This window comes from Gossypium arboreum, chromosome 11 (genome assembly GCF_025698485.1).
Source record: "Gossypium arboreum isolate Shixiya-1 chromosome 11, ASM2569848v2, whole genome shotgun sequence".
Classification (NCBI taxonomy): domain Eukaryota; kingdom Viridiplantae; phylum Streptophyta; class Magnoliopsida; order Malvales; family Malvaceae; genus Gossypium; species Gossypium arboreum.
Window position 1 is genome coordinate 22,747,322 of NC_069080.1, and position 144,179 is coordinate 22,891,500.

Here is a 144,179-nt window from a genome sequence, read left to right on the forward strand (position 1 = left end):
CCTAAAATAGATAAATTACTGAAATACCTTTAAAAGTGGAAAATTTACGCTTTTACCCTAGTAGATAAATTACCAAATACCCCTAGGGTTAAATTGACCTAAATGCACGTTTGATTGTTGTTATTTATCGCATGCCATGTTGTTATTATCTAATGCATGGGATTGGGATATTGACGGAGGAAGTCTTGAAAGTGGCTTGTCCACGTACTAGAGGCTTTGCCTCAATTTATGTTAACTGAGCGGCAAAGGCGCAGAATGTGGAGTGTTAAATTTGGGTGGGTTGAGCTATCCCACATGGAGTGTATGGTGGTATGGGTGGAGTGTAGTGGTTGGTGGGTTGAGTAGTCTCCCAAATGGGCTTGCATATGTTATTGATGTTGCATGTATTTTGAAATGGGCCTATGGGCCATACATTATCTGAATAAGGGCTAAGGCCCGTTTATTATAATCTGAAAAGGGCTCGCCCAGTACCACTATTACCCAAATGGGCTTGCATATGTTTCTTGATGTTGCATGTATTTTGAAATGGGCCTATGGGCCATCATCATTATCTGAATAAGGGCTAAGGCCCGGTTTATTGTAATCTGAAAGGGCTCGCCCAGACCATCATTACTGAATGGGCTTAGGCCCAATAGGCTTGAGCTGACTTGGGCTTTGAATGGGTTTTCCTTACACACTGAGTTTCCCCAAACTCACCCCTTTTATTTTCATCCACGCAGGAAATCCCCAACCATAGTGGGCTTGGAGCTGTGAGGGAATTCGGAGTGGCCACCCGTTCTGAAAGTTTGATTTTCTTCTGGTGAACTGGACATCCTTTTAATTACGTTTGAGGTTTTGGGCTTTTAAATGTAATAAGGCCGCTTATTTATTTTTGATGGTTTTTATATGTTTTATTAAGATAGATAATATTTATTTTAACTGTTGAAATTGGATAGCTTTAGGGCGCGTTTTCAAAAACAACAGTTGATTTCAAAATAACACGACAACAAGCAAAGCTTCCGCAATGAAAGTATTTTCCAAAATTAATCACTTTTCCTAAAAATGACTTAATCAAATCGGTTTCCTAGAAATATCCATGACGTTAAGGTGTGGCAATGGCGGTATGCATGTCTAGGATTGGATCCGAAGGAGCTTGGTACTTAGCGATCCGATGGACTCACCACCTCTTTTCCGGTTTCCTACCGGTGCATGACTTCCTTTCACTTTAACCCTTAATGAATTAATCTTTTGAACATCAAGTACGATTTTCGGACTTAGAATGGAAATTTTTTACGTTTTGATGTGGCGTGCGGATCCGCCATAACTTCGGGCCGGGTTTGGGGTGCTACAATAATATTTTAGCTACTAAACTCGATTTATAAACCCTACAACCATAGCTTACTGCATGCAAACTTGAGAATTTAAACATGAGAATTTGCAAAGTTTCCTTTGAAAACTCACTCACAAGCACATTCAATTTGTCCTATTTTGGACAAAGACAAGACGATAGCATGCGGTGGCATTTGTATCCTGCAAGAACACACTCAATAGTATTAAAATTTATTAGTTCATCACAAGAACAATCCATGATTTTAATCCAAGAATATGAATTATTTGGTCCCAAAACTGAATAGCATAATGCAACAAATGGGACTGTCTTTTGACCCTCAATCAACATGAAAATAGAACCATTAATTTGTTCAAATTTTGGACAGCAAAATAAGGGCACAAAATTGGATAGCAGTAATTTTTACACTATTTTCGAGCAGCATAAATACTTACATTTTAATCAAGACCAAGCAGTAGGAAATCTTAATTATAACTATGACATCTTCTAATTTCAGCTTAGGACATTAATATTTAATCAATTCCAAAGAAGAGTTACCTTAATTTCATTACAAAAGTCATATTCGACAAGCATGCATGGAGTTTGCATTCCTCGACAGTTCACTCAACAACTAACAATCATCAAGACTTTTCCTTCAATTTTCATCACACATACCAGCATTAGAGTACAATAAATCATTCAAGAAATAACTTAAACTCACACCATAACCAACAACAGTCATTTTTTTATTTACAACCATTTCTTCAAATTTCCAACATGATTTATTTGCTCTAACCAAAAATTAACAGCAGACTAATTGATGGTTTAATAATAAAATTCAGACAACTTAATTGAAGTCACCAACTAGTTTAATTCGACTTGACAATTAACTAAATGAGTAAGTGTGTGTAAATTTCAAGGAATACTTACCGAATTCTTCCTTATGAGCACAAAATTTCTCCTTGCCTTTACCACTTTAACCATCTCCTACCTCTCTAACTTCTTAATATGAAGAAACAACTATTTAATATGCCAAATCCATGGCCTCTCCCTCCATGCTAAAAGACAATGAGCAACCCTTTTTGAACCCCTGTGATGCCTATGATTCCTCAACAACAATGCCATGATCAAATTACAACATAAACCAAAATATCAGACTTTTTAGGGAAAAATAGATAAATACTATGATCTAAGCACAAAGATGAAAGGATCATCTTCCAAAAGAAAAAAAACTAGGTCATGCCATTAAGTAGAACTTGTGAGATCTCGCTTTAATTTCCAAAAGGCGCTTTCAATCTAAGTGCAAACCACAACAAATTAAACCCAATAAACCTAATTGAAAATTTTTGCGAAATCAAAATTTCTCCCAAAAGAGGAAAAATTCTTCCACAGGAATTCAGAATCAAAACTGAAATTCGAAAGATCAAAAGGTATTTCTCTAAATCCAATGAAAAAGAACAATCAAAAATCAACATTGAGAAACCAGAAAGAAAATAGAGGAAGAAAAGTAATGGGAAATTGGAACAATTAAAAAGAAGTACCCTTGGACATTCTTGAGGGTTTCATTAAACCTGGAATCAAGGCTTTATTTGTGACGCTAATCTTCTTCACCATGGTTGCTGCTGCTGGTCTTTCAAACCCCTCTTCTTGCTCACTCCAAACGTTCTATACAGGTATATTGGGAGAATGGTGAGGGTAAATAGAAAGTAAGAAGAAAAAGTTTAAATAAAACAGAGAAATTTCATACCGCACGATAGATTTGTTGAAAAACTCTCAGATAGGAGTAGGGAATTTGAAAAGATGTGAGATGGGTAGAAAAGGAAAGAAAAATAATTTTTTGTATTACTGGAAGCGTTGAATAGCCATTCATTAGTGATGGCGTTGAATTGCTATTCATTGATTTTGAGGAATAAGGCTGTAATAGCTATTCCATTGAATAGGCTTTACAGCCAACCAAACCCTTGAATAAGATCATTGTGTTGAATAAGGAAGGAATGGCAAAGCCATTCATGTGAACCAAACAAGGCCTTAGGGTTTCTGCTCAAAAATGTCTTGGGCCATTTGGGCCTGTCTTAGGATAATTGGGTAGGGTTTCAATTGGGTTAAGCTTATTTGGGTTAATTTGCTTGTAAGTGGGCTAGGTAATTGGGTTTGTAACATGGACATTGAATTTCTGATTATTGAGTTTTATTTTGTTTTTATTATTTTATTATTTTGATTTTGGTATGGGTCCCAATGAAATGGGCCTATTACAATTTTATTATTAATTAATTTAATATTATTACTATTATTATATTTCTTTTTTGTATTTATTTAATTATTATTATTCTTTAAATACACTATATTTTATCATTACTTTTTATCATTTTATTGTTTATTTATTTATATCCTTTTATACAATTACAAACTTCAAATTATTTATTATTTGTAGTATTATTATTAATATTCTTATCGTTATTATCAATATTATTGTTTTTTAAATTGTTTTACATAATATTTATTTATTTATTTGTTTACTATTAGGTTTTTTAACTTAAAATTTTTAGCTTACTCATTTATATTATCGCGTTTATTATCATTCATTATGCATATTAGTATTGTAATTTATCATTACTATTTTTACATTTTTTACTACAAATTCGTGTTACATTTTACCCGATACATTAAAAATATTGTTTTAAATAAGCAATATTTCGTATTTTGAAATTCGAAAAGTCGTTTCCTAACTTACGAGGTTTCAATTTTCTCGATAAATTCGAACCAAATAAACGTTTTAAAAAATTTTAATATTCTCGGGAATTAAGAAAAGATTGTGTTCTAACTTACGGAATATGATTTCTTTCTAAAACCGAGATAGTCAAATTTTTTTCAAAATAAATAAAATTTTGGGGGTTTATTCTCGTTTCAAAAATTTAAGACATTGCGTTCTAACTTACGAGACGTAATTCTTTTTCTCGATTAACGTGAAATATGCTCTTTTCTCGAAAAAGTTTCAGTTAAATAACTTTTTAACAAATGATCGTATTTTAAATTTCTTCAAAGTTCTCAATTTTCGACACTAAGGCATTAATTAATCAACTAGGTACCAATTTTGGACGTATCGAGGGTGCTAATCCTTCCTCGTGCGTAACCGACTCTCGAATGCATCTTTTTGAATTTCGTAGGCCAAAATCGTTGTTTTAATAAATCAAACCGTTTATTGAAAACAACCACTTTTCGAGGTGACCCGATCACACCTCATCAAAAAGGATTGGTGGTGACTCCTGTTTTTTTCGTTTTCATTCTTAAAATAAAAGTCGACTCTTTGTCTTTTACAAAAAAAATGGTTTCGACAGTTTGGCGACTCCACTGGGGACGCAAAATAAATGAGTCAAGCCACGAGTTGATTACTTTTTGTCTTTTTATCGAAAGTTGAAAATTTGGTTTAAATTTACGATCCTCTCGTTGTATTTCATCCGTTTTTGTTACGATCTTCATCATTTTGGTATGCTTTATTGGTTTGAGCTCTTGATATATTTCTGCACATTTGTATCACATGATTGGTCAATTTTACCCTTTTAAGTGGGAATGAAAAACTATTCCTTCGTGAGGTTTTCACCTACGCATAAGATAGTGGATCGCTTTCGAGATACATCCGTACCTATGTCTTCGTGAGATTTTCATCTCCGTGCAGCCATAGGGAAATGTATTCCCCTAAACTAAACTCGATCCATATGAGCCTATAATGGGTGAGGATAAAAGAATCTGTCAGTTCGAGTACCTTTACTTTAGAACCAAACCGCATATAGCGAGCCTTAAGAGCCCACCCTAGGTAGAACCACTCCAAACCCTAGTGGTCACCCGAATAGGTGCTCTATTTTTTTTCTTGCTTGTTTTTGCTTTGTAATAACCTGTTTCATTTTTGGTTATGATTGTATAGCTCTTATATAATAGAAAAGAGGTGTTGATTCACGTTCAGTTACTAAATAGAAAGCTTGTAATGGAAAATGGATTTCTTGATAAAGAGGAAGACAATACGATCGTCCGAATATGGTACAAGAAAACGCAACGAGAGAAGGTTGGTAATCTGATGGGAAATACACGTCTTTGCTTCATTGCTTAAGGATTCAAGCCGAAAAAGATTATTCAAGAGCCATCAACGTCTTGACTTTCTTAAAGAAGCTAACGAGCATCACGAAGATGAGTGAGCAATGGGTCGCGGCCTGGATCAAGAAAAAAGGGGGATAATAGAGGTGTCTCTTGGAAAATTTGCAGGATTTGATCTTAACACCCAGACATGAAGAAAAGGATCGATGTCTTCGCCTGGAGTATGGTGGAAAGGCAGTATGTGTGTCCATTTTATATAAAGAGATTTGTTTTTTTAGTAAAGTTGTTCCAACAAAATTGAATCAGAATCAACGCCTCTTTTTTGCATTCATTTCATGCATTAGAATTGTATTGCATCATATACATTAAATCTCACAAAAGGACCTTAAAATCTTGGCAGTTACCCTGGAATATCAATACACGAGGAATAACTAAAGAAATGGACCAAAGGTTGGAGAGATTAGAGCAAATGTAAATACAGATGCAAGAGCAATTGGCCAAAATTCATCAAGATATGAGGGATCAGATGCTAGAATTCTAAAGAAATATGATGAGCCAGTTAACCCTGTTGCTGGTAGAGGGTTAGAAAAAGGAAAGAGCCTTATGGTCAATTCTGGGGACGATAACGAGGACCCTGCTTATCCTCCAGGCTTTACTCCAACAAACACTCAAGCACAACCAAACACGTATCCACAAAGGGTGTCTGTTAACATTAGACCCCAATACCAAATCGGTACCTCGACACCGATGAACTTCCCGACAGGTTCAAGTTCTAACTCAGGGGATAATCTAACCAATCATGTTGTCCTTGATCTGGATGATCTAGCGGAAACAAAAACGGTAAGAGTGGAACTCCCAAATCAATACTTTAAAGGCCCCAAAGAAGAGGGAAAATAAGGTAAAAATACGAGTATGTATAACAAGGGCTATTCAAAGTCGATTATCGTAAGTCAGCTAAGGACGGTAACTACTAGCCATCAGATCCCCCAAGGCAAGAACCCAATCCAAGATCAAACTCAGAAAAACTCTGGTTCACGTCCATACCAATCACATATAGGGAGTTGTACCAAAGTTTATTTGATACACATGTAGTATCCTCGTACGTAAAACCTATGTAGCCCTCATACCCTAAATGGTACGACGCGAACACCCAATTCGAGTACCACGTGAAAATCACAGGACACTCGATCGAGAACTACACCGCTTTCAAAAAGATAATCAAAAGACTCATCAAAATAGGTATTGTGAAATTCGATGATCCATTTGGTGCAGAAAATTTGTTACCCAAATATTTTGATAAAGGGATATACGTGATAATCAAGAGTACAGGGAAGAGAATCAAAATATATGTAGCAGAAGTAAAAACCCCGCTGAGGGAGGTTTGAAAGAAAATGGTAGAAGGAGGATTAATCACACAGGATTTAGGGGAAAAACCCGGAGAAGTAATAAACTCCTGTGAGTTCCATATGAAGAGGGTTACGAGATTCAAAAATGCAATCAATTCAAAGCCTTGGTGCAAGGCCTGATGGATAATAAGGAACTAAAATTCTTTGGATATACTGAAAGCCCGGAAGGAATGTTCAGAAATTAGAGCATCAATGCTATATCCGAAGAAGGTATTGAAAGAGAAAATTTATCAGGCATTTGCCCTTATGAGCCTGGAAGTGTTCTGAACAATTGGACCGCGGAAGAGATTCTTGTAGTTTTTACAGCTGATTCAGAGTAATGTTCAAAACACGCTTGTTGCTTTAAGCCTGGAAGCAATAAGAATCTTTTTGTGAAATAGGCTCACGTCCAACATCTTTATTTCAATAAAAATGCATTTTTGTGTCTCACTTTGAGCAAATATTCTTTTATTCCTTCATTTCATTCATATTCATACCACATAAATAACTGTTCTTAGATTTATTTATTCTTTGGATATTCCTTCATGCCTAAAATAGGTCTCCAGATATCAACGACATGAGCGACGTTGCTACTGACCCAAAATCTCCTATTGAGCGAGACATGTGTCTGGAGGGATCTTAGGACTTTGAAGATGACAGAGATTGTAACTTATCTCCGAATTTGTTAAGGATGGTAGAACGAGAAGAAAAACAGATTCTACCACACAAAGAGACAATAGAGATTGTGATCTTGGAAGAATGAAAAGAAGTGAAAGTTGGAGCTTGTATTGACGCAAGACAAAACGAGACCTCATTGAGTTACTTCAAGAATTCAAAGATGTCTTCACATGGTCGTATCAAGATATGCCTGGGCTACTAAGATGTGTGGACACTGTTGAGGCTAAGAAAATCTTAGAAAAATCTATAAGGGCGTTTGAGGAACACATGCTAATGATTTTACAATGGCTAGGCAAATCGTGAGATTTGGGTACTGCTGGTCCACCATGGAAGGGGATTGCATCAGTTATGCCAAGAAATACCATAAGTGTCAAACTTATGGAGACAAGATTCATGTGCCTCCTTCATGTCATGACTTTTCTATGGACTTTTTCTATGTAGGGCATGGATGGTAGTGGGCCGATCTCGCCAAAAGCTTCTAGCAAGCATCAATTCATCTTTATGGTCATCAATTACTTCACTAAGTGGGTGGAAGTTGCTTCAGGTGCTAATGTCATAAAGTCGGAAATCATCAAATTCTAAAAAAAAAAAAAGGAGCAAAGAAACAAAAAAAAAAGATCATGGGGAAAATGACTAAGACTTGTAAAGATTGGCATGATAAGTTATCATTTACCATTTATGCCTATTGAACGTCAGTCTAGACCTCCACTGGGGCAACGCCTTTCCCATTAATGGAATAGAGGCAGTTTTGTCCATTGAAGTCGAGATGTCTTCTCTCCAAGTTTTGTTAGAGTTGAAGTTAGGTAAAGCCGAATAGATCCAATACCAATATGATCAACCGAATTTGAGCTAAGAGAAAAGGTTGAAAACTATCCGTCATGGTTAAATGTACCAAAAACAAATGATGCAAGCTTACAACAAGAAGGCTAGCCCTAGAGAATTCCATGAGAGGGACTTGGTATTGAAAAAAATCCTTCCCATACAAAAGGGCTTCAGAGGAAAATGGATGCCAAACTGGAAAGGACCTTATGTGGTAAAGAAGGTTTTTTCTGAATGAGCATTGATATTAACCGAGATGGATGCCAAGAACTTGCCTAATCCTGTAAATTTAGATTCTATTAAGAAATATTTCACTTAAAAAAAAAGAAAAGAAAAGAAAAAAGAAGAGGCCAAGACGAAAACCCGCAAAGGGCGCCTTGAGACCAAAGGGGATTTGAATTGAAAACCCAAGAAAAGGGCAATTCAAATTTTGATCGAATGTGGGGCATGTGGTTGTCTTGCTATCCCTGAATTAACAAAGAGGAGGTATGCTACATCTTGGAACATCAACAAATTACTCTAGATCTCAAGAAGTTCGTACAGAGAAGCTCAGGCTGCGATATCTAGGGCACCTATTTTTCCTCTCTCCTATTTTGTATTCTAGCAATGTTTGCTTTCTTTCATTAATCCATTCTTTTCAGATTTTGTTCCTAATAAATTTCAATTATGTTCGTCATTACGATCTTTTTCAAGCATTTTGCATCGAAATAATGATTGATGGACTAATAATACTCTCATAAAAGGAGTTTTGCATATTACTTTGAAAGCTTCTAAATAGTACAAGAACCTGAAACAGGATTATTACTTAGAACTCACCAAACGTAAGGGTTGGAAATATTTGAGAAAGAAGAGTCTAAATTGTAACTATTTCTTCGAGTTTTTTGTCAAATATATCAGTTGAACAAGAAGATAGAATATTGCGTCAGTGATTAAACCTTGATGAACAATGAGCAATTACAACCCAAACATTAAGAAGGGATCATTCTCATGACATTCTGCATTCATGCAAATATCATTCATACACATCTAGTTAGGAGAATTTGATTCATTCTGATCATGACATCCTAATCATTTGACATAAACATAGGCCCATGAAATCGATTCTACAGGTCATGATCCTCAGAGGACAATGTAGCAAGATCAGCAAATCCACAAATCTCATCTCCCTGAAGTAGCAGTGGAGCAGATTGAAGTTATAGACTTTATCTCTTTAAAGTTGCAGTGGAGCAGACTGAAGACAACGAATCTTATTTCTTTGACGTTACAGTGGAACAGATTAAAGCTGCAAATTATGGCGGATCTTATCTTCCTAAAGTTACAGTGGAGCAGATTGAAACCACCAGTCTTATCTCCCTGAAGTTGCAGCGGAGCAGACTGAAAAAAGCGAATCTTATTTCCCTGACGTTGTAATGGAACAGATTAAAGCTACAAATTGTGGCGGATCTTATCTTCTTGAAGTTACAATGGAGTAGATTGAAGCCATCAGCCTTATCTTCCTGAAGTTACAGCAGAACAGACTAAAGATAGCGAATCTTATTTCCCCGACGTTGTAGTAGAACAGATTAAAGTTACAATTTATGGCGGATCTTATCTTCCTTAAGTTACAATGGAGCAGATTGAAGCCACCAGCCTTATCTCCCTGAAGTTGTAACGGAGCAGACTGAAGATAGCGAATCTAATTTCCCTGACGTTGCAGTGGAACAGATTAAAGCTACAAATTATGACGGATCTTATCTTCCTGAAGTTGCAATGGAGCAGATTGAAGCCACCAGGCTTATCTCCCAGAAGTTGCAGCGGAGCAGACTGAAGATAGTAGATTTTATTTCCCTGAAGTTACAGTGAAGCAGATTGAAACTAAAAGTTGCAAGTCTTATCTCCCTGAAGTTGCAGTAGGAACAGACTGAAGATAGTGAATCTTATTTCCCTGAAGTTGCAGTGGAGCATATTGAAGCTACAAGTTACAGATCTTATCTTTCTGAGGTTGCAATAGAGCAGGTTAAAGTTATAAACCTTATCTCCCTGAAGTTGCAGTGGAGCAGATTGAAGCCACTAGTCTTATCTCCCTGAAGTTTCAGTGGAGTAGATTGAAGCTACAAGTTACAAATCTCATATCCCTGAAGTTATAGCGGAGTAGATTGAAACTACAAGTCTTATCTCTCTAAAGCGGCTATGGAGCGGATCAAAACAATAAGATGCAGTGGACTGGAATGAAACTACTTGAAGAAGAGGAGCACTAAAGAAGTCAAGACTCGGCGAGATCGGGCAAAATTGGTCTTTCTTAAAAGTCTTTACTTTATTCTCGTTACACGACAACGAGCAAAGAGGGGCAGCTGTACAAGCCCAATTTAGCCCGGGGCCCATAAATTAAAATAAAATCAAAACAAAAGTCCACAGTCCCATTACAACCCAAACCTCATACCCAAATTACTAAAACCCATACCCAAACCTCAAATCCACACCTAAGCTAAAACCCAAACAGCCCAAAACATTAAAACCCAATTACAGACCCACTAAAATGGGCCCAAACCCTAATGACCCAATAGAGACCCAGAACCTAAACTGATTCTAGGGTCTCTGAAACCCTAGATGAGTCGTCCTAGCCTCTGCACTGCCTGCTACCACTGCCTTGTCACGTCCACCGCCCTCAAGTTACACCTACAAACAACAGGAACATTAAAATAAGTTTAAAAGAGTTTGTAAATGGCTATAAAAGCTAATCAAAATCCATTGTAAAAATTTTAGGGATTTTTATCGAATACAAAAACAAATTCAAACACACCAAACAAATCGAAAAAAAAAATAGCAAGTAGTGGAAAAAAATAAAAACGTGCTAAGGTCTTTATTTTCATTTTTATTTATTTATTTTATTTCTTCTTCTTTATTTTCCTCCTTCGAATATATATACATACGCTTATATTTTCTTTATTTTCCTTTAAAAAAATAGTTTATATATATAAATATATCAAAAATAATAAAAAAGAAAAAATTACCTTTTTTTGAGTTCTGACTGCGGTGCACAGCGGTCGACAGCGGCAAACAGCGGCGGTCCTGCGATTGGAATTCCCACCGAACCCTCAGGCCCTGCAGAGAGAAAAAGAGAGAGAGGAAGGTTTGTTTTTAAAAACAGATGTTGAAATGATTTTTTTTTGGAAAATTTGCTTAAATAGAGGGCTAAAACGACGTCGTTTTGGCATGGGTCCTTAAACCCCAAAATGGTGTCGTTTCATTCTCAAGCCGCGCGACCCGACCCGTTCTGGCCTAGGATTTGCACGTTTTTCATAAAGGGATTATTTACCCTTCCTTCCACTTTTTTATGGTTTTACAATAAATTTTTTCTTATTTTTAATTTTTACCCCATTATTTATTTCGATTTCAATTTGGTCCTCCCTTATGTTGTGCGTTTTGGAGGAGAAAGGAAAATTTCTCTTTTGGTCCCTCTTTTTTATTCGAACATGCAACTTGGTCCTTTTCCTTTTTATTTATTTCTGATTTGCCCCAAATTTCTGTTTAAAAGTTCAATTTAGTCCTTTTTTATTTATTGTTATTTTATTATTAAATTAGTTAATTTAGCATTATTATTATCATTACTATTATTATTACTATCATTATTATTATTATTATTATTATTATTATTATTATTATTATTATTATTATTATTATTATATTTTATTTTGTTTTTATTTACTTATTATTTTATTATTAATTAATTTAATATTATTACTATTATTATATTTCTTTTTATATTTATTTACTTATTATTATTCTTTAAATACACTATATTTTATCATTACTTTTTATCATTTTATTGTTTATTTATTTATATCCTTTTATTCAATTTCAAACTTCAATTTATTTATTATTTGTAGTATTATTATTAATATTATTATCGTTATTATCAATATTATTGTTTTTTTAAATTGTTTTACATAATATTTATTTATTTCTTTGTTTACTATTAGGTTTTTAAATTTTAAATTTTTAGCTTACTCATTTATATTATCGTGTTTATTATCATTTTGTTATGCATATTAGTACTGTGATTTATCATTACTATTTTTACATCTTTTTCCTACAAATTGTGTTACATTTTACCCGATACATTAAAAATGTTGTTTTAAATAAACAATATTTCATATTTTGAAATTCGAAAAGTCATTCCCTAACTTACGGGGCTTTGATTTTCTCAATAAATTCAAACCAAATAAACGTTTTAAAAATTTTTAATATTCTCGGGAATTAAAAAAAGATCGCGTTCTAACTTACGGAATATGATTTCTTTCTAAAACCGAGATAGTCAAATTTCTTTCAAAATAAATAAAATTTTTAGGGTTTATTCTTATTTCGAGAATTTAAGACATTGCGTCCTAACTTACAAGATGTAAATTTTTTTCTTGATTAACGTGAAATGTCCTTTTCTTGAAAAATTTTCAGTTAAATAACTTTTTATCAAATGATCGTATTTTGAATTTCTTCAAAGTTCTCAATTTTCGACACTAAGGCATTAATTAATCAACTAGGTACCAATTTTGGGCGTATCAAGGGTGCTAATCCTCCCTCGTGCGTAATTGACTCCCGAACCCATCTTTTTGAATTTCGTAGGCCAAAATCGTTGTTTTAATAAATCAAACCGTTTATTGAAAACAACCACTTTTCGAGGTGACCCGATCACACCTCATCAAAAAGGATTGGTGGCAACTCCCTTTTTTTCGTTTTCATTCTTAAAATAAAAGTCGACTCCCTGTCTTTTACAAAAAAAATGGTTTCGACAGTAGTAATTTAAAAGGTATTGAATTTTTAATCAATGTTTAATACATTTTTTTAATAATATATTATTTAAGAAATAGGTATAATTTTTTTAGATTATCTATGTATGAGAGCAGCAGTGGTAATTCAAGATCTTCTAAAATGGAAAATTTTCAATTTAAGTCTCTTTATAGTTTATAAAATTTTAAACTAGTAATGGTAAAATTGCACTTTGGCACTCCTAAAATGATAAAATTTGATTTAATTCTTTACAATTTATAAAAATATAGGTTATTAAATGGTAAAATTATATTTTTACTATCGTAAAAATATACAATTTAATTTCGTCTCCCAAAAAAATTTGTTTGGCTCCGCCCCTGTATGATAGAATACTCTTCATAAATTTGAAATTTAGTTTTTATATTTTTATTTATAAGAATTGTTAACACTCTTAAATTTATTTGTGGTTATTTTTAAAAATATTTGTTTTTGAATTAGAAGTTATTTTACTATTTTATTGAATATTATTTAAGACGAAAATAAAAGTGTTAAAATAGAAAGTACTTTTAAAAGAAATAATACCAAAAAATCGAGTAAAGCACGCGTTGAGTTGAACCCGAATTATGCAACGAACACGAACGAAAATTGAGAAAATTGGATACAAATATCTACGTGGATAAAACAAATCACAGGTAAAGAAAACTTGACAGCAAAAACTAAAATATAAAAAATTCTCAAAATTCTCACAAACTCTCTCTTAATTTTGTTGTTGTTATTCCTATTAGGCCTATTTATAGGTTGAATTTCATGTACAAATATGACTAAAACATCTCTACGATAATCAGAGTTAAATTGGAAAAATATAACAAAGTTTAACTAAGAGAAGAAAGCAGATTAAGTAGGGAATACGTGGCTACGTCGTGACGTGGCATGCTGCCTCATCAAGACGCCCTTCATTGTGTCATTGAGACATGGAAAATCTTCTCGTTATGATGTCGCTGTCATGTCATCAAGAAATCGGTTCTTCTTTGTTCCGACATCAACCTTGTTTTATCTAAAATATGAAGTACACTCCATGGTTGTATTGAATAATGTCCTCTATTGCATGGTTTTAGTGTGTAGGAATTTAAAATCAATTAATATGGTGATGTATGTCTCCTTTCGAACATTATTGAAGATATGGTAAATAAAATAATTATGTTATTGCAGTATGCATTATTGAAAATGGTTGAATTTAAAATGAGAAACATAAATTTAGATTTGGAACACATTACCTCAAGTTTCTGATAGACTGAAGAATGGTACTTATAGTTGATTTTGTCAGCTTGCAATATTAATATCGGATTAAATAAATAGATGAAAAAGGAAAAATCTAAAAGATATGAATACCATTAGCAATTTAATTCTATGCTATAAAAATCGTTAATTATGTTGCAAACTGGTAAAACATGGTAATTAATAATTGTCATATATGCATTATGAATGTCGAAACCACCCTTTTTATTTAAAATTTTAATTTAATAAAAAAATGAGGAATCAACTGTTTGAAAAACAAATACATGGAGTCGCCACCGATCCTTTAGTTTTGGTATGATCGGATCACCTGAGAATTTGGTTATTTTAATAAAACATTTTTGGTTTACTAAAACAACGATTCTAGTCTACAAAAATATGAGAAAATAAGCTCGGGAGTCAGTTATGCATGAGGAAGGATTAGCACCCTCACTACGCCCGAAATTGGTACCAAATCGACTAAATAATGTCCTTATGTCTAAAATTAAAAATATTTTTGAAATGTGGTTCTTTTTTAATAACATTTGAATAATCCAAGTTGGTTGTCAAAAATCTTCTTGTTTCGACGTCTGAAAGCTTATAATTCGAAAATTACAAAAGGATGCCCAACTATTTGGTCCAACGAAAAACTGAAACCTAGCACAGTAGGGCACGATTCCTCGAATTTCCAAACATTGCTTGTTACAGGCCAATTTTTGGGTCACTTACAATAATTTAAACCCTCAAACCCATTAAACCCCAACCCAACAAATCACTACCCATTACAAACAACTAACCCAAACCCGGTTGGCCCACTAGCACCTAACCCACTAAACTAACAACCCAATTGATCCTAGCCCAAACACATGAGGCCCAAACCTTTGACCCAAATTCTGACTTAGGGTTTCAGTTTCTGAAACCCTAAACCGCTTAGCGCCAAGAACCACCCCAACAACCCCATCTGCGCCCATGCGATGCGCCACCGTCACCTCCACCGTGCCCATTCCCTGCAATCAGATAAGACAGATGCAATAAAAAAATAGGTGTAAAAGGGTTATAAAAACCCAAATCAAAAACTGTAAGGGGGTTCCCCTTTCTTTTCTTTTTTTAGACAGTTTAAAATACAAAAGAACAAGAGAAGTATCTCAAGTTTATAATCAAAGTAGTAGTTTTAATTAGTACTCAAATACAAGCAAAATATCCAAATAACCAAGCATCGATATCAACACTAAGGTGATTTTTTTTTTTTCTTCATTTCAGTTTCGGCCTTCTATTTTATACGTATACATACTAAATAAAATAATAAAATAATAAAGTAAACAATAACAAAAAAAGAAAGAAAAATTTTACCTTTTCGAAAATCCGGCCACCGTCCGGCGCCGGTGAACCTCGGGTGACCAAACGGTGGCCGGCTTTCCTCACCGGAAATCGCTCCCTCTCCCCTTCTCCCCTTTGTTTTTCTAATCTGTTTCCAAATGATTTTTTTTTTGGATTTTTTAGGCTATTTATACTAGTTAAAAATGGTGCCGTTTTGACTTTGAAGTTCAGACCAAAAAACGACGTCGTTTTGGGATCCGACAGGATCCGCGTGTTTTTTAAAACGAAAGGGCTATTTGCGCAATCGGCCCTTCCGCTTTTTAAACGTTTTACAATCAAGTTTTTATATTTTAATTTGGCCCCAGAATTTTTCTTGTTTTTCAATTTAGTCCCCCCGTGCTACGCTGCGTTTTGTATAAATGGGAATATTGCGCTCTTGGTCCCTCTAAGTCACGTATGCGTTGCAGTTCGGCCCCATGGCTTATTTTATTTCAATTTTTGCCCCAAAATTTTGTTTTGTGCTCGATTTAGTCCTTTTGTTAGTGTATTGTTTATTTTCAAACTATTTTGTTATTATTTTTTATTATGATATTATTATAAATTATAATATATATAATTATTTTATTTATTTATGACATGTATAGTATAGTATCTTTTATATATGTATATGTACTTAGTATACTTAGGTATTATATTTTATATATATTTTTATATGTTATATATACTTTTAATGTTGTATTTTATATGTATCATATATGTTTTTAATGTTGTATTATTATATTTTAATATTATATTATATATATTTTTTCATTTTATATTATATACATGTATTTTTTTATATATACTATCATGTATATATTTTGATATTACTAGTTATATATTACTTATATATTTCCATGTATATATTTTATATATTTCCATGTACATATTTATGTAGTGTTATTAATATTTTTATGTTATTAGCATTTCTAATATGTATGATATATGTTCATTGTCATATATTATGTATATATATACTTTCAATATTATTAGTTATATATATATATATATTTTTATATACTATTCCATGTACATATTTCCATATTACCTTATGTATATATTCTTAAATACTCTTACATGTATATGGATATTTTAATACCATATTGTGTATATATTATTATGACATTTATTTTATTCCTATTATATTTATTACTAATATTAGTACATATATGCCGTTGTTTTTGTATACATACTTTTATATATCATCATTCCATATATCATTATATTATTTATTATACTTATTATTTTCGTTATTATAACTTATTATCTTTTGCATATTTTATTATGTATACATATATTTTATATATGCTATGTACATACATCTTTTCAATATTTATTATTACGTATATACTTCAATATTACTAATTATATATTTTATCACTTCATGTATAGCTCAAATAATATATGTAGTATATTTCTAACATTATTATTACTTATATATGTATACGTAAAATATATTATGTACATACTCTTAACATCAATTTTTATATGTATATTCATTGTGTTCTCATATTTGATACTATAATTATATTTAATCTTGCATGCATAGTTAGCGTTTTCTAATATTATTGTCATATACGTTATTTGCTTTAATATATTTCTAGTTCTTCCATTTATTTCACATTCCTTCGAAAATCTCGTTCGTGTTTTCTAATTAATTTCAATAATCAAGGCAATGTACCGATTTAACATTAAGTCATCGAATTTCATCGCTATGTTGGATGGAATTTATCGGCTCGTGTTAAAGACGGAACACCCTTCCCAAAAAACCGAAAACTAAAATTTCTCGTCTTTTTAATTGGATTACGACTAAATGTTACGTTGAACTAGCATTTTTGGAAATCAAGACAACACGTGTTTATAATATACCAATTTTGGGCGTCGCGAGGGTGTTAATACCTTCCTCGCGCGTAACTGACTCCCGAACCCTAATTTTTCTCTGGATTTTCACGTATACCTAAATTTGGCCTTCAGTTTTCAAAAATAAATGTCTTTTCAAAAAAGATGATTTATTAGGTGTCCGATCACACCTAGGAGAAAGGATCGGTGGCGACTCCCCCTTTTTTTTGTAAAACCGAGATTCAATTTTCAAATTTTCACTAAATCGCCACAATTAGCGACCCAAGTAAAGCTAAATTTTTACGTCACTACATTGCCCATTGCCTTACCTTAGAAAATAAGTGTGAAATTCCGAAGAGATATTCGATTATTTAGGACAAATGAAAAAGCGCAACCCAGCACGATAGGGCTCGATTCTCAAATCGCCAAACATCAAACGTCGCCTACGTTTTGAAAGATTTTTAATAAACATGAGTGAAAACCTAAAGGAATATTCGATTGTTTTGAGCAAACGAGAAATCACAACCCAGCACGATAGGGCATGATTCCCGAATTGTCAAACATCAAATATTGCCTTCGTTTTAAAGGATTTTTAGAAGACACGGGTGAAATTCTAAAGGGACCTTCGATTACTTTGAGCAAACGAGAAATTACAACCTAACACGTTAGGGCACGATTTCACGAATTGCCAAGAATCGAATATCGCCTTCGTTTTAAAGAATTTTTAATAGTTGTAAAACTAGCTTAAAACGTTTTAATAAGACGGAATTAATCATGAAATTTGGATTTTATAAAACCACATTTCAAAAATTGAGTGGAAAACGATGATATGGGGTAATATGGACATAAGATGCGACACTTGGTAAATGAAGACAACATAATCTTATTTAACCAATCAAATCAAGCAAACAACTAATTTAAAACAACAAAGTTTACAAGCGTGGGTAAACAGCGATTGATATACTAATACATAAGGAGGCGAATTAATGATGTGCAACGAATATACACGAAATAATATGAAACAATTTCCACATAATGTACCAAACAAAATAAAACCAATATGATACAAAACAATTAAAGAGATGATGAATCAATGAACGAATACTACATGCTCGAATTTGAAATAATTTACATGGATAAAATACTATATAAATAATTATTAAAAATGATTTTGAATTGAATAGCATGCAAAATAATACATCTATTTTAAATCGACAATATGCATACAAAATGAAAGAAAACTTAAATAATATACAAAACATGAAAGGTTCTTTAAATAACAAAAGAATATATAATAAAAGGAAATATACAATGAAATAGATTTAAAGGAAATACATAAAACAATAGAAGATCAACAATGCGTGTAAAAACATAATGTTCAACCATTCAAAGCTGATAATATAGTAAACATTTATGTATATATAAGTATGAAAACAAATTTATAACAAAGTAATACAAATAATATACAAAACAATAAGAAAACAATTTGAAAACTATTTAATATGAAAAATTATAAATGAGCAACATATGAAAGGGTTTGAAATGATTTGCATATATAAAAATAAAACTAATAAATAATATTAAAATAAACATTGTGAAAGAAGAGATTTGGAACAAATGACATGCAAAAATATTTAAAAAAACATATCTATATAAAGGTGATGATATACATTCAATAATGAAAAGACAATGTAAACAATATAACGAAGATATAATAAAAATAAAGAAATGACAACATACATGACAGAATGACAAATTAATATAGAGTATAACAATACATATATATGAAATAATCTTAAATAACAAGAAAATAATAAAACATATTTTTCAAAGACTAAACTATATCTGAAATAAATTTGAAGGAAATACAAATAAATAGATTTAAAAGAAGTTATATGTGCAAAATAACATGAGACTAATAATGTGTATAAAAGAAAACTAATTTTGTCATAAATCATATATGTATTAATATAAATTAAATATAAATTAAATATTATACAAAATTTTGACAACAACATGATATACAAAGTAATTTTAAGATAATAGTTTTATAAAAAAAGAGTGAATTGTCAAAGTAATTTAAAATGTATATAAAAATAAAATAAATGCTAAACGAATTAAAAAGATAATGAACTATACAAATTAAAAGGACTCAATTAAAATACAATTAAAATGAATGGGCTAGTTTATAAATAAAATAATCAAAAGAGGGCCAATGTGTGATGCGCGTCAACATATAAGGACTAGAACTGGAAATAACCCAAGTTCTAAAACGCAGAGCAGAGACACTGACCAAAGCGCAAACACGCGCAAATTATCGGGCAAATTTTAAAAAGAAATAAATAAGCAAACAAGATGCGATTGAGCGTCTGCGCAAAGGAGAGGGACCTGGGGCGAATTAGCCCTTTCCATTTCAAGGCTACAAATACAAGCCATAAACGGCGTCACTTTGTGTTGCCAATTAAAAGAGGACAAAACCTCTTAAAAGCCTAAACGCTTCAACATAAAAAAGGGCAAAAGGGAAGCCTAGAATGTTTCTGCAGATTGAAAAGGGGAAAAAATAAAGGGAGAAGAGGGAGAGAGGGAGACGATGCCCATGGCACCGATTTCGGCGTTCATCGGCGTTCGACGCCTCCGCCTCTGCCTCCGCCATGGCACCAGTCCAAAACCCCCAAAACACAGGTAAATTTTCTCCACTTTTTTTACTAAAAATTTTATCTATCTAAGAAAAAAAAAGAAAAGAAAAAACAAATGAAACTAAAACCCCCGATCTCAAAAAGAGTCCCTTTATGCTTTCTTTGAATATCTTGTGTTGAGCAGGGATTTTCGAATTTTTAATTTCATGGATAAGCCGCTGCTTCCTAAACCGATTATGGAGAAAAGTTGGAAGAAGCCGGATCAGGGACTGTTAAAATTAATTTTGATGCGTCTTCGAACGGTAGGCAGTTGAGTTTTGGGCTGGTGGCGAGGGATCACGACGGTTTTGTCCTTGGCGGGCGGGCTGGTATGGTTGCGCAGAATGTTCAAACCGAATGGGCTGAGTTTCATGCGCTGGTTGAGAGCTTCAAATTTGCGCGCTCCAGGAACTGGCTTAAGCTGGAATTTGAAACCGATTGTGCCAGCTTGGTGAATAGGCTTAATAGGCGGTGGGCTGACTTATCCACTATGGGCTACAGCATTCGGGAGAACATTAAAATTTTGGATTTTTGTGATAGTTATCATTTTGCTTGGGCCCCGCGTAGTTGTAATAAAGTTGCTGATTCTCTTTGTAAGTGGGCTCAGGCTTTGAATTGTATTAAGGATTTCGATATGGATTATCCTGTTGAAATTCATGATGTTATTTTAAGTGATGCAATAAATTGAGGTCGACCTTCGGGGTTTTTTTTTAAAAAAAAAAAGAATATTTATATATATGTTATATTCGAAACCGGATTTGCAAAAGAAATGGAGAAAACAAAACAAAAAGAAACACCTTGATTTTTTGTATTCGATTGCTCTCCTTTTTTTTCTATCTTATGCGTGTATTGTAACCAAAATACAATGAAATTTTTAGGCCTTTATAGCCGAAAAGAAGGAAAATAAGAAAAGAAAAAAAATACAATTTTTCATTATTTCCTGTTTGCTACGGCTCTACTGTTGCTTTTTGTTTGCATTTGCTATTGTGGTTTTGGCTTACTCGCAGGTACGGGGTGTATGAGGGCATGGAGGGAGCAGTCGACGAAAGTTTTAGGTTGTTTGGGCTTGTTTTGGGCATTGGGCCATTGTGTTGGGCCCGGACGGATTTGGCCCATTACAATGAAAAACCTGGCACTTTTGTATTGCATGAAGAACTCACGATTCCACCAACGTTAACGCATACGTTAATTAAGTCTAAATAAATTTAATTGTCAAATGTAATATAACTCTTTTTAGTGCTATAATTTTGATTTTTTGCCATTTAATTTTTGGAATTCCATAAAAGCCATACTTTAACAAAGTCAAAACGTTATAAATTTTACTTGCTTAATATAAAAATGTGCTAAATATTATACAACGCCATCTGTCAACTAATTATTGGTCAAACTTGAGAAGCTGAGAATTGGGCTAAAACTCAAAAAGTTTCCATGTTTGATTAAAACCCACCTATATTTATACAATTTCAATAAAATCATTATTCTCACTATCCATCCCAATGAACACCGACATTTGATATTTTTCAATTTGGCAGGAAATGTTAACAAATTATTATCAACTATTATTAGGTTTGGTTGGACTAATTGAACTTGAATACGATAAAAAGTTCATATTTTAGATACGATAAAGCATCTTATTTAAATTCAACCCGATCTATGAACATCTTTAATATAAATCATTACACAAAATGTATTTCCTCTACTTGAAAAGTGGACAAAGAAATCAATTCTTGTTGGTTACAAAGAGAAGTCAAATATAATCCATTATAATGGTGTCGTATAATGTTTTTTTGTACTTTATTAGACATGATAACTCTCTTATTTAAAGCAAAATGCCCTCATCCTATTTAATGTTATATAATACACCAATAAATAATTTAAAAATATTAAATATTATTTATTTCTGACATTTTATTTTCTAAAAATATTGAAACTTTATTGCTTTTGAAAATTTCTGATGATTTTTTTATGATGACCTTCACCATTTTTAATATTTTATAAAAATATCATTAAATTTAATAAAAAGATATAAGTTGAAGGTTAAACTTGTCATAAGATAACAATTTTGATGAATGAACTATTGTGCTCTCTTTTGTAAGGTACAAAGACCAATTTAATCACCTCTCAAATCTAGACTAAAAAACAATCTAAAATATATTACAATTATAATCTAATCACATGATATTTTTATTTTAATATCTTTAATAATTTATACTATATTAACATTTTCATGACTGACAAAAAAAGAAAGGGAAGAAAGAAAAAGGAACCTTGACACAATACCCAAGTCGCCAAAACTATCTGAAAACTCCAATTTAGAACCTAATATAACGGTCAAACTACCCTAGTGTATCCTCAAGAAGGTTCTGTATAATACTACTACAGAGTAAAAACTATCACTAATGACTGCATTTTTAACTCCCTCTTTACTAACGCCATTTGCTTCTTTTGTTCTAAGAGTAGAGTTCTGAATATAAGAATTCACCGAAATCCATGATAAAAGACAACTCAACATCCATCGTAATCATAATTATCCTCATAATCATATTCTTGGTTGTCATATTCACAGTCACCGTAAAAAATTCCTCCATATCCATCATCATCATTGTCGTTATATTCATCTTCTAAATCACATTCTTTGCCAATTTTAGAAGCCTTCTCCTCCTTTTCATCAGAATTTGATTCTATTTTTTGTTTCTTGGGTTTCTCTGTAACCTGTTATACCAAAGAAATCTTAGGATAACTTCATGAAGTTTGTTTGTTTTTTAAAAAACAAATCCCTCTTAAGCAAACCTATGTCAGTCCGACTCTGAAGTATCCATGTTGACGCATTGAGAATAATCATATCCAACACTCCCAAGTCGGAGTAACATAGGTATCATACCACCCAAAAGAAAAAGTCTTTGTCAAAGACAATGAGGGACACAAAATAAATTACCAAGTATTTGTTTGTAAGTTCGTGTCTATGGTCTAACAATCAATTTGAAACATTAAAACAAATTAGGCATAAACATACCGGGTCATCAAAGAGCTTCTCCAATGCATCATAGTTTATTTTTGAACTTAATCTCTGCACATAACCAATACAAGTATAAAGCATTCAAGGCAAAAGTTAAGCAATTCAGTTAGTAGAATCCATATAAAGTACTAAAATTATGGTTTTACTAGGTAAACATCCATACTGCATGAAACAATTGAAAAATTATAGAACCTAAACAAATGCATGATTATGACAACCACTGTAGATTGCAGAAATGCGTGAATGCTTGGCCTGTCAAATGGATCCAAGCAAAATCAGCATTTTATTTTCAGGATCACTTTGTTCGACTCCGGGATGGTTATCAAGGCATAGCTAATCTGTCTACTAACTTTTAAATCTCATTGAGATTGTCAGCAAAAGGAATATCAGATTAATCTCCTGTTCAAGGTTTCCATCTCAGTTAGGTAATTGCCTGATGGGATTAAATAAGAAGGCAACTTTTGACATTATTTTAACAAACAAATTCCAGGCATCCTAAAAATTTTGAATTGCATAATGTTTATACGTGCCAAGAAAGTGATCTATTAACAAATTTTGATGTCTTCTGGTGAAAAAACAAGAGACAATATTGTAGTATTTAGTTTCTTAACCTGTTCAACCATACTCTTCCAACAAAGATAAAGCTCTTCTCAGTAAAATCTTGTGTAAAAGGGATTTCCTTTTTTCTTTTTTAAAAAAAGACCTCAATATTTTGATTGCTTATTATTTTAAAATTACAGAATAATGAGGCAATTTTACAGCCATCTGGAGAGTTTATTATCAGTTTTAGTTTCATTAACCCAAAATTACTTTAGATCTTAATTACTATAACACTACAATGTTCCCATTTCAAAGTGCAGTTTCATCATAATCACAAATCCATTCAGCCACGCTGTACCCCTTAGGCCAAAACAAGAAAGAAAGGCTATCTAATACCTTCTTAACCAGCATTCGCCGGGTTGCCTCGGCAGCAGTCTGAGCAGGACCTGCATCTTTTTCTTCAGCAGCTCGCTTTTGTTGCCTCTCCTGTTAATACAACAAAAGCAAACAAAAAAAGAAGAAGAGAAAAACAAGCTGAAATAGAGGAAAGAATTCTGGAAACAGTATATCTTAAAAAGAGAAATACCATAATCTAAAGACGATCATGGTTGGACATAAGAATAACATCTTGCAGCATGCTAATTGCTAAGCTTAGAACTATGCTCATAATTAAAAAAGAAAGACAAACTTTGCATCAAGCCAAAGTGGCAAAAGTCAGCTGAAATAGAGATCAAGAATTAAATGCATGCAATCCAGCTATTACGTGTGGTAACATTTATAGTTTGTTTTGCATTTTCATTTTAGCATTTTAGATATTGCCTTCCATGTCTATCGTAACAATAGGTAATAAAGTACAAGAGGTGGCTTGCATTTCTCTTGATATAGTTTTCAGAAATCAGGAAGCTTCCAATTTTTCTTGATATTCAAGAATCACCTTTCTAGATTTTGCCACTAGTTCTGCAACATCTGCAGCAAGCTTCTGTGCAGCTTGGAGGTCCTCTGGGCATTTATCATAGTTGGCCATGCAAGCCTCCTTAGCTGCTGCTGCAGCTGCTTCCTTGGCTGCTTGTTCCTGCAAAGATTGCAGTATGATTAAGTTCCTGAAACTAGCTAGGTTTTTTTTTTTTTTTAAATAAATTCATGAAAGGAAAGTTGAGTTGCATTTTCCACTTAACTGAGACTCAAATAAATTATATCAAACAATTTCACAGATTCAGGGCTCAATTTGACCAAAAGTATGAGAAAAACCATCTAAAAGTCTGTCTTTTCAATAGTAAAATATATCTGAATTGTTCTTCGAGGAGAAATCATCCTCTTATGTATGTTTTTAACTAGAAAGATGCAAAATGTTCTTCCAATGCCCTTACTTGAGCACATGCCAATGCATGAATATTGCATTTAATCTGTGAGATTAGAGTAAAGGAGGCCAAAATAATGTTGTACTTAACAAAGTCATGGTTCAAATCACCTCAACATATTCCCGGTTCATTTCTTCCCAAATGATCTTTTTGAAATGCTTCTCCTCCTCATTGTGAAGGTAACCATCAACCTGAAAATGAAATAATGGAGTAGTTGCCAAGAGTTATAAGAAAATGACGTCAAAGTAAGAAGATAAAATTTAGTGCAGTTCCATACATGTGAAACCAACTAATACTTTCTAAATTAAGTTTAGAACACAATGCATGCCATTCAAACAATAAACATGCACATATACATAAATGCATGCATGCATTAATAAAGACATAACAGTTTAAAAGGCATGAAAAATATTGTTGAGAAAAGGTGTACAATGAAGGCTATTTATATGACTAGATCTCAGGATGGTTGATTCTGTACCAGACCAACCAAACTCACTTCCTAAGAAAGTTATGAAGAACCAAACTCTAAATACTGAAGAGTAGACCTGAACAATAAACTTAGTTTATGTAAATTGTAGTCAGTTCTTGAACATTTTTCCCTTTCAAATTGACAATTTTGTATTCTGAAGACTCGACTTTACAGATCAACCATTATTTAGACCCAGAGTAGCTCAGAAGAAACTATACAATAGCGGTGCTGATTGCATAAGACAGACAACCACCCAAACGTTCAGGATTAGTTTGGTAGCAGTGATCAAAGCTGAATTTAAGCCCAGTCGACTTCAAATCAAGTGTAGAACATCTTAGATGGTTTATGAATGCAAGGAAAAAAGATGATATGCAAGTAAAAGAAGCAAAACAATTAAGCTAGTCAAAGCTCAAGAAACTTGATGTAATTTATATAATTCTATATACATCTTAAAACAATATTCCATTAGAGGAAATATAACCAATGTAGTTAGTACAGCACTTGGGTAGAGTATGAAGTACTTTTGTTTCTTGAAGTTCCTATGGACAATGCAATGTCAAAATACAAGAAAGCAGACTTATTCTGCACCTCAATATCATCAATATCAGAAAAGTTATCCGATCCATCATCACTTTCATCAACTCCAGGTAACTTATCATTGTCACCCTCATCAATGGCCGCCTTGTTAGTTGCATCCTCTAAAACCCCTGAAAAATACCTCTTTTAATAAAAGATCTAGGGCATTTAGATTAAAAAGTCCAATTATTAAACCATGTCATGCGTGATTACTCCTGATAATAAAACTTACCACTAATTTCAGGTATTTCAGATCCACTTGCAAACGTGCTGCTGGCTATGCTCTGGGTTATCAAAAACAACCACAACAATGAAATATCGTGCTAAAGAATGAAAGTTAAAACTATGCAGAAGATAACCTTATAATAAATAATAAAAAGATTCAAGTGTCCTGTCACAAAAATTTGAGAGAGGTTAATCTCTCATAATTAAGCAACATAACAATTAATAAAGTCTTCATTACTAAGTTTTTACACTAAAAAGAAGACAGCAGCAAATTATGAGATCAGTTGGCACATGAGGACGGAGGAGAGAATAATTCTGCATGCTCACATGAATCTCACAATCCAGAAGATAACCTTATGATAAATAAAGGTAAAAAAAATCCAAGAGGAGAAAGGACTCAAGCATCCTGTGACAAGATTTTGAGAGTTCAATCTATCATAGTTAATCAACATAACAATAAATAAATTCTTTACTATTAAGTGTTTAAACTGAAAAGAATGACAGCACATTAAGAGATCAGTTAGCACATGAGGGGGGAGGGGGCATTGTGAGAGAATAACCTTTTTGCATGTCCATGATGTGAATCTTGCAATCCAAAATATATGAAGTGTTTACAATTCGGATTCTCAACATTCACTGTCCTTAAGCCTTTAAAAAGGCATAATTACAGAACTTACTTTATTATTTTCCTCAATAGATAATTTTGCCATTCTCTCTTTCTCAGCACGTTGGAATGCAGGTGGATCTGACCCTCCATCAATCCCTCCTGAAACCTTCATGAACTGCACCAACCAGTAACAGCATGAACTTCAGCTTCAATGATAAAACAGTTTCCAGTAGTACAATTGTAGTGGTAAAAGAATATAAAAAAGGTACAAAAAAAAACATGGGTGCCACCTCTTCATAACATTCATTACAAAGTCCATAGGCAAAAGGTTTTCTCCCCACATGCCTACATAGCACTGCATCTAAGCTGGTTTCTTTTGACCCAATATTTGGCTGTTTTTCAGTTAATGAACTAGTTCGAAGCTCCCTCTCCTTTTCCGTAAATTCCTCCATCTGGTCATAAGTTCAAAACAAAGGAGGTATTTTCAAGGAAAACAAAGGAGGAAAAATAACAAGATGTGGAATACAACAAATTCAACATGACACCTGAGGTAATGATGAAAAATTGGCATCAATTTTTTCATAAAATTAGTTACATACTCTGTAGTGTGAACAAAAGTAACACCAACAGTAATAATAGTAAAGATTTACCAATCAAATTCTAGCATAAGAAAAAAATAATTGTACTGACACAAGTTACAATTACAACAACAACAAAGCTTTTTTCGCCCAAGATACTGCAAGCCTTATAGATCAGATTATGCCATCATGCTCTACTTAGGACCATATGCAGCTAGGAAGTCATATCAACATCAAAAGGGGAAAAAAAATTCAAACTACTGTAAGCATGTTGAATATGGTTTTTCATTCCACAGTTTCTAATTTACAATCTGATTCCATTACCAATTTCCTAGCACATAGTTCTATTTTACCATGCACGAGTAAAAAAATGCATACCGTTAAGGCTCCAGAGTCGGTATTCTCAAATTCAATCAGCCGCTTTGACAATGTTGCTTCACAAATGTGAACAACCTCTATCTGATAAACAGACCTTAATTAACCCAACAATTTAAGAGAGAGAGAGAGGATAATAAGCAAAAAGGGAAAAAAAACAAGAATCAACATGAACCTAAGTAAAGAAGAAATTGGAAAAACAAAAAATTAAACTGCCCACAAGCATAAATAAATATATATAATGAAATAAGTTAAACTGAAAAAACAAAAATTCATTATCTAGCAGATGCTAAATGGTAATATCAAGCTATCCAGTATTGTTATGGCTTAAGGCTGTCGTGGATTTATTTTACTTTTGCTTTTTCATTTTTATTGTATTAAACTTCAGTAATTTTATGTCTCCACCTTTTAGTACCATGATGCTAAAGTTTACTTTATGGAAAAAGAATAAAAAATAAAAAATAATAATAACAACATGGACATGTGCATATTACTACAATGCAAATCGTAGAGGGGGTCTTAGACAGGGCAGTGAGGCATCTAAAACTATCCCTACTCTAGCTTAGGCCAAGACATGAACCTAATCCAAAACCACCTAATATGAGTTAGGACCTTATTTAGAATGTGTATGAGAACAATCATGACATGGTTGGAAGTTAAAACATCTACTGAATTTCAAGCCCCTATCATAAAATTAAAATCGCAAAGTCTGTCAACCAAATAGTATAAATAAAAACTAAAAACTTATAGATTTTCAAGCAAAAGGAACAACAACATATGATTATTAAAGAAGGCAACAAACAAAAAGGTATGAACTATAACTTACAATCTTTGACTTAGAAAACTTCAGACCATGTGAAAGTGCAGAAATGTACAGTGCTGCACCACATAATCCACTGGGTTTCCGCCCTGTCTGTAAATTGGTGTTACAGTAAGGTTTTAACTCCAAAAATTACCTAGATAATACACAGAACCAAAATAAAGTACTTTTGAATAAAATCACACCTGCATCCAGTCCCGTTTCATGCTAGCTAAAATGTCCCGTGCAGTTTTAACAACTTCATCATTTCCTTCTGGAATCAAAGCTGCAAAGTATATTGGTTATTATGCATGTCTGAGTTCAATGCACAAACACTGGGAGCATGCAATCAACTAAAAAATCTACGGAAATTGATTAAGCAACTTACCATTTGTAAATTTATGAATAAAAATTGAAGGATCAATTAGTTTCGGAAGATCCTTTGAGTCAGCAAGGTACAGCACATAGCAAAGTTGCAGATATACAGAGCCAAGCTCATAACTGAAGAAGAAACAACAGAACATCGGTCAAAAAAAAAATTCATCACGCAGAAACAGAGAGATAAAGAATTATCAAGCAAGTTAAATTTGTTTAAAAGGGGTAGAAAGGGGGAAAATTGCTTACACATTTACATGTAAATAATGTGAAAAATCAATAAGAAGGAATGGCTTTCCCTTTTGCCTGCCAAGAATTATATGGTTGAGGAGGGAAATAGTTCAACAGTTCAAAGAACAAAAAGAAACAAAAAAGTGATAAAAAGGAGGGTAAACAATTCAACCCTAAATTGAAGAAGATACAAAAAGAATCATGTCGCTCATGATAGCTCTCCCTCTTTCTCTATTCCTCTCCCTCTATAGTTCCCTATCCTGACTCTTTCATTCACTGACTGATTTGTGTATCTCTGCAATGATCTAATTTTCAAGAAAGTGTAGAGCTAATTTGAATATTTTATGTGGCTCTTACGAGCACAGCATGAATCTTTTGTGTTTTTTTTTTCAAATAGTGGACCACTAGCTGAAAGAGATCCCATCCAATATTTTCTATCCCAATTCCAGACCAGCAATATTCTTTCTGCATTCCAACCCCAGCCACAAACACATCTGTTTGACCAATATCAAACCCTAAAATACAAGACTCTTACCCTCGTTCTTGAAAATCCTAATCAACAAAAAATCTTTATCAATTACAGTATTACCCTCCTTTTCCCTAAGCCAAACTCATGCAAAATTCATGACCAAAAAACATATATGAGAAGATGAAGTAAAGAGTCACAACTTATTGTGTTTTGCAGAAGAAAAAGTAGCCAATACTGGACAAATTTCAAAAAAGATTTGAAAGGAAAAAAGATCAGATACTTCCCATAAATAAAAGGATAGAAGGTAAAGAATCACGCTTGTTATTTTACAAATGAGAACAAGAGGTTTGAAGTAGTAAAAATTACTACCATCTGCATGACCCTATATTTTAGTGAAAATATGCATTTGTAAGTTATATGTGTAAAATTTTATTTTAGCAAGTGCTTATCCACATAATCAGTAGTCGTCTGCATGTTTGTGTTATTAAACTGAGATATAAACAGCTGAATCATCACATTTAAGTTTAAGACAATAGACCATGTTCGAATTCAGGCAATAGTATTTCCATGTAACCACATTACAAATTTAAGAAAGAAGAAATTCCTCACCGACAGGCAAGATAAAGACATGCAGCCTGTACTAGCTCTGATCTGCGTCCCTTAGTGAAATTCCGTTCAAGGCCAACCTTCACAGTAAATATAAAAATAGCTTAAAATATTAAAGGGGGGGGAGGGAGGACAAAAATAACAAGCATTGAAATGAAAGTTCAGACAAAGAAAACATACTTCATAAAACCGTAAAGCAACATTAGCAACATCATCACTATACTCGTCAATAAGTAATCCAGTCTTCAAAGATCTGATACCATCAAGAGCTGTATCACAATGAAATTAAAACCAGAAACAAGATATTTATAAGTCACATTGCTATAAGTGTGTAATGCTAACAAATAATTAGCCATGACAACAAACTGAAATTACACATAAAAGTAAAGTTGAGCCTGCAATAAAGATGTCAAAAGGTTTTGAAATCAGAGCACCCTGAAAAAGCGAATTTGATGAAATGTATTAATAATCCTTTATCAAAAGTTGGCAACATATAGCTTCTTGCAGAACATAGATGCACCTTAATAAAGCATACCTTTAGCTATGGTATGCTGGCGTGAATCTGAAATACTTTGCGTAGATTTCACAAAATTTCCAGATAGTTTGCACTGGGAACAAAGTGAAATTAGCAATAGAAATCAAACTAAATGCAAGTCAAAAACAAGGAAGCAAAGATCAAGTTATCAACAAACTAAACAAAGGGAAACAAAACTTGAACTCCACAATTCAATGCACTTCACTCAATTAAAACATGTCTGACAATGAGATTAGCTTGCCAATTTCTTCTTCTGTTTGATGGCATATTCAGCCAGCCATTCTCATAGTTAGGAAACTACAAATAGCTAGTAAGAAGTAATTGTCTATGACAAAAACAATGAACCTTGCACAAAATTTAAGATTACATATCACCTAGCTTAAACCTAACTCGCATCTATTCAACTAAATTTTAGCATAACATAGTTCCAAAATTAAAAATTACGTATAAAGAAAGAAACATTACTTGGCCAGATGAATCTTTAACGAATTGAGGTTCGGTCGCAAAAATGCAATCTTCCAACACCTTCCCGCAAAAAGTGCAAGACCTACAGAATAGATAAATAAGTAAAATAAATAATGAACAAGAAACTGAAATTTTCTCCAAAAAAGACCCACACTGTTTATGAGCAAGAAATTCACTTACAAAAGACCGTCGTCGACGCGTTCTCCAGTAACGTTTCTGGAGCAATTATTACAGTAAACCATCCTGCACAATTACGAATTTAATTCTAAATAAAAGAATAGCGCCTTCTTCTTTCCCTTTCCTTCTTTTTCTCAGCAATCAATTTGAAAACTATGAATTTTTCAAATTTAGAGTATGAAATCAAATTTAGTAATAAACAGAATAATTTAGATCAAAATAGATTTATAAAAGTAATCGGAAGAAGAAATTTAAGAATGAAAAACCAAAAAAAAAAAAAGTAAGAAAGAAATTGGAGGTTGAGAATGAGAGGGAAGAGTGAGTCACTGACTTGGGAATTAGTGGAACGGCTAAGAGATGACGTTACGTTTGGATTTAGGGACGAGATGAAAAAAACCGGGCCGATAGGTTTCAAACCTATTATTTAATTTTTTAATTAAAGTAGAGATTTTTTTTAATTTAAACTTCTTGATTTAATGTCTCAAATAAGAAAATAAAATCATATTAGATAACTTCAGATTATCATTCCTTAGCTAAATTTCTCCTAATTAATCTAAAAATTGTTGCCTGAAATCTCTTAAAAGATATTAAAAAATAAATATTTAATTAAATCAAAATACGATAATATAATAACCAAGTCAACCGATTTAATTGTAAAATAAATTGCAATTAACTATTGCAATTTATAGTAGCATAATTATTAGATACATAGAATAATTGTAACATAGCATATCACCGTTTGATTATTCCGTCAATCATATTATCTTTTAATTATACAAATATATTGATATTTTTAATGAAAGGACAAATTTGTTTTTAATCTAATGTGCAATGACTACTTTACCCATTTTTTGAGTAGCAATGACAAAATACAATCCAACTCGAGTACAGGGACTTCCATGATACTTTTACCTCTATTAAATATACAAATATAACACATTTAATGAACTCAAAGTTAATATTGATAAACACAAAAAAAATTATATTTAATTTTTTATGCATTTAATAATTTATGTTTACACAATTAACATTTAAAATATATTTAAAAAATATCAATTAAAAATTTATGAAATCAAAATATATAATTTATTAAATTTACTTATGGTTGCTTCATTGTGAACAAATTACTCAAGTTAACAAATATTTGCAACATCTTAGGTGGGTCGTGGCGGCAATTCTAATGATTGAAAGCTCCCTTGCAACATTTCTATTACTTTAGCCATTGACGGTCGATCTAATGAATTGATTTGAATGCACCAAAGGCTCAGTGCAATCAATTTCTTTGTTAGTTCTTCTTCCTCTTTTGTTCTTTCTTCATTAATATTCAAGTTCATAGATTGATCAAGATGCTTATAAATCCATGAGGGGAAATATGTTTCACTAGTTTGGGACACTTCGACATTGATATTTTTTATTCTTCCGACCATTTCAAGAATCATCATTCCGTAACTATAGACATCGGATTTATGAGAAACTCCTCCCAAATTCCGAAAAATACTTCTGGAGCAATATAACCTGCAGTTCCTCTAGCACCTGTCATTGATACAACACTCTCCTTTCTTTCGCATAATTTAGACAAGCCAAAATCAGAGATTTTGGGACAAAAATTCTCATCTAAAAGGATATTGTGAGGCTTTATGTCAAAGTGCAAGATCCTTGTGTTACAACCTTGATGCAAGTACTCGAGTCCTTTAGCGATGCCAAGTGCAATGTCATACAAAGTTATCCATTCCAACTGCCGACTTCGATTATCTGATCCTTGACTATAAATGAACTTGTCCAATGATCCTTTCGGCATGAATTCATAGATCAAAGCTCTCTTTGATCTTTCAAAGCAAAAACCAAGTAAAGTTACTATATTAACATGAGAAGTTCTGCTAATGCTAGCTACTTTATTCATAAAATCCTCTCCATTTCTCTTCATTTCACTTAGGAATTTAACTGCCACAAGATGACCATTGGATAATTTTCCTTTATAAACACTTCCGAAACCTCATTGACCTAATTTATCATTGAATTTATTTGTCATTTTCTTGATTTCTTCATAAGAGTATCGCTTTGGAGCAAAAGGACCAAACTTTGTGATGAATTCCTCAATCCTAGCATCGTCGTTCATCTTTCCTTGGCAGAGATAATTTGATAATAATTTTTCTTTGAACCTTAAGACAATGAAGCATATAGTGGAAATCGATACAACTCCAACAACAGATCCTGTTTATGAATTATTAATCAAATTTTGCTAGCTCAATAGATAAGATTCAAAGTAAAAACATTGGTTAAAATAAAAAGAAAGCAGTGAATAAAATGGAACAAGAAACTTAAAAAGAAAGGTTAAATTATCAAAATAGTCACTTTTGTTTATCTCAGGTTACATTTTAATCACTTATGTTTGAAATATTACATTTTCATTACTTACCTTAACGTGTTGTAACATTTTAGTCACTAAGCTGTTAATTGTCGTTAAAAGTGTAACGATAAGTTGACGTGGCACGTTAAATCATCATTTCAAACAAAAATTGTAGATTAAATCATACAATTAGTCCCTATATTTTTTCATTTAGAGCTAAATTTTAACCTAAAATTTTCATTTGAAATGATGATTTAACGTGTCAAATCAGCTTACTGTTACACTATTAACTACAATTAACACTCAGTGGCTAAAATGTTACAACACGATAACGTAAGTGACTAAAACGTAATATTTCAAATATAAGTGATTAAAATGTAACCTGAGACAAACAAACGTGACTATTTTAATAGTTTACCAAAAAAAAATATAAAAGTTACAAAAAAAGTATGATTATTGATTTAGAAGAAAAGCATTAAAAGATATACAAAGAGTATATATATTTATTTAAAATCAATTTAATTAAAAGCTATTTCAACACTACAATTATAGTAGTTGTGATGTATTTAGTGTGCTTAGAAGATATATAGTTAATTTAAACCACATTATTACATAACAAATAGTTTCATACCTATGATTATTGGAGTCAACTTCAACTTGGATTTGGACCCACCTATTAAATTACAATATACCACACAAAGCAATAATTTAGTTACTTTACGATTTCAATTATTTCAATAATTTCAACTCTTTTTTTTTTCGTTAAACATTCACATCAAATTAATATTACTATCTTAAAACAGAAAATAAATAACATGTTGAATTGTATAAATGGAAAGTACATACATACCTCTAGTATTATTGTTTCCAGTATTTGTTGGGGATGGTGGGAGAAGGGATTGATAGCATTCGTTGGAATCTGGTGAACTCTCAAATCCTGATGGGCAGTAGTAGAATGTTTAATTGTTGGACTTGTCAAAACCGCAGGCTCCACCAGAAGCATTGCACTTCTGGCAGGCTTCCGTATCTTCCTTCCATTGTACCTCGAATCCTGTTTCCAATGCTTCTTCCAAATCCAAGGAATCATTTCGATATCTTTCCCAGGAAGATTGAAGAATCAGGACTCTAACATTAGCTGAACATCCATCTGGACGAATGTTCTCTGTAGTTATGGAAACATTATTGTAATTTGAAGAATTACAAGGGAAGATTTTAAGACTCGATGAAGATTGGCAGTCATAAGACAGAGTAAGATTGATATTTCCAGAACCGAGAACTAATGGCTCAGAATTTAGGATCGAATCTTGAATTGGAATTTGAGGATGACAAGAGCCATTGTTGATGAAGTCCTACCTTGCAATCTTTAGAATTCGATTTTCATGATGGATGTCCAGCACCTCATACTTTACACCAACAATTTCAATCTTAGTAGTATTAGTAAAAACATCACTGTGAAGCTCCAAACTAAGATGTTCACATTTTGGATCTCGATCACCTTCAGAGAAAGGATATTTGATAGTCACTGAACTAATTAAAAAAATTCGACTAAGGTAAGCGCACCTATCGAATAGTAGTATAGTTATGGCGAGATCGGAAATATCGTATCCACAAAGACTAAAAGTACTAGTAATTACTATCTTTTTATTATCTAGACTAAGAATTAAGGGATGTTTTATACTAAGACTAATTATCTAATTGACTAAGATTACGACAGAGATAAAAGTTGGACAATACTATTGAAAAATCGATGGAGAAGACAATATCCAAGGAAGAATTCACCTAGACTTCAATAATTACTTTTGAATTAGATGATTTATTCACTTGACTTAATCCATAGAAATCCCTAATTTATGTTAATATCTCTCTCGAGACTAAAAACAACTGACTCTAAGTTGATTAATTGAAATCTCTTTCTAATTAAAACCCCTATTGTCGCATTACTCGATCTATGGACTCCCTTATTAGATTTGACTCTAATCCGGCAGATTTATGTCATCCTATCTCTAGGATTGCATGCAACTCCGCTTAATTATGGAAGATCTACTCTTAAACAGGGGCTTTTTCTCCACTGAATAAGCACATCAAAACCCGAATTAATATCCTGGAATATTAAAATAAGAATTAAGAATACATAATTAAGAATAAGAACAAGTATTTATCATATAAATCAAATAGTAATAAGATCTATCTCAGGTTTCATCTCCCTTAGGTATTTAGGGAGTTTAGTTCATAATAATGAAAAACATCTCAAAATTGGGAAAACAACAAAACATAAAGAAACCCAAAGAACTTCTAGGAAATTGAATGGAGATCTTCAGTCTTGAAGTAAATCCTACTTCCGAGTTGATTTCGATGGCTATCCTCGAGTATTTTCTGCCTTCTATTCTGCGTGTCCCATTTGATCTTCTTCTAGGGTTTTTAAATAGACTTTGGAATGCCTAAAATAGCTCAAAATTAGCCTTTTCCGAACAGAATTATACTTGGGTTCGACAGGGACACGGTCATGTGCCACGCCGTGTGAGGGTGCTTAGGCTATGTGCAACCCTGACTTGGTTTAATGTTGACACGTCGTGACACAATGGCGTGTGGTTTACCTGTATGTCATACACAGGCGTGTGGATTACCCGTGTTGAAGTGCCTAGGCCGCGTGAAACACTGAATTAGGCCCATTTTGTCCGTTTTGGCCCGTTTCTTGCTCTTTTCGCCTTCCTATGCTCACCTAAGTATAAAACATGAATTTAAAGGTTTAGGAGCATCAAATTCACTAAAGCTTGTGATAAATCATCCAAAAAAATGCCAAGCATGGTATAAAAATATATTTCTTTTGAGGTTTATCAAATATCCCCACACTTACATATTTGCTTGTCCTCAAGAAAAATCCTCAACTTACAATTAAAATAAATTCTTCTCAACTTATAATTCTCATCAATAATGTTCGAAATAATCCACAAGTAGTCGTACATTGAAAATTCAACTAAAAGAACATTAAAGTTTCGAGTAATCCAAGCTGAGCAATCATAAAATTATAGGTATCTCCCATCATCTAAATAAATACCTTTAATTCTAAATCAACAAAAGTTGACATCCTCACTAAAGATTCACTCAAATCACTCAAATCACTCAAAGTGTTTAAGGTTCAATAATCAGGCACTCAATAGTCAAACATGAAAAGTTATTACCATAAGCTTGCATGAAAATCAAATCTCCACCACTATAAATGAGATGATACACAAATCAAAAGGTCTTTAGCAGGGTTGTAATGAGGCTTGGGTTAAAAGTGTGGATAAAGGCTGAAAATAGGGTTAAAATCGAGATTAATTTAATAAATTACCCAACTTAGAGAATGAAGCCAATTACTAAATTACAAACAAGTGCCAAAATAAATCTATCCATAACTAGTGACGTGAGCTTTTTTCCTTGATAATAAAACTTTAACTTATCCAAGCTCTTTGTAATCAAAATGAAATTTTATGAATACAATATGCCCTTTTTTTTTAAGAATAAGAACAAGTATCGAGTATATACTGAGAAATAATTCAGCAACTGAAATGGACGAAAGTCATTAGGTAACTAATCAAATCAATCTCGATAAAAAGGGGGTCAATAAAAAAGGAGAAATTCTTGATGAATCAAAAAAGGTTAAATTGTGAGGTAACTTTTAGTGGGAAAATATCAAGAAATGGTGTTTAAGGCTCAAAGGGGTTCACTAAGGGTTAATTATGAAGGTAGGCTTTTTAGGAAGTGAGTGGGTTAAAACCTAAGTGCCTTTATCATCTCGGTATATCAAATCGATAATGTGGTCTCGACATGTATAATCGAAGTAAGTTCTAGAATAACAAATCAGTATTGACACACTCATAAGCAACAATAAAAGTGAGCAAGAAAGGATATATGCTCTAAAGGCTCAAAATCTCACAAAAATTATGGGTATTTGATGTCAATCCTGTAAACTTAGAAGTTCAAGATAATACCTCAATTCAGGGAAACAACCTATAAATTTTAATTCTCAAAAGTTAACTTATCATGCTTGATTCTCTACTGCCTTAAAGTTTGACAATCAATGCACAATTACCTATGTTTTGATCCAAAACATATCAATAAAAATCATAAGTCAATCACAATTCATTCTAATAGTAGTATGAGAAAATTATTTAAGAACAAGATATAATTCAGGGATTTTCTGATAATCATAATATCATAACCTCCCCACACTTAAGATGTACATTGTCCTCAATGTACGAAGATAGATAATAATAACATAAGCATAATATCATAGAAGAGGGGGAAAAGTGAAACTGCCTTGAATTTGGATGTAGTCCTTGAAAGAGTGAAAGCGGGTTTAGAGACATTGGAAACGATGTGCATGTGACATTAGACAGAGGTGAAAGTGGTGGTAGAGGTTGGGTTCCACAATCACAGTGCCAAGCGAAGAGGTTATCGTGGTGGTCGGTGTCGTGGTGGCTATGGTCGTGGTTGAGCAGGACATGGCAGTTGTGCATTTTCTTTTCTCATAGGTCTGTTTGTATATTCCTAAGTAGCACCAATCGACTGAACCTTTTGAAACTATGATGTCACCAATAATGGTTTAGGGTATTATATCAATGGGGTCGTTAAGGTTATTCATAGAGAAACAACCATAAAATTGAGGTATTCAAAATATACTAATCAAAGTCTTTTTAGAACATGAAAACTGGAAATAGAAATAAAAATAAAAGGAAAATAAAAACAAAAGCAAAAGTAAAATAAAGTAAAAAATAAATGGACTCAAAAGTCATCATCGGCAACTGGATCGTGAGATGGTGGTGTTGGAGGCGAAATGTGGAAATACTGAAAAATCTGTTGCAGAGTTGCCTCTATGTTGTCAAATCGCTGAGTGTAATATTGCTCAAATCAATCTAGGTGGGCAGAAATTTCTGTTAATGAAGCAGCCGTATGAACTAGTCGGTGACTCAGCGGTGGCTGAGTAGGTGGGTCGTCATGAAATGAAGGGATATCGTCAGGAATATCCTCAGGGTCGTCCTCATCGGTGGCTCGGGCTAGTCGGTATTGAGGAGGATCGAACCCGCGATGACGCTCTATCATCCTCATGTGGAGCATACTTTGGATGCCTTGTGGAGACATCTGGTCGATGAGTGTGAGCGATGAGGATTGTGCTGATGTGTTCAGGAGCCCAAAGTATCAAGCTAGATGAGTCACATAAGCGCCAATGCTGATGACTCCCTTTCGGTGTTGTTTTGTCTGATGCCGAAAGGCAAGGGCGATGAAGTATGCTAGATCGAAAATATGCCATTGCCTCATGCTCCATAAAAAGTATGTGTCGTGAGTGTTAACGACTCCTGTGCTCTCTCGTTGCCTTGTTAAGGTGTGAGCAAAAATGGCGTGAAGGTATCGCAATACCGGAGAGAGAGCCGATGCCTTGGAGCTGCTGGGATCATAGATGCTGGTAGCAGGCATGAGGGCTGCCCAACAAGAAGAAGGTGCGTAGTGGATGTGACGGTAGAGATGAAGAAAATTGTCGTCCTCCATAAATTCATCTGTATAAAGTCTTAGGGCCACTAAGAATTCTGGGACACTTAATTGTCGTACTAGACTGCTAAGATGGAATTGGACTGTGCCTAGGTCGTCGTACTCTGCCATAACTATTTGCAGCTGAAACGTCGAGCACAGTTCCAAGGTGAGTTTCAGGTAAGTCGGCTCAATAATGTCAAAGAAGTGGTCCTACGGAGTGGTAGCGAGGAGGGCCCAAACTGAATCAGTAAGGTGGACCTACTCTAATGCGGCCCAATCGATGCAACAGCCCACACTAAGGGGTCGGGCACGTAGAATTTAAAATAATTCCTCCTAAGGCCTTGGTGGAAATTGAAGGAATAGATGACGTATCTCAGTGGTGGGACCGGAGGAGGTTGCACCTGATCACTTTGCTTTTTTGAAGTGGGGATGGCAGTTTTCTTGCCTCTTGTGTTCGTTATAGGTTTCTGCAAAAGTAATCACATGACTCGAATCAACATAGTAACCAAACGAATAAGAACAAACATCCAAATGCAACTTAATCAGGCAGACGAAATAAGTAGAATCATAATACCTAAAAAAAAACTAACTAAGTGAGTACTAAATATATAAGCAAACTACGAATTTACTCAATAAAACAAATGGCCCTAAAATCTATGTAGCATATTACGAGTGTCCAAAGCTTACTGAATCAATAACTAAGGAAGAATCACAAAAGCATTAAAGCAATAGTAATAATCATAAATCAGTCAAATAGAAAAAAGATAGAACAATGATAAATAACTATGAGTAATAATAGTAATAATCAACATAATAGGGATGATTAAAATAGTATGAAGGAGCTAGATGTGCAAGAGTGGAAACCGAGAGTGGTGGTCAGTAGTGGGGCGCGGTGGCGTGCGATGGCGTGCGGTGGCTCGTGGTAGTCAGAAGGGAAGGAGAAAAGGGGAAATGAAAGGAACAGAGAGGAAGAAGGAGGAAAGAAAGGGAGAGGGACAAGGGGGAAAGAAAGGGGGAGGGAAAATAGAGAAGGGGAATAGGGCTGGTTTAAGAAGATGGGGGAATAGTGAAGGGTAAATAATGAGTTTTTATATGAATGGGAAGAAACTAGGGTTAGAGGAGGGGATTAAAAGGGGGCCATGGTCGTGTAAGCCCCTTTTTGGGCCACATAGCCGTGGCCCATGCCAGTGTGGCAAGCTCCTAGCCCGTGTTTTTCGTGAACTTTTAAGTCAGTGTCGCACACGGTCCCTTGGACACGCCCGTGCCCCCAAGCTGTGTGCACGTTCGTTCACTTCTCCCATGCCCGTGTTAAGTCCGACACATTCGTGTTCATAACTTGTGCTTATGGTCTGATAATTTAAGTCAGTATCGCACACGGTCTGTGGACACGCCCGTATATCTAGGCCGTGTGGCCCATACGACTGCATCGCATGGCCATGTGGTGATTCATTCGCTTCTCCCACACTCGTGTTAGGTCTACCACGCCCGTGTCTCGTAATCAGGATTTTCTACGGCTTTTGGGCACAACCGTGGTGATTTAACGCATGCCGTGCCTCTGCTGATTTTTTAAGGAATTAAAGTGCAGTTTCATCACGGTCTGGGACACGCCCGTGTCCCTTATCCGTGTGGTACACACGCCCGTATCACATGGCCGTGGCTACTTAACACAGCTCGTGTGTCATCCTGTATTGGGGAAAATGTTTGTCCTGTTTTAGCACGGCCATGGACACGCCGGTGTCTAGTACCCGTGGTGAGAACACGGCCTAGGACACGCCCGTGTGCCAGGCCGTGTATACCAAAAATACCTGCAGTTAGATTATAAAAAAATAGAAAGACAAACTAAAGTTATTTAGTGGGGTTAGTGCTCGAGTTGCCTCCTGAGGAGCACTTATTTAGAGTTTAAGTTCGACTTTACCTTGTGGCTATATTTAGGTAGGTTCGTGAAGCCGTAGCTCCTCTCTATTATCTTTAAAATCTTCATCGCTATAAAGTTTAAGACAATGTCCGTTTACCTTGAAAGTGCCTTGGGTTGGGTGACTTACCTCTACTGTGCCATATGGAAAAACGATTTGGACTACGAAAGGACCTGCCCATCCTGATTTAAGCTTCCCAGGAAACAATTTGAGCCTTGAGTTGTATAAAAGGACAAGATCTCTAACTTCAAATTACTTGTGTTGCTTTAAACGAGCATCATGGCAGCGCTTCATTACTTCTTTGTATAATTGTGAGTTCTCGTATGCATTAGCTCGCCATTCATCTAACTCGTTCAGCCGCATCAATCTCTTTTCACCTACGAGTTTGGAATCAAAGTTTAGAAATTTTATAGCCCAGAATGCTGTATGTTCTAGTTCAAACGGTAAATGACAACTTTTCCTATAAACAAGTCTGTAAGGTGATGTTCCTATCGGGGTCTTAAAAGCAGTTCTATAGGCCCATAAAACATCATCTATTTTCTTTGCCTAATTCTTCCTATTTGACTCTACAGTCTTTTCTAGGATACGTTTAAGCTCTTGATTTGCGACTTCGACTTGTCCACTAGTTTGAGGATGGTAAGGGGTAGCTGTTCTATGGTGAACTCCATATTTCTTAAGGGTTTTATCAAATTGAGCATTACAGAAATGAGTACCCCTATCACTGATAATTGCTCTAGGTGTTCCAAATTGAGAGAAAAGTTTCTTAAGGAACTTCACCACCACTCTAGCATCATTAGTTGGTAAGGCTTGGGCTTCCACCCATTTAGACATATAATCAACGGCTACTAATATTTATTTATTCCTAAATGAGCTAAGGAATGGACCCATGAAATCAATACCCCATACATCAAATATTTCACATGAAAGTATGTACGTTTGGGGCATTTCATCATGTTTAGAGATATTACCCGTTCGTTGACATTTATCACAAGAAGTAACATACCTATTGGCGTCTTTAAATAGTGTGGGCCAATAAAAACCTGATTCGAGCGTTTTATTTGCGGTCCTAGTCCCACTATAATGTCTTCCAGTCGGTCATGAGTGGCAATGTTCCAAGATCTCAATTGCTTCTAACTTCGTGACGCATCTTCTAATCACTTGATCTGCACATATATGAAAAAGAAAAAGATCTTCCCAAAAATAGTTTTTCACATCAATGAAGAATTGTTTCTTTTGCTGATGTGTCAACCCTTTTGGTGTAACGTTAGCAGCTAAATAATTTGCAATATCTGCAAACCAAGGTTCCTCAAAGTCAGATATAGTAAAGAGTTGTTCCTCAGGGAATAAGTCATTTATCTCATATTCATCAAACTCCTTGAGATGTGGGTTTTCTAATCTAGATAGATGATCTGCTGCAAGATTTTCTGCTCCCTTCTTATCTTAAATTTCTAAATCAAATTTCTGCAACAACAAAATCCATCTTATTAATCTAGGTTTTACATCTGTTTTAGTAAGGAGGTATCGAAGTGCTGAAGGGTCAGTGTAAACGACAACTTTAGATAATATTAAATATGGTCTAAATTTATCGGATGCAAAAACCATAGCCAACAATTCTTTCTCAGTAGTCGTATAATTTTCTTGTGCGGCTGTTAATGTCTTGCTAGCATAATAGATCGATTGAAAATGCTTGTCTTTTCACTGTCCAAGAACCGCACCTATTGCAAAATCACTCGCATTACATATTAGTTCAAAGGGTAAATTCCAATCAGGTGCAACTACAATTAGAGTATTAATTAATTTATCCTTAAGAGTATTAAATGCTTCTAAACATTCCTGACTGAAATTGAAAGGTACATCTTTTTCTAGTAAATTCATTAAAGGCTTAGCTATTTTAGAAAAATCTTTAATGAATCTTCTATAAAATCCCACATGTCCTAAAAAGTTTCTAATAACCTTGATTGAACTAGGGGGAGATAATTTCTCCATAGTTTCAATTTTCGCTTTATCAACCTCGATCCCTTTACTAAAAATTTTGTGGCCTAATACAATCCCTTCACAAACCATACAATGACATTTTTCCCAATTTAGCACAAGTTTCATTTCCTCACATCTCATTAGAACTCGTTTTAAATTTTTAGGGCAAAGATAGAAAGAGTTACCGAATACCGAGAAGTCGTCCATAAATACTTCCATAATGTCTTCTACAAGTTCATCAAAGATGGCCAACATGCATTGCTGAAAAGTAGCAGGAACATTACATAATCTAAAAGGCATTCATCTATAAGTAAACGTACCGTATGGACATGTGAATGTCATTTTCTCTTGGTCCTCAGGGGCTATTGGGATTTGGAAGTAACCTGAAAGTCCATCTAGGAAGCAATAATACATATGCCCAGATAATCTTTCCAGCATCTGATCAATGAATGGTAAGGGAAAGTGATCTTTTCTCGTGGCATCATTCAACTTCCTATAATCAATGCAAACTCTCCATCCCGTAACTGTGCGTGTTGGAATCAACTCATTCTTCTCATTAGCTACAACAGTCATGCCTTCTTTCTTAGGAACAACCTCCACAGGACTCACCCAAGAACTGGTAGAAATAGGATAAATAATTCTAGAATCTAAGAGTTTAATTACCTCAGCTTTTACGACTTCTTTCATGTTAGGATTCAGTTGTCTTTGAGCTTGTACACAAGGTTTAAATTCATCTTCCAATAAAATTTTGTGTGTGCAAAAAGAAGGACTGACCCTCTTATGTTAGAAATCTTCCAAGCTATAGCTCTTTTATGAACCTTCAATACTTGAAGTAATTTGTCCTTTTCAGTTGGCTGTAAATCTGAAGCAATGATTACTGGTAATGTAGAATTATTTCCAAGAAACACATATTCTAGGTGATTTGGTAGTTATTTTAATTCCAATTTAGGAGGTTCTTCAACAGAGGCTTCTAATTTTAATTCATTTTTTACCTTAATACCTTCATAGCTCTTCTGTCTCAATGAAGGCTCATTGGAATTTAGTTCAGCTTTTATCTTACCTATCGCAGAACCATCGTCATTTACCTTCTCTCATTGGGCAAGACACAGTTCCAACGTGTTCTTATGTACTATTTCCTACAAAGAATCTTGAGTAGCATGATCAATAGAATCAATAAAATAACAAGAGTCATCTTGTTCTCTAGAAAATCTCATGGCATCATAAATTTTGAAAATAATCTCTTCGTCACCTACCTTAAGCATAAGTTTACCGTCACCCACATCAATAACAGCCCTAGTAGTGGCTAAAAATGGGTGACCTAAAATTTAAGGCACCTCAACATCCTCATCCATTTCAAGCACAACAAAATCAAAAGGGAATATGAATTTACGAGTACATCTTCAATAATTCCCCTAGAATATTTAATAGATCTATCAGCTAGTTGAATACTCATCCTAGTAGGTTTCGGTTTCCTAAGACCAAGTTGCTTGAACGTTTTGTAAGGTATCAAATTTATGCTAGTGCCTAAATTAGCTAGTGCATTTTCAACATTTAAACTACCAATTAAGCAGGAAATAGTAAAACTTCCTGGATCTTTCAGTTTGGTTGCCAGTTTATTTTGGAGTATGGCCGAGCATTCCTTGTTGAGTTCTACTATTGACAACTCTTCAAATTTCCTCTTATTTGTTAGAAGCTCCTTTAAAAATTTTACGTATGTAGGCATCTACGAAATAGCTTCAACAAAAGGTAAGTTAATATGCAACTGTTTAAAGAGTTCAAGAAATTTACCGAATTGTGCATCTATGCAGTCTTTCTTCAACTTTGCTAGATATGAGATTGGTGGTTTATATTCCCCCGGCACTAGATTTTCATTGTTGTTGGGTTTTACCTCCTCTCCTTCGTTCTTGTCAGCTTCTTGTGGTGGCTTCTTTTTAGATTCAACTAACACTTTCCTACTCCTTAATGTAACTGCTTTCACATGCTCTTTTGGATTGGGTTCGGTGTTACTAGGTAGACTCTCTGGTGGTCTCTCTGAAATCATCCTAGCCAGCTGTCCAATTTGATTCTTGAGCCCTTAAATTTATGCTTGTTGATTTTTAAGGTGCAGTTTCAATGTTCTGAAAATGGGTTTCTACTACTAAAATAAACTTTGTCATCATCTCCTCAAGGTTTGGCTTTTTCTCTTGCTGGTAAGGTTGTTGTTGGAATCTTGGAGAGGGTGGTGGCCTTTGATTCCCTTGGCCTCCCCATGAGAAATTTGGGTGATTCCTCCAACCTGCATTGTAAGTGTTACTGGAAGGATTATTTTGAGGTTGAGAATTATTACCCATATAGTTCAATTGCTCGTTCTCCATGTTGGGGCCGTAGGATGGGTATTCTGAATTGCTCATTCCACCTCCACTTGTATCGTACTACATTACTGGAAGTACCTGCGCAGAACTAAATAAACCATCAATCTTTTTATTCAAGAGTTCTACCTAATTTAATAGCATAGTAACCGAGTCGATGTTAAAAACGCCAGCTGCCTTGGTTGGCTTTGTCGTCATAACTTGCCACTGATAATTGTTCAGTGACATCTCCTCTATGAACTCATAAGCCTCTTCAGGTGTCTTATTATTGATAGTGCCACAGGCAGCTGCGTCGATCATTTGCCTACTTGAAGGGTTTAAACCGTTATGGAAAGTTTGAACCGGTAGCCAAAGGGGTAACCCATGGTGAGGGCACATTCTCAATAAATCTTTCTATCTCTCACATGCATCATAAAGTGTTTCTAAATCCATCTGCACAAAAGAAGAGATATCATTCCTTAACTTTGCCGTTTTAGCCGGCGAAAAATATATAAGTAAAAAATTTTCAGTCATTTGTTCCCAAGTGGTGATTGACCCTCGTGGTAACGAGTTCAACCATTGTTTAGTCTTATTCCTCAATGAAAAGGGAAACAACCGAAGGTGAATAGCATCGTCAGAAACATCATTGATCTTAAAGGTGTCGCAGAATTCTAAAAAATTTGCCAAATGAGTGTTTAGATCCTCGTCCTGCAAACCATCAAACTGAACAAACTGTTGTATCATTTGAGTCGTGTTAGGTTTCAGTTCAAAATTATTTGCAGCAACAGCAGGTCTAACTATACTCAATTCAATTCCTGTTAAAGTAGGTTTAGCATAATCATACATAGTACGAGGAGCAGGATTCTGATTTACTGGATTTGCAGCAACTACAGGAGGTAGCGGATTATTCTGATTATTAGCCATCTCCTCGATTGTAGTACATATATTGTCCTCTCGCTCTTCCTCTATGTATTGTAAGCTTCACCTTATTTCTTTTCGGTTTCTGTGAGCTGTGCTCTTGATCTCACTGTCAAAAAGCAAATGTCCTAACGGGTTCCTCCTAGTCATAAACTAGAGACACTAGCCAGAAGCAAACAAAAGAAAAATTAAACTAAAAAACAAAAAGTAAATTGCAATAAAAGTAAAAATGGCTAAAGTAATAAAAATCAAATGTTCCTAATATCTTAGTCCCCGGGAACGGCGCCAAAAACTTGATAGTCACTAAACTAACTAAAAAAATTCGACTAAGGCAAACGCACCTATCGAATAGTAGTATAGTTATGGCGAGACCGGAAATATCGTATCTACAAGGACTAAAAGTACTAGTAATTACTATCTTTTTATTATCTAGCCTAAGAATTAAGGGATGTTTTAAACTAAGACTAATTATCTAATTGACTAAGATTACGATAGAGATAAAAGTTGGACCATACTATTGAAAAACCGATGGAGAAGACAATACCCAAGGAAGAATTCACCTGGACTTCACTTATTACTTTTGAATTAGACGATTTATTCACATGACTTAATCCTTAGAAATCCCTAATTTATGTTAATATCTCTCTCGAGACTAAAAACAACTGACTTTAGGTTGATTAATTGAAATCTCTTTCTAATTAAAACCCCTATTTTCGCATTACTCGATCTATGGACTCCCTCATTAGATTTGACTCTAATCTGGCAGATTTGTGTCGTCCTATCTCTAGGATTGCATGCAACTCCCCTTAATTATGGAAGATCTACTCTTAAACAGGGACTTTTGCTCCACTGAATAAGCACATAAAAACCCGAATTAATATCCTGGAATATTAAAACAAGAATTAAGAACACATAATTAAGAATAAGAACAACTATTTATCATATAAATCAAATAGTAATAAGATCTCTCTCAGGTTTCATCTCCCTTAGGTATTTGGGGAGTTTAGTTTATAATAATGGAAAACATCTCAAAATTGGGAAAACAATAGAACATAAAGAAACCCAAAGAACTTCTAGGAAATTGAATGGAGATCTTCAGTCTTTAAGTAGATCCTGCTTCCGAGCTGATTTCGATGGCTATCCTTGAGTATTTTCTACATTCTACTTCGCGTGTCCCCTTTGATCCTCTTCTAGGGTGTTTAAATAGATTTTGGAATGCCCAAAATAGCCCAAAATGAGCTTTTTTCGAATAAAATTATACTTGGGTTCTATAAGGACACGGCCGTGTGCCACGCCCATGTGAGGGTGCTTAGGCCGTGTGCAATCCTGACTTGGTTTAATGCTGACACGGCCGTGACACATGGGCGTGTGATTTACTCGTTTTGAAGTGTCTAGGCAGTATGAAACACTGAATTAGGGCCATTTTTGTCCGTTTTGGCCCGTTTCTTGCTCTTTTCACCTTCCTATGCTCACCTAAGTATAAAACATGAATTTAAAGGATTAGGAGCACCGAATTCACTAAAGCTTGTGATAAATCATCCAAAAATATGCCAAGCATGGGATAAAAATATGTTACTTTTGAGGTTTATCAATATCCAATGGAGATATTCCCACATTTAAACACTGCATTGTGGCACTTCTCGTACAGTTGATCGAGACTGGGTAGTGAAATAGGAAACCCAAGAATAAACAAAATAGAAGTAGAAGCAGAAAGAAAGAGAAATCATTTTCTTTTCCAAAAAATTTTAGAGCAGAGATGGAAGAAACGGTTAGCAATTGATTGCCAATGCCACCACGGACTGGTGACATCAACAAGCACCATTACCTTGGGATCGACCGTTCTCTATATTGAAATTGGTATGCATTTATTACCTAGTGGAAGGGGTAGGGCAGAAAATAATATCATAATCAACATCAACACAAGTGAACATACTGGCTGCATCATCATAGGCGCAGGTATAAGCTGTAGGACACGCAGTCTTGAAGAATTGTGAGTAAGAAGCGGGCTGGCACGTAATTGGAGAATCATAATCTCTGGTGCAGCAATACTGGGGTTCCCCAAGAGCAAAGCAAGCACTCTTACATGCAACTGTCTCACTCCCATTTACAACCTCAAGCTCCAAAGAACAGTCACCATTCAAATCCGCAACACATCTAGTTAAGTTACAGTCACTTCCAGTTCCACCATGTGGGGATATCATCAATGGTAGATTGTATCCACCAACAAGGCTAACATCATAGAAATCTCCCTGATCACCATTGAATCCAAACTCTGCAAGGGTGGTCTAGATAGAACTATTACCAGAACATTCTGGTCTAGATGTGCCGCAGTCCCCAGTGAGGCAAGAGAAATTGCCAGAAGAGTCTTGAGTGCAAAGAGTTCGACCCCATATCCGACCTTTCCAAGATCTTGGAATAGAAATAGATGTTGATTCACCAGGATTAAGACTGAAACCTGTAGTAGGAAAATTCTGTGAGGTTTCGTCCGTTGTCAACACCCCTGGCCAAACTGTATAGCTGCAGTTAGTTACAATAGTAAACATCCATGGACGAGAACCTGTACAACAGGAAAATGAATTTAAATAAACACAAAACATATACACACACACACACACAAAAAGAGGTATATGAACAGGGACAAGACAAGCAAAGGATCCAAGCCGAGTTTCAAACAGAAGAGTTTATAAGTTAAACTGAGAGAGGCCTTGGAACAGAACATACTTGTGTTAACCACCCAACCCAAGAGGAAGTTATTAAACTGGCTGATGCACGCAACCTTAATCTTCATCATATTACCATTACCCAAAATGATTAGTTCTAAAATGGAAAGTACATGCAAACATACCTCTGGTATTATTACTTTGTGAAACAGCAACCCTAAGCACCATGAATGATAAAGAAAGCAAAAGAAGAGCAAGATCTGATGATGCTGATGCTGATGATTTCATTTTCAATTTGTTTTTATAAAAATTTCAGAGAAGAGATAGTAAGATAACCAATCAAATGATAATAAATAGAAACCATTGATTTTTGTCTCAGCTCAGCTGAAATGAATTCCGAGGAAATTGTCAAAACAAAAGGGTTTGACTATAAAGTCGATCTTTAAGACTCTTAGCTTCCCAACAGAATTACGTAATTGTCCAAAGGAAATTTCTCTTATTTTATCGACTAAACTTCCAAGGGAAATTGTTGAAATTGTAGCATAGATGGACATGGTTCATGTTATTTGTTTCTGTTTTAGTTGGATCTTGGATAAATTACTTTGTATTTTGGGCCCATCTAGTTCGGCTTTAATTTTATATATTAATAAAAATATAGTTTATTATTGAAAATTTAAGTATAAAATATAATAATTTTAATATAATAATTTAATTATAAAATTATTTTAATAAAATTTACTGATGAATTCGAATTTTTTTTCAAATTATAAAAATGTATGATTTTTATAATTTTATAATTCTTTTTAAATCTATATATATAGGAAAAAAGATAAAAATTCCAAAAGGAGAATCGAATACCGTATAACTGAACAACCAAAGATCTAATTAAAACATGAATCAAATACCGTTACGAGATAGGTGCTCGCAGTTTTTTTGTCCAACTCAAAGAAAAAAATTGAATTCGATTTAGTTATTATCGAATTGAGTTCGAATTTGAGTAACTTAAACTATTGAGCAAGTCACATTCAAAATCTTCATGATTCTATAATAAACGCCTTCCCTTTCGACAATTTGTAGAATCATCAATCAAGAATTCAAATATCAGATCTCGTTGAAAGTCCCCTCTCCAACTGGACTTTCTCTTTTTACATTGTGCACTGCAGGTGAAATAGCATGACTGGCGGAGCTACCATCATTCAGTACCACAGAGCCTTTCAATTTCTGTCCATTTGAAGCTACAAATTTGCCAATAAAATTTAGGCCAGACTTCTCACACTTCGTTCTATCCTTATTATACGAAAAAAATCATAATATTTCTTTTTGTAGGTGTTTTTGGAGGTGACAAAAAAATGGTTGAATATAATAAGCGGGCATACTAAACTAGAATGGAAGGCGTTTATAATTTATTAACTTTTCAAGGCATTAACACTCTTGATTTGTACCAAAAATAAAACAATATAATCAAACTTTCACTTATTATTATTGAAAATTTTCAATTCAAGGTTAAGCACAAATAATCAACATGACAATCGAGCTCATTTTCTTCTTTAGATAAAAAATCTTCATCTTAAATTAGAATTAGGAGATTGAACCAAATTTTCAACTTTAAAGATTAAACTTTAAATTTGGAGTCAAACTTGGTTGAAGTACACCCTACTAATACCACTATTGATGTTGTTTTATACTGACTGTATAGTCAAATCAAGGACGGTAACAATTTGTTTGGTTTCACTTATTAAAATCCAAATTATTTGAATCTAATACTATCGTTACTATTAAGGAGGGACTCTAAGAGAAGTTTTCGAAATGTCATTTCTAGGGACCTCGGCAATGGGTTAAGGGTTTGAATCTCATAAAGGGTGAGACACTCACATCGCCTCTTGATGAGTAGTCGTACATCCACATATGGTCGAGCGTTCCCCTCTGTGAATCGTAAATGGCTCTCTGCATAGCAGGAGACAAAACCCTCCCCTGAGGGACAATACTTTCCATTGTTGAGAAACCTGATTAGCATTCCTAAAGATAACATTTAAAAAACTTCTCCCAGTATTTTCAATCTCACTTTCACCGATATTTTCAATTTCAACAAAATCATACACAGTCCACGTGAATAAACACCAAGCATTTGTTAATTTTCCAATTTGGCAGGTAGTATTAAAAAGTATTGTAAGAAAACCTATCAAATTTTAGGTTATGTTTCAAATGATTGTTTGTTTAATCAATTATAGATTCTATTAGAAATCATCAAAAAGATCCTCATATCTTCTGTCTACCCTTATTTGCATTTTTCCATATTTATAACTCTCTTAAATTCACTAATACTACACGTTTAATAAATTAAAAAAATAATAAACACATGTTTAATGAACAATTTCCAAAAAAATGTTTAATTAGGTCGCGGGGGAAGTTCCAATGATTGAAGGCTTTCTTGCAACATTTCTAATGCTCTAGTCATTGACGGTCGATCTAATGGATTGGTTTGAATGCAGCAAAGACTCACTGCAATCAATTTCTTTGTTATTTCTACTTCTTTTTTTGTTATTTCTTCATTAATATTCAAGTTCGTAGACTGATAGAGATACTTATAAATCCATGATAGAAAATATATTTCACTGGTGCGGGATGCTTCAACATTAATATTTTTTCTATCTCCGACCCTTTTCAAGCATCATCATTCCATAACTATAAAAATCAAATTTATGAGAAACTCCTCCTAAATTTCGAAAAAAACACTTTTGGAGCAATATATCCCGCATTTCCTCTAACACCTGTCATCGATACAATACTCTTCTTTCTTTCACATAATTTTGGCAAGCCAAAATCGAAGATATTGAGACAAAAATTCTCATCCAAAAGGATATTGTAAGGCTTTATGTCAAATTGCAATATCCTTGTGTTACAACCTTAATGCAAGTACTCGAGCCCTCTAGCGATGCTGAGTGCAATGCCATACAAAATTACCCATTCCAATTGACAGTTTTGATTATCCGATCCTTAACCATAAATCATTTTCCAATAGTGTTGGAAATAGTGGTTTTGAGACCACAATTCCTACGTGAGAGTCCGTAAATATTAGTTATTTAATATTTACAAGTCAAATATAATAATAAATTGAATTTTGATTTAATAATTTTTTGCTAATTCAATAAATATTTAAGTACAAGTGGTTTGTCCGTAAAGTTAAATGGTTTTGAAAAATGAGGTATCGGGGCCTCTTTTTTGTAAACCGAGCCCCTAAATATTTTTATGAAATATTTACGGATTTACCACATTGGTGTATTGAAATTTGGTTCAGTAGTTTTAATGTTTGGCTAGTTAATTAAAGAAAAAAGACTATATCGGTTAAGTTGCAAAAGCCAATCACTATTAGTTTAAAAGGGCTAATTGACTATAAAAAAGTAATTGGAAGTATTTAAATGGTAATTAAACTATTGTTGAAGATAGTGGACGGTATTGTGCATAATAAATTAAGTTTTATAATTATTATGTTATTAAATAAATGTTAGTAATAATAAAACAAATGAAACATTCTTCATCTTTTTCATTTTTGCTTCTCCCCACCGAACACCATTGTCATTGAACCTCCAAGCTTTGGCTTTGCTTGTATCCTTTGTTTTTAGTAAATTTTATATTTTTGAGATCGTTATAGCTTAATTTATCTAGTTCAGGGATTATTTTGAAATATTGTCAGAGTTTCGAAAGCTTGTTATTGATGCTCTTGAAGCTTTTTAGTTTATAATGGTTTAGTTTGAAGCTTGATGTTGAAATAGGACTATTTTGTAAAGTGATTTTTTTTAGTTTATAATGGTTTAGTTTGAAGCTTGATGTTGAAATAGGACTATTTTGTAAAGTGATTTTTGTATAATTTTTAAGTTCAAGGATTAAATTAAAAATATATTAAATTTGGCATGGTTTTCTTGTGAAATTTCAGATCTAGAGGGCTGATTAAGGATGGAAATAAATTCAGCAATATGGGTTATGGATCAATTGTGAAATTAAGCTTGTTCCGGTTTTAGGGACTAAATTAAATAAAAATATAAAAGTTTAGGGTAATTGTGAAAAATGACAATTAAAAAGTCATATGCATTAAATGGGCTTTTATAATATAATTGGGACTGATAATTGAAATAAAAATTACTGTATAGATCAAGAACCGATAATTAACTACAGAAAAGAGAAAATTGTTGATTAGGGTAATTGCCATATTTGTTGTTTAGCCTTGGTAAGTTTGATCGTGCTTTTTCGTGATAAGTTTATAAATTTGTAATTAATCGTTCTTGAAACTAACTATTATCACGATGAAGGCAAGTGTACCTATCGAACAGTAGTATAGCTTTAGCAAGACCGGATTGTCGAACCCAAAGGAACTATGAGTACTAGTAATTACTTTCTTTTTATTATCTAGCCTAAAAATTAAGAGATTTGGTTATCTAAACTAGTTACTAAACTAAGAATGCACAGAAAGAAATTTGGGGAAAATACTTTTTAGAAAATTCGACTGATTAAGACAATACCTAAGGAAAAATCCACCTAGACTTCACTTGTTATTTAACTCTGAATCGGACGATTTATTCATTTGACTTGATCCGTAGAAATCCCTAAGTTATATTATTATCTCTCTCGAGACTAACAACATCTAACCCTAGGTTGAATAATTGAAATCTCTTTCTAATTAACTCCCTAGAATTGCATTAACTCAATCTATGGATTCCTTTATTAGGTTTCACCTTAATCCGGCAAAATCTTGTCACCCTATCTCTAGGCGTGCAATCAACTCTGCTTAATTATGACAAATTTACTCTCAAACAGGGACTTTTGCTCCTCTGAATAAGCGCATAAACTTGAATCAATATCCTGAAATATTGAAGCAAAAATTAAGAACACATAATTAAGAACAAGTCAAATATTTATCATACAATTCAGATAATAAAACAAGATTCGTCTTAGGTTTCATTCCCCTTAGGTATTTGGGGAATTTAGCTCATAACTAAAAAGCAAAGCATCTTAGAAGAATAATGAATGCAAAACATAAAGAAAACCTAAAACTCCTGAAAGGAAATTGAGGAGAGATCTTTAGTCTTGATAAGTAATTTGACTTTTGAGATGGGTCAATCGGCTTTCTTGAAGTAATTCCTTACTTCTTACTCTGCGCTTCCTTTCTAATCCTCCTCTAGGGTGTTTAAATAAGCTTTTGAATGCCTAAAAGCCCTCAAAAGTGCCTTTTCCGAATCGAATTATACTTGAGCTCGACAGGAACACGCCCGTGTGACACGCCCGTGTGCGATTACTTCAAGCAGTGGTCAAGCCCGTTAAATAGACACAGACATGTGGTCTACCCGTGTGAGGAAGTCCAAGCCAGGTTATTTCTCGTGTTGGCCCATTTTCTCCGTTTTTGGCCCGTTTCTCGCTCTTTTTACTTTCCTATGCTCACTTGAGTATAAAACATGAAATTAAGGGATTAGGAGCATCAAATTCACCAAATCTAAGGATAAATCATTCATAAAATGTGCTAAGCATGAGATAAAAATATGTATAAATTACGGTTTATCAAATACCCCCACACTTAAGCATTTGCTTGTCCTCAAGCAAAATCCTCAACTCACAATCCAAATAAAATTTTCTCAACTTATAATTCCTATTAATAATATCTCAAAATAATCCAAAAGTAATCATTCATTAAAAATTCGACTAAAAGAGCATCAAAGTTTCAAACATTCCAAGTTGAGTATTTACCATGAAAACATAGGTGTCTCCCCTCATCTAAGTAATTACCTTTGACTCAAAATATCACAGAGTTTAACATCCTCACTAAAGATTCGCTCAAATCACTTGAGGTGTTTAAGGACAACAAATGAATCACTCATTAGTCAATATGAAAAGTTATTACCATAGGCTTGCATGAAAATCAAATCTCCACCACTATATATTGAGATGAGACATCAATCAAAAGGTCTTAAAGGGTTGTAATGTGGCTTTTGTTAAAGGGTGTGGTCACAAGCTAAAAGAAAAGGTTAGAATCGAGATTGAATTAAAAATTACTTAGCTAGAAAAAATGATTAAACATTAATTGTGCACAAGTGAGCTTCTTCTCAGAATATGGATTTTAAACACTTAGGCTCAAGAATATCGAATTACTACTAATATGTAAATATGTATGTATGGTTTTTTTTTTAAGAACAAGTCAAATACAACATAGAATAAAACATAGCTAAGCAACTATTTCAACTCAGATCTCGACAAAGATAGGGGTCAAATTAATTTAGGGGATTTCAACAATAATGAGTTATAGGTTAATATTAAGTGTAAATCAATGAATGGTTTGTTAGGCTCAAGGGAGTTCACTAAGGGTTAATTGTGAAGGTAGGCTTTTATAGAGTGAGTGGGTTAAACCTAAGTGCCTTTATCATCTTGACATATCAAATCAAATGGTGTGGTCTCGACATGCATAATCAAGCAAGTTCTAGAATAACAATTCAATATTAACACACTCAAAGCAACAATAAAAGTGAGTATGAAAGAATTAATAGATGCTCTGAAGGCTCAATATCTCACAAAAATTATGGCTTTTTTGATGTTTAAACCTGTGAATTTCAATTCAAGATAATGCCTAAACTTGGAGAAACAACCTAAAATATTTAATTCTCAAAAATCAACTTATGATGCTTGATTCCCTAATATCTTAAAGTTTAAACAACCAATGCATGAATGCCTATGTTTTAATTCAAGACATATCAATAAAAATCATAAATTAATCAAAATTCATTCTAATAATGATATGAGAAGATCACATGAGAATAAGGTAAAATTCAGGGATTGTTTCTGATATAGATATAGATAACCCCCCACACTTACGATGTACATTGCCCTCAATGTACAAAAATAGATGTACTGAAAAATATAAATATATGATCATAAGATAGGGAGAGAAGTGAAACTTCCTAAGTTATGAATAGATGAAATCCCTGGATTAGCGAGACCGAGAAATGGAAATAAAACTGGAGGGAAAGCATGATTCTGAGGGATAAAAGGAGAATTAAGGAAATAATCTGATAATAATCATAAAGATAAGCCATGTTTAAAAACAAATGAGTCTTTAAAAGAAAATAAAAATAAAAATAAAGGTAAAAAAATAAAATAAGAGGGATAATCTAATTTTAAAAGTGGCAAGGCTGTATCACAAGCTCGTGTGGTTCGTGTACAGCCCGTGTTTGTCACGAATTGAGAGATCATCACACGGTCTGAGGACACGCCTTTGTGTCTAGGATGTGTGGCTGCATAATTGTGTTGCACGACCGTGTGCGATGTGGTTTGCTTCTCCCATGCCCGTGTACCTATGCTCACGCCCGTGTTATTTGGACAGTGTCGACCACGAGTGTGGGGCACGGGCGTGCCGCACGCCCGTGTTGTTTTGATAGTTTTTCCTACAGTCATGTCACATAGTTGTGGCAACTTATTGCATCCCGTGAAAAAAATTTGCCCTGTTTTCACACGGCTATGCCATTTCCCGTGGTGTACGCACGGCATAAGGCACGCTCTTGTACCTGACCGTGTGGTTTTGGAAAGCCAGCGTTCAATGATTCAGTTAATATGTTAGAGGTTAAAAACTAAAATTTAAAGAAAGTAATATTGTTAGTGCTTGGGTTGCTTCCCCAGAAGCGTTTATTTAAAGTCTAAGCTCGACTTCACCATATGGGTATAATTAAGGAGGTTCGTGGAGCCATGGCTCCTCTCTATCATCTTTAAATTTCTCACTATTGTGAGGTTTGAGACGATGTTTATTTACTTTGAAAGTACCTTGTGATGGGTGACTTACCTCTATGGTGCCGTATGGGAAAACAGTTTTGAACGGACCTGACCATCGTGATTTAAGCTTCCCAGGAAATAATTTGAGCCTCGAGTTATATAATAGTACAAGATCCCCAACTTCAAATTGTTTATTTTATTTTAAACGAATGCCGTGGCGGCGTTTCGTTGCTTCCTTGTATAGTCGTGAATTTTCATATGCATTGGTTCGCCACTCATCTAACTTGTTTAACTGCATCAACCTATTTTTACCTGCAAGGTTGGGATTAAAGTTTAGAAATTTTATAGCCTAGAATGCTTTGTATTCTAACTCAAATGGTAGATGACAATTTTTTTCCATAAACAAGTCTGTAAGGTGATGTCCCTATGGGGGTCTTAAAAGCAGTTCTATAAGCCCATAAAGCGTTATCTACTTTCATTGCCCAATCTTTCTTGTTTAATTCTCCCGTTTTTTCTAGGATACGTTTAAGTTTTCGATTTGCCACTTTGACTTGGCCACTAGTTTGAGGATGGTAAGGGGTAGCTATTTGGTGGTATACTCCGTATTTCTTGAGGGTCTTTTCAAATTGGGTATTACAAAAATGAGTACCCCTATCGCTAATGACTAATCTAGGTGTTCCAAATCGAGAGAAAAGTTTCTTAAGGAAATGTAACACTACTCTAGCATCATTAGTAGGCAGAGCTTGGGCTTCAACCCATTTAGACATATAATCGACAGCTACTAAGATGTATTTATTCCCAAATAAACTAGGAAATGGACCCATGAAGTTGATACCCCAAACATCAAATATTTCACATGAAAGCATATATGTCTGAGGCATTTCATCACGTTTGGAGAAATTACCTGTCCTTTGGCATTTGTCACAAGATGTAACATACCTGTTGGCATCTTTGAATAGGGTAGGCCAATAAAAACTTGATTTGAGTATTTTATGTGCGGTCTTATTTCCACTGTAATGTCTTGCTACTGGTCCTGAGTAGCGGTGTTCCAAGATATTTAATGCTTCTGTCCTTGTAACGCATCGCCTAATGACTTGATCTGTACATATACAGAACAGGAAAGGATCTTTCCAAAAGTAGTTTTTCACATCAGTAAAAAATCGCTTCTTTTGCTGATGTGTCAACCTTTTTGGGATAATGTTAGCGGCTAAAAAATTTGCAATGTCGGCAAACCAAGATACCCCAGAATCAGATATAGCAAAAAATTGTTCTTTAGGGAATAAATCATTTATTTCAACTTCATCTAGCTCTTTGGTGTTTGAATTTTCAAGCCTGGAAAGGTGGTCAGCTGCGAGATTTTTAGCTCCTTTCTTATCCTTGATCTCTAAGTCAAATTCCTGCAATAACAAGATCCATCGGATGAGTTGAGGTTTTGCATCAGTCTTAGTTAAAAGGTAGCGAAGAGCAAAATGGTCAGCATAAACGACAACTTTAGATAATATTAGATATGGCCTAAATTTATCGAATACAAAAACCACAGCTAGCAGTTCTTTCTCCGTGGTGGTGTAGTTTTCTTGTGCGGCTGCCAAAGTTTTACTAGCATAGTAGAAAGGTTAAAAATGCTTATCTTTTCGCTGTCCCAAAACTGCACCTACTGCAAAATCACTTGCATCGCACATTAGTTCAAAAGGTGAGTTCCAATCAGGTGCAATTATAATTAGAGCTTTAGTCAATTTATCCTTTAAAGTGTTAAATGCTTCTAAACATTCCTGATCGAAATTAAAAGGAGCATCTTTTTTTAGTAATTTAGTCAAAGGCTTAGCTATTTTATAAAAGTCTTTAATAAATCTTCTATAAAACCTAGCATGTCCTAAAAAGCTTCTAATAGCCTTAACCGAATTAGGAGGGGGTAGTTTCTCAATGGCTTCAAATTTAGATTTATCAACCTCAATCCCTTTACTAGAAATTTTATGTCCTAACACAATACCTTCTTGAACCATGAAATGACATTTTTCCCAGTTAAGCATAAGATTTGTTTCCTCACATCTTATTAAGACTCGTTTTAAATTTTTAAGGAAAAGATGGAAAGAGTTACTAAAAAATGAGAAATCATCTATAAACACCTCCATGATGTCTTCCACAAGTTCATCAAAGATAGCCATCATGTAACGCTGAAAAGTGGCAGGAGCTTTACATAATCCAAAAGGCATTCTACGATAAGCAAACGTACCGTATGGACATGTAAATGTCGTCTTTTTTTTTTTATCTTCAAGAGCTATTGGGATTTGAAAATAGCCAGAGAGTCCATCTAAGAAGCAGTAGTACATGTGCCCGGATAATCTTTCCAACATTTGGTCAATGAATGGAAGGGGAAAGTGATCTTTTCTCATGGCATCATTCAGCTTCCTATAATCAATGCAAACTCTCCAACTTGTGACTGTCCTTGTTGGGATTAATTCATTCTTCTCGTTAGCTACAACAGTCATGCCTTCCTTCTTAGGAACAACCTGTACTGGGCTTACCCAAGAGCTGTCAGAAATAGGATAAATAATTCCAGCATCTAGGAGTTTAATTACCTTAGTTTTAACAACTTCCTTCATGTTGGGGTTTAGTCATCTTTGGGCTTGCACACATGGTTTATATTCATCTTCCATTAAAATTTTGTGGGTGCAAAAAGAGGGGCTGATCCCTTTAACGTCAGAAATTTTCCAAGCTATGGCCTTTTTATGCTCTCTTAATACTTGGAGTAATTCCTCTTTCTCCTCGGGTTGTAAATTAGAAGCAATAATCACTGGTAGTGTAGAATTGTTTCCAAGGAATGCATATTCCAAGTGATTTGGCAATTGTTTAAGTTCTAGTTTGGGAGGTTCTTCAATAGAAGGTTTTTGCTTTAGTTCATCATTTTCCTTAATACCCTCATATTCTACTTGTCTTGAGGAATGTTCATTGGAGTCATCGTCTACCTCCACTCCTTGAGCAAGATTCAGTTCCATTGCGTCCTTCTGTATGATTTCCTGAAAAGAGTCTCGAGTAGCATAATCAATAGAGTCAATAAAATAACATGAGTCATCCTGTTCCGTAGAAAATTTCATGGCATCATAAATTTTAAAAATAATCTCTTCGTCACCTACTCTAAATACCAATTTACCGTCACCCACATCAATAACAGCTCTAGCAGTGGTTAGAAATGGACGCCCTAAAATTAAAGGCACTTCAACATCTTCCTCCACGTCAAGCACAACAAAGTCAACAGGGAATATAAATTTATCTACTTTCACAAGTACGTCTTCTATAATACCCCTAGGATATTTAATAGATCTATCAGCTAGTTGAATACTCATCCTAGTGGGTTTAGGTTCCCCAAGAACAAGTTGTTTAAACATTTTATATGGCATCAAATTAATGCTAGCGCCTAAGTCAGCTAGTGCTTTATCAACATTTAAACTACCAATTAAACAGGAAATAATAAAACTTCCTAGATCTTTCAGTTTGGCTGGTAGTTTGTTTTGGAGTACAGCCGAGCACTCCTCGTTAAGTTCGACTGTAGATAAGTCTTCAAACTTCCTTTTGTTTGTTAGAAGCTCATTTGAAAATTTTGCATATGTAGGAATTTGTGATATAGCTTCGACAAAAGGTGAGTTAATATGCAGTTGTTTAAAAAGTTCAAGAAACTTACCAAATTGTGCATCCATGCGGTCTTTCTTTAACTTTGCCGGATATGGGATTGGTGATTTATATTCCTTTGGCGTTGGATCATCATTTTTTTAGGGTTTTACCTCATCTTCTTTGTATCTTTCAGCTTCTTGTGGTGGCTTCTTTTCAGATTCAGCTAACACATTCCTACTCCTTAGTGTAACTGCTTTTACATGCTCTTTTGGATTGGGTTCACTGTTGCTTGGCAAGCTACATTGTGGCAATTCATAAATCAACTTGGCGAGCTGTCCAATCTGAGTTTCAAGCCCTTGGATCGACGCTTGTTAATTTTTAAGTGCTGTCTCGGTATTCTAGAAACGAGTTTTAGACATTGCGATGAATTTGGATAGCATCTCCTCAAGATTTGGTTTCCTTTCCTGTTGATAAGGTGGTTGTTGAAAACCCAGAGGGTTTTGCGGCCTTTGATTTCCTTGGCCACCCCATGAGAAATTTGGGTGGTTCCTCCAACCTGTATTATAAGTATTACTGTATGGGTTATTTTGGGATCTAGAGTTATTGTTACCCATATAGTGGACTTGTTCCTTTTCGGTTGTAGGATTGAAAGGTTGATATTCTGTATGTATGCTTCCTCCACTTGAATCACACCTCATCACTGGATGTATCTACGTAGAACCAAGTAAACCATCAATCTTTTTATTTAGAAGTTCTACCTGATTTGATAACATATTAACTGCATCAACGTTATAGATGCCTGTTGTTTTGGTTGGCTTAGTCCTTATGACTTTCCACTGATAGTTATTTAATGACATCTCCTCAATAAATTCGTAGGCTGCTTCAGGTGTTTTGTTGTTGATGGTTCCACCAGCTACTGTATCAATCATTTGTCTTGTCGAGGGGTTTACACCATTATAAAACGTTTGACCTTGCAGCCATAACAGTAACTCATGGTGAGGGCACCTTCGCAGTAGGTCCTTGTATCTCTCCCATGCGTCGTAGAGTGTTTCTAAGTCCATCTGCACAAAAGAAGAGATATCATTACGTAATCTAGCTATTTTAGCAGATGGAAAGTATTTTAGTAAAAACTTTTTGGTCATTTGTTCCCAAGTAGTGATTGACCCTTGTGGTAATGAGTTCAGCCACTGTTTAGCTTTGTTCCTCAGTGAAAAGGGAAATAACCGAAGGCGAATGGCATCATCAGAAATGTCATTAATTTTAAGCGTGTCATAGAATTCCAGAAAGTTTTCCAAGTGAGCATTTGGATCCTCGTCCTGCAAACCATCAAACTGAACAAATTGTTGTATCATTTGAATCGTGTTAGGTTTCAATTCAAAATTATTTGCAGCAATAGTAGGTCTAACTATACTTGACTCAGTTCCTGTTAAATTGGGCTTAGCATAATCATACATAGTGAGTGGAGCATTATTCTGATTTACTTTATCGGCGGCAATCGCAGGAGGTAGCGAATTTTCCTGATTTTCAGCCATCTCCTTAGTTGTGGTTTGAATATCATCCTCTTGCTCTTCCTCTGTGTATCTTAAGCTTCGCCTTATTTCTCTTTGGTTTCTGCGAGCTGTTCGATCAATTTCTTCGTCAAAAAGTAATGGTCCTGACGAGTTCTTTCTAGTCATAAACTATAAAAAACCTACTAGAAGAAAGAAAAAGAAAATTTAGTAAAATAAATATAAAATTTAAATTGAAATAAAAGTAAATAACTAAAGTAATAAAAATCGAGTGTTCCTAATATCTTAGTTCCCCGGCAACGGCCCTAAAAACTTGATCGTGATTTTTCGTGATAAGTTTATAAATTTGTAATTAATCATTCTTGAAACTAACTATTATCACTATGAAGGAAAGTGTACCTATCGAACAGTAGTATAGCTTTAGCAAAACCGAATTGTCGAACCCAAAGGAACTATGAGTACTAGTAATTACTTTCTTTTTATTATCTAGCCTAAAAATTAAGAGATTTGGTTATCTAAACTAATTACTAAACTAAGAATGCACAAAAAGAAATTTGGAGAAAATACTTTTTAGAAAATTCGATTGATTAAGACAATACCTAAGGAAAAATTCACCTAGACTTCACTTGTTATTTAACTCTGAATCGGACGATTTATTCATTTGACTTGATCCTTAGAAATCCTTAAGTTATATTATTATCTCTCTCAAGACTAACAAAGTCTAACCCTAGGGTGAATAATTGAAATCTCTTTCTAATTAACTCCCTAGAATTGCATTAACTCGATCTATGGATTCCCTTATTAGGTTTCACCCTAATCCAACAAAATCTTGTCACCCTATCTCTAGGCGCGCAATCAACTCCGCTTAATTATGACAAATGTACTATTAAACAGGGACTTTTGTTGCTCTGAATAAACGCATAAACTTGAATCAATATCCTAAAATATCGAAGCAAGAATTAAGAACACATAATTAAGAACAAGTCAAATATTTATTATACAATTCAATTAATAATAACAAGATTCATCTTAGGTTTCATTCCCCTTAGGTATTTGGAGAATTTAGTTCATAACTGAAAAGGAAAACATCTCAGAAGAATAATGAATACAAAACATAAAGAAAACCCAAAACTCCTGAAGGGAAATTGAGGAGAGATCTTCAGTCTTGATGAGTAATCCGACTTCTGAGATGCATTAATCGGCTTTCTTGGAGTAATTCCTTGCTTCCTACTCCGCGCTTCCCTTCTAATCCTCCTCTAGGGTGTTTAAATAGGCTTTAGAATGCCTAAAAGCCCTCAAAAGTGTCCTTTTCTGAATCAAACTATACTTGGGCTCGATAGGGACACGGCCATGTGACACGCCCGTGTGCGATTACTTCAGGCCGTGGTTAAGCCTGTTAAATAGGCACGGGCGTGTGGTCTACTCGTGTGAGGAAGTCCAGGCCGTGTTAATTTCTGGTGTTGGCCCATTTTCTCCGTATTTGGCCTGTTTCTCGCTCTTTTTACTTTCCTATGCTCACCTGAGTATAAAACATGATATTAAGGGATTAGGAGCATCAAATTCACCAAATCTAAGGAGAAATCATTCATAAAATGTGCTAAGCATGGGATAAAAATATGTATAATTTACGGTTTATCAAAGTTCATACAGTTTAATTTGATATAATTGGTAATATTATGTTGATTTCTGAATCGTGGGATGTTAATATATATGTGTAACAACCCATTTTCGGTAAAAATCGGAATAGTGGTTTTGGGACCACAAATTTGAGCTCGAAAAATGAAATTATTTAAATTTCATAAAGTGATAGATATTGTGATAGAAATATGGCATGAAAATTTTTATAGAAAAATTTTATCGATTATGTGTCTAATTGCAAAGAGGATTAAATTGAATAAAATGTCAAAGTTGAATTCTAAAAGCTATAAGGATCAAATAGCTATGAAATTCAAAATGAGAGGTCCTTATATAGCAATTAGACTATTGATGAAAAACATGTAGATATTTTAGTGAATTGTCCATGGAAAAATAGAAAAAGGTAAAGGACTAAATTGAAAAGTGGAAAAGTTAAATGATATTAATTAAATTAAATGAAAAAGATATCATTTTATCATCTTCTTCCCCCAAAATTCCATGGAAACCCTAAGAAAGAGAAAGAAAGCTTTCATGGCCAAATTAGGTAAGTTCTATGTCCCGTTTTTAATGATTTTCATATTTTTATGATCGAGAAAGCTTAATTTCTTTATTTGGGGGATTAAATTGAAAGGAAATCAAAGTTTAGAAAATTACCCATGGATGAATATGCTGTAAATTGAAAGTTTATGATAGAAAATGAAAGGTTATTGATAGAGAAATCACTTTTACAAAGTGATTTTTAGTGAAAACATGTGTAAGGACTAAATTGAAAAGTAGTGAAATTCTTGGAAAAATTCTAAAAATTTTGAAATGCATGTGCTGTAAAATTTATATGTAAATTTTTATTAGGCTTGGAATAAGGAGTAAATTGCATGAATTTTATTTTCCGAGCTTAGGGACGAAATCGTCATTTTTTAAAAGTTTAGGGCAAAATGGTAATTTTTTCTAAAGTGTAAATTGGACCAAATTGAGTTTGAATTGCATTAAATTGATGTCAAATTTACTCGTATAGATCAGAATAAATCGAATGTGGAGTTAGAACGAGGAAAGGAGAAAATGCTGGATAAATAGACTTTATGTATACGAACATCTATCGAGGTAAGTTTGTATAACTTAGCTATGCATGTCTTTGTGCTTGATTTGAATTGTATTTATGATTTTATAAATGTACATAGGAAATGATTATATATCCGATAAAGCCCGATGATTGATAATGTTTGAAATAAATGATAATACTTGTAAAGTGATCAAAGACTAAAATGTCATTGTTGAGCTTGAGTTAAATGTGAAATGTAAATTACATAAATGCGTAAAATTATGAGATTGGACATATATCCAACAATTTCTTGATAAATGCTAAATCCCATTTGAATAAATGAAAGTCGGTGGATAAAGGTGATTACCGATATGAAATGAGATCTTGCATGTGTTGCAGAAAGGTTATCCCGAAAGGGTAATCTTTTGATCTCATTATGAAAAGGAAATGTACACCTTGTGTGTACCATGTGAAAAGGGATAGCTTCGGCTATCGAATGTGAAAAGGAAAGGTATACTTTGTGTATACCACATGAAAAGGCTATATACACTTTGTGTGTACACTTGAAAAGGTATACTTTGTGTATATCATTTGAAAAGGAAAGGTATACTTTCTGTGTACCATTTGAAAAAGAAATGTACACCTCGAGTGTACTATTCGAAAAGGAAATATCCATCGATGTTTTCAATGATTCAACGGGTAAAATCATGACATGAAAAGAAAATAGATTGTTACATGTGTTCATTTGGAAAATATAAAATGATGTTACATGAAATAGAATATGTAAATATGAGATGTTTATGTTTGAATATGAATGGTTTGATGAATACATTCATTCATGAAAATATATTGCTACACTTTGAGCGTATCACCCGAGTGATTATCAGTACTTCAATCGATTTTTGAATAAAGTTCTGCAAGAAATATACTGGAAATTGAGATGAAATGATATGAAATGTATCTGAAATACATGAAAATAACTGTCAAACATGTTATATGAATACATGAGGTGGAAAAACATATGTGTATGAAAATCTGAATATGGATGAGCTTGTATATGTGTTTATTGTGGTTTACATGAATCATATGACTAACATGGGTGATAAGAATGTGTGATAGGGCTTGAGAACAAATGGTATAATTGTTACTTGCATGTTTAATTTGAGTAAGAGTGGTTGATAAGTTAATTACCAAGTTATACAGACTTACTAAGCATTATATGCTTACTCCGTTTTATTTTTCCATGTTTTATAGTATATCGGAAGCTCGTTGGATTAGAAGCTCGGCAGATTAGAAGCTCAGTGGAGATCACTCAAACTATCCATCGTTCCAATTTGGTAGAAAAGGTATAACAATTGTGGTTATAATGGCATGTATAGGTTAAATGCGCAATGATTATGTAACACCTCTTACCCATGTCCGAGGCCGGGACCGGACTTAAACATACACAATCACATAAAATTGGGCCATAAAATTTCATTCAAATACATGTGTAACGTCCCTTAAATGGGCTTATGAGGCCCTAAACACGCATTGAAGATGATTCGGGACTAAACAGGAAACTTTGAAAACTTTTGGGAAAACTTAGAAAATTTCATCATGAAACAGGGTCACACGCCCGTATGGGTAGGCCGTGTGGTCACAGACGCTCGTGTGGCTTGAGACACGCTGATGTCCTCAGCCCGTGTAACTCTCTGTTTATGACGTCATCACCAAAGTAGGGGCACAGGCCAAAGTACACGCCCATGGGGCAGACCGTGTGTCACACATGGCCTAGACACAGGCTTGTGTGTCTACCCGCGTGGACAAGTGCTAGGCTATTTTCCAAGCCATTTTGCCACCCTCACAACACATGCACACTCACATATCTCAATGGCATCCAACAGGGCATAAATGAACACTTAATAATTGTAAATATGGCTTATGCATGACATTCTCATAACAACTTATGCATACACAAGGCATCATACTTTATCAAGATTAATCATAACAACTTTCATACCGAGATTATCATTAATACATTTTCACATTTCACACTTATGCTATAATCTATCCATATGCCAATTATGCCAAAATCAATCACCAAGTACTTAAGTCGTATGCACACATTCATTCATATCAAACAACATGATCACACCATAAAACATTGGCAAATACACATGAATAATCATATGATCAGCATAAGCCATCATTCATGGCTATATATAAATTAGACTATAACCATTATAGGCCAACACATTTGGCCACATTAACATTGACATAATTACAATGATAGAGCCCCTATACATGCCATAGACTTAAGTATTTGAATACTTATACCCCAAATGATAGCTTGATAGTGTGATTGAATCTTTAGCAATCTCCAACCCGAGCTAGCTATATAAACCTATAAGAGATGAAAAGGGAGGGGGTAAGCTATAAAGCTTAGTAAGTTCATATGAAAACTAATAAGCAATTTATTAATATGCTTTTTCCAAATTCTTACAACATGTTCTCAAGGTATCACAATTATAATTGCATATTATTCCACTATTTGTTCAAATTCCAGTCAAGCTGTCTACTCGAGTCATAGTCACTAAATTATTTATTTCTGGAGCTATGAAGCTCCAAATTAAGATCCGTTAATTTTACCTGAAACTAGACTCACATATCTTATTACCATAAAATTTAAATAATTTTTTGTTTAGCTAATAAGTACAGTTTATTCTTCAAAGTTACCCATTTTTCACTGTGTGATAGTTCCGACCCCTCTTCACTAAAAATTAATTATACCCTCATACAGAATTTGAATGATGTTCTTGTTTATTTTTTTAGAAAAAATATTCATCAAAGATTCTAATAATATAAACTGTAACCCCTAATTATTTTTGTACAATTTTTAATGATTTTCCAAAATCAGAACAGGGGATTCCGAGATTATTCTGACCCTGTCTCACAAAAATTCAAATATCTCATAATATGAAATTCTTTTGCGTACACCGTTTCTTCTATGTAAAAATAGACTCAATAAGCTCTAATTTAATATTTTATTCATCCTCTAAATCGATTTCAACAATTTTTGGTGAATTTTCAAAGTTGGATTACAACTACTGTCCAAAACAGTTTTGGTACAAAAATGATGATAACTAAGCTCATCACACCTTCACCAATCATTTCAACCATCATGGTATAAATACATATTTATACAACATAAGCATGAACCCATAATCACAAGGTCATCACAAAATCATTCTCATAAACATGACTTACTTATTTACTTCGTTACAAAGATGCATCATAACTCATGTACATACATGTACCAATCCTTACCATTTCATACATACACGTAATGTCGTTGCATCTTCGATGTCTTGCACAATAAGTGTCATACTCAATATCTCTCACAACAAGTGCCATTCTTAATGTTTTGCACACCAAGTGCCACATTTAGTCGAAGCTATTTCGAACCGCACACTAAGTGCCATTTTTTGTTTAGTCGATATGTCGTTAAACATAACAATAGTCACGTATATACAATTTATATAATATCAAAGCATTAAAAGCATAAATTTAACAACGCTTATTACATACAAACTTACCTCGATCGTTAAAACGATGGAACGGATCAATTAGTCTAGTACTTTGTTTTTCCCCCTTCTAGATCCAGTTCTCGATTATCTCAATCTATATAATATCAAATTTTACTTATTTAATCAACATCTCATTCAATTTAACACAATTTACACATTTTGACAAAATTACATTTTTGCCCCTATTATTTCACATTTTTGCAATTTAGTCCTTATCACTTAAAATCACAATTTCATGAAATTAAACACAAACCCAAGCTAGCCGAATTTTCCATATATTACTATCAGCCCATATTTTCAATTTATTTCACATTTTAACCACTAAATTTCCACCTTATATAATTTGGTCCAAAATTGACATTTACTCAAAATCACTTTATAAAACTTGTTAATCTAACAACAATGATTTATTTTCCATCATCAACACTCAAAAAAATCAAGATATCATCAATGGAAACTCACAATTTCATCAAAAAATTCAGAAATTAGGGTACGGGCTACCTAGAACACGAAGCAACGATCACAAAAACATAAAAATCATCAAAAACCGACAAAACACTGACAAATTGAGCCATGAAGATGTCGAACCCTAAAAAAAACCATGGCTGTTTCTTTTCTCTATATTCGGTGGAAGATGAAGAAATATAACATGGTTTTGGCTTTTATTTTATTTATTATTAACTTTAATTACCTATTTACCTTTTTACCCTTTAAAAATATTACTAAATACACCAAATGCCACTCCACTAACCTCCGCTATCTCATAAATGGGTTATTTACCATATAAGGACCTTCTCTATTTAATTTCATAGCCATTTAATACCTTTAACTTATAGAATTCAACTTTTACGCTTTACGCGATTTAGTCTTTTTTATCGAATTAACCACTCAAATGGTAAAATTTATTTACAAAATTTTCACACGAACATTATATCATACTGTAAACCTTATTAAAATAATAAAATAAATATTTTTGACTTTGGATTTGTGGTCCCGAAACCACTATTCCTATCTGACCCAAAAACGGGCTATTACAGATTAATATGTAAATACTTGAAAGTGACTAGCCATTGGAATGGCTAGTAATGTATGTTTTACTGATGATATGGTATGGTATTGTATCATGAGTTGTTTTTGGTTAATTAAGTCATTAAAGTGGTTAGTAATGCATGTTTGAGATGGATATGATGTGAATTAATATAGAAACATGTTGATTTGAGTATTGGTAATTGGTTGAATTGGTTGGCGTATACTTGTAAGATTTCATGCAGGTAAATGATTTGGTTTGGGGTGAGAAATAAGGCTAGGAATGACCTTATTTTGTCTACATAGGTTAGATACACGGGCGTGTGTCTAGGCCGTGTGTGACACACGGTAAGCCCATGGGTGTGTGAAATGACCGTGTATCCCCTGTATCCTTAAATGTGAAGTTAGGATAGTACACGATTAAAAGACATGGCTGTGTGTCTTGGTCGTGTGAAGGACGTGGGTTTCAAGCATGGTCGTGTGTCAAAATCATGTGAAAATGGCTTAAAAATGGTGAAAAATCAATTTACCACACGGCCTAGCCACATTGGCGTGTGCCCAGGTCGTGTGCCTCTTTAACACTTAAGAAATTGCAAGTCAAAATTCCACACGGGCTGGCCACACGGCCATGTCCCAGGCCACACGGGCATGTGCCCCTGATTTTAAGAAATTTTTTTCAAAGTTTTCCAAAGTTACCGGTTTAGTTCCAAATCACTTCTAAAGTATGTATTGGGCCCCGTAGGTCCATATTAGGGACTTTATAGTGAACTTTGAAAATTTTTGATTTGGAATGAAAATTTATGACTCGATTTTGTACAAATACTAGGTATAAGTCCAATAATGCCTCGTAACCCTATTCCGGTAACTGATACGAGTTAGGGGTGCTACAATATGTATATGTATATGTACTTAAATTGTTGCAAATTGGTACAAGGTGAGAAAGTGAATTGAATTGTAAAATGTTATATCATTACTTTTATCGAGCCCAAATGAACATAGGATAGGATACATTTGGCATGCCAACAAGTTATTTTGCGTACTGTACAAGATTAACTTGTAATGAGATGATGATTCTTGACTTGTTATTATACACTAAATATATCAGAATCCAGCATTTGTTAAAATATATTGAAAAAATAGCAGTTAAAAAATTATGAAATTAAAATATATAATTTTTTAAATTTGCTTATGATTGCTTCAACATGAATAAATTACTCAAGTTCACAAATATTTGCAACATCTTAGGTGGGTCGTGGTGGAAGTTCTAATGATTGAAGGCTTCCTTGCAACATTTCTATTACTCTAGTCATTGACGGTCGATCTAATGGATTGGTTTGAATGCACCAAAGGCTCACTGCAATCAATTTCCTTATTATTTCCTCTTCCTCTTTTGTTATTTCTTCATTAATATTCAAGTTCGTAGACTGATCGAAATGCTTATAAATCCATGATGGAAAATATATTTCACTGGTTCGGGACACTTCAACATTTATATTTTTTCTACCTCCAACCATTTCAAGAACCATCATTCCGTAACTGTAGACATCGGATTTATGAGAAACTCCTCCCAAATTTCGAAAAAACACTTCTGGAGCAATATATCCAACAGTTCCTCTAGCACCTGTCATCGACACAATACTCTTCTTTCTTTCGCATAATTTAGACAATCCAAAATCAGAGATCTTGGGACAAAAATTCTCATCTAAAAGTATATTGTGAGGCTTTATGTCCAAGTGCAAGATCCTTGTGTTACAACCTTGATGCAAGTACTCGAGTCCTCTGGCAATGCCGAGTACAATGTCATACAAAGTTACCCATTCCAATTGACGACTTTGATTATCCGATCCTTGACTATAAATGAACTTATCCAATGATCCTTTTGGCATGAATTCATAGATCAAAGCTCTCTTCGATCTTTCAAAGCAAAAACCAAGTAAAGTCACTATATTAACATGGGAAGTTCTGCTAATGCTAGCTACTTCATTCATAAAATCCTCCCCATTTCCTTTCGTTTCACTTAGGAATTTAACCGCCACAAGATGATCGTTGGATAGTTTTCCTTTATATACGCTTCCGAAACCTCCTTGACCTAATTTATCATTGAATTTATTTGTCATTTTCTTGATTTCTTCATAAGAGCATCGTTTTGGAGCAAAAGGACCAAACTTTGTGATGAATGCCTCAATCCTAGCATCGTCGTTCATCTTTCCCTGACGGAGATAATTTGACAATAATTTTCCTTTGAACCTTAAGACAATGAAGCATACAGAGAAATCGATACAACTCCAACAACGGATCCTGTTTATGAATTATTAATCAATTTTGCTAGCTCAATAGATAAGATTCAATTAAAGTAAAAAAAAAACATTGATTAAATAAAAGAAAGCAGTGAATAAGATTAAAGAAAAATTTAAAAAGAAATCATAAAAGTTTGGTTAAAAGTATGATAGTTAATTTAAAAGAAAAGCATTACAAGTTATACAAAGAGTATATATTTATTTATTTAAAATCAATTTAATTATATTAATTAAAAGCCACTTCAACACTACAATTATAGTAATTGTGATCTATTAAGTGGTGTATTTTGTGTGTGCTTTGAAGATATATAGCTAATTCAAACCACGTTATTACCCAACAAACAGTTTCATACCTATGATTACTGGAGTCAGCTTCAACTTGGATTTGGACCCACCTATTAAATTGCAATATGCCACACAAAGCAATAATTTAGTTACTTTAAGATTTCAACCATTTAAATAATTTCATCAAAATAATATTACTAGCTTTTCAAAAAAGAAAAAAAGAAAAATTAAATACACTATCTTAAAACAGAAAATAAATATAACACGTTGAATTTGTCAAATTATATATTAATCGAAATAATCTGGTGGTGCAGTGGGTCAACATAGTTGAAATAGGATAAAGTTTATAATAATATTAATATAATTTTGTCTTTGGACAATAATATTAACAATGTCATGTTGGGATCTTATGTGTGCCCATGTACTTGTTGCTATTGATAAGAACATATGATGTCATATTTCAAATTAGCTTGGAGTGTTAAAAGTCTGAGGAAAGAAAAATAACATTCAAGTATCGTTAATAGAAAAACTTGTTTAATTGTATAAATGGAAAGTACATACATACCTCTGGTATTATTGTTTCCAGTATTTGTTAGAGATGGTGGGAGATGGGATCGATAGCATTCATTGGAATCCGGCGAACTTACAAATCCTGATGGGCAGTAGCAGAATGTTTGATTGTTGGACTTGTCAAAACCGCAGGCTCCACCAGAAGCATTGCACTTCCGGCAGGCTTCCGTATCTTCCTTCCATTGTACCTCGAATCCTGTTTCCAATGCTTCTTCCAAATCCAAGGAATCATTTATAAATCTTTCCCAGGAAGATTGAAGAATCGGGAATCTAACATTAGCTGAACATCCATCTGGACGAATGTTCTCTGTAGTTATGGAAACATTGTTGTAATTTGAAGAATTACAGGGGAAGATTCCAAGACTCGATGTAGATTGGCAGTCATAAGACAGAGTAAGATTGGTATTTCCAGAACCGAGAACGAATGGCTCAGAATTCAGGATCGAATCTTCAATTGGAATTTGAGGATGACAAGAGCCATTCTTGATGAAGTCCTCCCTCGCAATCCTTAGAATTCGAATTTCATGATGGATGTCCAGCACTTCATACTTTACACCAACAATTTCAATCTTAGTAGTATTAGTAAAAACGTCACAGTGAAGCTCCAAACCAGGATGTCCGCATTCTGGATCTCGATCACCACCGGAGAAAGGATATCCAATGGAGATATTCCCACATTTAAACACTGCATTGCGGCACTTCTCGTACAGTTGATCGGGACTAGGTAGTGAAACAGGAAACCAAAGAATAAGCAAAACAGAAGTAGAGGCAGAAAGAAAGAGAAATCATTTTCTTTTCCAAAAATTTTCAGAGCAGAGATGGAAGAAACGGTTGATTGCCAATGCCACCGCGGACCGGTGACATCAACAGACACCATTGCCTTAGGATCGCCCGTTCTCTATGTTGAAATTGGCATGCATTTGTTACCTGGTGAAAGGGGTAGGGCAGAAAGTAATATCATAATCAGCGTCAACACAAGTGGCCGTACTGGTTGCATCATCATCATAGGCGTAGCTATAAGATGTAGGACACGCAGTCTTGAAGAATTGTGAGTAAGAAGTGGGCTGGCACGTAGCTGGAGAACTATATTCTCCAGTGCAGCAATACTGGGGTTCCAAAAAAGCAGAGCAGGCACTCTTACATGCAACTGTCTCACTCCCATTGACAACCTTAAGCTCCGAAGGACAGTCATCATTCAAATCCGCAACACATCCAGATGAGTTACAGTCACCTCCAGTTCCACCATGTGGGGATATCATCAATGGTAGATTGAATCCATCAACAAGGCTAACATCATAGAAATCGAATCCCACAGAACTATCGAAAGTAAACTCTGCAATGGTTGCCAGGGTCCTGTACACCCTACCAGAACACTCTGGTCTAGATGTGCCGCAATCCCCAGTGAGGCAAGAGAAATTGCCAGAAGAGTCTTGAGTGCAAAGAGTTCGACCCCAAATCCGACCTGTCCAAGATCTTGGAATAGAAATAGATGTTGATTCGCCAGGATTAAGGCTGAAACCTGTAGTAGGAAAACTCTGTGAGGCTCCGGCCAGTGTTATCACCCCTGGCCAAACTGTATAGCTGCAATTATTTACAATAGTAAACATCGATAGACGATCACCTGTGCAACAGGAAAAGGAATTTCAATCAACACAAAACATATTTATATATATATATATATATACAAAAAAAAAAAAGAGGTATCTGAACAGGGACAAGATAAACAAAGGATCCAAGCAGAGTTTCAAACAGGAGAGTGTATAAGTTAAACTGACAGAGGCCTTGAAACAGAACATACTCACTTGTGTTAACCACCCAACTCAAGAGGAAGTTATTAAACTGGCAGATGCATGCAACCCTAATCTTCATCTTATTACCATTACCCAAAAAGAATAGTTCTAAAATGGAAAGTACATGCATACATACCTCTGGTATTATTACTTTGTGAAACAGGAACCCCAAGCATCATGAATGATAAGGAAAGCAAAAGAAGAGCAAAATCAGATGATGATGATTTCATTTTCAATTTGTTTTTTAAAAAAATTCAGAGAAGAGATAGATAACCAGTCAAATGATGAATACATAGAAACCATTGACTTTTGTCTCAGCTAAGCTCAAATGAATTTCGAGGAAATTGTCAAAACAGAAGGGTTTGACTATAATAACGACCTTTAAGACTCTTAGCTGTCCAACAGCATTACGTAACTGTCCAAAGTAATTTTCTCTTCTTTTATCGACTAAATTTCCAAGGAAAAATGTTGAAATTGTACCATAGATGGACAGGGCTCATGTTATTTGTTTCTGTTCCAGTTGGATCTTGGATAAATTATTTTGTATTTTGGGCTGATCCAGTTTGGCCTTAATTTTATGTATTAATTAAAAATATCGTTTATTGTTTAAAATTTAAGTATAAAATATATAAATTTTAATATAATTCTTTAATTATAAAATTATTTTAATATTAAATTAATGATGAATTCAAACTTATTTTCAAATTATGTATGTTTTTTATGATTTTTATAATTTTATATTTTTTTCAAATTCATAATATAGGAAGAAGACAAAAGCTTCAATAGGAAAATCAAATATCGGACAATCAAAGATCTTATTAAAACATGGATCAAATACCATTACGAAATAGGTGCTTGCAGTTTTTTTGTTCAACTCAAAAAAAAAATCAAATTTGATTTAATCATTATTGAGTTGAGCTCAAATTTGAGTAACTTAAGCTATTGAGCAAGTCACATTTAAAATCTTCATGATTCTATAATGAACACCTTCCCTTTTCACAATTTGTAGAATCATCAATCAAGAATTCAAATATTGGATCTCCTCTCCAACTGGACTTTCTCTTTTTGCATTGTCCATTGCAGGTGAAATAGCATGACTGGCGGAGCTGCCATCGGTCAGGACCATAGAGACTCTCAATTTCTGTCCATTTGAAGCTACAAATTTGCCAGTAAAATTCAGGCCAGACTTCTCACACTTCGCTCTATCATTATTACACTAAAAAATCATAATATTTTTGTTTGTAGGTTTTTTGAAAGTGACAAAAAATGGCGGAATATAATAAGCCGACATACTAAAATAGGATGGAAGGCATTTATAATTTAACTTTTCAAGGCATTAACCCCTGTTGATTTGTCCCAAAAAGAAAACTTGGCTCATGACTATAATCAAACTTTTACTTATGCACAAATAATCAACATGACAATCAAGCTCATTTTTTTGTTCTTAAATCAAAATTGAGCTTTAAAATTAAAACTCCACCAAGATTGAGCCAAAATTTAAACTTTAAAGATTGAAACAAATTTTAAATTTTAAATTTGGAGTCAAACTTGGTTGAAGTACACCCTACTAATACCACTATTGATGTTGTTTTATATTGACTATATAGTCAAATCATGGACGGTAGTAATTTTTTTGGTTTTTCTTATCAAAACCTAATTTATTTGAGATTAATATTATCATTATTGTTGAGGAGGGACTCTAAGAGAAGTTTTTGAAATGTCATTCTCGGGAACATCGACAGTAGGTCAAAGGTTTGAATCTCATGAAGGGTGAGACACTTACGTTGCCTCTTGATGGGGTGGTCATACGTCCACATATGGTCAAACATTCCCTTTTGTGAACCGTAAATTGCTCTCTGCATAAAGGGAGACAAAACTATACCCCGAGGGATAAAACCTTCCATTGTTGAGAAATTTGATTTACATCCCTGAAGATGACACTTTGAAACTTCTCTCAATATTTTCAATATCATTTTCACGATATTTTCACTTTCAACAAAATCATACACATTGCCCACATGAATAAACACCAAGTCATAAGCATTTGCTATTTTTCCAATTTGGCAGGTAGTATTAAAAAGTATTCTAAAAAAACCTATCAAATTTCAGGTTACGTTTCGAACGATTGTTTGTTTAATCAATTATAGGTTCTATCAGAAATCATCAAATAGATCCTCATATCTTCTGCCTTCCCTTATTTGCATTTTCCCATATTTATAACTCTCTTAAATTCACGAACACTACATGTTTAATAATAAAAAAAAAAAAACATGTTTAATGAACAATTTCCTCAACTTGACAAAAATGTTTAAGTAGGTCGTGGCGGGAGTTCCAATGATTGAAGGCTTCCTTGCAACATTTCTAATACTCTAGTCATTGACGGTCGATCTAATGGATTAGTTTGAATGCACCAAAGGCTCACTACAATCAATTTCCTTGTTATTTCTGCTTCCTCTTCTGTTATTTCTTCATTAATATTCGAGTTTGTAGATTGATCTAGATGCTTATAAATCCATGACGGAAAATATAATTCACTAGTTCGAGACGCTTCAACATTAACGTTTTTTCTACCTCCAACCATTTCAAGCACCATCATTCCATAACTATAGACATCAGATTTATTAGAAACTCCTCCTAGATTTCGAAAAAACACTTCTGGAGCAATATATCCTGCAGTTCCTCTAGCACCTGTCATCGATACAATACTCTTCTTTCTTTCACATAATTTCGACAAGCCAAAATCGGAAATCTTGGGACAAAAATTCTCATCCAAAAGGATATTGTGAGGCTTTATGTCAAAGTGCAAGATCCTTGTGTTACAACCTTGATGCAAGTACTCGAGTCCTCTAGCGATGCCAAGTGCAATGTCATACAAAGTTACCCATTCCAATTGACGACTTTGATTATCTGATCCTTGACCATAAATGAACTTGTCCAATGATCCTTTGGGCATGAATTCATAGATCAAAGCTCTCTTTGATCTTTCAAAGCAAAAACCAAGTAAAGTCACTATATTAACATGTGAAGTTCTACTAATGCTAGCTACTTCATTCATAAAATCCTCTCCATTTCCCTTCATTTCACTTAAGAATTTAACTGCCACAAGATGACCATCCGGTAGTTTTCCTTTATATACACGTCCAAAACCTCCTTGACCTAATTTATCATTGAATTTATTTGTCATTTTCTTGATTTCTTTATAAGAGTATCGCTTTGGAGCAAAAAGACCAAACTTTGTGATGAATGCCTCAATCCTAGCATCGTCGTTAATATTTCCTTGGAGATAATTCGATAATAATTTTCCTTGGAACCTTAGGACAATGAAGCAAACGGAAAAAACCAATACAATTCCAGCAACTGTTAATCCTGTTTATTAACACATATGTAATATTTAATTAAGTAAAAGAACGTAATGAATAAAATTAAAGAAAAATCTTGAAGGAAACCCTTAAACTTCTGTTAGTTATAACACATAAAGTATCATTGTTAATTTAAAAGAAAAGCATTATAAGCACTAAGCATGCAGTGGCTTTGACATTCCCGCCTTAGCTAAAAGGTAAAATATTTATTTTAGCCCGTTTTATTTGTGAGATATTTAATTTAAGTCTCTTTTAAACTAATCTTTTTTTTTAACTTTGGTCTCCTAAACTTTTAAAATTTTATTTTGGCACTCAATAATGAATTGCTGGATTTGCCCTGATTATATTTGTTTAAAACCAATTAAGTTATATTAATTGAAACCTACTTTAATCCTAAAAGTTTAATTGTAGTAAATCTTAATTAATAGTGAGTACATGTAAATATTACTTTGGATATTTTGACTCCAACTTTAAAAAATTAATTATAGTAGCAATCAAACCACATATTATTGCCCAATAAACCTCAACCTATAAGACATTATAGTAGTTGTGATCGTGTGTGAGTAGAAGATATATAATTAATTCAAACCACAAAAAAATGTTTCATACCTATTAAAATTGGAGCCAGCTTCAACTTGGATTTGGACCCACCTATTAAATACAATATACCACACATTAGTTACTTACAATTTCAATCATTCAAATAGTTTCAACAATATTCTTTTGGGTTAAAACATTCACACCAAAGTAATATTACTACCTTTTTCTTTAAGAAAGAAAGAATATTACAAACAGAAAATAAATAAATGCCATGTTGAATTTGTCAAATTATAATAAAACCAAATAATCTGGTACTACAATGGGTGGACATAGTTGAAATAGGAAGAAGTTTTTAATAATAATAATGTCATATCCCTCCGTCGAACAAGACACATGTCAGTACTAAAGGCATCGTTGACTCCGCATTAGCTTCCTCTAAGATAACATTTAGACAAACCTCTCATCCATTATTTCTAAATGTGATCACCCATTTTACCTTAAAGAGTTATCTGCATCAACGTAAAATGTGAATACTATTCTAATAAGAAGTCTATTTAGGCTTAGCTATCTTATATTGATAAAATCTCATGATATCTATTATGCATTTAGTGGGATCAAATGCATATCATTAGACATCATACCTGCAAACAAAGGGACCTCTTTTATAAATACTTTCTGAAACGACAAATAAAAGATCGACTTTTTAGCATCCTAAGGTTATTCTCTATATTCATCTATTTGATCAACCTATCCCCTTGTTCTTGTTCCGGCTCTTGACCTTTATAAATGAATCGATCTCCATTGCATCACTTGATCTCCTCCTTATTCTCTCTCGTTTTCATCCCGGTATCAACAAATAATAATAATACTATCAATAAACTTTTTTGGTTCCACTCTTCTAAAAACACCTATGGAAAAACAATTACTTCAATGCTTTTAATCATTATTTTTATTATTGTAAAATTATTAATTAACTCAATTAATTTTTATATTAGTATACATTAATTGAATAATTGATTAGTCAATAATTTTACATGGTAAAATAACTCGAATCCATCAAGTTTCACCCTCACCTAATAAGGGCAGGTTTGAGAGCAAGTTTTATCCCGTCCAAAAAGTTTACTAAAATATCTATATTTTAATATATAAATATATATATTTACTACTATTTAAATCCCTTACTAAGTTGGTGTCACTTGGCATTAACTCAACATTAATAACACCAATATAATAAATAGTTATATTGAATTTAATATTATTAATTTAATATATTTACGTGTTTAAATTTTATTTTACCTACTATTTAATATAATTTTTCATTATAATTTCATCCTGTGCTATTATTATTTAGTTTCAAACTATAATTATTTATTATATATTATTGTTAATTAAAAGTTTTTGTATTTTGAGATTTTATAAATTTCAACTATTATATATAATAATTAAATTTTTATAAGATTTTATAATAAGTAATTCATTTAATTTTGTAAAATTAACATAATATAAAAATTATGTAATATTTCAGATTAGATAAACAAAATTGTTTAATTACGTAAATGGAAAGTACATACATACCTTTGGTATTATTGTTGTTTTTGGTATTAGTGTTGTTTTTGGTATAGGCTGGAGATGGTGGGAGATGGGATCGATGGCATTCGTTAGGATCCGATGAACTCTCAAATCCTGATGGGCAGTAGCAGAATGTTTGATTGTTTGAATCGTTAAAACCACAGCCTCCACCCGAAGCATTGCACTTCCGGCAGGCTTCCATATCCTCCTCCCATTGCACCTCGAATCCTGTTTCCAGTGCTTCTTCCAAATCCAAGGTTTTATTTCGAAATCTTTCCCAGGAAGATTGAAGAACAGGAACTCTAACATTAGCTGAACATCCATCTCCACGGATATTATCTGTAGTTATGGAAACATTGTTGTAATTAGAAGAATTGCAAGGGAAGATTCCAAGACTCGATGAAGATTGGCAATCATATAACAGAGTAAGATTGGTATTCCGAGAACTGGGAACAAACGGCTCAGAATTCAGGATCGAATCTTGAATTGGAATTTGAGGACGACAAGAGCCATTCTTGATGAAGTCCTCCCTCGCAATCCTTAGAATCCGACTTTCATGATGAATGTCCAACACCTTATACTTAATACCAACAATTTCAATCTTAGTAGTATTAGTAAAATCGTCACAGCGAAGCTCCAAATTAGGATGTCCGCATTCTGGTTCTCGATCACCTCCGGAGAAAGGATATCCAATGGAGATATTCCCACATTTGAACACTGCATCACGACACTTCTCGTACAGTTGACTAGGACTGGGTGGTGAAACAAGAAACGCAAGATTAAGCAAAACAGAAAAAGAGGCAGAAAGAAATAGAATCCAATTTCTTTTTTCAAAAATTTTCAGAGAAGAGATATAAAAAAGGGTTGATTGCTAATGTCACCTATCGTGGTGACATCAACAATCACCACTTCCTTGAGATCGTCGGTTCGTATAAGACTTTATGTTGAGATTGACATGCATTTATTACCTACGTTGGGATCGCCCGCTTGTATAAGGCCTTTGGTTATAGCAATCCAAGTTGCTCCCGTAGCTTACACCTAATATGTCACAGTACCTCCGATAGAAACCAATCCTATCCGCCACGCTGTCATCAGGACCATGACCGCATTCTAGCGCACCACTGATTATGTTAGTGATGACTCCATAGCCAGGGAGCCAACCTGCATCCCTTTCTGCAGCAGACGGTGTCCATTGCCCGACAATTACGTTATGGCTTGATGGTTTATTTTCTTGCGGGGTCATCCAAAACCAAATGGCCGTCTTGAAGGATATAGTCGAGTTGGTGGCTACGAGGTCTGGATTATTTATTAGGTCTACTCCAATGTCTCTTCCAGCTGGCCCATAGTTGAAGTTGCTGAGGAAATTAAATTGTGAAAGTTGTGTTGAGTCAGTCAACAACATCATGAACTAGTACTTCATTAGTTGAGAAACTGAGAAACTTACTAAGCCAATTGGAAGGGTCCTCGTCCATAATACAATCTTCCACGAGGACATGGCCAGACACCAGGAAGACAATATTCTTGGAGGTTGTTTTGTTCCCTTATAAAGCAATATCCCCATGCATATGGGCCATCTGGTGCACTTGGCCATCCTCCTGTTGTTTCATGAGAGGTTTGAGCTAAGAAAGCTGCGAGTTCCCTCTTTCTGGTTGTAAGATCTCCGGTTGTGCTGAATCCGTTAAAAGATCGAGCAGCCATAATGAAAGCACTATAAGTGTAGAAACCATTGCCAGGACAACGTGAATCATTTAGATATTTAAGCATATGATTAAAGAGGTGTTGAGTGATAATGCTGCCAATATCATTGCCACTACACTGGCTCTGGCAGCCAGTTCCGCAGTAGTCAGACGTGCTGCCACACATCCCAAATTGACTGCAACACAGTCCATTTGGACATAGATCACCTCCTGCTTGTCTTCCGCACACGTCTGCTGCAAGAATATTGCTAGACTACTTGGCGTCAAAGAGCATACAACTTTTTCGTATCCATTGATACTTGGTGTGGGTTTTCAGTTTTGGATTGAACAAGTACTATAGGGTATATATCCATTTAATGTATAAATTTTGTAATTTCATGAATTAGACATTCCGGCTGAATTAGAAATTAAAATGAAGAAAAGGTTTCAGCTCCCGAATCTTTCCAATCTGATCTGTGGACAAATATGATTATTTGATTTCATCATTCAGTCCACTAAAATAATTTTGTGGTTAGATTTTCAAAATAGATTTGACTAAATAACACAGAAAAGTAATGCTGTTTGCGGCGAAATTACTCCTTTAATTTTTTTATTAATTTTGTCACTGTTATTAGAAAAATTATTAATATTTTTTTCACCTAATATCTAAGATATTCTGTTGAAAAAATTACAAAATAAAAAAAATATTCTTTTAGTTCTTTTAAAAATTACAAAATTTTAAGTTAATCTTTTAACCCATTAATCCGACTCAGTGTGAAAGAAAATTGAAGCTTGCATCAATGGGTGCCTCTGAATCTGCCCTATTAGGTTCTTCATCGGTAAGTTTTTAATTTTCTCGACAGTTTTCAAAGCTTTTATTCAGCTGGATTTTGTTTATAGCTTTAATTTCTGTTAACATTGACTATTATTATTATTATTATTGAAGTTAAAAATTTTCAAAAACCCCCGTTGAAGTTCAGCAAATACCCATTTCAAATCGGCGAATTCAACGAAATGAGAAAAAATTAAACCCAAAAATGGAAATAGACCTTTTTTTTTTCTCGAGAAACAAGTTGAAATTGAAATTTGTTAACAATACAAATAATCTAATTTAATATGGTCGGTTGAAGAAATCCCCCCAAACGACCCAACCAATCACAATGGATAGAGTTTTCCCCGTTGAAGAAATCCCCGATCACTACTGGTCTTCATCCGCCGTCATTTCCGCTGCTGGTGGTGGCGACGACGATAGAAATAAACACCTCGGTTCTGAAATGAACCGAAATGCTTCAGAGTGGGCTTTTCAGCAGTTCCTTAGAGAAGAATTTAATAAGAAACGTGAAGAAAAAGAAGAGGAGGAAGCTAAGTAGGAGCTGAAGAATGGGTGTTTAGAAAATAATAATAACAACAATATTCCTGCAGATGTAGAAGATTATCAGGCTTTTCTTAAGAAGAAGCTTAACTTGGCTTGTGTGTGTAGTTGGGTGATGAGAAAGTAGAGTGGATAAAGGATAAGGAAGGAAAAGTTTAGATCTTGAATGGTTTTTCTTTTCTTTTCAAAAAGATGGGATTCTTTTTCTGGGTTATGTTTGGCTTCTAAGAAAACTTGAAGGGAAATTTGCATGTCTGGATTTTGATTTTTTTAATTACATTCTGGTTTAGCAATTTGGCTTCTTTAAAATCTAGACTGTTTCTCTTTCTTTTTAAATTTTTTTTATATTTATTAGTTCAAAAAAATCTACGTAAGTTCTAAAATCTGAAACTGTTCTTTTTCCATTGATGCAAGCTTAAATTTTTTTCACGTTAATGGGTCAAAACTCAAAATATTAACTTGAAGCATTGGTAATTGGATCAAAGGGTGGATTGAAGATGGAAAGAATGATAGGGATGATTGGCAATGGTTCTACGAGGAATATGGAAAACGAGGGAAAAACAGAGAAATTTCAAGTCAGAAATCATAATGCAGGCCGAAACTTCCAGAATAACCTCCCGCAGCTAATGGCGTGGAAAAGGGGTATCTGAACAGGGACAAGACATCCAAAGGGTCCAAGCAGACAGTGAATAGGCAAACTGAGAGAGGCCTTGAAACAGGAAAGGACATACTCACTTGTGTTAACCACCCAAATTATTAAACTGGCAGATGCATGCAACCATTATCTTCATCTTATTACCATTACCCAGAAAGAAAAGCTCTAAAATGGAAAGTACATGCAGACATACCTCTTGTATTATTACTTTGTGAAGCAGCAACCCCAAGCAGCATGAATGATAAGGAAAGCAAAAGAAGAGCAAGTTCAGATGATGATGAAGTCATTTTGTTTTCAGATTTTCAGAGAACAAGTCAAATGATGAATAAAAAGAAAGGATTGATTATTGTCTGAGCTCAACTCAAATGAATTTCGAGGAAATTATCAAAACGAAGACTTTGACCATACACTATACCTTTTAAGACTTTTAGCTTCCAACAACAGTAAGGCATTGTCTCATTTTTGAATTTCCAATGAAAAATCTTGTATACAGCGACGTAACTAAATAGCAGCCGAGCCCCAACTAGAGGTGATTTCGGGCTGGGCCGGGCCGGGCCCAAATAAAATTTTAGGCCCATATACTAGGCCTGGGATGGCCCGAAATAAAATTGTTAAGTTCGAGTCCGGCCCGACTCGGCCCATAATAATTTTTTTACTTATTTTATTAAATAAAAAAATTTAAAAATATAATAAATAAAATATATTTAAAAACATAAAATAAATATTAAAATAAATAAAAATAATACTAAAATAATTCTTAAAATAATACACAAATTGACAATATAATAAAAAATGGTTATATTAAAAATTTAAAATGATTAAAAATAAAATAAAAAATATATATTAATATATAATTCGGGCCGGGCCGGGCCAGACCAGGACCAAAAAACTCTTACCTGAGGCCCGGCCCATTTTTTAAATGGGCTTCTTTTTTTGTCAAAGCCTATTTTTCGGGCTTATATTTTTACCCAAACCCTCCTATTTTTTGAGCGGGCCTTCGAGCTGGGTCGAGCCGCCCAACCCATGATCAGCTCTAGCCCCAACGTACTACCATGTTTTCTAATGTTGTAATTTACATATGAATCGGCTTTGGAATTAAATTTACATGCTAAATTTATTATTCTAAACACGAATCTTAAATCTAATTATATTCAACTCTAATTTATTTATTTATTTATTATTTCTACCTTATATTTCTTTTGAAAAAAGAACCATTTATTTTGAGATAACTATTAGATATATAAACAGTACATTTTTTTATATATATATAACCATATCTTTATACTCTACGTCATCACCTCAATCCCATTGAGGACCACCATTAAGTTACGATCAAGTCGTTTTGAATGGATGTACCGGCGAAGAAGTGGTTCTGATGAATGCAAACGAGACAAATAGTCGAGTGGAGTAATTTAGTGGATGCTAATTTGTTTGGACGGAAATTGAGTCGCTTGAATGCCAATTAACCAAAATCATGTAGACGTTAATTGTCAAAGAGTACCAAGCACGGTTTGAAGAAATGGCACTCCATACAATGAGTCTTTCTGAAACTTTCCTAGCTCAATGTTCCTTATCTGGGTTGAGATCAAACATAAAAAATGAGGTATTAGTGCTCAGGCCCACTATGATGCACGAATCGATTTCACTATCCCATTTGAAAGAGACAAAAATTAACGAGGCTGGCATTGGCAGTACTAGATTTCAAGGTCAAGTTACAAGAAAATCAGGCAGAAGCTCAACTGCTGGTGCAATGGAATAGTGCAAATGAGAGCCAAGCTACATGAGAAGAAGAGGACGAAATTTTGAAGAATTTTCCAGCTTGGAACCTTGTGGAGAAGGTTTCTTTACCAGGGGAAGGCAAAGTAACAAATTTTGGGTCCAATCAGCAGCCCATGCAACAATATATACCATTTTAGATTTGTAAAGGAACACATGAAAGAAGGAACCGAAAATATTGGAAGACTATGTACGTTGTAGAGACCTAAATTTACCCAGCCCAACAAATTAAAATCAAACCTAAATCCTACCCAATTCACAAACCTAATTACTAAATAAAACCCAAAACTAAGCCCAAATAATAAAAACCCTAACTCAATACAACCTAAACTTACTTTCAAAAAAAAAAAAAAGACAAAACCTTAGCCACCTTGCCTCCCACTTGCACCTACTCCACCACCTTGCCTCCCACTTACACCTACTCCACCACCTTGTCTCCCACTTGCACCTATACCATCAAATAGAGAAGAGACGTAAAATTATAAAAAGAATGTATGTAAAATGGCTATAAAAGCCAAACCAAGAGTCCATTGTAAGAGAGGAAACAATTGTATTTTTGAAAGAAAAAATTTTGGATAAAAAAAAAACATTATATTTTCACATAGAGATCAAAAATCCAAAGAAAAAAAAAGGTTGATTTGAATTTCTTGTATTCCCTTTGTTCATTTTTCATTTTTGTTATTTTATTTTATTTTCTTTATTTTTATATATATATATATATATATATATGTATATATACATAATTTAATTGAATTACTTATTTGAATTCCCTTGCAAACATGTTTATATTTTTCCTTTAAATCTATTTATGTATACCATTTGTTTCCCAATTTCAAATCATACTTTGTTTATTTCAAACACTTGCCTATATTACTTTTTTATATATACAATGTTTATATTAAGTTTTATGCTTTATGGATCTTGTTAATTGTTGGTAAGTAAATCTCGTTTCAAATTATTTTGTATAATTATTGATTTATATTATATAGTATGTCATTCGTATATTCTTTTGTATATTCTTACATGGTTGCATTTATATAATTCATTTATGTTACAACTTGCTAATATGTACATTATTCGTTTTAAAATTTTATATAGGTACACATTACTATTGCTATGCACATAATATATATATATATACATTTTTGAATCTTGGTTTTAAATTATTTTGCATAACACTAACTTTAAATTTTCTCTTATAATACTTATTTTGAAGCTCATTCATATGTTAAACTTTATATACTTTATGTATTATTTATTTTTATTTTTATTTATTTTACGATCTATTGTAAATTTTTTGCGTGTATTATCTATTTATGTATATATATAAAATTTAGCTACTTTAAATTGATCATTTCAAGTTTATTTGTTTTAATATTTTTATTACCTTTTAAAATATTTTTCTTAAAATAGATTTTTATTTAACCATTAGTTAGAAACGTTAAATAGTGTATGTGGTAAAATTATTATCATTGGGCATGTTTTGATTTTCGTGTTTGTACTTTTCAAAAATTTGTATGATATATTATTGATATATATTATCCATATTTGTTACTTTGTTTTGCATCCTCATGTATTATATTATGATTGAGATTGCCAACCTATTTGCCTGATATCAACCTATTTGCCTGAAATTATTCATTTCATTTTCTTTGCTTCAAATGAATCAAATAAATACGTTGCAAGTCTGTTTCCATAATCACTCCCCTTTTTAAAAAAATTAAAAAAAATAAAATTTCAAAGCGAGGTAATATTTCGTGTTTGGTAATTCGAGAATCATGCCCTATCGTATTGGGTTGTGATTTCTCGTTTCTTCAAAACAACCGAATATTCCTTTAGGTTTTCACTCGTGTTTATTAAAAACCTTCCAAAACGAAGACAATACTCGGTGTTTGATAATTTGGGAATCGTGCCCTAATGTGTTGGGTTGTGATTTCTCGTTTTTTTTAAACAGTCGAAGATTCCTTCGAAGTTTCACTGACGTTTTCTAAAAACCCTTTAAAAACAAAGGCGATATTCGACATTTGACGATTCGGGAAATAATACCCTATCGTGCTGGGCTGCAATTTCCCACTTGCTCAAAACAATCGAATATCTCTCCGGGATTTCACTTGTATCTTCCAAGGTGAGGCAATGGTCAATGTTTGGAAATTCGAGGAATCGTGCCCTACTGTGCTGGGTGTCGATTTTTCGTTGGACCAAATAGTTGGGCATCCTTTTGTTATTTTCGAATTACAAATTTTCGAACATCAAAATAATAAGATTTTTAGCAATGGACTCGGGTTATTCAAATGTTATTAACAAGAACCACATTTCAAAAACATTTTTAATTTTAGACAAAAGGACAGTATTTAATCGATTTGGTACCAATTTTGGGTGTAATGAGGGTACTAATCCTTCCTCATACGTAACCGACTCCCGAGCCTATTTTTTCATATTTTCGTAGACCAAAATCATTGTTTCAGTAAACCAATATGTTTTATTAAAACAACCCAAATTTCTAGGTGATCCAATCACACCTAAACAAGAAAAGATTGGTGGCGACTCCGTTTTCGATTTCCAAAAAGTCGATCCATCATTTTTAAATTTTTTTAAAAAAAAGGTTTCGACATACATTTTAGTAGTAACTTAATCCACTCGATTTTCGTCAATGTCAAAAATTTAATTTTGGAGCTAAATTTTCTTAAACCGAGACAGTCCAAGTGCTAAATTGAGAAGTTTATGAGTTGACTAGGGAATAGAATTATAAATGATTTGTTTGTATAATTAGTGAAAACAGTACAGGGAAAATTTGTTAGATGACAAAACTAGAGTGATTGGATTAAGGTAAAATTTTTGGCCTTTAATATGCAATTCACCTAGGACTTGAGAATAATTAAAAACTTGTTAGTGGATTAACCTTTTATCCACAATCCACTTTCACTCACTTAAGTTTGGGTGAATTATAGCCATTGATTTGATTATTAAAGTTAAAAACATACTTAAGTGGGATGGATCAAATATACATTCATTCTCATCTTTTTCTTGTCCACATTTTATTCTAGTACTTTTATAAAATGATGAAGGAGGTTATATTTGTAGTTTAAAATGTCTAATATAGTTGAACTATCAAAATATGTTTTGTCATGACACATATATTTTTATAAAAATGTCTAATGTGGTACTTATATTTTGAAAATATCTAATGTAGTACCTAAATTATCAATATATGTTTTATTAGGGAATGAAGTGTTACATCGTCGGTGAATTGTTAAACCAACTAATTAAAATTTGGCACGTAGAATTTTTTTCCAAATCATCAATCCTATATGAATAATATAACATTGTGTGAAAAACTAAATAAAAAATTGAATTGAATTGAATTAAAAACAAATAACTATATATATGATTAATAAAAAGCATTAAATACTAAACTTCATCTATCATTATATGATTCAAGATTCACTAATCGGAAAAGCTTCGTCTTCATCCTTCATTTATCATTGTTAATTTCTGAAAGTGTTTTTAGTATATTTTCTATTAGGTTATGTGATTGATAAGTTTTCTTTGAACCTGAGCTTAAATATGATTTAGTGAGCATCAAGAATAATGATGTAAAGTGGTTTCAGGTAGATCGATAAATGATAATATCTTGATCGCCTAGGAGGTTATTCATTCTATGAAAATTTATAAAGGCTTTGTGGGTTGGATGTCAATTAAGGTGGACTTTAAGAAGGCATACGACCAGATTAAGTGAAACTTCTTGCAAGAGTCCCTCATTGATGCTCAAATTCCTCATCATTTTGTCTGTGTTATTATTAAATGTGTTTCTACGACTATTATGCAAATTCTCTGGAATGGTTCTATTATTGAAAGCTTTAAATCGACTCAGGGAATTCGTCAAGGTAATCCACTTTTTCTGCATTTTTTGTAAAAGTATGGTGCAGCTTGGGCAAAAGATTATCTCAGTTGTTCTGTTGAGTAAGTGGAAGCCTATTAGATTGTCAAAAGATGTTCCACCAATATCTCACCTTTTTTTCGCTGATATCTTATTTTGTTTTGCAAAGCAGATTAGGAGCAAACTAATTTAATTAGTGAGATTTTGTCTGAATTTGCAGCTTATTCGGGCCAAAAAGTTGATGCTAGAAAGAATCAGATTTATTTTTCGGGGAATGTCAAAGGCATGTGGCATGGTCGATTAGCCAAAGTTTGGGTTTTCAAAGGGTCGATGTTTTAGGAAAGCATTTGGGGATGCCCCTCTTTCATTAAAGAGTCATTAAGAGTACCTTTTAGTTCCTTGTTGATGAAATTCGAGAACGGCTTAGTGGATGGAACTCAAAGCTCCTTTTGATGGCTGGTCGTATTACTTTCGTTAATTCGATAATTTTTGCTATTCCCAATTATTGCATGTAGACAACTCTGATCCCTAAAGAACTCTGCGACATTTTGGAGAAATTGATCCTAGGACTTTTTTGGGATTCTTCAGATGAAAGGTGAAAACCGCATCTTGTGAATTGGAGGGATTGTTGTCAGCCAATCTCATCGGGTGGTCTCGGTCTTTGAAGATTTGCTTATAAGAATGAGTTTTTTTCTTCTTAAAATAGGCTTTAACCTTCCTAATAATCCTAAAGCATTTTGGGTTCGGATCATCAAAGCAAGCCTAAGGTTGATGTTGGGTACCCAGAACATATTCGTAGAACAAAATGTTCATTTGTATGGAGAAATTTTTGGCAAAAATTTGGGATGTGTTAAAAACGAATATTTTTCGGGGAGTGGGAAAATGAAGGAGAATTTGTTTTTGGAGAGACAATTGGATTTCGGCTCTTGGCCCTCTTGTAAATCTCACTCGATCCGACCCTCCAAATCTTGAAGTTTGTGTTTCTGATATGGTTGGTATTAATGGAAATTGGCATTGGCATAAATTCCAGCATTTGTTGGAAGCCTCGACCATGTTGTACGTTACTGTTATTCCTCTACCAAATCCTATGGCTGAAGAGGACATGTTTGCTTGGTCAAGTTTTAAAAATGGCTTGTTCTTTTTTATCAGATACTTATTCTCTTCTAGCCAAGGCAGATTGGAATGATAAGGTTGCTAAATGGGAAGTAATTTGGAAGTACGGGTGCCACAAAGAGTTCAAAATTTTTTGTGGTTAGCATTATGTAATAGCCTCTTGACAAATATGGAACGGGTAAGGAAAGGCCTGTCGATCGATTCCTCTTGTAGCCTTCGCAGACATCATGAGGAAAGTATATATTGAGAAGAAGGTTAACAGTTAGTTAGTTAGTTTAGTCTATTAATTAGTTAGCAGGGAATCTATAAGTTTGTAAGGTGTAAATTAGTTTTAGATCATAATGATGTAACTGGGTACTTTACATCAATACATTTTTGAATTTTTTTATTATGGTATCAGAGCTCCGGTGATCGTTGTTCTTCTGGCAATCCGTGATAGTCGTCGGTCATTCTCAGTTGCTTAAGAACTATTTCCAGACAATTCAGTCTATTTCGTTTTGTAAGATTGGCCTTGATATGGTTTTGGGTTGGAAAAATTAATTTAGCCATTCTTGGTTGGGTTTTATAGGCCCAAATACAGTAATGGGGTAGAACTTTGTTGCTTATCTAGGGCTCATTTCGTTTTTTTGGTTTCTGGCATCCTGCTCATCGAGTTATCCTTCTGAAAATAGTGACTCCCTCTGAGTCGATCATTGATTTCAATCATCCTCTTTACTTGCATCCATCCGATACTCCAGATACCTTGCTAGTGTCGTATCAATTGCTCGGAGCTAAGAATTACAATGTGTGGAGCCGTACCAAGAAGATCGCATTGTTAGCCAAAAATAAATTGGGGTATGTCAATGGGGCTTGCACTAAAGATATATATCTGATGAGTTGGGCTATCAGTGGGAGCGGTGTAATGCCATTATTCTGTCATGGATCTTGAATACCATTAGCAAGGACGTCTTGGCAGGAATTGTGTTTGAGTCTAGTGCATCAACAGTGTAGAGCGATCTTGGTGAAAGATTCCACAAAATTGATGGTTCTCGAATCTTTTTTTTTGCATCGAGAAATTTCCTCACATTTGTAAGGTACTACCTCTGTCTCTGTGTATTTTACCAAGTTGCATATGTTATAGGACGAATATGATATTCTCATACCTTCTCCTTCATGCGGATGTGCTCAACCCAGAAAAAATGATGAGCGTATTCAACAGTAGTGATTATTCCAATTTCTAATGGTGTTGAATTAAACGTATAATGCAGTACGTAGTCAAATTTTGTTAATGAGTCCATTACCGTCTATTAATCATGCATATTCAATACTTATGCAAGAAGAGTCCCAACGGCAACATAGTTCCAGTAATATTAGGACTGATCCTATTTCTTTTCACTCTGCACATATGGTACAAAAGAAGCGATTTACGGGAACTTGCGACCATTGCAAAATTAAAGGACACAAAAGAGAAAACTGCTATGGGATAATTGGTTATCCTGCAGATTTTAAATTCACTAAGAAGAAGGCCAACAATGGTAGATTTATAGTGAACAATGCCTCTGTTAATACTCCTACAAATGAAAATGGCGTTACTGTGGATGTTGAAATACCTACTGTTAGACAAGCACCTGTGTTCACTGAGGTACAGTATCATCAAATTTTAAGTCTGTTAAATAAGGAGCCTACTGTTGGAGCTGTTGCAAACCTAGCAGGTATGGTTGATGCTAGTCACAATTGGATTTTGGATACTAGAGCCACTAGCCCAATGCTTTCTGATTTCTAATTTTTAAAATCTCTTGTTGCATGTGCATTGAACTCACATTGTGTTCGACTTCCAAATGGTTCTTTCGTTTCCTTTACACACGTTGGCACCTGCACCATTCAACTTGGTCTTATATAGGACCTCTCAAGTGGAAGGATGAGAGGGATTGGTAGGGCACGAGGTGGACTTTACATCCTAGAGCCGTCTCGAAAGCATAGTGTGGTTCCACCTCCATCTATTGTTTTGATTGCTTCTGTTGAGCCATCATTTCTTTGGCATGCCAGACTAGGCCATGCTTCAGTTTCAAGGTTGAACAAAGTGTCTAATCTTTTCTGTATGATTGCAAATCGTGATAGCATTTACCAGTGTCCTATGTGCCCTCTTGCTAAACAACTTTGACTTCTATTTCCAATATGTACATCTCGTGTTGACACTATTTTTTCTCTCATTCATATATATTTGTGGGGGTCTTATCGTGTTTCTACTCATAGTGGCCATATATATTTTTTAACTATTGTTGATGATTACTCAAGAATGACTTGGGTATATTTCCTACGGTTTAAAAGTGATGCCCTTGTATGCCTTAAACAATTTTTTACCTTGGTAAAGAATTAGTTTTCCACTAGTATTAAAATTGTTCGAAGTGATAATGGCTATGAATTTTTTAAAGCCGAATGCACAGAGTTTTTTACTACATTAGGTGTTATACATCAAAGTTCGTGTGTTCACACTCCTCAGTAAAACGGAGTAGTTGAGCACAAACATAGACATTTGCTTAACGTTGCTAGGTCACTTAATTTTCATTCTCATATGCTTAGCAAATTTTAGGGCGAATGTGTGTTAACTACTTGTTTCTTGATAAATGAGCTTCCTACTCCTTTGTTACATTGGAAAACTCCTTTTGAAGTTTTGTATTGTAAACCTCCAGAACTTTCCCGTTTACGAGTTTTTGGCTGTCTTTGTTATGCTACTACTCCTAATTATTAAGATAAATTTTCTTCTAAGGCTATTCCGTTTGTGTTTATGGGTTATTCACCCGTTCAGAAATGTTACCTGTTATTCAATCTTGAAACTAAAACTTTTTTTGTCAATTGTGATGTTGTCTTTCATGAGACCATATTTCCCTTTGCCTTTCCTACCAACCATTTTTTTTGTTTTTTCCTACAGTAGATGCTGACTTTACCTTCCTTCATCTAGAGCCTTTGCCTTCCATTTCTATTCCTTCCCCATCATTCGTTGTGTCAGCTCCTTCTTCCACAACCTTACCCACTACTGACTCCACTTATGATGATTCTTTTCCCCCATTACGCCATTCCACACGAGCTGTCAAGATGTCTGTTTGGATGAAAAATTATGTCTGTTCCAACCGATCTTCTGCTTCTCTTGCAGCAGGTTTTTATCCAATTTTTTTATTTATTCTTTATTACATTTGCCTGTTCACACTCATCTTTTTGCAGCCAATATTTCTACCTTGATTGAATCTCGAACCTACGCTGAAGCTATATTAGATCCAAGGTGGGTCGATACCATGCAACAAGAGACTTGGGCTTTGGAAGCTAATGGTACGTGTGAGGTGGTTTCTTTACATGCTGGTGTAGTTCCCATTGGGTGCTCGTTAAACATGTCACTGTTCGAACTGTTGTCGCTCTAGCTATAATCCACGATTGGCCTTTCTTCCAAATGGACGTTTATAATGCCTTCTTGTAAGGGGATTTATGTGAAACAGTTTATATGGACATTCCGGATGGTTTTCGCAAGCAGGGGGAGCGCAAGGTATGTCGTCTGCTCAAATCTTTATATGGTTTAAAGTAAGCTTTGCGACAATGGAATTTAAAACTCACTGAGGCATTGCTAAGAGGGGGTTATAAACAAAGCAAATATGATTACTCATTATTTTCAAAAAGACAAGGGGGTAGTATAGTTGTTTTGCTTGTGTATGTTGATGATTTGCTCATTACAAGAAGTGATATTGACATGATAATGAGCTAAAAAAGGTCTTGCACCAGAATTTTAAGATGAAAGATTTTGGTACATTAAAATATTTTCTTGGCATAGAAGTGTTGAGGTTAGGTGAAGGGATTGTACTGAATCAATGGAAGTACGCGCTGGAGTTAATAGTTGATATGGGATTGGGAAAAACAAAACTAGCAAACACGCCTCTTAAACAAAATCAGAAGCTCACTTAAATAGAGTATGATGAATCTGCACAAAAGAAGACTGATGGAGATGAATTAATTAGTGATGTTACAGTATATCAACGACTTCTGGGTAGATTACTATACCTGACCAACACACGACCAGACATTATGTTTGTGGTTCAAGATTAAGCCAATTCATGCATAAACCAAAGAAATCCCACTTGGAGGCTGCTTTTTGGGTGGTTCAATACATTAAAAAAAATCCTGGTCAAGATATTTTGTTATCTGTAAATAGTAAACTACAGCTTGTTGTTTTTTGTGATTCAAATTGGGCTTCATGTCCCCATGTCTAGAAGGTCTGTCACTGGGTTCTATGTCAAATTCGGAGATTCCTTTGTTTCATGGATGTAATGACCCAAATTTTAGTGGTGTCAGAATAGTGATTTGAGATCACTAAATCCAACATGTGCGTTTAGATATTAATAAGTAAAAGTTAGGTGTAATTTTAGAAATATTTTTAATGAATGAAATTTACGAATTAAAGGAAATTATTAGATAAAACGAGATAAAAAAGAGGTATCGAGACCTCAAATTCATAAATTGAGCCATAGATATTTTTATAAATATTTATGGAGTGTTAATAAGTTAGTATTAAAGTTTCGTTAGGAATTTTTAACATTTTGATGGTTAATTTAAGAAAAAGGACTAAATTGAATAAGATGGAAAATTGTGGGAAGTGATTAAATGGCTTAAATAATAAATAAGAGGGATTTAAAGAGCAATTTGACCCAAAATAAAATGGGCTGGACGGTTAGGTAAGTGAATGGCTGAGAAATGGTGTGAACTAAGGGTAAAATGGTAATTTAGTTGAAATTGAATAGTTAAAAATTGGATTAAATTAGAATATCTAGAGTTTCTTTCATTTTCTTCATCCTCTTCAGCCAAAAACCACCATTGAAGGGTTTCTTTAAGCTGTTTTCTCATATTTTACTACATGTAAGATCAATCCTTGATTATTTCTTGAAAATTTTATGATTTTGAGACTTTTACAACTAGGTCCTATTATTTAATTCATTAGTTTTTGATTTTATGAATGATTTAGAAAGTTGCCATGAATAAGTGCTGGAAATTTATGATTATTTAGCATGGAATTAAAGCTTTAATTTTATTATGTGATGATTTTATGGAGATAATTAAAAAGAAATTGATTTTTAGAACCTAATTGTGAAAGTTGTTGTAATTAGGGTTTTGTGTTGAAATTTTGAATGTCAAAAACTATGAAGTAGTTTATCATGTCTGTGAAGTAGTTTATCATGTCTAGATAAAGTGTTATTTGAGAGGAATTAGTTCAATTGATGAATAAATTAAGCAGGGACTAAATTGTAAAAATTGAAAAGTTTGAGGTAAAAGTGTAATTTTAAAAACAAAAGGGTATAAATTGTGAAGTAGAACAGAATTGAAATAGATGCTAATGAGGGAATGATTTTATAATTATAGATCAAGAAATTGAGGTGAATCGTGGAAAAGAGAAATTGTAAGAATAGTTCCTGAATTTCTACGACTTTTGCAAATTAGCCCAGGTAAGTTCATATGGCTAAATTTAATGTTTTGATATATAAATTTCATGGATGTTATAGTATATTATTACATATGAATGACATTAAACTGTGATAATTGTGAAATAATGTTTGAGTAAAAGTACAAATTAAGTGGAACTACGGATTTGAGTACTTTCGTTCTGTGGCTAAGATGAATTGACGGAAAAGACCATGGTTAAACCATGGCAACATGTGATATGTGATTTTCGTATAAGACCATATCTGGGATATGGCATCGGTATGATATGTTCTCCCGTATAATACCATAGCTGGGCTATGGCACCGGTATGATGAGATCATGTGCTTCCGTATAATACCATATCTGGGATATGGCATCGGTGATATATGTGCTTCTATGTAAGACCATATTTGGGATATGGCATCAGAGTGATATGTGATCCGTATAAGACCATGGCTGGGCTATGGCTTCGATGTGTGATATGTGACTATGTGCAAGACCATAATTTTACTATGGCATTGTGAAAACGAAGTACTCAATTCCAAAATCGTTCCCTAATTTGATTAAGAAAGGTAAATGATAACTGGGCCCGAGAGATTAAAATTGGTTAATAAGTGACATTAAATTCAATCAAGTGAACTTATCTCTAATTTTTTGGTTGACATGAGGAATTAGTGAAATTGTATATTATATTATTGTTATAAATTGTTTGGTAAGACTTGTTTTCTATGCCTATGAGCTTACTAAGCTTCTATAAGCTTACTTGTGTATTTTTATTGATCTTGTAGATTGACGTATATACATTCAGAGGATCGAATCTACATCAAGGATCACATTATCCAGATTTACTTCGGTAGATTTTGTTAAACAACTTTTTGATTTATATGGCATGTATAGGGGTTGAAATGATTATGTAATAGTATGAATAATTAAGTATACAAAGTAAATTGAATGTGATAGTTATGTTAAATAATGAAATATACATGTTTTGGCTTGAAATGGTTGATTGGTTGGACTTTATTAGTGTATAAATGTGATTTTGTACAGGAGGATAATATGAGGGTGAGAAAAATAGCCTTAAATGACCTATTTTCGTCCATATGGGCAGACACACGAGCGTGTGTCACACACGGCCTGCCATATAGGCATGTGTTAAGGCCGTGTGTCCCTTGCAACTTAAAAAATAAGAAACAAAATGTCTAAGTTTAGGCACACGGCCTAGCACACGGGCGTGTGGCTTAGTCGTGTAACACACATGAGCTCTAACATGCCCGTGTGATACGGCCGTGTGAAGTCTGCACCTGAAATGTGAAATTTTAATTACCATACAGCCTAGCAACACGGGCGTGTGCTCAGGCCGTATGACTCAAGTTTCTTCATGGATACAAGTCAGAGAGGTACACACCCTAGAGACAAGGCTATGTGGGCTACACGGCCACGCCACACGGGCGTGTCCCCTGTCACACAGGCGTATGACCCTTTTTTACATGAAAATTTTTCTAATTTTTCTAAAAAGTTTTCAAACTTCTCAGTTTAGTCCCAAACCATTTCTAATGCATGTTTCGAGCCTCGAAAACTGGTAATAGGGACAATATGTATGTTTTTGGAAAAGTTTTAAATTTGATTGGACATTATTGATTTGGTTTTGTACGAATGCTTGTATTTTAGTCCGGTAATGCCTCGTACTCTGTTTCGGCATCGAATGCGGGTAAGGAGTGTTACAATGGAAATCGAAAAAACAAATTACTGTTTATCGGTCATCAGCAGAGGCTAAATATAGAAGCATGGCAGCAGCAGTAGCAGAGACTGTATGGATGAATGGTTTGCTAAAAGAGATTTATCCTAGTCAGCTTGACAAGTCTCTACTTCTTTCAGATAGTTGGGCAACATTGCAAATTGCAGCAAACCCTGTCTTTCATGAACGCACCAAGCATATAGAGGTTGATTGTCATTTTGTATGAGAAAAAAATTGGAGAAGGCTAGATACAATTGCAGCATATTGGAACAACTGAACAACTAGTCGATTTGATGACTAAAGCCTTGGAATCAAGCAATATGAATATCTAGTGTCCAAGTTGGTGGTTAAGGATTTGTTTCACCCCTCAACTTGAGGGGGAATGTTGAGAACGAGGTTGACAGTTAATTAGTTAGTTTAGTCTGTTAATTAGTTAGCAGGTAATCTATAAGTTTGTAAAGTGTGAATTAGTTTTAGATCATAATGATGTAACTGGGTACTTTACATCAATACATTTTTGAACATTTTTCATCAGTATGTTACATGTTCTTCGAGATTGTCTGATTGCTAAATCAATTTGGTCCAGATTAGTGCCTAGTAACTTGTAGTGCTAGTTTTTGCAGTTATTCCTTTGAAAGTTGGATGATGAGTAATACACGAAATGAGTTACAGATTAATGTGAATGAGTGCGAATGGGGGACTCTCTTTGCAATACTTTGTTGGAGGCTTTGGAAGTATAGATGCAATTTCCTTTTTTCAAATTCGACTTGGAGTGCTGAAACTATTGTTAGCCTCAGTCGGGCTTGTGTGACAACCATCTTTTGGAGCTGGCTATCGGAGAAAAAAGCTCGATCTTCGCAGGGAAGCCATGACATTTGGCTACCACTAGCGAAAGGTTGGGTCACTGTTAATTCTAATGGCGTTGGCTTATGGGTTACAGTTGCGGTTTGGGTTTTTTTTTCGGTGATTCAGGCAGAGCTTTGCGGGCTGTAGGACGAGCTAGTGGTCTAGTTATTAACATCTATGGAGAATGTTAGACGGGATGTTTACCTGCTACGCCAAATTAAGTAATATTTGCAGAAACTATTGGAGGTTAAGGTGATTCATATCAAGCGAGGGGCGAACCAACTTGCAGATCGTATGTCAAAGTTCGATAGAGTTTCATATTTCAATTTTCATACTTTTGAGCAACCTCCGGTTAGTGCATGGAGGCTGTTATGTGATGATAGTCTCAATGGTTCTTTTTTGCTGTAATTTTGTTAGTTTTTCTTTCAGTCTTTGACTGAGATTTTCTTTTACCAAAAATTTTGAAGTTAAATTTTTATAAATAGATGAACCATAAATCGTCCTCTTCTAGTTTAAGAAGGTGTTAGCCATGTGTTGGGAAGAAACCGAACAACCGAAACAAAACGAAAGTACAACCGGTGTTCTTTCTCTCCTTATAACTCCTGTCAAAAATTATGGCAAGCACAATAGCACAAGATATGTTCTCTAGCAACCTTAATCAACCACAAATCAAGTAATGCAACCACAACAAAAATAAATAGAGACACCGGTATTTTTACGTGGAAAACCACTTTAAATCAAGGGTAAAAACCACGGGACTTTAGAGTCCGATCAAGAGTTCCACTATCATCAAATGTTCAACTACAAGATCACAATATCAAGCCTACAACAAGCATTCAACTCCAACAAGGCTAACAATATATAATCTTTAGCAAAAGAGAGAAAAATGAGAGAATATCACCAAAAACGCAGCTGCTGAAAAATGGGTATTTTCGATGCTACAAGACTCGGATGAAAAATCCGACCGTACAAAGTCAAGAACACCTTATCGCTTAGCTGCTGTCCAAAAATCAGCTCAATCGAACCACGGATGAACCTTCAATCGAAGAGTTGATCACTGTTGCACCAAACTTGAAAAACTAAAATTTTCTTCTCTCTTTCTCTTTGTTTTAATTTGAGATTTTTTTTTTGTTTTAGCTCTGCAAAAATTTCTGCCCACATCACCCATTAAAAGCCCCCCAAAAATGGCTTTTGAAAAAACCAAAAAGAGACAATAAAATGTGGCGGAAATTATGGGTTTCCCACATAGTGGGACCCACACCTAACAAATCTCCCCCTCCAACTATGTGGGGAATGCATCCATGCCAGAGGTCAAACAACATGCTTCAAACTTTCCTCTTGGTAAGGCCTTCACAACATATCAGCACCATTATCATTAGTGTGTATCTTCTCAAGCTCTAATGACTTAGCTTCAAGAACATCTCGTATCCAATGGTACCTCACATCAATATGCTTAGATCTAGCATGAAAAGTTGAGTTCTTGCCAAGATGAATAGCACTGGCTATCACAAGACAGACATACTTCTCCGAGTAAAACCAAGCTCATGCACAAACTTCTTCATCCAAAGTATCTCCTTATACGCCTGATTCTTTCGCAATGAACTCGATTCGGTGGTGGACAATGCAACACACTTTTGCGATCTCGATTGCCATGCCACACCCCCGCATAAGTGATTAAGTAACTCAAGTAGATCTCCTCGAGTCAATGTCTCCGGCCATGTCTAAATCAGATACCCAACAAGAACAGGTTTCTCATTGTCAAACAAAGTTTCATGTTGGAAGTACCACGAAGATATCTCATAATCCACTTCATCGCATTCAAATGCTCTCTGCCTAGATTAGAAAGAAACCGACTAATCTGTACTAACGGCATAAGCCAAGTCCGGTCTCGTGCAAACCATTGCGTACATCAAACTACCCACTATGAAGAGTAAGGAATTTTCGCATCTCTTCCTTCTCCTTTTCGTGGAAGGACTATGCTTAACACTCAATCTAAAGTGCATAGCAAAGGAGTATTCACCGCTTTAGCTTTGTCCATACTAAACCTTTGAAGTACTTTCTCAATGTACCTCTCTTGTGATAACCATAATTTCTTGGCCTTTCTATCACGTGTTAGTCTTATGCCAAGAATTTGCTTTGCTGGCCCCAAATCCTTCATTGCAAAGGATTTACTCAACTCTTGTTTCAACTTCTCAATTCTAGAAGCATTCTGACCAACAATAAGCATATCATCAACATAGAGCAAAAGAATAATAAAATCATCACCAGAGAATCTCTTAACAAACACACAATGATCAGAAGTAGTCTTCTTGTAGCCTTGCTCCTCCATAACAGACTCAAACTTCTTGTACCATTGCCTTGGAGCTTACTTCAAACCATACAAGCTCTTCTTCAATCTGCACACATAGTCCTCTTTCCCTTGTACAACAAAACCCTCTGGCTGCTCCATGTAAAGCTTTTCTTCCAAGTCACCATGAAGAAAAACAGTTTTCACATCCATTTGTTCAACCTCTAGGTCATAACAAGCTGCCAAACTCAGTATAGTTCTGATAGAGGACATCTTCACAACCGGAGAAAATATTTCTTCAAAATCAACCCCATTTTTCTGAGTATAACCCTTGACGACCAATCTAGCTTTGTATCATGGAGATGAAGACTTCTCTTCTTGCTTCAACCTGTAAACCCACCGATTATTCAAAGCTCTTTTGCCCTTGAGCAGTTTCACCAATTCAAAAGTATGGTTCTCATGCAAGGATTGAAGTTCGTCTTTCATTGCTTCAACCCACTGATCTTTGTATTCACTCTCTATAGCCTCTTCATAACATTTAAGTTCTCCCCCGTCAGTTAAAAGAACATATTCATCAGGAGAATACCGATGAAGATCGTCGATCTCGGAAGACCTTCAAGTGGAACTGGCTGGTGGAGCTATAGGTGCTTGTTGTTGATCATTCACAACATCATCCATGGGAGTATCAAAGTCACCTATAGTCTGATGGTCACCACTAACATCACCATGCACATCATCCTGGATAGGATCTGGTGAAGAGTCTAGGGGAACCGGATTCACATCGATCAAGTCACCACTACCTTGTGAATCCACTTTCTCCTTCTTATCAATGTCATCAATGGTCTGATCCTCAATGAAGACAACATCTCTGCTTCTCACGAGTTTCTTCTGAACTAGATCATAGAGTCTATAACCAAACTCACCATCTAGACCATAACTAATAAAAATGCATTGTCGAGCCTTGGCATCCAACTTGGATCTTTCATCCTTTGGAACATGAACAAATGCTTTACAACCGAACACACGTAGGTGATCATATGACACATCTTTACCAAACCAAACTCTATCTGGCACATCACCTTTCAAAGGAACACTAGGAGACAGATTTATCACATGTGTCACTGTATTCAAAGCTTCAGCCCAAAACTATCTTGGTAACTTTGCATCTGACAACAAACATCTGACTCTCTCAATCAATGTTCGGTTCATTCTTTCAGCTAACCTATTTAACTGTGGAGTCTCTGGTGGTGTTCTCTGATGTCTGATTCCCTGTCGTAGACAATACTCATGAAACGACCCTGTGTACTCGCCACCATTATCAGTACGAATGCACTTCAACTTCTTCCCAGTTTCCCTTTCAACTGATGCTTGAAACTGTTTAAACACCTCAAAGACTTGATTTTTAGACTTCAAAGTGTAAACCCATAGCTTTCTTGAACAATCATCAATGAAAGTCACAAAGTAAAGTGCACCACCATGTGATCTTACTTTTATCGAACCACAAACATCTAAATGGACCAACTCTAGCAACTCTGATTTCCTATGAGGAGGATGGCTTCTAAATGAAACTCTTCTCTGCTTTCCTGCTAGACAATGAGCACAATTCTTCAGTGTAGCATTCTTTAAACCCGAAAGTTGGTTCTTCTTCGCTAAACAGCTAAGCCCCTTCTCACTCATGTGACTGAGTCGTTTATGCCACAACTCAGTTGAGCTGTCATTCAGTGTCACATTCACCATCTCTCGAGAAGTCAAAGCTTGCATCAAGTATAAATTTGAGCTCTTCTTTCCTCGAGCCACAACCAAGGAGCCTTTAGTCAGCTTCTACTGCCCTTTACTGAAGGTGTTACAGAATCCCTCATCATCAAGCTTTCCTGCAGAAATCAAATTCAAACGGACATCCGGTGCATGTCTGACATCCTTGAGAGTTAACTTTGTTCCATTGTTACTCACCAAGCTAACATCTCCCATACCAATAACCGAAACCAAACCATCATTACCCATCTTCAATACCCCAAAATCACCAGGAGTATAAGATGTGAAGAATTCCTTCCTCGACGTGACATGAAGTGATGCACCAAGATCAATCACCCAACTAGTCTCGTCGCATGCTAGGTTGACCAAATTCTCATCACAAATAACTAACAGATCTTCACGAGTACATGAGTAACACGCCGATTTTTCATCGTCATTCCGATTGTGTTTATCACCACCACCTTTGTTCTCTTTCTTCCACTTGAAGCAATATTTCTTGATATGACCTTTCTTACCACAATGATGACACTCAAGATTCTTGTATCTCGATCTTGACTTGCTTCGGCTTTTATCTCTACCCTTTCCATCTTTGTCTCTGTTTCTCCCCCTGTTCTCGATAACCAACACCTCGGACTGTGATGTAAAACCCTAAGATCTTCTTCTAACCTCTTCATTCAACATACCACTCTTAGCCAAATCCTAAGTAATAATACCACAAGCAAGAGAGTTAATGAGTGAGACTCGGAAGGTCTCCCAAGAGTCAGTAGAGTAGCAAGCAACCAAAGTCCTAAAATCTCGCCATCAAATTTGACACCCATACCAAACAACTGATTCATCACACTGAAATTCACTAACATGGTCACTATAGACATTCCTTCTTTATATTTCAGCGCCATCATTTTCTTCAAAAAAACAACTTGTTATTGCCCGACCTCAAGCATACAAGCTTTCAAGCTTCTCCCACAATGTTCGAGCATGTGTCTCCGATCAATGTGGTTGTAAACATTTTCTTCAACAAATTTCCGAATAAAGCCACACACTTGTTGATGCTCAAATTCCCATTCTTCATCACTTTTCGAATCGGGTTTTGAGTAGTAAAGACCGGAAGATGCAAAGCCTTCACAAACAACAAGTCCTTCATTTTATTCCGCTAAAGTTGATAATTTGTGCCATTCAACATAATCATCTTGCTCGTATTAATTTCCATAATTATCGACACAATAACCAAGCTCTGGTACCAGTTTGTTGGGAAGAAACCGAACAACCGAAACAAAGCGAAAGCACAACCGGTGTTCTTTCTCTCCTTATAACTCCTGTCAAAAATTATGGCAAGCACAATAGCACAAGATATGTTCTCTAGCAACCTTAATCAACCACAAATCAACTAATGCAACCAAAACAAAAATAAATAGAGACACCGATATTTTTACGTGGAAAACCCCTTTAAATCAAGGGTAAAAACCACGGGACTTTAGAGTCCGATCAAGAGTTCCACTATCATCAAATGTTCAACTAAAAGATCACAATATCAAGCCTACAACAAGCATTCAACTCCAACAAGGCTAACAATATATAATCTTTAGCAAAAGAGAGAAAAATGAGAGAATATCACCAAAAACGCAGCTGCTGAAAAATGGGTATTTTCGATGCTACAAGACTCGGATGAAAAATCCGACCGTACAAAGTCAAGAACACCTTATCGCCTAGCTGCTGTCCAAAAATCAGCTCAATCGAACCACGGATGAACCTTCAATCGAAGAGTTGATCACTGCTGCACCAAACTTGAAAAACTGAAATTTTCTTCTCTCTTTCTCTCTGTTTTAATTTGAGATTTTTTTTTTTTTGTTTTAGCTCTGCAAAAATTTCTTCCCACATCACCCGTTAAAAGCCCCCCAAAAATGGCTTTTGACAAAACCAAAAAGAGACAATAAAATGTGGCAGAAATTATGGGTTTCCCACATAGTGGGACCCACACCTAACACCATGTTGGTGGATTTCCGATTAACCTTCACCAACCCCTCTTCCTCTAATTTCTACTCCCACTGACAACAAAGTTATTTACAAGGAAAACGTGTCCGGATTACAATCTCACTTCAACTATCTTTGCACCACTATTAACCCTTTTATCACTTCATCCACATTTTTGAAAGGACTCATTTGGATGAGCATTGACCACTACACATATCAGTTATCTTCTAATGGAGTTTAGGGGGAATATTGTTGATGAATATCCCGAAAACCGCCATTAATTTAGAACACACAACTTACAATTGATCAATTATTATGTGTTGAATTGTATGGAATCCAACTTGAATTAGTCGAATTAATGTATCTTATTTTATTAATTAAATTAAATTTTTATTTTTTACTAATTAGATTTAATAAAATCAAATTCAATTAAGTTGAATAAATTTATTTGGTTTAAATTTAAAATAAAAAATTTAAATTAAAACCTTGTTGGCAATACTAAATTCTAAGCTAGAGTAAATAAATTTGAGATCGTATAAATGTCATAACTTCTTTCAAAAAAACTTTGAAATTTTTAGAATTTAAATATTATATGATTTTTATTTTTATATATTTAGTACATTTTGGAAAGAAAATTATAATTCTTTTTAATTTTAAATAACAAATTTTAAGATTTTTATTTTTATAATTAAGATTTTTTCAAAATTATGAATTGTTATTGATATTTTAAAATAATTTTTAATTTATTTTTTATTTTTATATTTTTATATTATATAAATTTTACTTTTATTTGTTTTATAAATTTTTGAATTGATAAGGGCTAAAAGAGTATTTTCATCAAAGTGAAAAAAACTAGACCTTAAAACAACATCGTTTTAAATATTAGGATATTTTCAAATTCAACTCGAATAACTCAAAATACTTATTTAAATTGACTCAATAACTCAAATGACTTATTTAACTTGAATCAACTAATTTAAAATTTGATTTTTTTTCAAGTCGAAATGAATTTTACTAACCCTTAAACATTCTTATATGTATCATATTTAGAAAAATCCCGCAAAATCTCTATGCTTTTAAAAGTGATCAACAAATTGATCTCACTACTGAAAATTGTATTAATTAATTTTGGGTTAAAATATGTAATAGATTTCAGTACAATTCATAAAATAAAACTTCTCAAATTTATATCTATTCCTCTTAACAATATAATCTTTTATATTTATAATGTTATTTCCACAAACAATACATTTAATAAGCATGCCATCATATATATATGTATAACATACTTATGTTTAAAAATTTTGACACATTTAATATGTTCTATTTGTATATACACAACTAACACTAAAAAAACATGAGATCAAAATGTACATTTTGCCAAATCTACTTAAGATTGCTTCAACGTGAACATTTCTCCAATTAACAAGTCTGCAACATTTTTAGGTGGGTTGTGGCGGAAGCACCAATGACTGAAGGCTTCCTTGTAACATTTCCAACACTTTAGTTATTGACGGTCGATCTATTGGATTGGTTTGAGTGCACCAAAGGCTCACTGTGACTAGTTTTTTTGTTATTTCTTCTTCCTCTTTAGCTATTACTTCATTAAGATTGAAGTTCATACAAGATGGTTATTGATCCATGAGGGAAAGTATGTTTCACTAGTTTGGGAACCCTCAATATCTATATTTTTTCTTCCTCCTATCATTTCAAGGAGCATCATTCCATAGCTGTAGACATCAGATTTATGAGAAACACCGCCAAAATTTCGACAAAACACTTCAGGAGCTATATATCCAACAGTTCCTCTTGTACCTGTATTTGCAATAATACTTTCTTTTCGTTCGCGTAACTTAGATAGACCGAAATCAGAGATCTTAGGACAGAAGTTTTCATCTAAAAGGATATTGTGAGGTTTTATGTCAAAGTGTAAGATCCGGGTGTTGCAACCTTGATGCAAGTATTCAAGTCCTCTAGCGATGCCTAGTGCAATGTTATACAAAGTTTTCCACTCCAATTGACGACTTTGATTATGTGGTCCTTTATTATAAATAAATCCATCCAAAGATCCGTTGGGCATGAATTCGTAGACCAAAGTTCTCTTTGATCTCTCAAAACAGAAACCAAGAAGAGTCACTATGTTGACATGAGAAGTTCTACTAATGCTAGCTACCTCATTCATAAATTCCTCCCCATTTTCTTTGAATTCACTCAGGATTTTGACCGCCACGAGACGTCCGTCGGGTAATTTTCCTTTATATACGCTACCATATCCTCCTTCACCTAATTTATCTTTAAACTTATTTGTCATTTTCTTAATATCTCCATAAAAATATCGATTCGGAGCCACAGAACCAAACTTTGTGATGAATTCCTCGATCCTAGCATTGTCATTCTTTTTTCCCTTCCATAGATGACTTGACAGTGATTTCCCTTTCAACCTTAACACGAAGAAGCATATAGCAGAAACCAAAACAATGGTGATGGTTACAACAACCGTGAATCCTGTTCATGGTGCATTATTAATCAATTTTTACTAAATCATTTATAAATGAAGATGAATAAGGTGAAGTAAGTAAAAACTTTTATCAGTTAAAAGAACATTGAATAGAACCAAACAAGAAATCTTAAAGCAAATAACAGAAGATTTCATGAATAGATATTGTCGTAACAACAAAGTGTTTCATACCTATAAATATTAGATTCAGCCTCGATTTAAATTTAGATTTGGATTTGGATTTGGATTCTGCAAATAAAATATAGCAATGAAAATTTTGAAGGAGTAAAAAATCAATTTAAAAGACTTAATAAAAAATCTAATCAACTAACGATAAAAGATCATGGACTAAATGAGCAAATAACTTTACCCTTTCCTAAATGTGTTTTTAAAATGGCTTAAAATGGATTTTAAAGATATAATTTTTCAAACTATAAATGAAATCTTTTAAAAAGCAAGGAAATTTTAATTAAATTTAAAAATATGAATTATTGTTAATACTTGTTTCATTGCATAACTTTAGGAATCATACTGAGTTGAGATTATATTGCAAGGGATGTTGGATTTTTTTAAATATTAATCTTATTGTATGTTCTTATCATATTTGTTCTTTTTGATACAATGCTTATAACTATCCATAACCTCTCTCTAGCCCTTAAATAAGAGGATAATGCGTTTCATCACACTCGAACCCACATCCTCTCACACTGACAACAATACCAATCCCAATCGAGTTAAGACTCAATTGGTAAGTATGTTAGATTTAAATATGAAACACTTAACATTTTAAATACTCTAAAAATGAAAATTTATTGCTATTATTAATGATTTCAAATTAGTATCTATATTTCTACAATAATTATGAATTATGATTTAATTTTTTCTATAAACTCAACGTGTATATCATAGTTTATCCTATATTTTGCATTTTTTTCATGTAGATTAATTCGTGCATCACACTTGAATTTTCAATAGAATAAAACATTGGTTTTGTTGAAGTTTTTAATTTGTTCGAAGCCCAAATTTATTTCATTGATACATTAAAATAATTAAAATGAGGATGAAACATAACGAAATAAATTTAAAAAAAATCCATACAATACTTAAATCTTATATTTAGTAGATTTTAAAAATAATATAAAAGGAAAAAATATATGATACATTAAAATATATCACTATTTTCTACAATTATGATATTTTCTTTTAACCAATTCTGATTTAGAAATTTTAGTTAGTAATCATGTTGTGATAAAATGTTTAGCATGTGTCGATAACACATTCTCACATATCAATAAAATGATTACTCATTTCATATAAAACCTAAAATCTTGTAATATAATATATATATGTTTGGCTAAATAGATGATAGCACATCATAAATAAATAAATAAATATAATAATAAATTTAGTGAAAAATATTTATCTTTATAGTTGATTTGACTTTAATCTGTTTTTTATTATTTACTCTTAATCTTTAAATGTTAGTTTTTTTAATAAAAATTGATTAGGTTAAAATTTTAACAGCGTTGATATTACACCTCACATGATAGTTCACATATATTTTATTATTAATATAATTTTTTAAATATGAATTTTTTTAATTTTTACATTTTTTAAATTTTCTTATGAAATATATATAGACTGTTATACAAATAACCTCATCAACGGTGTTAAAATTTTAATAGTTCAATTACTTTATAGTTAAAAATAATAATTTAATTAAAATTTAAAAATTAAAGATAAAAGTAATCAAGTAAAAAATATAAAAAATGCTAAAAGAATTAAATATTAAAACTAATTTTATTATTATACCAGAAAATAAAAATCCAAATAACATCTTTGTCAATGATATATCATTATCTTATAAAAATGACGTATCATTATCTAATAAATTCATTGACATATAAAATAATCTAAATGAATGGATCAAAATTATATATATACAATTTTAGGTGTTGAATTTTCCTCTAAAATTAATGCTGATTAATACGTTATTATTGCTTTGAATGATTGACAATGACGTAAGAAATGTCTTTTTTGGTAAAGTTTTGTATATTTCAAAGATGTTATTTTAAAAGCATATTTTCTTCTCTCCCTTTTTTTTTTTATCTTCATGTCTATTTTATAATTCATATTTAAAGTTACTTTTCTTAATATTATTCTCTTCAAAATTTAAATGTGTCTTTCTTTAAAAATAAAATGTATTTTACTACTATATCTAACATATTTATGATAAGATTTGATTTTTGAAAATATTTTCTATTTTTATTTTCAAAAATAGTTTCCATTTTCTATTTTTAAAAATTAAAAAACACGTTTGATAAATAAAAAGTATTTATAGTAATTAAAACATGAAAATATATCTAGTAACTATTTTTCTCAAATAGAAATAAAATAAAATAAAATTACATTTCATAGATTTGAATTAGGATACCTGATTTAATATTAAAAACAATTTAAAAAGAGAGAATTTTTTGCATTTATATGGATTTGAACCGGATCAATTCATCTAAACTTTTTTGTTGAACAATCTCATGATAGATTCTGATCATATCTGTTCTTTTTTTACACAATATCTAGAACTATCCATAGTTCTTCCCCAAATCATAAATAGGAGGATAAATGCGTTTCAGCACACTCAAACCCACATCCTCCTACATTGATAACAATATCTATACTAATTGAGCTAAGATTCAATCGGTCAATTCATCTAAAATTAAAAATACTAGTTTTTATCATTTTTATTTTTACAAAACATTTTTAATGAAATCAGGTGCGTTTAGTTTCAAGAAACAATAGTTGTTTTATTTATTCGAATCCTTTTAACTTTTAAAAAAATTAAAAAATTGAAAATAATGGATTTTTAAGTTTAATTCTTGCATTAATTTATTATGATTCGAAATCTTTTAAAAGTAATTATTTATAACAATTTTTTATATAGTAAATTTTATTATAATAATCATATTTATTTATGAAGGTTTTGTCCGTTATATTGAAGTGATTGTTATATATTTATAACAATATATTGTTATATAAAATTAATTATTATAAATTTACAATAAAACTTATAGCATGAATTTTCATTAAATAAAGTAAATGAGAATTATGTTAAAAGGAAAGAAAATGAGAATCAAATGAACAAAACTAAAAGACATATAGTAGATGTATGCATTATTACTTTTATATATATTTTATTTTATATTCTTTCACATGATTAATTATAAAGTTCATAATTTAAACAAGTTCAATTAATCAGTATGAGTTATCTAATTAAATAAACTAATTTATCATAAAATTATTAAATTCAAGTAATCAATTTATAAATTTATGATGTTCCAAATTTATAGTAGAATATTTATCGTGGAACTTAATAGTTTATTGAATTGATATCTTTAATTCACTCATTAAAGATTATTTTCATTTAATAAAATATTATTAATAGATTTTAAATGTGAAATTTAAATATTTTAATTATGATATATTTATTTAAACAATAAATGCTATTACAGAAAATTAATTTAATAAAATGTATTCCATAATTATTGTTATTATTGTTATTATAAGTGAAAAATTGTTGTAAATAGTTAAAATAAAACATAAAATATTAATTCTACTAAAACTTAGTTATCATAACGAGTGATTATTATATAAAAATTGAAAGTACATAAAATCATAAGATAATACGTTATTAAATGAATTAAATTATTTTACATGATTCATAATATAAAAATAAAATAAAAATATTCAAGTTTGATGTCATTGAGGTTGTTTTGCTTCATTTATTGTTATTTGTCGGATTATGTATCAGGCTTTTGATAAGATTATTTTTAATATTTTTGAAATAATGAAATCAAAATTCTAATAAACTTGAATAAAGATTCTTTTTTTTTTTTTTTTTAATTCAGGTTGCAATCCAGTCTGATCTTACTTATCAACACCAATACAGATAAAAAGTACATACCTCGGGCAGATGACGTTGGTGATGATGAAGAAACAACGCGATGGCATTGTCTGTCATCGGGCGTATTCTCGAACATGAAAGGGCAGTAGCAGAACATTGTTTGATTCTCCGCCGGCCCAAAGAAACCGCAGGCTCCGCCGGAATCATTGCACTTCCCACAAGCTTTGCTATCCTTCCAATTCCATTGTACCTCTACTCCTTTGTTCAAGGCTTCTTTCAACCTCAACGAAGAATTCAGTGATCCCTCCATGGAAGATCGAAGAATCGGAACAGTAACATTAGCCGAACATCCCTTCGGCTGGATATTATTCGGTATCCCCACGGAAACGTTACTGTAAGTGGAACCGGCGTTATCGCAAGGGAAGAACCCGAGATTGCGTGACGAGATGGAGGATTGGCAGTCATAAAACAAAGTAACGTTGGCATAACCGGGACCAGGTGAAAACAACTCCGAATCAAGGACCGAATTCCGAGTTGCGATTTGAGGGCTACAAAGGCCATCGTACTTGATGAGGTCTTCCCTCGCAATCTTCAGAATATGACGATCCCAGCGGATGCCCAGAACCCGATATTCTATATCACTAATTACGATGGTTGTTGTATTGTTGTTGTTGTCTCAGCGAAGCTCGAGACCGTGTCGTCCACATTCCGACACTCGTTGACCGCCAGAGAAAGGAAATCCGGCGGAGATATTCCCGCATCTGAACACTGTATCACGACAGTTCTCGTACAGTTCATGATTGCTTAGTGAAAGAGGAAACCCAAACATGATGAATAGTAAGGAATAGTACAGAAGTGGACGACGAGGTAATGGCGATGATGATGATGATGATGAGAACCAAAGATTATTCATTTTTTAAAAAAATTTCTGAGATTTTATGGAAATGACGAGAGTACACGGAGAAAGGATTGACTGGCTCTAAGTAAAGGGTAAGTTTATCAAAAGAAAGCCTTCGTCAATGAAGTTTACTTAAAATGACTCATGTAATATGATTTACGTTAATGCTGAATTTTGCACGCTTCTAATTTATCAATGGGTAGTAAAAAGTCTAAAGGTTTATGTAATATATATATATATATATATATATATATATATATATATATATAACTCCTGAAAAACATAATTTTCAGTCATTAATAAAATAGTTTCGCATCGTTAAATTTTGATCTATATTTACTATCTTCTTCAATTTATTTAAAATAATTAATTTTTTAATTATAAACCAACATATTTTTTATTTTACAATTTTTAATCATTTTGCTTTTCTTTTAAGTTAATTTTTTTGCAATCAATTTTTCTTTTAAAAATATTAGTTTCTAGACAATGGATTTTTTTTCCATTTTAAATTATTTTCTATGTCATTGAATCTTCATTAATAAGAATTGTGTAAGATTTAAAGTTTATAAATTATTTGATTTTTTATTTTAATTACTTATATATAATTTTTTTAAAAACTCTAAAGTTGGAGAGCAGGTTGAACATGAATAGGTGTATAACAATAATTTCATATATTTAATTTTTTATTAATGCCTAAAACCTTAAATTTTAGTATCATTCTAATATAAGTTATTCCTATGTATAAATCTTCCATTCATACTTAATGATAAATCTTTAAATAATTCCTTAAAAAATGAATAGGAGAAAAAGACACTTGAAAAAAGTATCTAAGGAATATATAAAGGTTTTTTATCTAACTAATATAAAAATAAAATAAATACTAAAATAGGATAATGATCCTAATATTTACGAATCTAGGCAAAGTGAACAGTCTAAAATCGATGCTGCCTAACCAATCGGCGGCACCCCTGTCCTCTACCATCAAGACATCATATTTTTTTAAAAAAATAATTTTTCTGGGTGTCGCCTACGCAATTGGCAGCACCTATATTTTAGACCTAAAAATACACAAATTTTTATATTGGTAAAACGAAGTATTCATTTGACCTTACATATCAGCTTAGAGGTTAGCTAGTCTCTGTCTGAACCGATGTGGTTCTAGCTCGTACCTTAAACCGTTACAACATATTACGTGTTGTTTCAGAAACTCTAAACATATGGAAAAAAACTGAGACAAATAATTACCCATCTTTAAAACTTGTTTGTGCCAATCTGCATTTTTGAATTCCTTGTGGAAGTTCGCCGCAATGTGCCTGATACAATATACGGATCTCCACAAAAGACCTGAAATGCCTAATTGCGGCAATTATCCCCTTTGATCTATCAAGAATGATGCAAATGTTGTCTTGAGTGACAACATACCTCTACAAGTTCTCTAGGAAAAAGTCCTATGACTCCATGTTCTATTCCTCAACAATGGCAAACATTATCGGTAGAAAGTTCCAATTCCCATCTTGTGCAGTTACAATGAGAAAGATCTACGTATATTTCCTATACAGCCAGGTCACATCTATCTGCACAAGCGGGTTACAGTAGGGAAAGTCTCAAATTCATGGATCAAACATCCAAAACATCCAGTGAAAAGTTATTTTCCCCCAGATGTAGTAGGTTATCCCAATCGTATAAGGCAATGCCTACAACTCAATGACTATCCCTGGAACGTACTCTTGCATTGCGGCTATCCACCCTTAGATTTCACTGTGCAACACATCCTAATCTCCATACAACTGATCCATGGCTATAAGTTTTGTAACACCCCTAACCCGTATCTATCGTCGGAATAGGGTTATAGAGTATTACCGGGGTTTACAAATAAATAGAGCCAAAATTACTATTCACATTCAATAATAATCCTATAGTCCCTTAAATGGACCCTCGAAGCCCAATATAAACAGTAGAAACGATTCGAGACTAAATCGGAAACCCTAAGAATTTTATGCGAATTTATAAAATTTTCCTTATATACAATGCCCACACGCCCGTGTGGTCTAGAGGCACGCCCGTGTGATTAGGCCGTGTGGCTCACAACTGTGTCCCTAACCTGTGTAACTCTCTGACTTATAAGGCATGAAGAAATTTAGGTCACACGGCCAAATCACATGCCCGTGTGCTAGGCTGTGTGGTTAATTTAATTTTCATAAATTAGGTGCAGTTTTCACACAGCCGTGTAACACGCCCGTGTCCAAAGCTGTGTCACCCACACGGCTAAGACACACGCCCGTGTCTTTGCCTGTGTGCTCAATTTTGAGTATTTTGTTTCTTATTATTAAGGTGCAGGGGATACACGACCAAATCACATGCCCATATACCAGGCCGTGTGTAACACACGGTCTAGACATACACCCGTGTGTCTACCCATATGGACAAAAATAGGCCATTTTAAGACCACTTTTCTCACCCTTTACACTATATATAAACCTGCATAAAATAAAATATAGTGGTAAAATAAAATAAAAGAAGAATCCATATAGAATTACACTTCTTTTATTTTATTTTTAGAACAAAGTTTTTTAAACCTTATTAAATATCATCTATTTGATATTGATTAGAATAAGGTGTTTTAGTCTTACTAGAATATGGCTTTACAAGCCTATAAATAAACATAAGAATATGGATTTACAAGCCTATAAATAGACATAGTCTATTCCTCTTGTAAAATGATTCGAATTCGGCATAGTGAATTTTCTTCTCCTCTGCCCGTCGTTTTTTTCCCGAAAGGGTTTCCACGTAAAAATCTGTGTGTTTTTTTTATTTTATTTTTTTATTTTTCACAAATGTTATTACAGCCATGCCCTTGTGCTCCTAAAAGTGGCCACACTTTATACTCACATAGGTAGATCTTATCAAGAGTGTTTTAGTAATTATAACACTCTAACATATTTATGTTATGGGTCCGTTAAAAGTACAATACAAATCTTTCCCTTTATCATTACGGGTACCTAGCAATTTAATCTTAAGATGAGTTTATTTATAGTGCTAGCAGTTACATACTAATTATGTACTTTGTCTCATTGAACTTAAGACTTGACGTTATACTAAGCATTAAGTCAAGTTTCCATCATGGGTGACTCTAATTAATAGGCTTGAGTTCTATCCCTTTTGAGGTATTATTGACTGCATCTCTAGCAAGATCTTTTGTCAAAGGATCCACCAAGTTTTCACTTAACCTCACATAATTAATAGTGATCACTCAATCAAAGATTAATTGTCAGATATAGCTATGTCTTAATCCAATGTGTCTAGACTTTCCATTTTATACTTGGCTATATGCATTTACTAGAGTAGTCTCGCTACCACAATGAATAGAAATAGGTGAAATTGGTTTAGGCCATAGAAATAAATTATAAAGCAAATTTTTTAACCATTCTGATTCGCTAGATGTAGCAACTAATGCAATAAATTTAGTTGTCATGGTGGAATACATGTTTGTTTCTTGGAACCCCAAGAACCAACACATCCACTAAGAATGAAGATCCATCCATTAGTAGAAGCATGATAGTCCAAACTTGTAATCCAACCAGCATCCGAATACCTTTCTAAAACTGAAGGATACCCATTATAGCACAACCCGTAGTTAAGAGTTCTCATTAAGTACCTAAGTACTCAATTTACAGCTTGCTAAAACAAAATACTTGGATTACTCGTGTACTTACTCAATTTCCTAAAAGCACATGCAATATCTGGTCTTGTACAATTTGTTATGTACATAAGACAATCAATCAGACTTGAATAATTCAATTGACCAATTTTCCTACCAGCATTAGATACTAATTTTATTTGAGGATCCATGGGTGTAGATGCTAATATATAATTGAAAAGATCAAATTTTTTAAGCATATTTGCAATGTAATGTGATTGTTATAAAGTTATAGTGCTTTCCTCTCGGGTTATTTTAATATCAAGAACAACATTTGTTACACCCATATCCTTTATAGCAAAGTTGCTTGACAAGATCTTTTTAAGTATTATGCGTAGAAACACTCAAGATCTGGACCCGGTGAATCGGATCTGGTTGAGGGCGTTATACAATGCACAAATTTAATTATATGTATCAATTAAAGTATATTACATTTATTTATTAAAAAATAGTTGCAAAAATTTTAACCTTTCGAATTATTATAAATGAAAAGGTAAAATAAAATGATATAAAATTTTTACTTTCAGAATATTAATGGTTTGTATTGTGATAAATTTGTATTGATTTTATTTTTTTAGGGTGAAGAATAAATAAAATAAAATAAAATAAATTTATTTGTAAACATTATGCAATTTCACTATTTATAGCGTAAAGAATGTGAAGTTATTGAATATGTTTGATATTATTTTTATTCAAAATTCTTTTAATTTATTTTTGTACTTTTAAATTGTTGAATATGTAAAGTTATATTTCATATATCACTGAATATGTTTGCAATTAATTTAAAATTTTCAAGAAATTTAATTTAGTCATGTCACTAAGAAAAAAATTAAAAATAATTAATTTAACAAATTTAAAATCATTTCATTATTTTTTCTCTATTTTTAATATACGAAAATTAAGAAAATAATATAAAAAGTGATTTTTTAAAAATATAATTGTTGTCATATAATATTCAAACATTTTGACACAACTTCTTTTTTTCATTTTTACATATTGAATACAAATGTGCCCTATATATAAATATAATGCCACTTGTCAAATACTGAAGCATGCCACCTAAGCTTTTTTTCTCTAAAACATTATTGTAGTATAAATATATATTAATTTTAAATTTGAGATTAGATAATAATACTAGAATAATTTATGGATAATAAATGAATTCAAATATTTCAACATATTTTCGTATTTGGATTTCAATAATTCAAAAATATAAGTATTCAACTTGTTGTCATTCCTATAAAAGGGGAACATTGAATTTTATTCCCAGATTTAGGTTTCTATTACGAATCTTCAATCAAATCTTATCTTTGCCTTTTTTTTTTTTTTTTTAATGGAATCCATGTATCTTCCATTCTGTTTTGTGATTTATGAAGACAAAACCTTTTAGGATTTTTTCTGTTTTTCTCAATCATCTTTTAATATTTATAAAATTATTTCCACAAAATATATGTTTAATAAGCATAATATCATATAGGTATACTATAGATTTATGTTTAAAATTTTACACATTTAAATTGTTCTATTTTTATATACACAACTAACACTAAAAAAACATGAGATCAAAATGAACATTTTCCCAAAATTGCTTCAACATGAACAAATTACTCAAGTTAACAACAAGTCTGCAACATTTTTAGGTGAGTTGCGATGGAAGTACTAATGATTGAGGGTTTCCTTGCAACATTTCTAATACTTTAGTCATTGATGGTCGGTCTACTGGATTGGTTTGAGTGCACCAACGGCTCACTATGATTAGTTTCCTTGTTATTTCCTCTTCCTCTACAGATATTACTTCATTAGGATTGCAGTTCATGGGTTGATCAAGATGGTTATATATCCATAAGGGAAAATATGTTTCACTAGTTTGGGAACCCTCAATATTTTTATTTTTTCTTCCTCCGATCATTTCAAGGAGCATCATTCCATAGCTGTAGACATCTGATTTATGAGAAACACCACCAAAATTTCGACAAAACACTTCAGGAGCTATATATCCAGCAGTTCCTCTAGCACCTGTATTTGAAATAATGCTTTCCTTTCGTTCACATAACTTAGACAAACCGAAATCAGAGATTTTGGGACAAAAGTTTTCATCTAAAAGGATATTGTGAGGTTTAATGTCGAAGTGTAAGATCCGAGTGTTGCAACCTTGATGCAAGTATTCGAGTCCTCTAGCGATGCCAATTGCAATGTTGTACAAAGTTTTCCACTCTAATTGACAACTTTGACTACGTGGTCCTTTATTATAAATAAACCCGTCCAAAGATCCATTGGGCATGAATTCATAAACCAAAGCTCTTTTTGATCTCTCAAAACAGAAACCCAAAAGAGTCACTATGTTGACATGAGAAGTTCTACTGATGCTGGCTACTTCATTCATAAATTCCTCTGCATTATCTTTGAATTCACTTAGGATTTTGACCGCCACGAAACGACCGTCCGGCAATTTTCCTTTGTATACACTACCATACCCTCCTTCACCTAATTTATCTTTAAACTTATTTGTCATTTTCTTAATGTCTCCATAAAAATATCGATTCGGAGCTAGAGAACCAAACTTTGCAATGAATTCTTCAATCCTAGCATTGCCGTTCTTCTTCCCCTTCCATAGATGACTTGATGGTGATTTCCCTTTTAACCTTAACACAAAGAAGCATATAGCAGAAACCAATACAACGGTGATGGTTACAGCAACCGTCAATCCTGTTCATGGTGTATTAATCAACTTTTACTTAATCATTTATAAATGAATATCAATAAGATTAATTAAGTAAAAAAATTATTACTTAAAAAAAACAATGAATAGAGTTAAACAAAAAATCTTAAAATAAATAATAGGCTTAATTCAATAAGAGGCCTTTTAATCTAAACTTTATTCATAACCACAGTTGGCCTTTACTGATACACTCCATTTTTTAAAAAAAAAAGGTAGAGCCAATCAAGAAGTGCCACATTAGCACCTTATTAAAATCTAGTTAAATAAAAAATTATAATAATATTAAATAAAAATAATTATATTAATGTTAAATAAAATAAAAAATATCCCTCCCCTCACCATCACTCACCCGTACCTAGATCTATTCATAAGCCAAGCTACTCACCTAGGCCCGAAAGTCTGTCTGAAATTTGAGAGGGTTATGGTAAAAGGATTATGCTCAAAAAATTAAATTGGGTAACAAAATTAGGTCCGTTTAAAATATGAATTAGGCTTAAGCTCCCAATCGGATCCATTTTAAATTTATAATATTTTATATTATTTTTATATATTATGTAAGTTATAACACATTGAAAAATGAACTTATACTAAATATATAATACTACTCTAACATAAACATTAAAATAATGTTAAAATGACTATATAAAATTTTCAATAAAAAATAAAAATTAAATATTAAAATAATATAATATAAATATTTTAAAAATAATATGGACGAGTTTAAAATGGGTTTGGATTAATTTTTTTGCAAATATGGGTATGTTTGAGTAAAATTTTAGACTATAATGAGCTGGACTAAGTTTAGATAAATATAAAGTATATTAATATTATAATTAGACTCGGCCCAACTCAATCTATGAGCACATTTACTCTAACCCTTCTCCCTCTCTCCCCCACTAACTGAAGGTTACTAGTTCTATTTTTGTAAAATTATAATTCAAATCCAAACTAGTTAATTGATTCAAGTACATTATCACTCAGATGAGAAACCACTTTCAGATAATAGTAAAAAAAAAAGCCTATAAGAAAACCAAGTTTCAATAATAAAAAAAGAAAGTAAAATTACTTTTAAAAAGAATAATTTAAAAACATTTTATTCAACTAAATTTAAATAACAAAACATTTGATGAATAGAAATTTTGATAGTAGAACAAATTGATTCATACCTATAAATATTAGATTCAGCCTCGATTTCGATTTAGCTTTGGATTCTGCGAGTAAAATATATGGCAGAAGTAGTAAATTAGTTTATTCTGCAGTTTTAATCATTTTAATAATTCCAACATATTTTTTTTTTAGATTCTAACAAAATTCAAATGAAACCAGTATAATGAGTTTCTTGAGGAAAAAGCAAAGTATGATTTATATTTGATAAAATAAACGTACTGAATTGGATAATAATAAATCATAAAATAAAAACAAAAAAGTTGAAATAACTTTTTTGTTGATGATGTATCATTATTTCAATAAATTTATTTATATAAAAATATTAATGGAATGGATAAAAGTTACATACAGAATGTTTTGGTGTTGAATTGTCCTCTAAAACCAATGCTGATGCCTACCTAACAAATATTAGTTTGTCATGTTTAGATCTTTGTATGTATGGGTCTCGGTAATTTAAGAGACTAGTCCAAGGTGCCTGTTTGAAGCAAATGGCTACTTCTCAACTAACTTGAAAAGTACCCTCACTGGTTTAGGGGCTTTTGATTAAGAGAGAGAGGGGCAGGAAAGACGGTAGAATATCCAAACCCGAATCAAAGACAGGCACTCGACTCTATATACAATAAAATAGTGAACTAAGGGGATCACAACGGCGAAGGGGGCCAATCGAGGAGACTGGAGGAGCTGGATGCAGCGATTCGGAAGTAGCGAATCGTCTTCTTTGCAGTTTTTCAGGGGAGTGGCTATCAAGCCCAAAATTCCTTTATTCGGCTATTCAGATAATTTTCTATATAATGAAACAATTGTGTTGTATATTTGTTTTATAAATATTATAAAAATTACTTTTTATCGAAATCCTAAAGTTGGAAGTGTTATTATGATGTCTTACATACCAATTTTATTATAAGCATTTATTTTTTAAATTTTATATAAAATATATATAACACTTCAAATTAATATTTATTTCTTTGTTAAAATAATGATATTTTAGTAATTTAACAATTGAGACGAGATCTAATTATATTTGATCATGGGTCAGGTCACCGGCGTAAGTCCAAAGACCCGTACAAAAATTAGGAGGATTTGAAAAAAAAATGTTCGAAAAATTAGCTTGGATAAAAAATAAGGTCCACTTTCTAAACAAGTCGGGGGTTAGACATAAATTTTTTGGTCTAGGCCTAGTTCAGCCCAAATTATATGCCTATAATTTTTTTTGTATTTTCAAGTTTTAAGAAACATTTATTTTAATATTTTTAGTGTATTTGATGTCTTATATTTTTAAAATTTTTTTATATAAAAATAATACGGTTGGGTTGGGTTGGGTCGATTAGGCTCGAGTTTAGCATTTTAATATGGGTTGAGCTAAGGTAAAATTTTAGACCCACTTTTCAAGTCGAGGTAGGCCTAGATCTAAAATTTTGCATCGACCCAACTCGGCTCATGATGAAGTCTAGATCTAGTTACTGGCAACACCAACTCAATCAAAATATTTATGTATTCTTAATCTGATATATTTACATGTTTAAATTTCATTTTATTAAAATTTAATCTATTTTTTATTTTAATATTATATACATTTCATTTGTTATTATTAATTAATTTTAAAAAATATATTTAATTATTTATTATATACTATTTAAAAAAAAATCTTTTATGTTTTAAATACATAATTTTGAGATGAGAAATTTTAATTTAATATAAATAGTTTTGATGCATTTGAACCAGACAGTGACGGTTGGTAATGTAAAAGCTCAAGATCCCGTAAGCTGTCTGCCTTAACAATGGTTGGCTGCTTGATGTTATGGGGTATCCGTTGCAGTTCACTAGGTGTCGTCTTGTATCTATATAAAAGGTGTTCTTATTCTTTATGCTTTGCTGGTTAGACGTTATTGGGTTGTTTGGACTCAAGTATTGTTTTTTCTATAACTTGTAATCTTTTTATTCATCAATAATGTCACTATTCTAATAAGATAATATCCATAAAACCGTATATAAAACAGATTTTAATTAATTATTAAAGTTTAATCCAATAGAAATTTTTGATAACATCATTTTTAATCATTTTGAAATAGTGAGACTTGAACAAAGAATTTTTAAAGGTATAAAAATTACATACCTCGGGCAGTCGTTGGGGATGGTGAAGAAATAACGCGAATGCATTGTCCGTCATCGTGCGAATTGTCAAACATGAAAGGGCAATAGCAGAACACTGTTTGATTCTCCGCCGGCCCAAAGAAACCGCAGGCTCCGCCGGAATCATTGCACTTCCCGCAAGCTTCGCTGTCCTTCCAATACCATTCTACTTCCACTCCTCTTTTCAAGGCTTCTTTCAACCCCAACAAAGAATTCAGTGATCCCTCCAGGGAAGATCGAAGAATCGGAACAGTAACATTAGCCGAGCATCTCTTCGGTCGGATATTACTTCGCGTCGCAACGGAAACGTTACTGTAAATGGAACCGGCGTTATCGCAAGGGAAGAACCCGAGAGTACTGCTTGAGGAGATGGAAGATTGGCAGTCGTAAAACAAAGTAACGTTGGCATAACCAAGACCAGGTGAAAACAGCTCGGAATCGAGGACCGAATTCCGAGTTGGGATAATTTGAGGGCTACAAAGGCCATCGTACTTGATGAGGTCTTGCCTCGCAATCCTTAGAATATGACGATCCCGATGGATGGCCAGAACCCGATATTCTATATCACTAATTACGATCGTTGTTGTATTTTTGTTGTCGCAGCGAAGCTCGAGACCGAGTCGTCCACATTCCATCGCTCGTTGGCCACCAAAGAAAGGAAATCCGGCGGAGATATTCCCGCATTTGAAGACTGCATCGCGACAGTTCTGGTACAGATCATGATCGCTTAGTGAAAGAGGAAAACCGAAGATGATGAAGAATAAGGAAAAGTACAGACGAAGTGGAAGATCAGGTAATGATGATGAGAAGCAATGATAAATCATTCTCTTTTTTTCTTTTCTGAGGATTGATGGAAAACAGAACAAGGCAAATTAGGGAAGTACAGATAGAAAGGATTGATTGGGTCTAAATAAAGGGCAAGTTTATCAAAAGAAAGACTTAGACTATAAAGTTGACTTGAAAAGACTCATGCAGCGTGATTTACATTGTGACCTGAATTTTGCACTGTTCCAATTTATCGTTGTCGTAGTAAAAGCTCCATTCATACTACTGATACCGAATCATTTTTAAAAATAATATAAAGTGCAAGATTTAAGACGTACAGATTTTAGATTCATAACGTTATTTTATTTTATTTTTAAGATTTAAGACGTAGAGATTAAAATTTATTTTATTTTCATACCAAAACCAATGATATTAACATTTTTTACCATGCTAATAATTAAATTTATTTTTAAACCCAAAAAATAAAAATTTTAAAATTTAAAATTCTACAAAGAGTATGTACCTTATTATAAAGATCTGTTATAATTGTGTTGAAAATTTCTAACACATTTCATAACTGCACGGCTAACACTAAAAGCAGACACTAGACACAATACGCGGATTGCCCGATTACTCAAGACAACTTCAACATGAAAAGACACCGACACATGGGCCAGGCCCAAACAAAATTTTAGCCTCGCTTTTTAAGCCCGAGCTTGACTCGCCCTAAATATTGGCCTAAAAATTTATCTAAGCCCGCCCAAAATAAAATTGTTAAGCTTCTGGTCTGCCCGGCTAATATTAAATTTTTTAACTTATTTCATTCAATAAAAAAATTTAAAATATAATAAATCAAATACATTTAAAAAAATATTAAAATAAGAAACAAATAAAAAATGATACTAAAATAATTCTTAAAATAATACACAAATTGAAAATATAATAAAAAGTGATTATACTAAAATTGAAAATAAAATGTAAAAATGATTAAAAATAAAAAAATATATATATTTAGTATATAATTTGGGCCGGGCCGGGCCGAGCTCGGGCCAAAAAAGTTTTACCTGAGCCCGGCCCGTTTTCTAAACGGGCCTCGTTTTTTTATCCAAACCCATATTTCAGGCCTATATTTTTACCCGAACCCTCCCATTTTTCGGGCGGGCCTTCGGTCTGGGCCAGGTAGCCCGGCCCATGCACACCTCTACCGACACATGAATACAACACAAAAAGACACCAATACAAACATCGTAGTAAATTGTAGCTTAAGACCTATAAATTTTAATCTAGCATTGGGATCATTTGCTTTTACAGATATGAATTTATAGTGAAAGTTTTGTTTGAACTTAAATTGAACTTTGTGTCATGAAATTTAACATCCAAAAAAAGCTCTCTCTTTCTCTCAAGTAAAATGCTTCTATCTTGGTCCTTGACCGGGGACGCTCACACTTCTCTCCATCGAGAGTAAGGCTTGTCCTTGTTCTTTTTTGGTTGGCATAATAACCATAAGGCTTGTCCTTGTTCTTTTTTGGTTGGCATAATAACCATCTCTTGCCTTTTTGCTTGCCACCTCTAGGCAGAGGTATACCATAGTGGTCTATTTTCTAGGTGTCTCCCCTCTTTCTTATCCATCCTCTCTCTAGTTAAATGATACATGCAACGATGAGGTGAAATTTATTAAAGCAAATTCAGTCAACCTGTCAATTTTCAAGCTCAAATGATCAATCAACTTGCAATGAATTTTTGGATGGGACCTGAGCATTTATGGGTTGATATGTAGCATTTGAAGAGCTATCTCTTAGATTTAAAACTCACTTTGAATCACTTGACTTCGAGTTTGGGAGCTCAAGTTATGATCATTTTACTGAAGATTGCGCGAGCAACATTTTTGGACATGACTATTACGAGAAATTATGAATTTCAAGATTTAATTTGAGTTTAAATCCTATTGGGTTCTATTTTTAAGCTTAATTTTTTATTATTATTTATGAACCCAATATTGAATTTATTAAGTTTTATTATTTTATTGTTTATTTCTTCCGAATTTTAAGATATTTTTAAGTATTTAAAGTTGTTTAACAATTTTATGTTTCTTAGTCAACAAGAATGTTTAGTTATACTAAAACTACTTCTTGTTTAGATTAATTAGAGTTTCATTATACTTGAGTTTTATTTGGATGTAATTAGCTAGCATATATAAAGACCTCTTCATTGTTCATTAAGGTCATTGATTGTGCAAGATTGCTTTTGTGCAAGATTGCTTTATTGTTATTTTTAGAAGTAAATTTCTTCTCGATTTTGTAACACCCCTAACCCGTATCCGTCGCCAGAATAGGTTAAGAGGCATTACTTAGTCCATAACACAATTTAGGATAGTTGAATATCAAATATCATTTCATTGCAGTAAATCTTATACATTCACATTCAATAAGATCGTAAAAGCGAGTATACAATACTTAAAACATGCATTCGAGACCAAATTGACAACAAATGAAAGTTTCAGAACTTATAAGAATTTTCAACTTTTAAAAGGTCACACGCCCGTGTGAACAGGCCGTGTGTCTCACACGGTCTAGACACGCCCGTGTGTCTAAGCCGTGGCAAAATAGGCCATACATACTGACTTGATCACACGGCTAGACCACATGTCTGTATGTCCAGCTAGTGTTCCTATCACACGCCCGTATCCAGGCCGTGTGCTAAGCTGTGCCAAAAATGGGGGTATTCTGTTTGTGACGTCAGCATACCAATTAAGGTCATACGGCCAGACCACACGCCCGTGTGTCTTGGCCGTGTTCGAGCCTGACTTACAATTTTAGGATACCCCAGAGGACACACGACCGTGCAACATGGCCGTGTGTCGCACACGGCTGAGACACACCCCCGTGTCTCTGCCCGTGTGGATAAAAATAGGCTATTTGAACAACCAATTTGCCACCCTAATTTGGTCAACCTGTAAGCAAAGAAAACATGCATAATTGCACCACCATTTTAGCCAATTTCAACACTAAAATATAAACCAATCATATCATATTATACTCACCCAAATCCTTACTCATACACCTTACCAGATTCATGCCAACATGAGATAAGATCATGCTAAAACATTTCCTTCCATTCATCATTAAATCTCAGGCTAAACTTACCACTACTTAACAACTAAAACGTACCACATTTGCAACTTATCATCACATACCATAAGTCATTAACAACTATGAGTTCAAGCAAAAATTAGCTAAAACACATGGCTAAGCATATACATCACAAAACATACTTCCCAAACTACTAGCCTATACATGCCATACTTCAAAAATATGCATTTTCAAAAGTACCAAAATGAGGTTCGATAGTGTGGTGACGATCTTAGATGATTTTCGAGCTTGTAGTAGCGTTGATATCTATAAAACAATGCAAACACACAAGGTAAGCTTTCAAAAGCTTAGTAAGCTCGTACTAAAATCATCAACAATATATAAAACATAAATCATCAACACTTAAGTATTTACAATTTCTCAATTCACCTAGAAAATCTATACCAACACAATCTATAAATTCTTACCAATTCAATGAGCTTTATAAACATAATATCATCTACCACATAGGTATCATACTTACCTGATCATTTTCATATTAATTCATTTTCAATCTCACCTCTTGTTCGAACACTTTAACACTTCCCAAAGATTACTGATACTTTAAACATCCGCACACTTAGTTCTTAAAGGTTAGCCAAAGCTAAAACGATTCCGCACACTTAGTGCTATCTCAATTAACCGAGACTAAGTCGGTATCGCACACTTAGTGCCTCAAGTAGCTGAAGCTAGTTTAAATCGCACACTTAGTGCCAAATACTTTCGATTCATCATCATATTCATCCGAATCAATTATATTCAATCCATGTATAATAAAGGCATTGAAACCTACTTAACATCATATTTTAAGTACGAACTTACCTCGTACTCGAAATTTGTCGACTCGGACTGTTTATTCTATAATCTTCAATTTCCCTCGGTCTAAGTCTGAATTCCTCTTTTCTTGATCTATATGTATTCAAAATTAACCCTTTTATTCACCAAATCATTCAAAACAATCCATATACACACAATTAGGGTATTTTTAAAAATAGCCCCCACATTTTCACATTTCGACACTTTAGTCCCTAATTCAAAAAATCACAAAATACACAAAATTTGCTTGTACACAAGCTTAGTTGAATTTTCATGAATCTCATACAAGTCCATACATTTAATTTATTTCACATTTTAGTCCCTCAAAATAATATTTTTACAATTTAGCCCAAATTACTCAATTTCATCAAAAATTCAAAGACAACACATTTAAACCAAACATCAAGCTTCCATAATTCATCAACTAACATCACAAAGCTCATAGTTTCATCAATGGCACATTTCAAAACTATCACCAAAATTAGAAATTGAAGCATGGGTTCGATAGTATACGAAGCAACGATTACAAAAACATAGAAATTATCAAAAACCGATCAAAAATCATAGCTCAATTGAGCTTTAACCTAGCCGAACGCTTAAAGCTTCTTTATCTTTTATTTTCTTTGTATTTTCGGTAAGAACAAGGATAATAATGGCCATTTTCATTTACATTAAGTTAATATTAACATGAATTATAAATTTCCATTTTTAACCTTAATAAAAACATTACCAAAACACATATATTAAGGCCATTAATGTCCATTAACCATGTTAATGGTCCAATTACAACATAAGGACTTCACAATTATAAAGCCAAATCAAAAAGGCACTTTTAACATCTAGCACATAGCTTTTACATTTTACGCGATTAAGTCCTTTTTGCAAATTAAGCACACAAACAGTTAAATTTTACACGAGACTTTCACACATGTCAATTCACTTATAATAGGCATGGAAAATAATATTAAAATATTTTTCTAACTCAGATACATGGTCTTGAAACCACTATTCCGATTATGGTCAAAATAGGACTGTTACAGATTTTCTTTAAGAAGTCATGGGAATCTTGTCACACCCTGAAAAGCGGCGAATCTGAGAAGATGAGTAAGGTTGGTAGGTAAACTATTGGGTGTGTTGTGGTAACATAATTCTCCATCCTGTTAGCCTGATGTTTGAGAAGGATCACCTAAAAGCCGAGGATTGAACCCAAGGCGGATCGAGACAACCGGAGGCTGGAATCTCTCCATAATAACACATTTTCCTCAACTCTATTTATTTCTATTATTTTAATTTTAATTTTAAGAATTTCAATCAAAACTTTTAATTCTGTTTTTATTTTATTTTTTCCCAGATCAAAACTTTTAATTCTGTTTTTTATTTTTTTCCAGGTACGCAGGTTTTCTTGGGCACGATTTTAACCAAGATTTCGAGAAACAAGCAATTGTGCAAATCTGGTCCCTGAGGATTTGACCCTACTTCCCTTATACTATTTTTTTATTATTTTTAATATTTTATAGGGATAGGATATTTTTGGTGCTCTCAACGATTGCATCACTAAAGTTGGGTTTGAACACTAAGATTCTCTTAGGTGTATAAGGAACCTGTAGGAGAATTAATTGTCCTTAATATCAAACTTAATATGAGTTATCGTCACGTCCGATTTACATGAGTACTATTCAATTGAATCTTATATCATGTTGGTTGGGAGTTGTTGGGACTTCACAACAATAGAAGTAAAGATTAGAGTAAAAAGCAAAATGTACGAAATATTGCTTGTATACTAAAACAAGCCAACTAAACAAATCATCACAAGAAGCATGGTTGACCATTTCTTAATAGGAGTTAATTAGATTGATTTGACCCTTCCCATGACTGGTCAACAGTAAGGTTAACCTTCACCTGATTTTCTTTTACCTACCTTGGATTTGGTAGAGAAGTCAAGAGGTTTTAGAGTATATTTATAGGAGAAGACCATTTTAGATGGTTTTTCTTTTTGCTTAATATTCAAGTTCTTCTCTCTAGCCTCAACATTTTATTTTTCATTAAGATCGAAATAAGATCTACTTTAAATAGTAGATGTGTAACAACCTGTTTTCAGTGAAATCGGAACAGTGGTTTCAGAACCACAAATTCGAGTCAGAAAGAAAATTTATTTTAATAATATTGCATGGTCTGAATTATGGTAGGAAAGACGTATGAAAATTTTGATAAGAAAATTTTACCGATTTCATGTTTAATTATAGAAAGGACCAAATTGCATAAAATGTAAAAGTTGAGCTCTAGTAGCTATAGGTACCAAATAGCTATGAAATTCAAAACTTGAGGTCTTTATATGGCAATTAGACCATTAAATAGGGTTAGTAGATATTTTTGATGAATCATCCATGGAAAATTAGAAAAAGAAAAGGACTCTATTGAAAATTGAATAAATTAAAAGATGATAAATTAATTAAATGAATAAAATAAGTTTATTTCATCATCTTCCCCAAAAATTTCTATGAAAACCCTAGGAAAGAGAAAGGAAATCAAGCAAGCCTAATTGGGTAAGTAATCTTGTCCCGTTTTTAGTAATTTTCATATTTCCGAGAACGTAGTAACCATCTATCTATTATGGGGATCAATTTGTAAAGATATCAAAGTATTGAAATTTTTCCATGGATGAGTATGCTAAAATTTTGAAATTTATGGTAGAAAATGAAAGATTGTTGATAGATAAATAACTTTTACATAGTGAATTTTGATGAAATTATGATTTAGGGACTAAATTGTAAAGTAGTAAAATTCATGGAAAATTTCTAAATTTTGTGAAATACATGGGCTGTAAATGTTATATGAAAAGTTCAATTAGGCTTGGAATAAGGATTAAATTGCATGAATTTCATTTTCCGAGCCTAGGGACGAATTTAGAATTAATGAAATGTATAGGGGCAAAATGGTAATTTTTTATAAGATGTGAATTTGAATGGAAATGAATGTGAATTTTATTAAATTGATGTTAAATTCATTTATATAGATCCGGATAGACCTAATATGGAATTGGATCGAGGAAAACAAAAAGTATTGGATTAGTAGATTCTCAAATACGAACAAGTATCGAGGTAAGTTTGTGTAACTATAATTTGTATATTACATACTTGAATTAAATGTTGTATTTATGTATGCTGAATTGTGTAATTGGTATGTTAATAAAATTAATCATAAAATCCGATAATGCTTAATTTTGTCTATATAGTAAATCTCGTTTGAATAGATGAAATTCGATGGATACAGGATTTCCCGATTGGTTGTGGTCCTGCATATGTTGCGGATGCACCATAGCTCTTATGAGCATCCCGTTATAAGCCCTTTTGAGTTTTCTATTACATATTTTCAGTTCCTGCGAGCATCCTGATCGGTAGTATCCTGCATGTATTGTGGACTACTGCAGCTCTTTGTGAGCATCCTGTCATATGATCAGTTGTGATCCTACATATATATTGTGGACACAAACACAGCTCTTTATAAGCGTCCTGATATAGGCTCTCCTTGAGCTTCCTGTTATGGCTCGCTTGAACTTCTTGTTATATGCTATTCGGAGCTCCCTGTTAATAACTCTTCGAAATTACCTGTTAAGCTCAATGAACTTCCTGTTTTAAACTCTTATGAGTTTCCTGTTTTAGCCCAGATAAGCTTCATGTTACATAGCTCACATGAGCATCCTGTTATTTAACTCGAGAGAGTGCTTCTTGATTATGTACCGTAATAGGTACCCCTGAATACGAGTTGACGAATCACTTATTTGTACACCTTGTGTGTACTACCTGGGTATCCATCGATATTTCAATGATTTAATGGATAAATTCCTAATGTGAGAAAATATAAAAATAAAATGAATTATATCTCGAAAATTTCTTGAATTACTTGAAAATTGATGTTCGATAAGCTCATCTCTATTTTCTTGGAAATTCATATGAATTACATGACTAACCGATTTGAGGAGTGCATATGATTAAACAATTGGTCAAAATGATTTGGATGTATGATTTTTATGCTTACTTAAAATGAACATAATTGGTAAGTTAAGTTATTGTTATACGAACTTACTAAGCATTAAAATGCTTACTCTGTTTACTTTGCTCTGTTTTATGGTACTCGGAGGCTCGTGAAGGTTGGAATTTGGTCAGAGACACATCACACTATCCCTCAGACTTCTCGGTATATAAAACAAGTTTACTTTTGGTATAATGGCATGTATAAGCTAAAATAGATCAAATGATGAAATATTTTGGTTGTAACTAGCCATTGGAATGGTTAGCGTTAAGCATACTATGATGTAATTATAAAAGCTTTATTATGTTTGATGTGTGTTGAAATAGTGACAAAGTGGGAAGTATATAAACAAGTTGATAAATGGTTTTAAGTTGGTATAATTGATACAAACTTTGCCTAATAACATAATTGTGAATTTGGTAAGTTTAAACCCTTGAACATATGAACTAAAATGTCATACATAAGATAGGTTTTGGTGTGATTTTAATGTCTTGAATTGGTTTGGCCGTGTGTCATCTGTATCTTGAAAATTTAGAAATAGAATGCTTCGAATTAAAAACATACGGGCAGAGACACGAGCGTGTGTCTCAGCTGTGTGTGATACACGGTCTAGCACATGGCCGTGTGGCTGACCGTGTAACCCAAGTCAGAAAATTACACGGGTATGGACACTGGCGGGGACACGACCGTGTGCCTCACATCGAATGCGCACACGGCTTAAGACACGGGCGTGTGACCCCTGTACATAAGAAAAATTTTGAAATTTCTCAAAAAATTCTCTGAGTTTCTGATATAGTCCCGACCTATTTCTAGTACTTAAATGGGGCCTTGAGGGTCCATATAAGGGACAATATGATTAAATATGATTGGTTTCGAATATGAATAATAAATGACATGAATTAACTGTAATTGTTCTGTAAATTCTAGTAATGCTCTGTAACACGGCTTAAGACACGGGCGTGTGATCCCTGTACATAAGAAAAATTTTGAAATTTCACAAAAAATTCTCCGAGTTTCCGATATAGTCCCGACCTGTTTCTAGTACTTAAATGGGGCCTCGAGGGTCCATATAAGGGACAATACGATTAAATATGATTGGTTTCGAATATGAATAATAAATGACATGAATTAACTGTAATTGTTCTGTAAATTCTAGTAATGATCTGTAACTCGGTTCCGACGACAGATACGGGTTGGGGGTGTTACAAGATGATTCTATATTCTGGCAAGTCTTACATCTTTGCACGTTATGATTATAGAAAGGAAGAGTATTGCAGGAATACCATGCATAGGGGTTGCATGTAGTTGAAATGTTAGTAAAATGTCTGTAATGAGGATTCTAATGAAAATCTTATGATTTTTTAAATAGTTCCTACTATTGAGTTAAGAAAGACAATCGAAATAAAAACTCCAGGTCAAAGTAAATGTAGTTCTTCAATGAGCCTCTAAACCTGACTCCTACTTGTTATATTATGTTGATTATGCTATGGTACTTACCCTTAAATTGCCTAGAAAAGCATTTTGAGTGCCAAGAGATTAATAGAGAAGGGATCTAGTTGGGGAATTGGTACGGGAGAAAGGGTGAACATCTAGAATGGCTCGCATGTTCCTAAACCTAGAAATGAGAGAATTATACATCGAAATATCGATTTCAGATTTTCTACTGTTGCACATTTGATCAATTCAGACTCTTGTACTTGGAATGAAGGAAGAGTTAGATGCCTCTTTGATGTTGATCAAGCTGAAAAAGTTCTTACAATTCCACTTGCCCAGACGAAACCTCCGGATACGGTTGTATGGTGGTCTGAAGGGATAGGGGAATACTCCGTTAAGAGCAGTTACAAATTGCTCTTAGAAGAAGAGCTACAGAACATGGATTATTACTTTATGGATATGCCTAAACAATTACAATATTTTTTTACAAAGATGTGGGCGTTATAAATCCCAGAAAAAGTGAAAATTTCTATGTGGAAATTCGTTAATAATTTTCTGCCAACTTTTGGGAATCTTATCAAGAGCAAGTTTCAGATTGCTAATGTGTGCCATTTGTGCAACGAAGCTAAAGAAACGATTGATCACCTATTGCGGTATTATTCTGTCTGTAAGCAAATGTTGAATCACCTGAAGGTTGTGGTGCTCCCTGCTTCACAATACTCAGATTATAGAATGTGGTTAACAAAGGCTTCTATAAATGCAAATATCAGATCTAAAAAGATGATGGTAATTTCTTATAGGGCTATCTAGTACACACAAAACAAACTGGTTCACAAGTGTTTTAGGAATACATTAAAGAAGTTGACAAGCTTTATTATGGGATACTTGCTAGAAATTGAGGCTATTAAGGAGCTAAGGCAAACTACGTTCCTACGTAAATAGGAAATATCGGTGCCACTAGATCCGAGCTACATAAAGTTAAATTTTGATGCATATTTTAATGTTGTGTCAAAAACCTCTACTTCTGGGATTCTAGTAAGAGGTGCATTTGGACAGATTATAGGAGCGTTGCCCACATCAAGATGTTGCTAATGCATTTGTAGTAAAAGAAAGAACATGCGCGGGTTGACATTTTTATGCATGAATTAAGGTTTCATCTGGTCCAAGTTGAGAGGAATTCACTTGCAAAGATTAAGAAATTAAACTTGTAACACCCTTCACCCGTATTCAATGCCAGAATAGGGCTTCGGAGCATTACCAGACTTATTACACAATTAAACATGCATTTCTCATACATTTTCCTATTTCAAATAAACATCATTCACAATCAACCATAATGTCCCTAATACGAGCTTACAAGGCCTAAAACATGCATTGGAAATGGTTCGGGACTAAAACGATAACTCATAAAATTTTTGGAACACTTAGACAAATTTTCAAATTATAGGGGACATACGCCCGTGTGGCTCGGCCGTATGTCTCACAGGGCCAAAGACATGCCCGTGGCACAGGCCATGAGGACATTCAAAATAGGATCACATAGTCGTGTCCCAGCTCGTGTAACTCTCTGACTTGGGTCACACAGCCAACTCACACACCCGTGTGCCCTAATAAATGGCGACACACGTCCGTGTGTCAGGCCATGTGCTAGGCCGTACCAAACCTGTAGGGTATTCTGACTTATGCCACACAGCCAAATAACACCCCGTGTGCTAGGCCGTGTGGAGCATACTGACTTCATTTTTAATTCAACACCCGAGAACACAAGACCGTGTCATCGGACCGTGTGTCACACACGGCTGAGACACATGCCCGTGTGGACAAAAATAGGCAATTTACCAAGCCATCTTGCCACTCAAATTTGTATACACCTACACTAAACCAAATAGCACCAACACAAGGCATAAATAGGCATTTAAACCACCTCAATCAAGCCTAATTCATGCTATTTCAATACCAACATCAATAAAGCACACATGTACCGTAATATACTATTCCAATCATACCAATTTCACATTCTCAATTCACTTAAATGTTCACTTTCATTTATGCATCACTTTACCTAAATCACAAGCAATACCAAATGCATAACAAAGGCCCTGTACATATATATACACAACCAAATCAACCAAAATAAGCCAACTCACATGACTATACACCAAAACCAAAATTTATCATTTGCAAGCCAATTCAAATGGCCAAATCTATAACTAACATATACCAAAATGACCAACGTTCCTATACATGCCATATATCCAAAAACATAGATTCAAAAGTACCACAGTGATAGTTTGATAGTGTGATGCGATCTCCGACAATCCCCAAATCCGAGCTAGCTTTGATTTCACTATAAAACACAGAAAAAAATATAATTAAGTTATAAAGCTTAGTAAGCTCGTATGAAATAATAAGCAAAGCTCACCGATTACCATTCAAGTAATATGAACATATTATACTACAAAACATTTAATCATAATGTTAACATATATTCAATCACATAATTAATCAAGATCTCATAACTTCCATAGTTTCAATGCTCATATAGTTTCCGTACATAACTATACCGATGTGTAACACCCCCTAACCCTGAACCATCGCCGGAATAGAGTTACGAGGCATTACCTGACGTATCAGACAACTTATGAATAATTCACAAAGAAAATAACATTCAGAGCATAATTTAATTACTAAATCCCTATATCGAACTCTCAAAGTTTAAAACATACATTTAAGTGAAACGGGATTCGTTTAAATACTCTAAATTTTTATTTTTATATTTTTATAAATTTAAATGACATTTACGCTTATTTTTACATAAAACCCCCGCAATTAAAACCATATCCATTTCAAACATAACCAATTCAACCAATTTATTTCACATATTCATTTTCTATTCTATTTACTTTCTAATCAACTTAATCAATATAATATTGATTTAAATTTATCATTGTGCTAATTAAATTGAAATGAATAAACTTTTCATTATAATTCTTAAATTTGCAATACTAATATTTTAAACCATTTATATTCAAAACATAATAACATTTATACACATCCTAAGTACATGGCACATTACCAAAAGAAAATATACATCACCAAAAGTTTGTGAAGTCGAATCGGCTTTGGATGTTTGGTTCAAGATTTGACTTCTACAACTGCAAGACGGAAACAACTGCATTTGAGTATGCATATACTCAATGGTATCACTATAATTTAGTTTATAATTAAATACATTAAATCACACATACTTTTACATTACAATTATCATCACTTAATGAACAATTCAATCTTTCATGTTATCATTCAATTATATATATACCATTCTTATTTCTTTATTTCAATTCTCAACTTTCACATAGGACATATCATTCAAATTTAGTTTTATCAGTAGATTTATTTCATTTATCCCTATTAACTTCACTCAGACTCGGCAGATACACGGATTCCAACCAACACACTAGTACGGCACAATGTGCCTTAACGGTATACAATATCTAATCAAGAATCGAGACTTGGTAGCGATAGCGATATAAGAACATTATTCAACACACAAAGTGTTGAATCATAATAAGAACGATATGATTTGAAACACAAAGTGTCGAATAGGGAACAATAACGGTAATAGTAACAGTAGTCGGCACATAAGTGCCTGATCAGTAAGCCGGCAAAAACCCTTACTCTTCCATATCCTATGGCATGCCAACTATATCCGACTAGCCCGACTAGTTAATAGGGTATTTAAATCATTTTTTAGTGAAATTTCCATTTCGATTCAATATTAATTATAATTTATTATTTTGATCAATTTTCACAGTAATACAGTAATTTACTTCATAAGAAATTTTACAGTTCAATGCAATATACGTAACATTATTCAGTAATTTCACAGTTCAATTCGGCATTCAAAACAATATTCAGAATCCAATAATTCAGTTCAGTATCAATCTCAATTTTAATACCCAATCACAAATTTTATTATTTCATTAAATACTTACCTTAAAATACTTACCACATATTCATATTAAATTAAACACATATTAATTATAAAGCTTGAATTATAGTGATACAAACCAGAATTCTTTTCGGATTTAATCCTCGACGATCTTTCCTTTTCTTTTTTGGGTCAATGCTTCAGGCTCGATATTAGCTACGAACAATTAAAATAGTTTCACAATTATTAGCATAACACAATTTAAATGCTGAAATTTTTATCTAACTTTTACTTTAATTCCACTTTAATCCCAGCTAAACCTATATATTTTTCTTTCTCAATTCATACCTTTTTACTACTCAATTTCTTACCAAACTCACATCTAACTACTTAATTTTTATCATATTTTCATAATTTCGAATTTATTTCAATTTAATCCCTAAAACTCAAAACTTATAGCTTAGTTTACAATTCAATCCTTTGTTCAATTCTAATCCAAATTTCTATCAAATAAACCCCCAATTCCATCATTTGTTCAACATAAACCCTACTCAAGAATCTATTAACTTTCAAAATTTCAACTTAAATTCAAGAGCATTTCACTCTAAGATTCCAAAAACATCAAATTTATAAGAAAAGGACTTGATTAAACTTACCAATTAAACTTCAAGCTTTAAAACCTTAATTTTCCCTTTCTTCTTTCTTTCCTTTTTCTTTCCTGTTCTGTTTCGAAATGTTCTCTATTTCTTCTTTACTTTATTTTATTTCATTTCTTTTATTCTTTTATTTTATTAACTTTATAATAATAATAATAATAATAATAATTATAAATATCTTATTTAATAACAAATATATATATTACAATTGGACACACATATATTTTACACTTGCCTATTATCATCACCATCCAATTGTCCTTATTTTATTTAGTTTATATAATTTAATATTTTAATATGATAAAAATATTTTACTTAAATAAAAAGTAATTAAATAAATATATTACAAATGTATAAATATATGAATTACACTTGTATAATTTAATCACCATACATTTGTCTTTATTTTAATTTATTTTAATAATAATAATCAAAATTTAATAATATAAATTATAATTTAATAGAATAATAATAAATAATAAATATCTATATACTTAAATAAAAATAATAATTAATAATTAAATTATATATATTTACATAATTAAAATCTAAAATATCTTAGATTTTAACATGTTTGTTGTCTCAACTTATGCTAAATGGCTTAATTGTAATTTTAGCCCTTTTACTTTCTTTTAATCTATAATTAGACTTTCACTCTTTATTTCATTTAATCCTTTTTGCTAATTACTCTAAATTAAGCTAAATTTACTTAATTAAAACCTAATTAGACACACTACTAGGCTCATAAATATTTTTAATAATTATTTTTGAACTTATTTCACTAAGACGGAGGCCCGATAACACACTTTCCTGTGCCCACGGATTTTGGGTCGTTACACGATGCGTATATATTTTTCACCATTTCATAACTTCGATATACCTGTTGAACCATTTGGAATACCATCGGATACTCGGGAATCTCGCACCCTATGTACCACATACATAGTCGAAACTATCTCAATCTCATATCACATATAATGCTTACTCTCGAGCTATCAACGGGTCTGCTCACACAAGTTGACGGTCATGACGAAGCTACACGGTGCTACTCACACAAGCTGATGAGAATCCGCAACACATGCCGGATAATTCAGCCACCGGTAAGACGTATGGATCAACACCCAAATCACATAACCCCTAATGACATGTCATTTGTATCCTAAACTATTCCTAAGGTTCAACCGGGATTTCACATTTTCCGAATCGTTGTCGAATATGTCCACAAGGTTGTATTCACAATTTATGCAATATTAAAGCATTTAAAACATAATTACAACAATGCTTATTATATACGAACTTACCTCGATCGCTAAAACGATGGAACGGATTGACTAGTCTAAAACCTTGTTTTCCCCCTGATCTAAATCTGAATTTCACTTTTCTTAATCTATATATAATCAAATTTAACTAATTCAATCATTATTCTATTCAATTTAGTCCAAAATACAGATTAAGGTAACTTTACACTTTTGCCTCTAATATTTCAACATTTTTACAATTTAGTCTTTATTTCATAAAAATGCAAATTCATGAAATTCAACTTATACCCATGCTAGCTGAATTTCAATTAAGTCCTTAGAAACCCATATTTTTCATTTATCTCACATTTTAACCAAAAAATTTACATATTTCTCAATTTAATCTCTAAATGATAATTTTGTCAAAAATCACTTTAAAAATGTTGTTTATCTAACAACAACCATGCATTTTCTATCCTCCAAATATCAAGGTACATATAGATTCATCAATGATAAAACCCTAAACCTTTAAAAATTTTGCAAATTAGTCCCTGGGCTAGCTAGATTAAGCTGCAACATCTCAAAAACATAGAAATCATTAAAAACGAGATAAAAAACGTACCTAAATGAGCAAGAGAAGCTTGGACGAATATCAACCCTAGCTATGGATTTTTATCTTTTCAAAATTCAGTGGAAAGATCGTATAAAGAAGATGATATCTAAATTTTACGCTATTTTACTTAAGTTATTTATTGAATTACACATTTAACCTTTGTTATAAAACATTAAAATCACTTAATGCATGTCCATAAATGTCCACTTAAGCAACCAATGGTCTAATTACCACTTAAGGACCTCCAATTTAATATTCCATAGTATTAGACACCTTTAGCTAATAGAACACAAGTTTTACAATTTACGCAATTTAGTCTTTTTTATCAAATTAAGCAATCAAACGATAAAATTTCTTAATGAAACTTTCACAAAATCATAATATCATGCTATAAATATTAAAATAATAATAAAATAATTATTTTGACCTCAGATTTGTGGTCCCAAAACCACTGTTCCGATTTGACTAAAAACGGGCTATTACAAAACTTCTACATAATGGATAGATCGATGCTAAGTTCGATTATTCAAGACATTGAGGTAAATATGGGTTTTTTTTAGTGAATTACTTTTCGTTTAGCTAAAAAGGTGATAAGTCATAATTTATACATTTTTTTATCCCATGCTTAGCACATTTTTGGATGAATTATCCTTAAAATTATGGAAATTGATGCTTCTAATCCTTTAATTTCATGTCTTATACTTAGGTGAGCATAGGAAAGTAAAAAGAGCTAAAAAAGAGTCAAAAACAGAGAAAATGGGTCAAAGTGGGAAATCAACACGGTTTGGACTTCCTCACACGGGTAGATCACACGCCCGTGTCTATTTAACAGACTCTAACATGGTTTGAAACACTTGCACACGGGCGTGGCACACGACCGTTTCCCTGTCGAGCCCAAGTCTAATTCTATTTAGAAAAGGGCACTTTTGAAGGTTTTGAAGCATTCTATAGCCTATATAAACACCCTAGAGGAGGATTAAAGGGGACACACAGGATTGGAAGTAAGGAATTACTCGAAAAAAATTGATTGATCCATCTCAGAAGCCGGATTCTCCCTCAAGACTGAAGATCTCCCTTCAATTTCCTTTAGGATTTTTTGGGTTTCTTTATGTTTTGTTATTATTATTCTTCTAAGATGTTGTCTTTTACATATATGAACTAAACCCCCTAAATACCTAAGGGGGATGAAACCTAAGACGAATCTTGTTATTATTTTCTGAATCATATGATAAATATTTAATTTGTTCTTAATTATGTGTTCTTAATTCTTGCTTTAATATTCCAGGATATTGATTCAAGTATTAATGTGCTTATTCAGAGGAGCAAAAATCCCTATCTAAGAGTAGATCTAGCATAATTAAGTGGAATTGATTGCACCCCTAGACATAAGGCGACATAAATCTGCTGGATTAGGGTCAAACCTAATAACGGAATCCATCGATCGAGTTAATGCAACACTAGGGGTTTTAATTAGAAAGATATTTCAATTAATTAACCTAGGGTTAGACGTTGTTAGTCTTGAGAGAGATAATAATATAAATTAGGGATTTCTACGGATCAAGTCAAGTGAATAAATCGTCTGGTTCAGAGTCAAATAACAAGTGAAGTCTAGGTAGATTTTTCCTTGGGTATAGTCTAAATCAATCAGTTTTCCCAGAAGTATTTCCCCAATTTACTTTCTGTGCATCCTTAGTTTATTTAACTAGTTTAGATAAAGCAAACACCCTTATTCTTAGGTTAGATAATAAAAAGAGAGTAATTACTGGTACTTTTAGTCCTCGTAGATACGATATTTCTGGTCTCACCACAACTATACTAGTGTTCGATAGGTGTGCTTGCCTTAGTCGAATTTACAGTTAGTTTCACGACCACCAAATTTTTGGCGCCGTTGCCGGGGACTAAGATATTAGGAACACTTAATTTTTATTACTTTAGTCATTTATTTTATTTTTGTTTATATTACTAAATTTTCTTTTACTTTCTTCTGACAGGTTTTTATAGTTTATGACTAGAAGAAACCCGTCGGAACTATTACTTTTTGATAGTGAGATCGAGAGTACAGTTCGCAAAAACTTAAGAGAAATAAGGCGAAGCCTACAGTACATAAAGGAAGAGCGAGAGGACGATATTTACACCAAAATCGAGGAGATGGCTGAAAATCAAGAAAATCCGCTACCTCCTGTGATTGCTGCAGACCCAGTAAATTAAAATCCTGCTCTACGTACTATGTATAATTATGCTAAACCTAATTTAACAGGAGCCGAATCGAGTATAGTTAGACCTGCTATTGTTGCAAATAATTTTGAACTGAAACCTAACACGATTCAAATGATACAATAGTTTGTTTAGTTTGATGGTTTGCAAGACGAGGATCCAAACACTCATTTGGAAAATTTTCTAAAGCTCTGCGACACTTTTAAAATCAATGGCATTTTCATTCGCCTTCTGTTATTTCCCTTTTTATTGAAGAATAAGGCTAAGCAGTGGTTTGAACTCGTTGCCACGAGGTTCAATCACTACTTGGGAACAAATGACGGGAAAATTTTTACTTAAATATTTCCCACCGGCTAAAATTGCTAAATTAAGGAATGATATTTCTTCTTTTGTATAAATGGATTTAGAAACACTTTATGATGCATGGGTTACCACTTTGGCTACAGGTTTAAACTTTTCACAACAGGCTGAATCTCTCGACTAGACAGATGGTTGACACGGCTGCTGGCGGAACAATCAATAATTAGACACCTGAAGAGGCTTATGAGTTTATAGAGGAAATGTCACTGAATAATTATCAGTGGCAAGTTATGAGGACAAAGCCAACGAAAGTGACTGACGTTTTTAACGTAGATTTGGTTACTATGCTCTCTAATCAGGTAGAACTCTTGAATAGAAAAATTGATGGTTTACTTGGTTTTTCACAGGTTATCTAGTAATGCAGTACGATGCAAGTGGAGGTGGAATGAGCAATTCAGAATACTCACCCCACAGCCACAACATGGAGAACGAACAAATGAATTATATGGGTAATAATCCTCAACCTCAAAACAATCCTTATAGTAACACTTACAATACAGGTTGGAGAAACCACCCAAATTTCTCATGGAGAGGCCAAGGGAATCAGAGACCACCACAACCTACAGGCTTCCAACAACAACCTTACCGGCAAGAGAAAAAGCCAAACCTTGAGGAGATGATGAAAAAATTTATTTCAGTAGCGAAAACCCATTTTTAGAACACTAAGACTGCATTTAAAAATCAGCAAGCATCAATCCAAGGGCTCAAGAATCAAATTGGACAGCTGGCTAAGATGATTTCAGAAAGACCACCAGGAAGTCTACCTAGTAACACCGAACCCAATCCAAAAGAGCATGTGAAAGCAGTTACACTGAGGAGTGGGAAAGTGCTAGCTGAATCTGAAAAGAAACCACCACAAGAAGTTGACAGAAACGAAGGAGAGGAGGTAAAACCCGAAAACAATAACAATCCAATGCCAAAGGAATATAAACCACCAATCATATATCCAGCAAGGTTGAAGAAAGACTGCATGGATGCACAATTTGGTAAATTTCTTGAACTTTTTAAACAACTGCATATTAACTTACCTTTTGTTAAAGCTATATCGCAGATGCCTACATATGTAAAATTTTTAAAGGAGCTTCTAACAAATTAAAGGAAGTTTGAAGATTTATCCACAGTGAAACTTAACGAGGAGTGCTCGGCCATACTCCAAAATAAACTGCCAACCAAACTGAAAGATCCATGAAGTTTTACTATTCCCTGCTTAATTAATAGTTTAAATGTTGAGAAGGCACTAGCTGATTTAGGCGCTAACATTAATTTGATGCCATATAAAATGTTTAAACAACTTGGTCTTGGGAAACCTAAACCCACTAGAATGAGTATTCAACTAGCTGATAGGTCTGTTAAATATCCTAGGGGTATTATAGAGAACGTACTTGTAAAAGTAGATAAATTTATATTCCCTATTAATTTCATTGTGCTTGACATGGATGAAGATGTTGAAGTACCTTTAATTTTAGGGCATCCATTTTTAGCCACTGCTAGGGCTGTTATTGATGTGGGTGATGGTAAATTGGTACTTAGAGTAGGTGACGAAGAGATTGTTTTTAAAATTTATGGTGCCATGAGATTTTCTAGGGAACAGGATAACTCATGTTATTTTATTGACTCTATTGATCATGCTACTCAAGATTCCTTTCAAGAAATCATACATAAGGACACGTTAGAACTGTGTCTTGCCGAATGAGAAGAGGTAGATGATGATGATTCTGAGATAAGTAAGATAAAAGCTAAACTGAATTCCAATGAACCCTCCTTAAGACAAGCAGAATATGAGGGTATTAAGGTAAACGATGAACTTAAACAAAAACACTCCATTGAAGAACTTCCAAAACTAGAACTTAAACAATTGCCAAATCACTTGGAATACGCATTCATTGGAAATAATTCTACATTACTAGTGATTATTGCTTCTAACTTGCAACCTAAGAAGAAAGATAAATTACTCCAAGTATTAAGATAGTATAAAAGGGCCATGGCGTGGAAAATTTCTGACTTTAAAGGGATCAACCTTTCTTTCTACACCCACAAAATTTTAATGAAAGATGAATATAAGTCATGTGTGCAAGCTCAAAGACGACTGAATCCCAACATGAAAGAAGTTGTTAAAGCTGAGGTAATTAAACTTCTAGATGCTGGAATTATTTATCCTATTTCTGATAGTTCTTGGGTTAGTCCAGTGTAGATTGTTCCTAAGAAAGGAGGCATGAGTGTTGTAACCAATGAGAAGAATGAATTAATTCCAACAAAGACAGTCACAGGTTGGAGAGTTTGCATTAACTATAGGAAGCTGAATGATGCCACGAGAAAAGATCACTTTCCCCTGCCATTTATTGACCAAATGTTGGAAAGACTATCAAGGCACATGTACTATTGCTTCTTAGACGGGCTCTCTGGGTATTTTCAAATACCAATAGCTCCTAAAGATCAGGAAAAGACAACATTTACATGTCCATACGGTACGTTTGCTTATCGTAGAATGCCTTTTGGATTATGTAATGCTCCTGCTACTTTTCAGCGCTACATGATGGCTATCTTTGACAAACTCGTAGAAGATATCATAGAGGTATTTATGGATGATTTCTCGGTATTCGATAACTCTTTCCATCTTTGCCTTAAAAATTTAAAACGAGTCTTAATAAGATGTGAGAAAACGAACCTTGTGCTTAACTGGGAAAAATGTCATTTTATGGTTCAAAAAGGTATTGTGTTAAGGCATAAAATTTCTAGTAAAGGGATTGAGGTTGATAAATCTAAAATTGAAACCATTAAAAAACTACCTCCCCCTAGTTCTGTTAAGGCTATTAGAAGCTTTTTAGGACATGCTAGGTTTTATAGAAGATTTATTAAAGACTTTTCTAAAATAGCTAAGCCTTTGACTAAATTACTAGAAAACGATGTGCCATTTAATTTCGATCAGGAATGTTTAGAAGCATTTAATACTTTAAAGGATAAATTGATTAATACTTCAATTATAATTGCACCTGATTAGAATTCACTTTTCGAACTAATGTGTAATGTGAGTGATTTTGCAGTAGGTGCAGTTTTGGGAAAGCGATGGGATAAGCATTTTCAACCTATTGATTATGCTAGCAAAACTTTGACAGCCGCACAAAAAAACTACACCACCACGGAGAAAGAATTGCTAGCTGTGGTTTTTGCATTCGATAAATTTAAGCCATATCTAATATTGTCTAAAGTTGTCATTTATACTGACCATTCTACTCTTCACTACCTTTTAACTAAGACTAATGAAAAACCTTGACTCATTCAATGGATTCTATTATTGCAAGAATTTGACTTGAAGATTCAAGATAAGAAAGGAGCAGAAAATCTCGCGGCTAATCATCTTTCCAAGCTTAAAAATTCAAGTACTAAAGAGCTAGATGAAGTAGAAATAAATGATTCGTTTTCTGAAGAACAATTTTTTGCTATTTCTGACTCTGAAGTACCTTAGTTTGCAGACATTGCGAATTTTTTAGCCGCTAACGTTATCCCAAAAGGGTTGACATATCAGCAAAAGAAACGATTCTTTACGGATGTGAAAAATTACTTTTGAGAATACCCTTTTCTTTTCCGTATATGTATAGATCAAGTCATTAGGAGATGCGTTACAGAGTCAGAAGCATTGAAGATCTTGGAACATTGACACTCAAGACCGACTGGAGGACATTATAGTGGAACTAAGACTGTACATAAAATGCTTGAATCAAGTTTTTATTAGCCTACGCTATTCAAAGACGCCAA

At 33.4% G+C, this 144,179-nt stretch overlaps 6 protein-coding genes, 2 long non-coding RNA genes, 2 other non-coding genes and 3 pseudogenes across 14 annotated transcripts in view; 4 read left to right on the forward strand and 9 right to left on the reverse strand.

Moving 5' to 3' along the window:
* Nucleotides 1–960, forward strand: part of LOC128284034 (uncharacterized) — a 2,263-nt gene extending 1,303 nt beyond the window's left edge. Inside the window, exon 2 of the long non-coding RNA XR_008274333.1 lies at nucleotides 720–960. This is a non-coding gene — a long non-coding RNA (uncharacterized LOC128284034). The remainder of the gene's footprint in view (nucleotides 1–719) is intronic.
* An 18,826-nt stretch (nucleotides 961–19,786) lies between these two features.
* Nucleotides 19,787–20,885, forward strand: LOC108473545 (uncharacterized). The gene is made up of 2 exons (XR_008274332.1): nucleotides 19,787–20,166; nucleotides 20,305–20,885. It is a non-coding gene; the product is annotated as an uncharacterized LOC108473545 (long non-coding RNA).
* Nucleotides 20,886–22,319: 1,434 nt separating this feature from the next.
* On the reverse strand, nucleotides 22,320–31,966 carry LOC108473544 (uncharacterized). 3 transcript variants are annotated; one of them, XM_017775185.2, is made up of 20 exons: nucleotides 31,892–31,966; nucleotides 31,564–31,626; nucleotides 31,384–31,465; nucleotides 30,919–30,991; nucleotides 30,564–30,652; nucleotides 30,387–30,463; nucleotides 29,327–29,383; nucleotides 29,091–29,203; nucleotides 28,909–28,988; nucleotides 28,730–28,816; nucleotides 27,907–27,987; nucleotides 27,241–27,402; nucleotides 27,021–27,125; nucleotides 26,351–26,402; nucleotides 26,131–26,249; nucleotides 25,184–25,264; nucleotides 24,650–24,787; nucleotides 24,112–24,201; nucleotides 23,173–23,226; nucleotides 22,320–22,871 (listed from the first exon to the last, which is right to left on the reverse strand). In XM_017775185.2, the coding sequence occupies exons 2-20, from the start codon at nucleotides 31,623–31,625 to the stop codon at nucleotides 22,665–22,667; spliced, it is 1,809 nt and encodes a 602-aa protein (XP_017630674.1). In that variant the 5' UTR covers nucleotide 31,626; nucleotides 31,892–31,966; the 3' UTR covers nucleotides 22,320–22,664. The 3 variants fall into 3 exon arrangements, with proteins under 3 accessions (XP_017630674.1, XP_052877467.1, XP_017630676.1); XM_053021507.1 differs by lacking the exon at nucleotides 29,327–29,383; XM_017775187.2 differs by lacking the exons at nucleotides 31,564–31,626; nucleotides 31,892–31,966 and adding an exon at nucleotides 30,759–30,818 and having other exon boundaries at nucleotides 31,384–31,413.
* Nucleotides 31,967–32,714: 748 nt separating this feature from the next.
* LOC108471739 (PR5-like receptor kinase) lies at nucleotides 32,715–33,664 on the reverse strand (annotated as a pseudogene).
* A 12,344-nt stretch (nucleotides 33,665–46,008) lies between these two features.
* Nucleotides 46,009–46,115, forward strand: LOC128284703 (small nucleolar RNA R71). The gene has a single exon (XR_008275126.1). It is a non-coding gene; the product is annotated as a small nucleolar RNA R71 (small nucleolar RNA).
* A 1,348-nt stretch (nucleotides 46,116–47,463) lies between these two features.
* LOC108471740 (pathogenesis-related thaumatin-like protein 3.5) lies at nucleotides 47,464–49,616 on the reverse strand (annotated as a pseudogene).
* Nucleotides 49,617–61,543: 11,927 nt separating this feature from the next.
* Nucleotides 61,544–61,650, forward strand: LOC128285062 (small nucleolar RNA R71). Its single transcript, XR_008275477.1, has one exon. It is a non-coding gene; the product is annotated as a small nucleolar RNA R71 (small nucleolar RNA).
* Nucleotides 61,651–70,571: 8,921 nt separating this feature from the next.
* On the reverse strand, nucleotides 70,572–71,534 carry LOC128283845 (PR5-like receptor kinase). The gene has a single exon (XM_053021246.1). The coding sequence runs from the start codon at nucleotides 71,532–71,534 to the stop codon at nucleotides 70,572–70,574; it is 963 nt and encodes a 320-aa protein (XP_052877206.1).
* Nucleotides 71,446–74,620, reverse strand: LOC108471741 (uncharacterized). Of its 2 annotated transcripts, XM_017773314.2 has the most exons (5): nucleotides 74,409–74,620; nucleotides 73,410–74,103; nucleotides 72,478–73,202; nucleotides 71,981–72,022; nucleotides 71,446–71,628 (listed from the first exon to the last, which is right to left on the reverse strand). In XM_017773314.2, the coding sequence occupies exons 1-5, from the start codon at nucleotides 74,500–74,502 to the stop codon at nucleotides 71,579–71,581; spliced, it is 1,605 nt and encodes a 534-aa protein (XP_017628803.2). In that variant the 5' UTR covers nucleotides 74,503–74,620; the 3' UTR covers nucleotides 71,446–71,578. The 2 variants fall into 2 exon arrangements, with proteins under 2 accessions (XP_017628803.2, XP_052877468.1); XM_053021508.1 differs by lacking the exons at nucleotides 71,446–71,628; nucleotides 71,981–72,022 and having other exon boundaries at nucleotides 72,338–73,202.
* A 1,695-nt stretch (nucleotides 74,621–76,315) lies between these two features.
* On the reverse strand, nucleotides 76,316–83,930 carry LOC108470496 (LEAF RUST 10 DISEASE-RESISTANCE LOCUS RECEPTOR-LIKE PROTEIN KINASE-like 2.4). 2 transcript variants are annotated; one of them, XM_053021506.1, is made up of 6 exons: nucleotides 83,637–83,930; nucleotides 81,185–81,668; nucleotides 80,709–81,095; nucleotides 79,747–80,492; nucleotides 78,241–78,282; nucleotides 76,316–77,638 (listed from the first exon to the last, which is right to left on the reverse strand). In XM_053021506.1, the coding sequence occupies exons 1-6, from the start codon at nucleotides 83,728–83,730 to the stop codon at nucleotides 76,581–76,583; spliced, it is 2,811 nt and encodes a 936-aa protein (XP_052877466.1). In that variant the 5' UTR covers nucleotides 83,731–83,930; the 3' UTR covers nucleotides 76,316–76,580. The 2 variants fall into 2 exon arrangements, with proteins under 2 accessions (XP_052877466.1, XP_017627322.1); XM_017771833.2 differs by having other exon boundaries at nucleotides 81,185–81,671.
* Nucleotides 83,931–105,417: 21,487 nt separating this feature from the next.
* Nucleotides 105,418–111,724, reverse strand: LOC108471743 (PR5-like receptor kinase; annotated as a pseudogene).
* A 4,955-nt stretch (nucleotides 111,725–116,679) lies between these two features.
* On the reverse strand, nucleotides 116,680–117,904 carry LOC128284033 (PR5-like receptor kinase). The gene has a single exon (XM_053021510.1). The coding sequence runs from the start codon at nucleotides 117,736–117,738 to the stop codon at nucleotides 116,863–116,865; it is 876 nt and encodes a 291-aa protein (XP_052877470.1). The 5' UTR covers nucleotides 117,739–117,904; the 3' UTR covers nucleotides 116,680–116,862.
* A 3,313-nt stretch (nucleotides 117,905–121,217) lies between these two features.
* Nucleotides 121,218–122,066, reverse strand: LOC108471744 (LEAF RUST 10 DISEASE-RESISTANCE LOCUS RECEPTOR-LIKE PROTEIN KINASE-like 2.7). The gene has a single exon (XM_017773315.2). The coding sequence runs from the start codon at nucleotides 122,064–122,066 to the stop codon at nucleotides 121,218–121,220; it is 849 nt and encodes a 282-aa protein (XP_017628804.2).
* Between the last annotated feature and the right edge of the window lie 22,113 nt (nucleotides 122,067–144,179).

Excerpts from the sequence above, each read along its gene's own strand:
- LOC128283845 (XM_053021246.1), bottom strand. The coding sequence starts at position 71,534 with ATGAACGACGATGCTAGGATTGAGGCATTCATCACAAAGTTTGGTCCT.
- LOC108470496 (XM_017771833.2), bottom strand. The coding sequence starts at position 83,730 with ATGACTTCATCATCATCTGAACTTGCTCTTCTTTTGCTTTCCTTATCA. Across the intron at positions 80,493-80,708 it reads AGCGGGCGATCCCAACGTAG|TCCTAGTCAACTGTACGAGA; the intron begins GTAATAAATGCA and ends TTCACCACCCAG. Across the intron at positions 77,639-78,240 it reads GCTGGCTCCAATTTTAATAG|GATTAACAGTTGCTGGAATT; the intron begins GTATGAAACATT and ends GTTAATAAACAG.
- LOC108471744 (XM_017773315.2), bottom strand. The coding sequence starts at position 122,066 with ATGATTTATCATTGCTTCTCATCATCATTACCTGATCTTCCACTTCGT.
- LOC108471741 (XM_053021508.1), bottom strand. The coding sequence starts at position 74,502 with ATGAAATCATCATCATCTGATTTTGCTCTTCTTTTGCTTTCCTTATCA. Across the intron at positions 74,104-74,408 it reads ACAAAGTAATAATACCAGAG|GTGATCGTCTATCGATGTTT; the intron begins GTATGTATGCAT and ends CCTGTTGCACAG. Across the intron at positions 73,203-73,409 it reads TGCCCTACCCCTTTCACCAG|TCCCGATCAACTGTACGAGA; the intron begins GTAACAAATGCA and ends TTCACTACCTAG.
- LOC108473544 (XM_017775185.2), bottom strand. The coding sequence starts at position 31,625 with ATGGTTTACTGTAATAATTGCTCCAGAAACGTTACTGGAGAACGCGTC. Across the intron at positions 30,992-31,383 it reads TTAAAGATTCATCTGGCCAA|TGCAAACTATCTGGAAATTT; the intron begins GTAATGTTTCTT and ends CTTTGTTCCCAG. Across the intron at positions 22,872-23,172 it reads AGAAGCTCTTTGATGACCCG|GTTACAGAGAAACCCAAGAA; the intron begins GTATGTTTATGC and ends TTGGTATAACAG.
- LOC128284033 (XM_053021510.1), bottom strand. The coding sequence starts at position 117,738 with ATGACAAATAAGTTTAAAGATAAATTAGGTGAAGGAGGGTATGGTAGT.